Source organism: Rhinoderma darwinii, chromosome 4 (genome assembly GCF_050947455.1).
Source record: "Rhinoderma darwinii isolate aRhiDar2 chromosome 4, aRhiDar2.hap1, whole genome shotgun sequence".
Lineage (NCBI taxonomy): Eukaryota > Metazoa > Chordata > Amphibia > Anura > Rhinodermatidae > Rhinoderma > Rhinoderma darwinii.
The window spans coordinates 154,606,081-154,732,591 of NC_134690.1; the positions used below are offsets into that span (position 1 = coordinate 154,606,081).

The following is a 126,511-nucleotide window of genomic DNA, read 5'->3' on the forward strand; positions in this document are numbered from 1 at the left end:
GACCTAGAGGTTGCAGAGGGGGTAGAGGTCGTTCCAAGGACCCTACCCCTTTCACCAAAGAGGAAATACAGGTTGACAAAATAAAAATTTTCAATCTGTCCAAATATACATTTAATACCAATGAATTAAGCTTACTTTCAAAAGGTTTGTCCTTTTGTCCCACCTCGTCTCCAGACGATTTCGAAATTTTCATGGACCTTAATAAATTTTTACGTAAATTAACCTTGTTACGTCATTTTGCCATCTCCCCCTCTGCGGTCCCTACGGCTTCCATTCCAGTGGACATCCCCATGCCTGTAAGGACTAATGTGCAGCCCAAGTCCTATTTTTACCCCCTCCATCATCGTGGCCCTGCAATTGAAACTTTTTCTAATTTAATAAGTAACGATTTTAAGACTATAGAGCAATCTATCCCATTTTCAGACAACTTATCTTACTCTCAACGTAAAGGGCTTAAAAATATACAAAAGAATTTCAACATAGTAATACGGTCAGCGGACAAAGGGGGGGGGGTATCGTGGTACAGGACAGAGCAGACTATGTCAATGAAGCATTAAGACTACTTTCCGATACATTATTTTATGAGAAATTAACTTTCAACCCCATTCCGAAATATGAAACTGAATACAAATCCCTTATTGAGTCTGCTTTTAATGAAAATTTGTTATGTAAAAAAGAAAAAGTTTTTCTTACGGTCCCTTTCCCTGCAACCCCTTTCATGTATCATCTGCCAAAAATACATAAAAATTTGTCTAACCCCCCGGGCCGACCCATTATTTCGGGGATAGGGTCTTTAACTAATAACCTATCACATTTTATTGATATCCATCTCCAACCGTTTGTTTTAAAATTACCTTCTTACCTGAAAGACTCAACACAGTTAATTAGGGAATTACTAGAACTACAATCCTTATATAATTTATCCGATTTGAGTTTTCTCACTGCAGACGTGTCCTCGTTATATACAAATATTCCACACACACAGGGTATGGAGGCTGTTTCCTCTTTCCTTGCGCTAGACCCCCGTTTTCCAAATAGTCAACTGAATTTTATTATCGATTGTATCGATTTTATTTTAACACATAACGTTTTTACCTTTGAGGACAATTTTTATAAACAGATTAAGGGTTGCGCGATGGGGACCCGTTTTGCACCATCTTATGCAAACCTCTATATGGGGTCTTTTGAGGAATCTTTTATCCTGAACGAATATATATTCACAAACCATATTATTTACTATAAACGTTATATCGACGATCTGTTTTTTATCTGGAGAGGGGACAAATCTGCTGCCAATGCTTTTATTGATTTTTTAAACAAAAATACATTTGGCCTCACCTTCACACCTACATACTCAGCTACTACCATTGACTTTTTAGACATAACTATTAAAAACAATGGGAACCATTTTTCTACTAGCACCCATTTTAAAAGCGTGGATGTAAATAGTTATTTGAATTTTAAAAGTGCACACCACACACCATGGTTGAAAAATGTCCCGTTTGGACAATATCGGAGGATAAGAAAAAATTGTTCTCATGATGCTAGTTTTGACAAAGAATGTAACATTCTTAATAAGAGGTTCGTAGAAAAGGGTTTCCCTAGGAGCCTAATCAAGGGTGCGGAGATAAGAGCAAGAGGTATGACCCAATCCGAATGCATTAAAAAAGTAATACCGGCCAATATTGATGTTTTTGAAAAAACCATAAAAAACAAATATAATAAACAGAATGTAAATTTCATCACCTCATTTAACAAAAGTAGTAAGAATATTATGTCCATTTTTAGAAGACATTGGCACGTCTTAACCAACGACCCTTTTTTAAAAACATTACTCCCTGCGAAACCTTTAATCACCTTTAGAAGAGCGAAAACATTGAAGAATTTATTAGCCCCCAGCAAGCTACATAGTAACAAAAAGAAGGCAGTGGATCTTTTAACAAAAAATGGCTCTTTTTCATGTGATCATGTTAGGTGCCTATGCTGCAAAAATATCGCAAAGAAATCTATACAATTTTATTCCCTAAAAACCAATATAAACTATCCTATCAAAAGTCATTTAGATTGTGGCAGCACTTATGTTGTATACCTACTGCAGTGTACATGCAACCTGCAATATGTAGGTCGTACCACCCAAACGTTAAGAAACCGAATTAACAAACATAGATCCAATGTCAAACAAGGTTTTTTAAAACAGAGTGTGTCACGTCATTGTGCCCTCAAACATAACTGCAAATTTGATGATTTAGTCGTTACCCCGATCGAACAGATCCCAGTGGATATCCCTAATAGGTTTTTAAAACTCAAACAGAGAGAGAATTTTTGGATTTTCAAATTGGAAACCCTGCACCCTAATGGCCAGAATGACCTTATAGAAACCTCCTTAGATTAAAATGCCTCATGTCCCTGTCATGTTTCCATGTTTTTTGACTATCCAATGCTAGTATGCTTACACCCTCAGGTTTTTTTCTTCTTTTTTCTATTTTATCACAGTACCATTCACGCCCAAAATACGGTCCGAAATACAAATTAAAAATTCTTTTGAATTACTTACCCTGCTCCGGTTCAATCGCCCTTGCAGTCTTGCAGCCCATGATACGGTGCATGTCCCTGATGTTTTGTGGTCACTTTCCTTGCCCTACGTGACCCACTGTTTGCGGTCCTGTTGTCTTCCAGAGTGCATTCATTCACAAATCGACCCTACCTACTCGTTGCGTTCCATCGTGCGGCTCACTTCCCACATGTTGAACTGTTGTGCGTTTCAAACCCTGCGTGTCACCAGCCGTTCTTGAGATACACATTCTCCTTAGAATTGTCAACGTTTCATAAAAGGTTCAATTTGTGTCTCTCTCCATAGAGGCATCTTTTAATACATTTATGTCATTATGTTTTTATGTTTTATGTAAATCTTAAAATATGTTTGCAAACATCAGGTAAACGCTCTGTCTGACCTCTGACCCGCCTATGTTTGGCGGTTTTTTTCACTAATTTTTAGCCAACCTTTTGTCATTTCCTCCATGTATATAAAGGTGCAACTACCGCACTGTGTGCATTGGCCTGATGAAGACGCCAGTCCGGCGTCGAAACGCGTAGCCTACCTTATTCCTAATAAATGTATTATTTATTCACAATTTCCTCTCATCTGGTATCCATTCTGAGCAGCGCCGTTTTGGTCCCCTTTTTCTCCGTTGGATTTGCAGTATCTCTTGACAACAAACTTGCTTTGTTTGTGCACGGACCTGGCAGCAGCTCTCATACTTTTACGACATCCTAACCGGTGTCCACGACCTTAGGTGAGCAAATTCCCTTCCCTTTGCCCCTTGGTTTTATCGCTTTTATTTTGCACCATGTGGCGCCGTGTCTGTTTTATCTGTTTCTAGCCTACCTCCCTGGATGACGCGGCAGTCCATGTGACCGCTGCAGCCTGTGATTGGCTGCAGCCGTCACTTAGACTGAAACGTCATCCTGGGAAGCCGGACTGGAGACAGAAGCAGGGAGTTCTCGGTAAGTATGAACTTCTATTTTTTTACAGGGTGCTGTATATTGGGATCGGTAGTCACTGTCCAGGGTGCAGAAACAGTTACTGCCGATCGCTTAACTCTTTCAGTACCCTGGACAGTGACTATTTACTGACGTCTCCTAGCAACGCTCCCGTAATTCCGGGAGCCCCATTGACTTCCTCAGTCTGGCTGTAGACCTAGAAATACATAGGTCCAGCCAGAATGAAGAAATGTCATGTTAAAAAAGCAAGACGCATCCGCAGCACACATAACATGTGCATGACAGCTGCGGACTTCATTGCGGAATTTAGAATCTCCATTGAAGTCAATGGAGAAATTCCGCCATGAGTCCGCAACCAGTCCGCCACTGCTCCGCAACAGACAGAGCATGCTGCGGACACCAAATTCCGCTCCGCAGCCTATGCTCCGCAGCGGAATTTTACTCAACGTCTAAACGAACACTTCTAAATTAAAGTGGAAGTCAATGGAGAAACGGCTCCGCTGCGGATTAACGCTGCAGAGTGTCCGCAGCGGAATTCAAGTGAAATTCCGCCACGTGTGAACCCAGCCTAAATGTCTACTCAGGGACCGGGCCACGGCGCACATACCCCATTGCCCCCTGGTCTAGCCTGCATCTGTTTCTGCACTTCCTTTTATCCCAAAAGCAGTTGCCACTAACTTCTGATTTACTAATTTAAAACCATTTTATGTTTTAGGGCGTTATGTTCTTTAAAAAGGCTCTGTCACCAGATTTTGCAACCCCTATCTGCTATTGCAGCAGATAGGCACTGCAATGTAGATTACAGTAACGTTTTTATTTTTTAAAAACGAGCATTTTTGGCCAAGTTATGGCCATTTTTGTATTTATGCAAATGAGGCTTGCAAAAGTACAACTGGGCGTGTTGAAAAGTAAAAGTACAACTGGGCGTGTATTATGTGCGTACATCGGGGCGTTTTTACTACTTTTACTAGCTGGGCGTTCTGATGAGAAGTATCATCCACTTCTCTTCAGAACGGCCAGCTTCTGGCAGTGCAGATCTGTGACGTCACTCACAGGTCCTGCATCGTGTCGGCCACATCGGCACCAGAGGCTACAGTTGATTCTGCAGCAGCATCAGCGTTTGCAGGTAAGTAGCTACATCGATTTACCTGCAAACGCCGATGCTGCTGCAGAATCATCTGTAGCCTCTGGTGCCGATGTGTCCTCGCTCGTCTGACACGATGCAGGACCTGGGGAAGTGACGTCACAGCGTGATCTCTCGAGAACACGGCTGTGTCTGCACTGCCAGAAGCTGGGCGTTCTGAAGAGAAGTGGATGATACTAATTTCTTTTTTTGGGAACCAGCAGAGGAATTGGAATGGGAGGGCGGGGGGGGGGGGGGGGGGGGGTTTGGGTGCTCGGTCTGGGTGGAGGCATTTAGCCACCTTGGGCTGTGGGGCATGTGTGAATGAGCCTCCCTAAGGCCCGCGGCCGTATTGAGGTTCCCTATTAATTCCTCAACGGGGAGCATGTTGACAGCAAATTTGAAGATTGCCACCGCAGCCTAAACATACGTGATGACGTTCTGGGCTACTTGGGGTGGCAGCCGACGGCAACGAGATGTGATGCCATAGCAAAAGAAATCAAATTCATCGTCACCGTTGATCTTTATCTCCGGATAAAGGACATGGCGTCTGACTCTTCCTCGAGTTGCCTGTCCATTGTCCGGAGGGTTCTTCGAGTCCGCTGTCGGGTCGAAGGTGTTCGGGTGGGGGGAGCCAGACATGTTGGGGTTGGCACTGGCAAACTGGCAGCAGCAGGTGCTTGCGATCTTTTCTCGGCCCCCTCTGCTGCTGTGCCCACCCATGAAGGTCCAGCCTCATCCTCAGAGTGCCCCTCCCCTCGATATATTCAGTGTTTATTGGTGAAAAATTGCAAAATTTAGGAAAAAATTGAATTTTTCAGAATTTAAATGCATCTGCTTGTAAAACAGACGGTTATACCAACCAAAATAGTTACTAGTTCACATTTCCCATATGTCTACTTTAGATTGGCAGCGTTTTTTGAACATTATTTTATTTTTCTTGGACGTTACAAGGCTTAGAAAAATAAACAGCAATTTCTCTTATTTTTAAGAAAATTTCTAAAGCCTTTTTTTTAAGGTACCTGTTCAGTTCTGAAGTGGCTTTGAGGGGCCTATGTATTAGAAACCCATATAAAACACCACATTTTAAAAACTAGACCCCTCAAAGTATTCAAAACAGCATTTAGAAAGTTTTATAACCCTTCAGGCATTTCACAGGAATTAAAGCGGAGGTGAAATTTGCAAATTTCATTTTTCTTTCTGAATTTCAATTTTATTCAATTTTTTTTCTGAAACACAGAAGGTTTTACCAGAGAACTACTACTAAATATGTATTGTCCAGATTCTGCAGTTTTTCGAAATGTCCTACATGTGGCTCTAGTGCGCTCGTGGACTAAAACACAAGCCCTAGAAGCAAAGAAGCACCTAGTGCATTTTGAGGCCTCTTTTTTATTATAATATATTTTAGGCAGCATGCCAGGTTTGAAGAGGTGTTGAGATGCTAAAACAGTAGGAATCCCCCAATAGTGACCCCATTTTGGAAACTACACCACTCAAGGAATTCATTTATGGTTGTTGTTATTATTTTGACCGCACAGTTTTGTCACAGCATCTATTTAAATTGGCCTTGATATTAAAAAAAATGAAATTTTTCCAATAAGATGTCATTTGTGATTGAAATTTCTTATTTTCACAGGGAACAAAATACCCCACTTTGTTGCCCAATTTGTCCTTAGTGCGGCAATACTCCATTTGTAGGGATAAACTGACGTTTGGGCCCATGGGAGGGCTCAGAATGAAAGGAGCGCTATGTGTTTGTTGGAGTCCAGATTTTGCTGGATTGGTTTTCAGGTGCCATGTCGCATTTGCAGAGCCCCAGAGGTATCAAAGCAATAGAAACCCACCAGAAGTGACCCCATTTTGGAAACTACACCCCTCAAGGAATTCATTTATGGTTGTTGTTAGCATTTTGACAGCACAGTTTTTTCACAGCACCTACTTGAATTGGGCTGTGAAATTAAAAAAATGTCATTTTTTCCAATAAGATGTAATTTGTGATCAAAATTTCTTATTTTCACAGGGAACAAAATACCCCATTTTGTTGCCCAATTTCTCCTGAGTGCAGCAATACCCCATTTGTGGCGATAAACTGGCGTTTGGGCCCATGGGAGGCCTCAGAAGGGAAGGAGCGCTGTGTGTTTTTAGGAGTGCAGATTTTGCTGGATTGGTTTTCGGGTGCCATGTCGCATTTGCAGAGCCCCAGAGGTATCAAAGCAATGGAAACCCACCATAAGTGACCCTATTTTGGAAACTACACCCCTCAAGGAATTCATTTATGGGTAATGTGACCATTTAGACCCCATAGTTTCTTCACAGAACTTATTTAAATTGGGCTGGGAATGAAAACAAAAATAATTTTTTCCAATAATATGTAGTTTTGGCTGAAAATTTCTTATTTTCACAATAAATAAAATACCCCATTCTGTTGCTCAATTTGTCCTGAGTACGGCAATACCCCATTTGTGGTGATAAACTGCCGTTTGGGCACATGGGAGGGCTCAGAAGGAAAGGACCACCATTTGGCCTACTGGGGATTTTCTGGTGCGAAGTCATGTATGCAGAAGCCCCTGAGGTACCAGTACAGTTGAAACACCCAAGAAGTGACCCCGTTTTAAAAACTACAAGGCATTCATCTAGAGGTGTAGTGAGCATTTTGACCGGAGACGTACACCCCATAAACTGTAATGTGGGTTCTCACGGGTATGGCAAAACCCTCAATGTGGCTGTTAACAGCTGCCCGGGCACGCAGCAGGGCTCAGAAGGGAAAGATGAGGGGGGATAAGCTGTGCAGAGTGCATCAGGGTAAGTAAAACTGGGGTAGATTAAAAATCAAGGGATGTATGATACATTTTAAAACACTCTTTCATACAGAGCCTTAGATTTTCAGGACACGTGTCACATTGATATATTGTGTCCTCCCTTATTCCCCTCTTATAGCAGACTTTCACCTCTTTTGCACCTCAGTTTGGGGAACTTTTCCTGGAAAGTATTGCCCTGGTACGATGCGTGTGGCGTCGCATCCAGAAGTACTGGGTGCCCCCCTTCTTGGTCCCTAAAACTTAGTTTCTTGATAACCACCTCTTGAAATTCCAGGAAAGTTTCCGTCTGGCCTGCACATCGACGTAGCACGTATACATTGTACAATGCCATCTGTATGAGGTGCTCGGCCAGCTTCTTATACCACGCCGCATGGAGCTGTAGGGCTTCAGAAATTGATCTGACAAGTCCACCCCTCCCATGTACCTATTGTAGTCCAGGATGCAGTCTGGTTTGGAGGTCTCTGTACTGGTACCTTGTCCTGGTACATGGGTACTGGTGTGACATCTCTCTTGTCCTTGTACTTGACACACAATATGTTGCTGCTAGATTGTGCCCTGCTCTGACCCCTTCTTGTTTGCCCTGCAGAGTCTTAGGGAGGCCTCTCAGATTTCTTCTAGCAGTGCCGCATGCCGCAGGACTTCTGGAAGCGAGGCAGTTGAAGAGTGGGACGCTGGTATAAAAATTATCCAGGTAGAGGTGGTAACCCTGGTCCAGCAGTGGGTGCACCACATCCCACACAATTTTTGCATTAACTCCCAGTGAGGGGGGGGGCATCCTGGGGGCTGAAAACTGGTGTCCTTTCCTTCATATATCCTAAATTTGTAGGTATAGCCTGATGCACTCTCGCACAGCTTATACATCTTCACGCCATACCTTGCCCTCTTACCCGGCAGGTACTGGCGGAATTGAAGCCTTCCTTTAAAATGTACCAAGGACTCATCAATAGAAATACAATTCTCGGGGGTATATGCTTGGGAAAACCGAGCACTGAAACGGTCTAATAGGGGTCTCCATTTATACAAACGGTCAAAACTGGGGTCATCTCGGGGTGGGCACGGCTCATTATCAGTATAATGTAAGAAGCGAAGTATTGCCTAATTTATTTATTTTTTTAGGTTCCAGTTCAGATCTGAAGTTGCTTTGAGGGGCCTATATATTAGAACCCCCTTTGAAACACCCCATTTTAGAAACTAGATCCCTCAAAGTGTTCACAACAGTATTTAGAACGTTTATGAACCCTTTAGGTGTTTCACAGGAATTTAGAGCAAAGTAGAGGTAAAATTATATATATATATATATTTTTTTTGTCAGAAAATCCTTTTTATACCATTTTTTTTTTTATAACACAAAAGGATTTACCAGAGAAACGCAACTCAATACTTATTGCCCAGATTCTTCAGTTTTGAGAAATATCCCACATGTGGCCCTAGTGTGGTAATGGACTGAAGCACCGGCCTCCGAAGCAAAGGAGCACCTAGTGGATTTTTAGGCCTCCTTTTTATTAGGCACCATGTCCGGTTTGAAGAGGTCTTGTGGTGCCAAAACAGTGGAAACCCCCAAAGTGACCCCATTTTGGAAACTAGACCACTTTAGGAATTCATTATAGTTTTCATGGGGTGCATGCGACTTTTTGATCAGTTTTTATTCTATTTTTAAGTGGCGGGGTGACTAAAAAACAGCAATTCTACTATTGTTTTTTATTCTATTTTTTTTACAGCGTTCACTGTGCGCTATAAATTACAAATTCACTTTATTCTGCGGGGCGATACGATTACGGCGATATCAGATGTTTATAGTTTTTTTATGTCTTATGGTGTTTGCACAATAAAATACTTTTTGTAAAAAATCATTTATTTTTTGTGTTACCTTATTCTAAGAGCCATATTTTTTTTATTTTTCCATCAAGAAAGCCGTGCCAGGAATTATTTTTGGCGTAACGAACTGTAGTTTCGATCAGTATCATTTTTAGGTACATGCGACTTTTTGATCTCTTTTTATTCCATTTTTTGGGAGGTGAAGTGACCAAACAATTGTGATTTTGGTACGGTTTATTATTATTTTCTTTTACGGCGTTCACCGAGCGGGATAAATAACGAAATAATTTTGTAGTTCAGGCCGTTACGGACGCGGCGATACCAATTATGTATAGTTTATTTGTTTGTTTATATATTTTTTATTATTAATAAAGGACTGATAAGGGAAAAAGGGGGATTTTTACTTTTATTACCTTTAAAACTTTTATTTTCTTATTTTTACACATCTTTTTTTTGCTTTTTTTTAACTTTATTACTTTGTCCCACTAGAGGACTTGAGGCAGGAGGCCCTGATCGCAATTCTAATACACTGCACTACATGCCTAGTGCAGTGTTTTAGAGCTGTCAGCTACTCACTGACAGCAAGCCGGATGCCATTGTTAGGTGTCCAGTTGCCATAGTCACCATCGCCGGCCGCTATCGTTTAGCAGGCCGGCGATGGTGGTAGTTAACCCCTAAGAAGCCGCGATCTCTATTGAACGCGGCTTTTAAGGGGTTAATCAGCGGGGACAGCGATCGGTCCCCGCTGTAGGAGCTGCGGCAACTGCTGTACGAGACAGCAGCTGTCACAGCTTCTGCATGTGTCGGGAAGACGGCCAAAATGGCTGTTACTCCTGCGACGTACTATTCCGTCGCTGAGTGCGAACGTGTCGGTCAGCGCGACGGAATAGTACGTCGCTGAGGGCGAAGGGGTTAAACAAATTTTTCTTTGCTAGCATGACAACTTGCATGACGAATGTAGTGGCCCAATAAATATTGGTTTGAATGGTTAGCAAAAGGAAATCCTGTGCTCCTTCATGAGACTGCCAGGGTTGTGGTACAATGTAAACAGGGAGAACAGCTGTTTTTTTGAATCACGTCAATGCGTAGGTTATAGTGAGCATGCCATTTAGGGGGTGACATGAGCATGTATGCTCTCTAAAATATAGTAAGATATCTCTATATCTCCACACACACCCACATTGCATGTTAGGAAGATGCAGTTCCAAGGTCGTCATCATGAAGAAACCATTAAAGGACAAACAACAGTTGTTTTAGGGATTTGAAAGTCCACATTCCTAAATGGTTTGGGATTAATTAACATGACAGATATGACAACAATACATATTCTGTAAAGGTATGCCTACAAATGACCAGCATGGCTTCATAGTGAATTTTCAGCCCTTGCTAAGGAAATGGACCCAAACTTACTGGCGTAGTGCCCTGTTGGGCAGGAGGAACAGCAGCTGTTGATGGTATGGACACTGCGTGCCTTGTGAGGGAGAGGACCCACTCCTCTCAGCCTTTCGAAGATGCTGTTGGAAGCGATCCCGGACACTATTCGACCGATTCTGAAGGTCTTTTTCTGTGAAATAATATAAAAACAAACACTCAATACCAAAACATGATAGTTTACCTTGCTGGAAGTGGCACTTGATTTGGGTGTTTGATTTGAAACACAAATGTGCCAGAAACACCACACTGCTAAGATGCCAGTGTATGCATGTACATTTTGGTTGCTCCTCAGAGGCGTACCAGACTGTCATCACTAAAACATTGTTTGGCAGATACACACCATTTTCAGTTTAAACCACGCAACATCATTAATGTTTAATAACCTATGTGTACATATTATGAACACTCACCAATTTCCCCCTGCTCGTTGCTTGTGCGGGTCAACCGGTCCGGGTACAGCGCTACACAAATTTCCTCCCACAAACAAGCGTAAGCAAAGGGCCGTTTTGGATCCTCCGGGATTCCGGGATTCTTGAGTGTACTTACAGAAACCAGAAACACAAACATGCTAAGCTAGTGAATTTGAATCCTTACACCACAAACACTTTAAGAACATTTACCTACTAAGGTTAGTTCATGTTGTAAAGTGCGTAATGATGTCCGCTTGGGTTGTACATGCAAGGAAACGTAACGATGGAGCAAATGTGTCGGGTTTACGCGATGCTGTGCTCCAAACACACAACAAACAAATGCACTTCATCACTTAAAAAAATCACAAACATAGAGTGGACATTTGTGACAAACTTTAACACACCATAAACTAGTCCCAAATATGCAGGCAAAAGTCACTAAAAAACGTACATACACAGTAAACCGAAGGGAATACAGGTATAGAGTTTTGAAATACATACAATCGCCACATTAAAACACAGAGTGTAAAGTTGATAACTGGTGCACATACGCCGTGAGGTCTGAGTGTGCAAAATGGCATCTGTATATATTGCAAACAAAATGCATGCTTCCAAAGCGTTGCTAACATTGTATACATTGCATTGTGGCAGGTAAATTGTAATAACGTCTAGCATACCTCCCAACCGTCCCGATTCCAGCGGGACAGTCCCGGTTTCTCACCACTGTCCCGCCATCCCGCCAGGTCTTCAAAATATCCCGCTGGGCGCTGCATCAAAACAGCTGATCGCTGCTGACTGCAGCAGCGATCAGAAGAAGGCAGGAGTCTTGCAGCGGTGTTCTCACTGGGATCGATGCCGGCTCGGGAGTGGACCAGTCCAGTCACCTGATCTGTCACCTGAGCTGTCATCTGACCTCACCTGTCAGGTGACAGGACTGGTCCACTTCCGGGCCGGCATCGACACCAGTGAGAACGCCGCTGCAAGACTCCTGCCTTCTTCTGACGGTGATTGAAAGCAGAGTGCATGTGAGGAGGAGGAGGGTCTTTTTTTGCTCCCTGTAGGAGTCAGAATCCCCAATCCCTGGCCGGGGATTGGGGATTCCGCTACAGGAGAAGTGAGTGACTACACTGTCCATACATGGACACAGCGACGTCACTCACTTCAGAAGCGGAATCCCCGACCCTATGGCCGGGGATTCCACTACAGGAGAAGTGAGTGACTACACTGTCCATATATGGACACAGCGACGTCACTCACTTCTGAAGCGGAATCCCCGACCCTATGGCTGGGGATTCCGCTACAGGAGAAGTGAGTGACTACACTGTCCATATATGGACACAGCGACGTCACTCACTTCTGAAGTGGAATCCCCTACCCTGTGGCCGGGGATTCCGCTACAGAAGAAGTGAGTGACCAAACTGTCCATATATGGACACAGTGACGTCACTCACTTCTGAAGCGGAATCCCCGACCCTGTGGCCGGGAATTCCTCTCCAGGAGAAGTCAGTGACTACACTGTCCATATATGAACATTGAAATCAGTGACTTTTCCTGGAAGGGGGGGGGGGATAGGTGCAACTTAGAGGGGGCTGTGTGGCATTACCTACAGGGGACTTGGTGGCATTACATAGAGGGAGCTGTGTGGCATTACCTACAGGGGGCTGCGTGGCATTACATACAGGGGGCTGGGTGGCATTACCTGCTGGGGGCTGGGTGGCATTACCTGAAGAGGGCTGGGTGGCATTACCTGAAGAGGGCTGGGTGGCATTACATACAGGGGGCTGGATGGCATTACCTTCAGGGGGCTGGGTGGCATTACATACAGGGGGCTGGGTGGCATTACATACAGGGGGCTGGGTGACATTAACTACCAGGGGGGCTGTGGCATTATCTACAGAGGGAAGTGTGTGGCAACAAGTTTAAATGAAGTTCATCCGATTTTAAAACGGACAGGGAAAAAAAGGGATGCAAAACGGGTCAAAATCGGACATTAAAAACAGCAACACGGCCCGGAACAGAATCGGAATGGATGCAAAATGGCCGTTTTTATCGGCCGACACTCGGACCCTGTCATGTGAATAAGGCGGGATTCACACGAACGGGTTGCGCCCGAGCCCGAGTGCCGGCCGGTAAAATCGGCCATTCTGCCCGGCCGGTTTGCATAAAGTTTTGCATCCGTGCCGGGCCGGGCAGATCTGGACAGTGACATCAGCGGCAGCTGCTGAAGGGGAATCCCCATGTGTTCGGGGATTCCGCTTCAGGAGTTTCCCCTGATGTCACTGCCCAGATATGGACAGAGACATCAAGCGCTCTGTCCAGGAGCGGAATCCCCGAAAACACGGGGATTCTGCTCCTTCAAGGAGCTAAAGTGCGGCTAGCACATAGCAGAGTGGGGAGATACCTAACTGCTCTGCTATAGTGGCGTCGCTGCAGTAGTGGCAGCTGCTGCTGCTAGCGGCGCCATCAAAGGTGTCGCCGGGCCAGGGCGCTTTTAAAACAAGCAGGGGAAGGGAGCCAGCGCAGCGCTCCCTTCCACCTGCTGTACACCCCGGCCCTGCCACACAGTGTACAGCGCACAGCCATTCGTCAGAATGGCATCAACTCCTCCTCCTCACATGCACTCTGCGCTGTGAGGAGGAGGAGATAGAGCGCAAGCGCCGGAAAACCCGGCCATCACTCGGGACACATCCCGGTGATAGCCGTGTATTACCCGGCCCCATAGACTTCTATGGGAGCCGGGCGGCCGGCTACCCGGCCAAAGATAGAGCATGTCGTGTGAATAGCCCCATTAGGGGTCTATTATTCCTAATGCAGCCGGGTGCCGGCCGATTTATGAACGGCCGGCACCCGGCCGGGAAACCCTGCCGTGTGAATGAGGCCTAAGGCCTAAGGGGCTGTGTGTTGCGCTATTTACAGGGGGGCTGTGTCTGGAGCTATCTACAGTGGGGCTGTGTCTGGCGCTATCTACAGGGGGGCTGTATCTGGCGCTATCTACAGGGAGGCTGTGTCTGGAGCTATCTACAGGGGGGGCTGTGTGTGGCGCTATCTACAGGGGGGCTGTATCTGGCGCTATCTACAGGGGGCTGTGTCTGGAGCTATCTACTGGGGGGCTGTGTGTGGAGCTATCTACAGGGGGCTGTATCTGGCGCTATGTACAGGGGGGCTGTATTTGGAGCTATCTACAGGGGGGCTGTATCTGGAACTATCTACAGGGGGGCTGTTTGTGGAGCTATCTACAGGGGGGCTGTGTGTGGCACTATGTACAGGGGGGCTGTATCTGGAACTATCTACAGGGGGCTGTGTGTGGACTATCTACAGGGGGGCTGTATCTGGAGCTATCTACAGGGGGGCTGTGTCTGGCGCTATGTACAGGGGGGCTATGTGTGGAGCAATCTACAGGGGGGCTGTGTGCGGCGCTATGTACAGGGGGGCTGTATCTGGTGCTATCTACAGGGGGGCTGTATCTGGAGCTATCTACAGGGGGGCTGTGTCTGGCGCTATGTACATGGGGGCTATGTGTGGAGCAATCTACAGGGGGGCTGTGTGTGGCGCTATGTACAGGGGGGCTGTATCTGGTGCTATGTACAGGGGGGCTGTATCTGGCGTTATCTACAGGGGGGCTGTGTGTGGGACTATCTACAGGGGGGCTGTGTGTGGAGCTATCTACAGGGGGGCTGTGTGTGGAGCTATGTACAGGGGGGCTGTGTGTGGAGCTATGTACAGGGGTGCTGTGTGTGGAGCTATCTACAGGGGGGATGTATCTGGCGCTATGTACAGGGGGGCTGTGTGTGGAGCGATCTACAGGGGGGCTCTGGTGAATGATTTTTGCATTGACCGGTAGCAGAGTTACACAACTGGAAAAAAAAAATCCCCATCATGTAACTCTGCTACCTGTCAATTGAAAAGTCATCCACCACAGGGTCTCCCTCTTGACTTACATTGTTCTCAGACTTTTGGTTTGCCTGCAGCTGCCACCCTTATGAGCAAATGTTATACCAAAGACAGGAAAAGTAACATAAAGACGATATAACCGGATCCATAATATCTGTGATATCCAGACAGTCTAGAGATCCGCAGTGACAATGTGCGCGTGTTATTTGCAGAAGGATCTGGCCGCGATTTGATGTGTTGATGCCGGATATTGGGCGTGGTTAGGGGCGTGGCTTAAAATTTCCCTCTTTTCCGAATTCAAAAGTTGGGAGGTATGGCTGAGTAACTGACCCTGAAGCATGCAGAGACAGCTCAGAGGGGAAGGGGAGAAGCTACAGCAGCCTGTCGGGGATGATGAGGAGAGCGGCCCACTGCAGACACTTGCATTTGCCAGACGGGCAGTCGGGCCTTGCAATTTTGTATGCTCTTTTTTTTATTCTAGTCTTTGGAAGGTGCAAATACAGCTGAGCAAGCTCGAATGAAGAAAGCAATGGACATGCATGGCTATCTCTCCATTAAGTCTCTGACTATATTCAGTGGCTGCTTCAAGAAGCCGATCAGAGGTGGGGACCCATTGGTTGGTGTCCAAGAGGAGGTCGTTCACCTGAACTTGCACTTTAATATAATATGGTATTTCTCCTGGGGACATAACATCTCAGTGATTAAGTGATCAGTGTTTCCTTTTTGATTAGGAAAACTTGAGGTTGTAGAAAAATATGTACATTCTGAGCATGCGGCTTGTTAACCCTAGTTCTAAAATTCACTGGATGTTAGGAAACATCACAAGTATCTTTTGTTTCCTCATTTCTGCTTAACAGTTTTTCTAAGCAATAGGTAGGGCGGGTACATTTCCTTCTGCTTTTGTCTGTTTCATCATAAACTTAAAGGGAACCTGTCACCAGCATTTCACCTTGTGAACTCTACCTACCCCTCGCTGGCCGCTGTTGTCAAAAGTTCATTGCCACTATCCCCTTTCCTAAACTCCTCCTCCGACTGTAAATAACGGTCTGCAAACACTTTGTTTGTATGTACACTACCGTTCAAAAGTTTGGGGTCACCCAGAGAATTTTGTGTTTTCCATGAAAACTCACACTTATATTTATCAAATGAGTTGCAAAATGACTAGAAAATATAGTCAAGACATTGACAAGGTTAGAAATAATAATTTTTATTTGAAATAATAATTTTCTCCTTCAAACTTTGCTTTCGTCAAACAATGCTCCATTTGCAGCAATTACAGCATTGCAGACCTTTGGCATTCTAGCTGTTAATTTGCTGAGGTAATCGGGAGAAATTTCACCCCATGCTTCCAGAAGCCCCTCCCACAAGTTGGATTGGCTTGATGGGCACTTCTTGCGTACCATACGGTCAAGCTGCTCCCACAACAGCTCTATGGGGTTGAGATCTGGTGACTGCGCTGGCCACTCCATTACAGATAGAATACCAGCTGCCTGCTTCTTCCCTAAATAGTTCTTGCATAATTTGGAGGTGTGCTTTGGGTCATTGTCCTGTTGTAGGATGAAATTGGCTCCAATCAAGCGCTGTCCACAGGGTATGGCATGGCGTTGCAAAATGGAGTGATAGCCTTCCTTATTCAAAATCCCTTTTACCTTGTACAAATCTCCCACTTTACCAGCACCAAAGCAACCCCAGACCATCACATTACCTCCACCATGCTTGACAGATGGCGTCAGGCACTCTTCCAGCATCTTTTCAGTTGTTCTGCGTCTCACAAATGTTCTTCTGTGTGATCCAAACACCTCAAACTTCGATTCGTCTGTTCATAACACTTTTTTCCAATCTTCCTCTGTCCAATGTCTGTGTGCTTTTGCCCATATTAATCTTCTCCTTTTATTAGCCAGTCTCAGACATGGCTATTTCTTTGCCACTCTGCCTTGAAGGCCAGCATCCCGGAGTCGCCTCTTCACTGTAGACGTTGGCACTGGCGTTTTGAGGGTACTATTTAATGAAGCTGCCAGTTGAGGACATGTGAGGCGTGTAAACTAGAGACTCTAATGTACTTGTCTTGTTGCTCAGTTGAGCAGCGGGGCCTCCCACTTCTCTTTCTACTCTGGTTAGAGCCTGTTTGTGCTGTCCTCTGAAGGGATTAGTACACACCGTTGTAGGAAATCTTCAGTTTCTTGGCAATTTCTCGCATGGAATAGCCTTCATTTCTAAGAATAAGAATAGACTGTCGAGTTTCACATGAAAGCTCTCTTTTTCTAGCCATTTGGTGAGTTTAATCGAACCCACAAATGTAATGCTCCAGATTCTCAACTAGCTCAAAGGAAGGTCAGTTTTATAGCTCCTCTAAACAGCAAAACTGGTTACAGCGGTGCTAACATAATTGCACAAGGGTTTTCAAGTGTTTTCTAATCATCCATTAGCCTTCTAACACAGTTAGCAAACACAATGTAACATTAGAACACTGGAGTGATGGTTGCTGGAAATGGGCCTCTATATACCTATGTAGATATTGCATTAAAAACCAGACGTTTGCAGCTAGAATAGTCATTTACCACATTAACAATGTATAGAGTGTATTTCTGATTAATTTAATCTTCATTGAAAAAAACTGTGCTTTTCTTTCAAAAATAAGGAAATTTCTAAGTGACCCTAAACTTTTGAACGGTAGTGTATATGTATATATATATATTTATTTGTATAAATGGTTATTTTATTAATAAATAAAGAGGTTGCTATGGCCATTTTTATCCAAAGTCACGCGGTCATGGTCTTTATTTAAGGTAATAGTTAAGATGGCTTCTTTGGTATTTGTGAGGATGGGTCTTTTCTTTAACCCCTTCCCGACTTCCGCCGTATATAAACACAGCCCACGCCGGGAGGGGGAATATGGAGCGGGCTCACGGGCTGAGCCTGCTCCATAGAGCAAGTGTGTCGGTTGTGTGTTACAGCCGACACTTCCGGGTAACGAGCTGGATCCCGTTCGAGCGCGATCCCGCTTGTTTAATCCATTAAATGCTGCGTTCAATAGCAATCGCGGCATTTAAATGACTAAAAACAGGGGGGCGACCCCCTGTAATGTCCCCACGGCCCCCCGCGGCGAGATCGGGGGGTGCCGTTGGTTGGCATGACAGCCTGGGGGCCTGATGAAGTCCCCAAATGTCCGCCATCTTTGTACTCCGGCAGGGCTTCATAGGAGACTGTCAGAATCACGATATACTGCAATACATTAGTATTGCAGTATATCGTGGAAGCGATTTAACGATTGCTGGTTAAAGTCCCTGAGGGGGACAAGTAAAAAAAGTAAAAAACAGTAAAAAGTTTTTTTTAACAAAAACCCCCCTTTTCCCATTTTCCCTCAATCACAATGTAAAAAAAAAATAAAAAGCTAACATAACTGGTATCGACACGTCCGTAAAAGTCTGAACAATTACAATATATCATTATTTAGTACGCACGGTGAGCGCCGTAACAAATAAAAAATGTAAAACATCAGAATTGCTGTTTTTTGGTCCCTTCATCTCACACAAAAAATTAAATAAAAAGTGATCAAAAAGTCTCACGTACCACAAAATAGTAACAATATAAACTACAGCTCGCCCCACAAAAAATAAGCCCTCACACCGCTAAATCAAGGGAAAAATAAAAAAGTTATGGCTCTCAGAATATGGCGACAAAACTCAAATTTTATTTTTAACAATCAGTTTATTCCTTGTAAAAGTAGTGAACATAAAGAAAACGATATAAATTTGGTATCGCTGTAATCGTATTGACCTGCAAAATAAGGTTAACATGCCGTTTTTACCGTAGAGTGAACGCCTTAAAAGCAAAACCACCCAAAAGGTTGGAGGAATCGCTGTTTTTTTCCTATTCCACAACACACATATTTTTTTTTTCTAATTTCCCACTACATTATACGGTACAAAAAATGGTGCTGTGAAAATCTACAACTCGTCCCGCAAAAAACAATAGCTCATACGGCAATATTGATGGAAAAATAAAAACGTTATAGCTTTTGGAATGTGGGGAGGAAAAAACAAAAGTGAAAATCCGAAAACTGGCTGCGGAGGGAAGGGGTTAATTATAGAAGGGACAGAATGTGTCAGACATTCCAAGGTCATAGGAAATGCTGCAAGTTTCTCGCAACACAAGCTCTGTTTAAAAACATGGAGGTGTGATAGCCCCATTGACTTGTATGGTCAGTGTGCTTTCCATTGTTAAAACGAACAGCACACGGACGAGAAATACGCTCATGTGAATAAAGGTTAACGCCGCCTCCCATAGAAATCAATGGGAGGCATTTTCGTCCGTTTCCGCGTCAAAAAACTTGTCAAAAAACTCTGTGTGAAACCAGCCTAAGAGTTTCTCTGTAACATCTCTCCCTTCACTCTCTTGTCTGCTCCAGCCAGCACAGTGCTCCGCCTCCTGCTCCTTCTCTTGCGTTCTAGAACTTTCTTCAGTCTCCTATGCTGGGCTTTCTGGGCATGTTCAGTTCAATTTGTCAAATTACTCATTTAGTAATAATACGGATACGAAATCTCGCGAGATCTCGGAGCTAAACGAGATTTGGTTTCACTTGCTGGAATCTCACAAAAAAAGATTCAGAAGTGTCAGGATTCTGAGTACACATGACGTCCAGGCTGGATTTCATGTGTATTCATTATCAGGACACTGTAGTAATGTTAGGGCTTGTGTATGAGTCTGCACATAGCGATATATCTATATCGCTAGTGCAGTGTAAATGAATGGAGAGGAGTGCATGATGCTGATTGGTCAGCGTCATGCACTCCTCTGTACAACGCCCACTTGGTCGAAAGTAAAAGTACGCCCACTTGGGCATTAAGAAAGCTCATTAGTATAAACTTAAATCGCTCCTAACTTTATGAAAAAAGATCGTTTTTTTTAAATAAAAAGCATTACTGTCACCTACATTACAGCGCCCATCTCCTTATATAGGAGACAGGGCACTTATAATGTGGTGACAGAGTCTCTTTAAATTAAGAGCTGCTATAACGAATGGCACACAAAACAATGGCCATGTAAGCTTGCAAATTGTGCAAGCTTTTTGAAAAGATAAATGATTTGCAACAGTGGCAGAACTTCCGCTATAGCAGCCATAGCGGCTGCTACTGGGCCTGGGGCATGATGGTTCCTGTGCCGCCCGGCCGATGGCGTCGATAGTACCGGATACCCGAGGCCCTGGGAGACTGCCACATTCAATTGTATCTGCGTCCTTAGATTGCAGATACAATTGAATACTATGGCAGACCAAGGAGCTAGCTCCCTGCTCTGCCATTTACTGGGCTACAGGCCACATTAGGCCAGCAGCCTATAAGGCACTAGGACAGGATCCCTGTGCAGACGGCACAATGATATCACTTGTTCACACCAGCCTAGGCAAGGGTCCTGTCTTGTCGCTCATAGGCTGCTGAGGAGGCTATGGAGCAGCTCCGTTCGTCGTGGGAACGGGGCTAGGTGAGTACAATTTTTTATTGTTTGTTTGGGGGTGTACTATCTACAAGGGGGGACAGTGTGGCAATATCTACAAGGGAGTGTGTGTTGCACTATCTACAAGGGGGAGCTGGTTGCGGCAGAGGGGTGGCCCAGTCAAAAGTTTGCTATGGGGTCCATGGATTGGCATGCTAAAGTGGGACAAGATAGGAGAAGAGAGATGAATCAGACCCACTAACTATACATAACATTTTTTACAGCACAGTCTATGCGGTCGCGCAACATCACACGTATGCCATTTGGCTCCAATGCACCTGTTAGGAAACGTCCGTCACTTTAAAGTTGTCATGACTACTAGCCTAGCTTCTGGGTAGCCCTGGTTTGAGATGCAGAGCCAATCTCATTTCCCTGTCTGCTACCTATCAGGGCCAAGAGTGTAGTATTTGAATCTGTTCAGTCTTCTTATTGTTGCTTGTGATTCTCTTGTGTATGCACGTTCTGATCAAGCTCCTGGTCATACCCTGTATCAGCTTGATTGTTTGGATTCTTTGAACTGGCCTTCAGCTTGTCTTTGAATTTACACTCTGCTCAGTGATTTGGACTTTTAGTATCTCCTGGTTTTGTATTCTGCTTGCTGATTAACCCTCTGGCTTGTCTGGTTATCCGTTCTGGTATTGCCTGCAGTTGCACCTCCTGTCCAACACCGTATTCTGTAATAGCAACCTGGGTTCTATGCAGCCAAATCCAAACTGCCTTGTGGTGGGCTCTGGTGAAGACCATAGAGTAGCCTTAGACTCTGCTGACAGACTTGAGGTAGCTGATTTACCTGCACACTTAATCCAGACAGTCTCCAGCTGTCTTTGGGGAATTGCTTGAATAGCAATTCCATAAATTTGCACTCTGGGGAATTGCTGAAGTAGTAATTCCCTAACAGCACCATCGAGCATTGTATCGGCTAAGAATTCAGGGGTCATTTCAACACCCCACAGTTCTTCAGGAGTGGTGAGAAGCATTATTGTGCTATACATTATCTGGATATACTGTATTCTGACTGTTTAGCTCAATCTATTTCTATGTGAACAATTTTCTATGTGGAAACATCAAACATACTGTGGATATTTACCAGATAGCATTTAGTCCAGTATCCTAGTTATTATTATTATTATTATTATTATTATTATTATTATTATTCCCAAACCCCCTGTGGTAGACATTGTTTAAATTCCTGGACTATGATATATATGTAATTTTACAAGCACTGCTATTTTGTTATTGTTTTTAGATTTTTATTGTTCTGGTGACAATTAGGTATTTACTTCCATATCAGTACGCTGTTACATAATAGCAGTACTTGCTGCCATCTATTTTGTATATACATATAGACAATGATTAATTTGTTGTAAACATTTCTGTATAAACACATTTTGCATACTTCAGTTTCTCTTTCTGGCATATGGAGTGCCTGTATACTGTTTTGTTATTTGCTGGATTTTTTCTATTTCTTTGGGATACAGGAAATTACATGCTCACTCAACCACTATCACCCAAAGAGTAATCTACCCTCCATTTCACCTGTGTCTCAATAAAAATTAATAATTGTAAACTATGACAAAAACCCTAATAACTTCCCTCCAACGTTGCCAAAGACCTAGCCCTGATGGAATTCCCCTAACTAGGCCATGTTATAGATTACAATAAATCTTAGACAATAGTTGACACAAATATAATACAGTATATTCTACTTTACAGTTCCTTTATGTAATTAAATAGTTAAATAGATTAAACTCTATTTTAAGACTACATTCACATGACAGTGAAAACGGTCATTCAGAAGAATGATGTTCTATGGGTGTACTCACACTGCCGTTTTTTTAACAGCCCGTGAATATTGGCCGTCAAAAAATAGGACATGGCCAGCGCAAAACCTGACTGACTGTGGAGGTGCAATTGCTGGACAGGTGGTTGCCATCATATCTACATTCACGCTTACAAATGTTGTACTGTGTGATTACTTTAAAGAGCAAAGCATCAAGGACATAGATATAGGGGGTGCATAGGAAGCAGTTGCTACTGGTCCCTCGCACCTAAAGGGGCCCAAAGGCCCCTCTTCCGAATAAGAATACACATATAAATGGCATATGGTAGGTAAAGGGGGGGGGGGGGGCTGTTACAGATTCTGCATTTGGGCCCAGGAGCTTCAAGTTAAGCTACAAGTCTACTTAGTATTGTCTACAAATATTAACATTTTATTCTGTAAGCCATCTACAAGTTCATTAGCATATGGGCAGATGGATAGCATAGAGGGGGGCAGGGGCGGAACTAGGAAAGACTGGGCCCCATAGCAAAATTTTGACTGGGACCCCCCCCCTAGGTGCCACACGCAGCCCGCCTTGTAGATAGTATGCCATACAGCCCCCCTGTAGACATTGTTATACAGCCCCCTTTAGACAGTGTCACACCTCACTTGTTGATATCGCCCCCACTTCCCCCTTGTAGATAGTGCCATACAGCCCCCTGTAGATAACGCCATAACCCCCCCTGTAGATAACGCCATACAGCTCGCCCTGTATATAGTGCCACACAGCCCCTGTAGATAGTGTCACACACAGACCCCTGTAGATTGCACCACACACAGCCCCCTGTAGATAGCACCACAGCCCTCCCCCTTGTAAATAGTGCCATACAGCCCCTCTAGTAGATAGTGCCACAAAGCCCCCCTTCGTGCCACACAGCTCCCTCTTGTGTATAGTGCCACACAGCCCCCCCTTGTATATAATGCCACAAAGCCCCCCCTTGTATATAGTGACACCCTGCTCCCCCCTTGTATATAACGCCACCCTGCTCCCCCTTCTATATAGTGCCACCCTGCTCCCCCCTTGTATATAGTGCCACTCTGCTCCCTCCCTTGTATATAGTGCCGCCCTCCCCACCCTTGTATATAGTGCCACCCTGCTCCCACCTTTTATATAGCGCCACCCTGCCCCCCCTTGTACACCGTGTTCCAAATTATTATGCACATTGGATTTAAGTGTCATAAACATTTAATTATTAGTTTTTTAATTAAACTCATGGATGGTATTGTGTCTTAGGGCTCTTTGGAACATTGTAATCAATCTCAGACACCTGTGATAATTCGTTTTACAGGTGTGCCCAATCAAAGGAAAACTACTAAAGGAGGACGTTCCACATTATTAAGCAGGCCACAGGTTTCAAGCAATATGGGAAAGAAAAAGGATCTCTCTGCTGCCGAAAAGCGTGAAATAGTGCAATACCTTGGACAAGGTATGAAAACATTGCATATTTCAAGAAAACGTAAGCGTGATCATCGTACTGTGAAAAGATTTGTGGCAGATTCAGAGCACAGATGGGTTCGTTCAGATAAAGGCATATTGAGGAAGGTTTCTGCCAGACAAATTAATAGGATTAGGAGAGCAGCTGCTAAAATGCCTTTGCAAAGCAGCAAACAGGTATTTGAAGCAGCTGGTGCCTCTGGAGTCCCGTGAACCTCAAAGTGTAGGATCCTCCAGAGGTTTGCAAGTGTGCATAAAGCTATTACTCGGCCACCCCTAAACAATGCTCACAAGCAGAAACGGTTGCAGTGGGCTCAGAAATACATGAAGACTAATTTTCAAACCGTGTTGTTTACTGATGAGTGCCGTGCAACCCTGGATGGTCCAGATGGATGGAGTAGTGGATGGTTGGTGAATTGCCACCATGTCCCAACAAGGCTGCGACGTCAGCAAGGAGGTGGCTGAGTCATGTTTTGGGCTGGAATCATGGGGAGAGAGCTGGTAGGCCCCTCTAGGGTCCCTGACGGTGTGAAAATTACCTTGGCAAAGTATGTAGAGTTTATGACTGACCACTTTCTTCCGTGGTACAAAAAGAAGAACCGTGCCTTCCGTAGCAAAATTATCTTCATGCATGACAATGCACCATCTCATGTTGCAAAGAATACCTCTGTATCATTGGCTGCTATGGGCATAAAAGGAGAGGATCTCATGGTGTGGCCCCCATGTTCCCCTGACCTCAACCCTATTGAGAACCTTTGGAGCATCCTCAAGCAAAATATCTATGAGGGTGGGTTCACATCAAAACAGAAGCTCTGGGAGGCTATTCTGACATCCTGCAAAGATATTCAAACAGAAACTGTCCAAATACTCACAAATTCAATGGATGCAGGAATTGTGAAGGTGATATCAAAGAAGGGTTCCTATGTTAACATGTAACTTGGCCTGCTAAGTTTTTTTTGATTGAAAGAGCTTTTGATTTCTGTAAATATGACCTCCTGATGCTGCAAATTCAACAAATTAAAATTTTTGTTCTCTTTACAACCTTTAAAATGTTTTGATCTCTGCTGTGCATAATAATTTTGAGTTTTTTACTTCTAAAATAAAATCTGTCATCATTAGGAGTTTGTTCAATAAAATTTGCATTGTACTCCAACGGTTGATGGCTTGAAGATTATACTGACTGTCATTTGCATCGACTATTTAGGAAAATCAGCGAAAAATAACATTTGCATAATAATTTGGAACGCGGTGTATATAGTGCCACACCCCCCCCCCCAAAAAATATATTGTACTTACCTTGCCCCGTTCCCGCGACGGACGGAGCGCTGCACAGGCTCTGGTCGGTACACATGCGCAGACCGGCATGATGCAGTGACGTCATCGCGCCGGCCTGCGCAGGGAGTCTTCCCAGCGCCTTATAGGCTGAAGGCCTAATGTGGCCTGCAGCCTCAGGACCGATTCTGCTGGATGAGGCGAAAATTTAAATGTCGCCCCCAAGATTTTGATTGACATCCCCCTGGCTGTTCTACATCACTACCTGCCTCCTCAAACTCTTGTGTATGCGCCGTTGCCTTGTACTCCCCTGGCATGAGCAGTGCAGCAATGAAGCCGGGCAGAGTACACCTCGCTGCAAGGTGTGTGTCCAAGTAGTACAAGGCAATGGCACATCCGAGAAAGTTCTATCAGCCAGGGGGATGTCAATCAGGCATGGAAAGGTGGGTTTGGAGGCCGGACTATGCGACTCTTCAGGATGGCGGCACCGCCCCATGACCCTTTATTGAGTAATTAGCATATAGTGTGCGCCGTTTTCAAAGTTGATTTTATAGATTTTGCTGCATCTGAAAAAACATACATTTGTCAGGTCATGTATTACAGCATGGTGTCGGTTCAAGGGGTTAAAACTACCAGACAGGTTCGCATTAAATTTACAATGAATTGAAAACAACTCCATCTGCCCTGCAATTTTGTTATTATAAATATATCCTATATAATTACAGCATCAGAACCAAGCTCTCACATATACAGCTCCAGAACCAAGCTCATACATATATACAGCACCAGAACCAACCCCAGTACATAAATACATCACCAGAACAAATCTCAGTAAATAAATACATTATCAGAACCAAGCTCAGTATATATACTGTACCAGAACAAAGCTCAGTACATATATACAGCTCCAGAACCAAGCTCAGTACATAAATACAGCATCAGAACCAAACTCAGTACATGTATACTGCACCAGAACAAATACAGCTCAATTTAGTGCAACCCCTGCCATTTAGTTTTGTATGATGTAAAACTACAGCTCCCAGCATGGCCCGAACAACTGGTAAGGATATGCTGGGAGATTCTATTTCACAAAAAAAAAAATCATATCATAATCAAACCACCGATCATCTCACTGCAGATCATACAGTGACTACAGTACTGATTAGAGGCAGAATAAACATTTACATTAAAGAGGCTCTGTCACCAGATGATCAAATTCCTATCTCCTATTGAATGTGATGGGCGCTGCAATGTAGATAACAGCAAAGTTGTTTTTGCTATGCTTACCTGCACATACCCTGCACTGTACTCTCTGACGCCTGGTGCTGATGTGTCTTCTCTCTTCCGACGCCAAGGTTGAAGGACCTGTGGGTGACGTCATCATTCCCAGCCAGCTTCTTTCACTGCAGACACAGCGTGACATCACCCACAGGTCCTTCAACCTTGGCGTTGGAAGAGAGAAGACACATCTGCTCCAGCCGTCAGAGTACAGTTGAATTTGCAGCAGCATCACCATGTGCAGGTAAGCATAGCAAACTCCCTAGAGACGAGCATATTAACCTTTTGGATGCCTGGAGCCGATGTATCTTCTTTGTCCGACGACAAGGTTGAAGGACCCATGGGTGACGTCACGCTGTGTCTGCTGTGAAAGAAGCTGGGTGGGAATGATGAGAAGTGCATGACGCTGATTTGTCAGCGTCGTACACTTCCATTCACAACGCCCAGTTGGTAAAAACACAATACACGCCCAGTTGGTAAAAACACAATACATGCCCAGTTGGAAATACGAGAAAACACGCCCAGTTGTCCATTGAAAAGCTAATTTGCACAAATATAAAATTGCTCATAACTTGGGCAAAAATTATCGTTTTTAAAAAAAAAAAAAAACTTTGCTGTTATCTACATTGCAGCGCGCATCACATTCAATAGGAGATAGGGTTTTGATAATCTGGTGACAGAGCCTCTTTAAGTTATTTACCGGTGATGTGTCAGATTCTAGTTCTTTTTCTCTTTTCTACTCCACCCGGTCCAGAACTTTATGATGACTTCTCCCGGCCACAACCCATTTCTGCAGTTTTCCGCTCAGAAGTCTTCAGCTTCTCACTTTAAAAACATTTCTGCACCTATAAACGAAGATAAAATTCGCAACACCCCTAAATACAATAGTGCCATACACTGCACCGCTAATTATAGTAGTGCCATACACTGTGTCCCTGAATATATTACTACCATACACTGTGTCCCACACACCCCCGCCATGCCCCCTGTAGATAGTGCCCCCATAGCCTCCCTAGACCCTAATAGAGCCTCTGTAGATAGTGCCCTACATAGAAGCCCCTGTAGATAGTGTCCACATATGGACTCCAGTGCTGCAAGGTATTAGTGCTAACCACTGAGCCGCCGTGCTGCCCTACATATAGCTTCCCCTATAGATAGTGCTCCACATATAGCCCAACTCTATAGATAGTGCCTCAAATACAGCTCCCCCTGTATATAGTGCCCTACATAGAGCTCCCATGTAGATAGTGCCCCACAGGTAACCCACCCCTATATATAGTGTCCCCATATAGCCTATTCCTGTAAATAGTGCCCTACAAATAGCTCCCCCTATAGATAGTGCTCCTCATATTGCCCAACTCTGTAGATAGTTGTAACGTCTATGGCCGCGGCCCGTTGTTCTGACTTACCCTCTGACGGCCGCAACCATGGACATGTAAGTTCTTGGCGGCATCTCCCTCCAGGGAGATGGCGGCCCTCACTTCCTGCTTCAGGGACTGTTTCCCGTGCGTGCATGGCCTTAAAGGGCCAGTGCGCGCACAATTGCAGGTAATCTGAAATCAACCCAGAATGCTGCTGGACTATAAAAAGGGCTCTGCCCCCTGGATCATTGCCTGAGCGTTGTTGTGTACCTAAAGTTTGTCTTGCAAATGGTCTCCTAGTGTTTTCTAGTTCCCAGTGTTACCCGTTCCTGCTGCCTGTACCCTGTATACCAGGGGTCTCAAGCACGCGGCCCGCGGGCCGCATGCGGCCCCTGGGGCTGTCATCTGCGGCCCGCGGGACACAGAGCCGCTAGTATCGGCTCTGCTCCGAGACTCTGGAATTCCCTGACATCGCTGTCCACATATTAACAGCGATGTCTGGGGCTTCCCCAGAGCCGGAGTCCCGAGCAGAGCGCTGGTGTCGGCTCTGCTCCGGGACTCTGTGGAATTCCCTGACATCGCTGCCCATATATGGACAGTGTGTCAGGGTCTTGCCCAGAGCGGAGCAGAGCGCTGGTGTCGGCTCTGCTCCTGGACTCTGTGGAATTCCCTGACATCGCTGTCCACATATGAACAGCGATGTCTGGGGCTTCCCCAGAGCCGGAGTCACGAGCAGAGCGCTGGTGTCGGCTCTGCTCCGGGACTCTGTGGAATTCCCTGACATCGCTGCCCATATATGGACAGTGTGTCAGGGTCTTGCCCAGAGCGGAGCAGAGCGCTGGTGTCGGCTCTGCTCCTGGACTCTGTGGAATTCCCTGACATTTGCTGTCCACATATGAACAGCGATGTCTGGGGCTTCCCCAGCGCCGGAGTCCCGAGCAGAGCGCTGGTGTTGGCTCTGCTCCGGGACTCTGTGGAATTCCCTGACATCGCTGCCCATATGTGGACAGTGTGTCAGGGTCTTCCCCATAGCGGAGTCCCGGGCAGAGCGCTAGTATAGGCTCTGCTCCGGGACGCTGCGAAATTCCCTGACATCGCTGCCCATATATGGACAGTGTGTCAGGGCCTTCCCCAGAGCGGAGTCCCGGGCAGAGCGCTATTATCGGCTCTGCTCCGGGACTCTGGGGAAGCCTCTGACATCGCTGTCCATACATCGACAATGATGTCAGGGGCTTCCCCAGAGCAGGAGTCCCAGTGATGTCAGGAGCACAGCTGGAGTCCCAGGAAGAGCCTACTAGCGCTCTGCCTGGGACTCCAGCTCTGTGCAAGCCCCTGACATCACTGGGGAAGCCTCTACAGAGGGCACTGGGGCAGCCTCTACAGAGGGCACTGGGGCAGCCTCTACAGAGGGCACTGGGGCAGCCTCTACAGAGGGCACTTGGGCAACCTCTACAGAGGGCACTGTGGCAGCCTCTACAGAGGGCACTGTGGCAGCCTCTACAGAGGGCACTGTGGCAACCTCTACAGAGGGCACTGTGGCAGCCTCTACAGAGGGCACTGTGGCAGCCTCTACAGAGGGCACTGTGGCGTTATCTACAAGTGGGTGTGTGACAGTATCTGAAGAGGACACTGGCATTATCTAGGGGTGTGTTGCATTATCTACAGAGGGCACTGTGGCCTTATCTACAGAGGGCACTGTGGCCTTATCTACAGAGGGAACTGTGGCCTTATCTACAGAGGGCACTGTGGCCTTATCTACAGAGGGCACTGTGGCCTTATCTACAGAGGGCACTGTGGCCTTATCTACAGAGGGCACTGTGGCCTTATCTACAGAGGGAACTGTGGCCTTATCTACAGAGGGCACTGTGGCCTTATCTACAGAGGGCACTGTGGCCTTATCTACAGAGGGCACTGTGGCCTTATCTACAGAGGGCACTGTGGCCTTATCTAGGGGTGTGTTGCATTATCCACAGAGGGCACTGCGGCAGCATCCACAGAGGGCACTGCAGCAGCATCCACAGAGGGCACTGCGGCACTATCTAAAAAGGGGCTGCCCAATCTTGACATGTGTGCTAACTGAGCCGCCGGACTGCATTTAGCGACACAAACTGGAAAGCTGGATTGTTGAAATAAGCACATGGAGAAATATCTCAAATTTTAAACCTAGCGCTATTATTATAGTAATGTAGTATTATTATTCTAGTAATATAGTGTTATAGTAGTTCAAATAACTAATTGATTAACATTAATTTTGTATTGTATCAAATTTGAAAGTAATGCGGCCCGTCAACTTCCCATTTTTTCTATATGCGGCCCACTTACCCGGCCGAGTTTGAGACCCCTGCTGTATACTGTGCTACCGTGCCTCTGTGCCGTCTAGAGTTGAAGTCGAGCTGTGTCTTCCACTGCATCTGCTGTGTTACACCCACTGGGTGTCTGTCTGCTGCCGGAGCCTTATCTTAAGCCTGAATCACCGCTACTGTCTACATTGCCACAGGTACCCTTTCTGGACTATAGACAATGTATTATACCTGGTTGGCCAGCTGCCTATCCGCTCTGCGGTACGGCCCAGTGGGTCCACAACCCGCACCGTGACAATAGTGCCCCACATATAGCCCACCCATGTAGATAGTGCCCTACATATTGTTCCCCCTGTAGATAGTGCTCCACATCCCCACATATAGACCCCCCTGTAGATAGAGCCCCTCCTGTAGATAATGCCCCCCACAGTTTTATTAGAAAAAAAACAACTTTACATACTCACATGATCCTGTTCCTGCGCTGTCCGGTGGCAATGCAAATCTGCTCTCTTCTGAGGAGGTCTGCTGGGGCTGAGTGATGCAAGCTGTGCGATTACATCATCGCGCCGCTAGTGTCGTTGAAAGGCACTGATTGGCAGTTCAAGTCATTTTGCCCTGCCAATCAGCGTCATTGTAAGGGCTGAATGGTCGGGCACAGAACTTGCCTGGCCATTCAGCCCTACTGCATTTAATTGTATCTGCATCCTATAGACACAGGTACAATTAATGCAAGAGGGGGTGGTGGCAGTTGGTTTCAGTGGTGCCGCCGCACCGAGGCCCCCTCCCGTACTAGCGAGGCCAACGGGCATGGGGGGACCATAGTAAAACACTAACCCCATTATTACCCCGGTACCCACAGCCACCAGGGGTATCGGGAAGAGCCGGGTAGGATCCAGTACCCGACCATCTGTAGTGATGGAGGGGCACTGGTAGGGCCGCAGGCTGGTAATTTTAGGCTGAGAAAGCCCAAAAACAGTGGCCTTTCCCAACCTGGTAATGCTAGTCTGAGCTGCTATGTTGCATCTGGCTGGTTATAAAACTTCACATTTTTTCTATACGTGAACCACTTACCCGGCCGAGTTTGAGACTCCTGTAGTAGAAGATGGAGACATGCATAAGTGGCGTGGATGGCAGATGAATAGTATGCAAGCAGTTAACAGTTGAATAGACAGCGGACAAGAATATACAGCACTAACTGACCCAGTCTGAATACTAGCCCACAGCAGGGTAAGACAACAAATTGGCAGCAGACGAAACGCACAGAAAAGGCAAACAAACCAGTGGAACTACTGTTCCCAGGATACATATTAAGCCACTATACAAAAACTAGATCTCTCAGAGGACCAACAGATCCCACAGTACAAACAAACAAATCCAGGCCAAGTATATATAGGTCCAAGAAAGGTACTCCGCCCTAATCAACCAGGCAAAGCTAAATGATGACCAAATCCAGTTGTAGACCAAAAGCATTGACTAGCAATTCCCAAACACAGAGGTAAAATAAATAATTGATTAGCAGCAGACCTACTGCTAATTGTAATGTACTGTAATGTCCGTGGCTGCGGGCTGTCAGCTCCAACCTCCCACAAGCGCTGGCCCCAGCCTCCTCCTCAGGAGACTCCAGCGCTCGCATCCACTCACCTCAGCCGGATCCCGTAGGGTTCGCGGGCACGCTGGTGCTCGCTCTTAAATGGGCAGCGTGCGCACCGGACCTCATGGATGAACGTTGACGCATGAGTACCTTGGACTATAAGAGGAGTCCAGCCCCGTAGTTCTATGCCTGAGCATTGTTGTGTTCCCTATTTTGTCTATGTGATGGCCTCCTAGTGTGTTCCTGTTCCAGTCCCTGTCCCTGTACCTATACCAGTTCCTGTTCCTAGCAATCCATTAAATCCTGGTCTAGCACTGAGCTGTGTCAAAGTCGTGTCGTGCTGTATCCACGTCTGACCTGCTTCACCTCACCTGACGTCCGCCTGCTACCTAGTCCCAGCCGAGCCTGCCCACAGGTACCTATAGAACTATAGACATTCACCTGCTCCCTGTTGGCCAGCTGCCTTACCGCGTGTGTCCATGGTTTCCTGGGAGTGGGCAAAAGTTTTAACTGACCAAATGGTAATGCTTCAGATGTCTTATTGCGAGCACTGATGTCACATTCACTGGCAAACCTTTCCACATCTCTCCTCATATCTGGCCAATAAAACAGATCGAGACAAGGTCTTACGCATCTTAGTAATACCTGCAGGACCCGCCAACTTACTACCATGACACTCTAAAAGAACAGCAGGTCTAAGGTTATTAGGAACAAACAACCTTTGGGCAGGTTCCGTTGGAGGTGACTGAGATTGAGCCTGCAAAAATAAATCAGAAATATCCAATGTCTGTCCTGTCACAATTTTATCCCTGAACAAAACTTTCCCCACTGCACTAATTCTCCTGAAGTCTAGTCAAAACGCTGAATTATGGAGGGACAACTCAGATTATCCCAAAACATTTGGATAGGAGGGAGAGCGAACAAACAGAAAATAAATAGTCTCACAGTGGGTACCTTCCACTGACAACTTAAGACCAGGCGTGCGGTATTGTACCTATCCTTCAGACACAGGAGTACCATCCAATGAACAAATGTCAATGGGATTCTCCAGAGGTACAGGGGTAATATCCAACTTCTTGGCCAAATCAAAAAGAAAATCTGATGCAGCACCGGAATCAACATAGGCCTGCATATGCAAAGATATGCCCTTCCATTTAATCTTAGAGGGCAACAACACAATATTACTAATGTTTTTCTTTAACTCCATGTTTTATTAAGAAATTAGTATAATGTGTTTAAAACAGTGCTTTCCCCAGGATGGGAATTATAGGATAAGGTTGGAAAAAGCAGCTCATCAGTTCCTGCTTTGCATGTGAAGCCTTTTTGACCTTAAGAACATTAGGATAATACATAGATAAAACTTGGGGTAAATACCTCTGATTGGTCTTTTTGGATTGCAAGTACAAGTTCAGTAGTTGTTTTGAATGTATGATACGGAAACAAAATCTCTGGAGTTTTCTCTCCACCTAATAAAAAATGCTGGTTCAGATCCTGTCATAGATGTTCTTAACAAGTTTTAGTCTTACGGTATATTCATTGCCTCAGCGATCATTGCATTGAACGGATTCTACATCAAGTGCTATTACAATGGTATGACTCTTTCCATTTGTTACTATTCTGTCCTTATTTTATATATATATATATATATATATATATATATATATATTAAAAAGTATAGAACCTATATGTATTTTATTTTTTTAATTTCTTGTGTTACTTTATAGATGAAAACAAATGTGTTGTGGTTTATGAAGCATACAGTATGACTAGTATACAATTTTGTCTGGTTCTGCTTATATATGCCCCACTGGAATCATGCAGTTACTATATGTATAGAGAGTGTTAGGGTATGTTCACACGGCCTATTTACAGACGTAATTCGGGCGTTTTTGCCCCGAATTACGTCTGAAAATAGCGCCTCAATAGCGCTGACAAACATCTGCCCATTGAAAGCAATGGGCAGACGTTTGTCTGTTCACACGAGGCGTATATTTACGCGCCGCTGTCAAATGACGGCGCGTAAATAGACGCCCGCGTCAAAGAAGTGACCTGTCACTTCTTTGGCCGTAATTGGAGCCGCTATTAATTGACTCCAATGAATAGCAGCGCTAATTACGGCCGTAATTGACGCGGCGTTCAAGCGCCTGCACATGCCGGTACGGCTGAAATTACGGGGATGTTTTCAGGCTGAAACATCCCCGTAATTTCAGCCGTTACGGACCCCCGCCGTGTGAACATACCCTTAAGCTGAACATTCTGCAATTTTTTTTTTTACTTGTAAAGTACAATGAAAACAGAAAGGCATTGCATCATAGCAAGATATCCTATATATGTATATATATATATATATATATATATATATATATATACATACATACACACACACACACATATATATATATATATATATACATACACAAACACATATATATGAAGATACGGAGAAGCGCACTGAAATCACTGAAGTTTATACACAAAATACTTGAAAAGTGATATTTGGGTGAACTGCAGTTGCACTTAATTTATGGCTTAGAGTAAGGCTATGTTTACACAGCATGGATACGCTGCAAAAAAGTACACAGCGTATCCGCTCTAGATACCGCAGGGAATTCCGGCTGAAAAACTGCACCAAATTGTGGTGCAGTTTTTCAGCCGGAATTTTCGCTGTGGAAAATAGCACGGCAAAAAATGCCACATGTTGCAGATTTTTTTGCGGCGGAATCACAGCTTTTCTGCTGCAAAACTCGCAACATCCTGCCATTTGTTGCGGGTTTACCTCCCATTGAATTCAATGGGGAAAACCCGCAACAGAAAAGCAGCGATTCTTCTGGAAATTTTTTCATGCTGCTACATGCTATTAAAAAACTGCACCACAGGTCAATTTATGAATGTTTTTTCGGCAGTTTTTTTTACGCAGCGTGTGGATGAGATTTGTTCAAATCTCATCCACTTTGCAGCTACTGCAATATGCTGTGGATTTTACGCAATGACATCCATTGCGGAAAATCTGCAGTATTTACGCTACGTGTGAACCCAGCCTTAACCCCTTAACGAATTATCAGGTTACTGTAAGTGATAAGGGTTAGGGTATGTGCACACACACTAATTACGTCCGTAATTGACGGACGTATTTCGGCCGCAAGTACCGGACCGAACACAGTGCGGGGAGCCTGGCTCCTAGCATCATAGTTATGTACGATGCTAGGAGTCCCTGCCTCTCTGCAGGACAACTGTCCCGTACTGTAATCATGTTTTCAGTACGGGACAGTAGTTCCACGGAGAGGCAGGGACTCCTAGCATCGTACATAAGTATGATGCTAGGAGCCCGGCTCCCTGCACTGTGTTCGGTCCACTACTTGCGGCCAAAATACGTCCGTCAATTACGGACGTAATTAGTGTGTGTGCACATACCCTCAATGGGAAGTATGGAGCACGCTCACAGGCTGAGCGCGCTCAATACACAGCGGGTGACGGCTGTGTAATTCAGCCGACACCTCACTACAATGGGCTCAATCAAAGATCAGTTTGATTCCGCCGGTTTTACACCTTAAATGCCATGGTCGATCGCAACCGCATCATTTAAAGTGTTAGAATCAGGGGGGCGCCCCCTCAAACACGCCATCATGCCCTCCGCGGCACGATTGGCCAGTTACAATGGTTGCTATGGCAGCCTGTGGGCCTAATGAAGGCCCCCAGGTCCACCATCTTTGTACTCCTTTGAAGCCCTGCTTGCAGCAGGGCTTTAAAGAAGACTGTCAGAATTACGATATACTGCAATACATTAGTATTGCAGTATATCATGCAAGCGATCCAACGATCGCTGATTCAAGTCCCCTAGGGGGACTAATAAAAAAAGTAAAAAACAGTTAAATAAAGTTTTTTTTATGTTCCAAATAAAACAAGTATTAAAAGTAAAAAAACAAAAAAAAAACATTTCACATTTTCTTCTCTAAATCAATGTTAAAAAGATAAAAGTTAACATAACTTGTATCGCAGCGTCCGTAAAAGTCCGTCCGTAAAAGTTGTTTAACCAGCTCGGTGAATGGCATAAAAAACTACCTCTCTAAAAAAATGGAATAAGAAGTGATCAAAAAGTCAGATGTACCCCAACATTTTGAAAAAGTATTGGCTCTCACAATATAGCAACACAAAAGATTTTTTTTTATTTAGCAATTTCTCCCACAAAAAAAAAGCCCTCATATGGCTATATTGACAGAAAAATAAAAAACATTATAGCATTTGGAATGTGGGAGGAAAAAAAAAAGGGGAGAGAAGGGATTAAGGTATGTTCACACGCTGCAGAATTGTTGCAGAAATTCCTGCAAGGGTTTGTTCACGCATTGCAGATTTTGCTAATATTTTTTCAAGCCAAAACAAGGAACGGAACCTAAACAGAAGAAATATAAAGAAAGGCATTATAGGTCTGCTCTCCTGGATCCAATTCTGGTTTTGGGTTAAAAAATGCATGCAAAATCTGCAGCAAATCTGCACTGTGTAAACAGGGCACAACCGTCTCATAAATCTGAATATGGCTTGCAGAAAACCATGCACATGTTGCAGAAATAACCCCTTTTATATGTACGGACAGGTTTTTTCAGTCACAGAAATCTCCATAACAAATCTCCCGCATGTGAATATACCCTATAGGTGACCATACACATTATATAACTCCTGATTCCAACGTAAACATGAACGCTTGGCTTGACCGAGTGTACATGTTTATGTCAATGTTGTGAGTAGAATAAGCTGCTTGCATACACTTCTGGGAGCAACTTACCTCCTATATGAACAAAGGATCAGGTATGTTAGGCCCTGTTCACATAAAGTTTTTTTTTACACGTTTTTTGACACGGAAACCGCATTGGAAAACACGCCAAACAACGTCCGAAAATGCCTCCTATTGTATCAATGGGAGGCGGAGGCGTTTTTCCCCGCGAGCGGTAAAAAAGGCTTGCGGGAAAAATATGCGACATTCCCTATCTTTGGCCGTTTACGCCTCTGACCTCTCATTGACATCAATGGGAGGCAGAGAAAGCGTATTTCGCTGCGTTTTTGCCCGTGGCGCTCAATGGGCGCGAACGAAAATTGCACCAAACGGCGTGCAGGCAGATCAAAATCTGCCTCAAAATTCCAAACGCAATTTTGAGGAAGAATTTTCTGCCTGCAAAAAACTCAGTGTGAACTCAGCCTTAAAATCTAGCATGGAATGCAGGAAATACGTTTTACCTATGCTTGCATTAAGAGCAAGAGCATTTCCGCACCATAAAATATATTCGTGAATAGCGGTTAATACACGTGCCTAATATATTAACCCATGTACCTCCAAACACATTAAAAGGATATGTTTAGTTGTATATATACATTTTCCAAAGGAATAAAACAGGCATGCACCTAGCTAAATTGCATAAACCTTACTTTGCTGTGCAGGTTTTACAGTTTAAAAAAATGTTTTTATATGTTTATATTTTTTTCAGGTAATTGGTATGCTGGTGAGAAGCATTGTCATCTTTGGATTCGTTTTTACCAGTTCATGGCTTGCACAGAGTTGTCCTTCAATGTGTAACTGTTTTTTTGGAGTCCAAGTTTTCTGTTCGAGTTACAGAATGATAAAAATCCCCACTGATATTCCAGCCAATGTCACTGACCTCATGTTTTTAGATACATCAATATTACAGTTGAACAATACATCCTTCTCTCGTTACAATGGATTAAAAAAATTACTCTTTATAAGCAATAATATAAATTTCATACATCAGAATGCATTTCAAGGACTAACTCATCTCACTGACTTGGAGGTATCAGCCAATCCGCTGTCTGTGATACAACCTGAAACATTTAATGAACTCCAAGAACTTCGAAAACTCATAATAACACACAATACAATTACAAAGCTCCCGAACAATCTCTTTGATAAAACAACAAAATTAGAAATTCTTGCATTACAAGGAAACAACATCTCAGAAATCTACCCCAGACTATTTATTCAGCTAAAGAATCTTCGTGAACTAAACCTCGGATCTAATGAAATTGACAAACTACCTGCTGATACTTTTAAACAACTGCAAAGTCTCAGAATTCTCAAACTAAATAACAACAACTTAACTTATCTACCACCAACCATCTTTGACACACTGAGCAACCTTACTGAGATATCACTGGATGGGAATAAGTTAAGTCGAATACTTTGGTGCACCTTCAAAAATTTGACATCCTTGAAAAAGCTCAGCCTTGTTAAGAACTCTTTTAAAGAGTTGAATTCTACAATTTTTTTGACACTCCATAGTCTTAGATGGCTTGCTATAGAAGGAAACCAAATTACTACTCTCCCTGCTGGGATTTTTGATGGGCTAATAAACTTAGTCAACCTGCTACTAGGTGGAAATCAACTGCAAGCTATTCCAAAAGGTATTTTTTCAAACTTAGCAAATTTAGAAACATTGGTTTTGTCTTTTAACAAAATTAAAAGATTGGAAGATGATGCTTTTGAAGGTCTTGACTCACTTACCCACCTTTATCTTGACAATAACCATCTTGAAGTTATCCACGGAAACATATTTAAAAATATGACTAGTCTATTAGTTATTAGTCTTCATCACAACTTGCTAAGAGTGCTCCCAGAAGGTATACTTGATCCCTTACATAACCTGATATCATTAATTATTCATGAAAATCATTGGTGGTGCGACTGTTTAACGTCTTATTTTCTGAACTGGATCAATGACAACAGAGATATGACTCAGGTTTCTGAACTCTTTTGTGAAGGACCAGAACACCTTCAAGGAAAATCATTTAATCTCTTGAAAAATCGAGAACTGGATTGCCCTGCAACCAAAAATTTTCTCCAAAATCCATCATTTAGGATGCAGGAGACAGCCCTCATGAATGGTCCTGGCACTGAGGAGAACATCACCCATAGCATCTGCAAGAGCTACTCAACCAGTAATGGCAGAAATTTTATTAACTGCGAGCTAATGGTCTGTTCAAGCATTAACGTAAATATTTATATAATTCAAGAATCTAATACAACAACATTCAATCACATCTACACAAAAGGAGGTTCTCAATGTAGAACCACAAACCTAAAATTCACTATCACAGCTACATAATCTTCTGAATACGAAATACTATTATTATGCACAAGGAAATCAGGTTATATAGGGAATTTAGAGTATATTACACACCATACACTTATTACTGCTAAATATATGTAGGACACATTGCTTTACCATAATTCAAAGCTATGTGTAAAGTAAAATCAGTAACTAAACAGGTCTTATTTATCACTACAGAAAATATTAGGCTAGATTCACACCACGTTCGGTGGACACATGTCCTTTTGGAATTCCTTTTGCTGGTATATAAGGATACATTATCCTCCACTGCATTGAAAGCATAGTTGACTATGCTTTTCAGTACCATTGTATGCAAAAGCAAACCCAAAGCTATATATCACAGATCTTATGTTTTTTTTTTTAAAGTTGAGTCAATGGCATACAGTTCCATACTTTTGGGGCATCCATTCGGTGGATTGTTTTAAATGGTCACGCTGAACAAAATCCACAGACATGGTGTGATCCCAGTTTAACTTGGGACTAAATTTGCTTACGAAAAAACTTGTAAACATAATTGACTAAATAGGAAAAAGAGTAATAGGCCAGGGAGAGGAAGAAGAAAAAAACAACACTGAGTGCCTACAGAACATGTTCAGTGTAAGAATTTAGTTTGTATTATGAACATGTACTCAGGAATATAATGATGGAAAGATTAATATTTAAATAAACAACACTATATGATCAAGAGAAAAAAAAAGACCGCATTTTTTATGTTAAAAAATATTGTGTAACTTGTGTCATAGCAGTATTATTTATTGCCTTGATTTCTATGGTTTCTTCCTGTGTAAGCAGGGGCTTGAGCTGTCTAGAGGAAGGAAGTTACATGTTGAAGAATGCAATGTCCAATGTATATATTAGGGCTCTTGTCACACTAGTGCTAAAATAACATCAGCTATGCCGGCTCAATTCCCGGAAGGGTAGAATGTAAAAAATAACGTCAATGCTAGTGTCTGGTACTTTTTCCAGGAAAAATTAGAATCAGTTATACCATTCTCTAGCACTAAAATAGTATACAGTAGTGTGAACTGGGTCTAAGAGTTCACTAATTAATTAAAGGCCCCTCTTTGCATTAGACTACTATCGGTTGCTTGGGAAATCTGATAGATAGACTCATGTGTCAGCTCTTGGGGTATATAAAATTGATGATATTATATTTTATTGGTCTAATCTATTGCTTTTCACATTCTACCTGGAGATATGTTGTAGCAGAGGTGTTTGGCAGCTGTTCCCATCATCACCTCCATATGTATAAATTACCTGATTTGGCCAAGCCTGTCAGTGTTAGGGTATGTTCACACGGCGGGGGTCCGTAACGGCTGAAATTACGGGGATGTTTCAGCCTGAAAACATCCCCGTAATTTCAGCCGTACCGGCATGTGCAGGCGCTTGAACGCCGCGTCAATTACGGCCGTAATTAGCGCTGCTATTCATTGGAGTCAATCAATAGCGGCTCCAATTACGGCCAAAGAAGTGACAGGTCACTTCTTCTACGCGGGCGTCTATTTACGCGCCGTCATTTGACAGCGGCGCGTAAATATACGCCTCGTGTGAACAGACAAACGTCTGCACATTGCTTTCAATGGGCAGATGTTTGTCAGCGCTATTGAGGCGCTATTTTCGGGCGTAATTCGGGGCAAAAACGCCCGATTTACGTCCGTAAATAGGCCGTGTGAACATACCCTTAGGTGCAGTCCAAAAAGTAATTATAGAAGGTGATGGGTTCCGTAGACATTTATCAGGAATATAAAAAAAATTATATTATGGCTTTGTATAAAAAAATAATTTGTATCTACACACGTGAAGAAAATAAATCCTTTTGTCCTGACCACCTTAGTCTTGACCACATTGTTTACACTTCTAGGCAGTTCACTTCGGATGTAACAGTTCCGGATATGTAATAGACAAGTGTTGTAAAAACATCTATTAGTAATATGCAGCATCTGTACATCACAAAAGATACATACTGCAAATATGTAAAATAATATTCTACTCACAGTTCTTCCAACACAGTAGCGCAATACACACACACACACACACACACACACACGCTCGCACACACACGCACGCACACACACACACACGCACACTATGTAAAATAATATTCTACCCACAGTTCTTCAAACACAGTAGCACAAGACACACACAATATATATATACACATATACACACAAGTAGGTATACAGTTTAACCCCTTCCCGAGTGCCCCACATAGATTAACGGGCTGCAGCACTGGTCCTTGTGCCTGCAGCTTGTTAATCTACGTGTGCTTCTAACACAGCACACAGGCGTAGCCCGGCATCTCCCAGAACGGGCTGCTACAAGCAGCCATAGTACAGGGGGAAAACATCTGGTCGGATCACAGAGGTGATCCGAACCGATTAACCCCTTGAATGCGGTAGTCAATAGCGACTGCCGCATTTAAGTTGTTACAACAATATCGGCACCTCGCTACACATTTACGGGGGTCTGATTGTTGCTATGGTAACCGGAATAGATGGCGATTAGGTCCTAAAAAAACCAAAAAACAAACTATACTAGAATCGCTATTTTTAGTCACTGCAGCTCTCAAAAATGTAATAAATAGGGATCAAAAAGTCGCATGTACTCAAAAATGATACCAATAAAAGCTACAGTTTGGTCCGAAAAAAACAAGCCCTCACACGGCTTTCTTGATGGAAAAATAAAAAAGTTGTGGCTCTTAGAATATGGCGAAACATTTTTTTTTAAAACCGTGATTTTATCGTGCAAACAACGTAACTAATAAAAAACCTGTATACATATGTTATCGCCGTAATCGCATCGACCCACGGAATAAATTAAATATGTCATTTATAGCGCACGATGAACACCATAAAAAAAAAAGAATAAAAGACAATAGAAGTTTTCATGGCCTAATTACACTAAATTCAGCAAAAAACCTATGGGATCAAAATGCTCATTATACCCTAGATAAATAATTTTTAGGGCTGTAGTTTCCCAAATGGGGTCACTTCTGGGGGATGTCCACTGATTTGGTCCCGCAGGGGCTTTGCAAATGCGACATGACACCCGAAAACCAATCCAGTAAACTTGAGCTCCAAAAGCCAAATAGCGCTCCTTCCCTTCTGGGCCCTGCCGTGTGTCCAAACAGCCGTTTATTACCGCATATGGGGTATTTCCGCAATCAGTAGAAATTGCTTTACAAATCTTGGGGTGCTTTTTCTTCTTTATTCCTTGTAAAAATTGATAATTTCTACGTCTTATTGGAAAAAATTTAGATTTTCATTTTTTGGGACGAATTCCACTAAATTCAGCGAAAAACCTGTGGGGTTAAAATGCTCTATACCCCTCGATAAATTCCTTGAGGGGTGTGGTTTGCCAAATGGTGTCTTTTTGGGGGTGTTTCATAGTTACATAGTTACATAGTTAGTACGGCTGAAAAACAGACACATGTCCATCAAGTTCAACCAAGGGACGGGAAAAGGGAAGGGAAAAATTTCTACACCTAGGAAATAATACTTTTTTGTTCTAGGAAATTATCTAAGCCTTTTTTAAAGCCATCTACTGTCCCTGCTGTGACCAGCTCCTGCAGTGACTATTCCATAGATTCACAGTTCTCACAGTAAAGAAGGCTTGTCACCTCTGCAGGTTGAACCTTTCTTTTTCCAGACAGAGGGAGTGCCCCCTTGTTTTTTGAGGGGGTTTTACATGGAACAGGATTTCACCATATTTTTTGTATGTGCCATTAATATATTTATATAAATTAATCATGTCCCCCCTTAGTCGTCTTTTTTCAAGGCTAAATAGGTTTAATTCTTTTAATCTGTCCTCATAACTTAGATTCTCCATGTCCCTTATTAGCTTCGTTGCTCTTCTTTGTATTGTTTCCAACTCCAGGGCATCCTTTCTATGAACTGGAGCCCAGAACTGAACTGCATATTCTAGATGAGGCCTCACTAATGCTTTGTAAAGTGGTAATATTACATCCCTGTCCCGTGAGTCCATGCCTCTTTTAATGCACGACAATATCCTGCTGGCCTTTGAAGCAGTTGATTGACACTGCATGCTGTTATTTAATTTATGATTTACAAGTACACCCAAATCCTTCTCAACAAGTGACTCCCCCAGTGTAGCTCCCCCTAGGACATATGATGCATGCAGATTGTTGGTACCCAGATGCATAACTTTACATTTATCTACATTAAACTTAATTTGCCAACTGGATGCCCAAACACTTAGTTTCCACTATTTAGGCCCCACAAGATCTCTTCAAACCTGACATGGTGCCTAAAATATATTCTAATAAAAAGGAGGCCCCAGAATCCTCTAGGTGTGTCGTTGCTTCTGAGGCCGGTGCTTCAGTCCATTAGCACACTAGGGCCATATTTGGGATATTTCTAAAAACTGCAGAATCTGGACAATAAATATTCAGTTGCGTTTCTCTGGTAAAACCTTTGTGTTACAGAAAAAAATTGATTAAAATGGATTTTCTGACAAAAAAAAAAAGAAATTTGTACATTTCCCCTCTACTTTGCTTTAATTACTGTGAAACACCTATAGGTTTTGGAAATTTTCTTGAAAATGTGAGAAATTGCTGCTAAAGTTCTAAGCCTTGTAACGTCCTAGAAAAAAAAGGATTTTCAAAACATGATAGCAACATAAAGTAGACATATGGGAAATGTTAATTAGTAACTATTTTGTGTGGTATTGCTATCTGTTTTACAAGCAGATACATCTAAATTTAGAAAAATTCGAATTTTTGCAAATTTTCTCTACATTTTGGTGTTTTTCACAAACAAATATTGGACTTATTGATCTAATTTTTCCACTAACATAAAGTACAGTATGTCATGAGAAAATAATCTCAGCATCGAATGGATAGGTAAAAGAATTCCCAAGTTATTACCACATAAAATGACACGTCAGATTTGAAAAAAATCGGCTGCGTCCACAAGGCCAAAACAGGCTCAGTCCTGAAGGGGTTAAACAATAGGTAAATATAATAATAATAGGTATTCAGTTTAAATAGTATTTTATAGAATAATAAAACAACTAAGTACAATCTTTTATATGCTGAACTTGGCGTCCCTCACTATTTACACATTGCTGTAATCTAGTTTTTACACTCTCACTTTGACAAAAAGATTTTGTTCTTTATTGGTATTAAATTCTTGGCATGCTTCTTTTATAAACTGAATCATGTTATCAACCGTGCATCATTTTTTTGAATATACCTTATCTATGAGAACTCCCGAAAAAGAAAAAGTCCATCGGGGTAAAGTTTTGGTGATTGCGGTGGCTCTTCAACCGGGCCTCTTCTACAGATCCACTTATTGGGTAATTTTTCATCAAGAAAATGACGAACCACTAAAGCATAGTGAGGGGCTACATCTTTCTTAAAATAGAAGTGTTCATGTTCATGCTCCAACTTCAATTGTGGTATTACATTTGGAGCATGTTAAGCTACAGGTCTGAGGTAACCTTTGTATTGTAGAAGATGGGTCCAATTACCCCTTTCCATGAAAGGGCCGCCCAATCTGTAACCCCAGGTGGATTCAACTGTTCTTCAATTTTTGCAAGGGGGTTTTCTGTTGAGTAATAAACACAGATGCGCCTATTAACAGCACATGAAAGTTTGAAGTTGGCTTCATCGGACCAAGTTATTTTTCTAATAATGCCGAATCCTTGTGTTTCTTCATCCAAAATTACTTCACAACATTGTAATTAGACTGAAGAATCTCCCCCTGTGTACCTACTTATGCACCCATCTGGATAAATATCGATATATACACACATATCTAAATATGTTAATATATTTAAAGCAGTTATTTGGTGTTGATTTTCTAAGTGAAAAGAAGTTAATGTAACCTAAGGAGGGAACAAACTTATATATGACATTTCTGTAAATTTAATGAACTACTACTATTCACTTGCTGATTTTGTCATAGTTACAAAAAACAAAGTGTACCAGGGCAAAACGAAAGAGTGCAAAATTCCTGCAGCTCTCCTGATAGCCTGGACCAGAAAAGGGTAACTAAACTTTTAAAAAGCTTTTGACATGCCATAATGACATCTGTTCAGAAAGTAAGTGGCACTGCGCTCACCCAAGTGCTTCTGCTGCCCCAGATCCCCGGGCGACTGCCACATTCAAGTGTATGTGTGTCTTCAGGACACAGATACCATTGAATACTATGGTGGAGCAGGGAGTTGTCAGCTCCCTGCTCAACCATTCACTAAGCTACAGGACAGGATCCCTGCGCAGGCCGGCGCAATGACGTCACTGCATCGCTCTGGCCTATGCAAGGGTCCAGTCTTGGCGTCTTATAGGCTACAGGACTAACATGGCTGTGGAGGCTCTGTGACTGTGCGGCGCCGTTCATCAATGAAATGGGGCTAGGCAAGTATAGGTTTTATTATTTTTGTAGGGCACTATTACTGAATCTAACACTTGCTATAAGGTGCACTGTGTGTGGCACTATCTACAGGGAGGTGTGTGGCACTATCTACAGGGAGGTGTGTGGCACTATTTACAGGGGGTGTGTGGCACTATCTACAGGAGTTACGTGGCACCATCTAGATGTGTGTCTGTGGCACTATTTACAGGGGGTGTGGCACTATGTACAAAGGGGTGTATTGCATTATATCTACAGGGGGTGATTGATTATCCCTGTAGATAGTGTGTGCCACTATCTACAGGAGGTGATTGACACTATCTACAGGCGTGTGTGTGGCACTATCTGCAGGGGGTGTGTGGCTCTATCTACCGGGTGAGTGTGACAAAGGCTGCATTGAGCAGCTGAAACGTTGCACTGTTTACTGCACTGATGGGAGAATAAATCAATTTTTTTTACGAGATCTGTTTGGAGTGCTGCCTCTATTTTCTACTTCTTGTTTACAGGGTGAGTGTGGCACTACCTACAGGGGGTGTGGCACTACTTGCAGTGGGGTGTGGCGCTATCTACAGATGGGTGTGCGGCACTACCTACAGGGGTATGTGTAGCACTTTCTACTGGGGTGTGTGTGGCAATATCTACAGGGGGTGGCACTATCAACAGGGGGTGTTTGGCACTATCTGCAGGGGGTGTAGCACTATTTACAGGTGTTTTGTGGCACTTTCTACAGGGGTGTGTGTGGCACTATCTGCAGGGGGTGTGTGGCTCTATCTACCGGGTGAGTGTGACAAAGGCTGCATTGAGCAGCTGAAACGTTGCACTGTTTACTGCACTGATGGGAGAATAAATAAAAATTTTTTACGAGATCTGTTTGGAGTGCTGCCTCTATTTTCTACTTCTTGTTTACAGGGTGAGTGTGGCACTACCTACAGGGGGTGTGGCACTACTTGCAGTGGGGTGTGGCGCTATCTACAGATGGGTGTGCGGCACTACCTACAGGGGTATGTGTAGCACTTTCTACTGGGGTGTGTGTGGCAATATCTACAGGGGGTGGCACTATCAACAGGGGGTGTTTGGCACTATCTGCAGGGGGTGTAGCACTATTTACAGGTGTTTTGTGGCACTTTCTACAGGGGTGTGTGTGGCACTATCTGCAGGGGGTGTGTGGCTCTATCTACCGGGTGAGTGTGACAAAGGCTGCATTGAGCAGCTGAAACGTTGCACTGTTTACTGCACTGATGGGAGAATAAATAAAAATTTTTTACGAGATCTGTTTGGAGTGCTGCCTCTATTTTCTACTTCTTGTTTACAGGGTGAGTGTGGCACTACCTACAGGGGGTGTGGCACTACTTGCAGTGGGGTGTGGCACTATCTACAGATGGGTGTGCGGCACTACCTACAGGGGTATGTGTAGCACTTTCTACTGGGGTGTGTGTGGCAATATCTACAGGGGGTGGCACTATCAACAGGAGGTGTTTGGCACTATCTGCAGGGGGTGTAGCACTATTTACAGGTCTTTTGTGGCACTTTCTACAGGGGAAAGTGTGGCACTATCTACATGGGGTGTGTGGCACTGTCTACAGGGGAGTGTCACTTTCTTTAGGGTGGAGTGTGGACCTATCTATAGGGGTGTATGGCACTATGCACAAGGGGACTGTGTGTAGTACTATCTTGGACATGCTCTCCTCCCATACTCCAAGGCTGTTTTTAAATAAAGCAGAATAAGGATGACTCCTACCTACCCTGAGCTCATTTTGTGGTCTTAGTCCCAAGAGAGAGCCTTCTATTGTATAGGCATAATGTTCAGTGTAGGGACCTCCTGTATGAGGTTGCCATGTCGTGGCAGGTGGGCTCGCAGATTTTGATCAAAGTCAGCACTAAGAACCTCACATTTCTAAGTATAAGAAATATAGCAGTAATGCAATTTAAAATGATAATAAAAATATATAAGAAATATTGAAGGTATATATATATATATATATATATATATAGAAAAAAGCAGAGGATTGGAGCAGCACTGTGAGGAGGAGGAGGTGAAACGTTGTGGTTCCATGTTGGATGAATAAATTCACTTTATTTGAGTGCTGCTTCACGTTCTCTTTTTTGGATATATATATATATATTATATATATATATATATATATATATATATATATATATATATATATATATATATATATGTATATATACTCAGTGGCGTAGCTATAGGGGTCGCAGCGGTCGCAGTTGCGACCGGGCCCCTAAGCCTGAGGGGCCCACGGGCCCCCCTCGCCACACTTAGTGTCCGTATCATTGCTTCTTAGATAAAATCGATCTTTACACAGCGCAGGTGCAGCAGCGTGTGTACTCCCCCTCCCTTCTTGTGCTCTGAGGCACTGGATTGGAGGAGACAGGGGAGGAGGAGTCTAGTTACACACACTGGCGCACGCTGTGTAAGGAGAAGCTCATGTCTCATCGCAGCTCATTTCCCCCACATCCATGTGAGTTGTGGACAGGCGTTACTCATACAGTAAGGGTATGTGCACACACACTAATTACGTCCGTAATTGACGGACGTATTTCGGCCGCAAGTCCCGGACCGAACACAGTGCAGGGAGCCGGGCTCCTAGCATCATACTTATGTACGATGCTAGGAGTCCCTGCCTCGCTGCAGGACAACTGTCCCGTACTGAAAACATGATTACAGTACGGGACAATTGTCCTGCAGCAAGGCAGGGACTCCTAGCATCGTACATAACTATGATACTAGGAGCCCGGCTCCCTGCAGTGTGTTCGGTCCGGGACTTCCGGCCGAAATACGTCCGTCATTTACGGACGTAATTAGTGTGTGTGCACATACCGTTACATTGTCTTTCTTTAGTGTTTTTTCCCTATACTGGGTTTGATCTTTGCTGTCTCTCTCTGTTCTTTCTATCCTTCAAATAGAGGACAGAACGGGAGGATTAAGCAGTGAGAGCAGCGCAGACAGGACACTGATAACAGAGGTTACGGAGGGTCATAATTCATTACAAGACAGCTCAGCCTCCAGTTATCGGGAAGACACTGATAAGGGGGCTAGAGGTTACTGTGGGTCATGATTGCACATTACTGGAGGTCTGGAGCTGTGCTGTAATGTGAAGCACACAGCTCTGCTATGCCAGTGTCCATTGGAAACTATAGATAATAAAGAGGCTGCTCCTACAGATTTGTTAGATAATATCTAGTATTTGTAGGCATTTTCTTAAGTTGTTTTTTTTGCCAGAATCATAAATTATCACCTATCTTTAGAATAAGTGATCATTTTGTTATCGCTGGGACCCACTGGCGTAGCTATAGGGGTCGCAATTTGCGACCGGGCCCCGAAGCCAGGGGGGCCCACAGCCCCCAGCACCACATCAATAAAAAGTTACTATAGTAACTCGTGCCGCGGGCCCCTGTTACTATAGTAACAGACTGTACTTACCTTCCTGGTTCCGGATCGCAGCGGAGGTCCTGACGTCAAGCACTGTGCGCAGTGCATGACGTCACAGCGCTATACGCCGCGCACAGCATCGAGACGACAGAACTCCCGCCGCGGCCGAAGAGGAAGGTAAGCTTAGCTCTGACTGGCGGCGTCCGACTCCCGGGACCCGCCAATCAGCTGTTTTGTAGGGGCCGCAGCGTACGAGAGCTGATCCCCTTCATTCCGGTCACTTCATTCCGGTCACACTGTGAATCGGTGTCGGCGATTCACAGTGTGAGCGAGTAGTGAAATGAAGGGGAAGCAGCTCTCGTACGAGTGCTGCGGCCCCTTCAAAACAGCTGATTGGCGGGTCCCGGGAGACGGACCCCGACACATCAGCTATTGATGGCCTATCCTGAGGATAGGCCATCAATGTTTAGGGACTGCACAACCCCTAAGCCTACGATGTAGCAGACTTAGGGGGCCCATGAGACAGGATCACAGATTGTGTGATACTGTCTGCTGTGCCCTGTATCTAAGCCAATCACATGGTAGGCTTAGATACAGGGCCCATGTGTGATCCTGTCTGATGGGCCCTGTATTTAGGCCTACCACACTGTAGGTTTAGATACAGGGCCCCAGCACACAGTAATCTTATACTGTATAAGATTACTGTCTGCTGGACCCTGTATCTAAGCCTACCTTGTGGTAGGCTTAGATACTGGGTCCCACAGATAGCATCACACATGGGCCCTGTATCTAAGCCTAACACATGTGTTACTAATAGTTTTTTTTGTGTGTTTTCTTACAGGTTCGGTCGTTGGACTACGTCGGATTCCAGGACTACTTCGATGACGGCTTTTTTATTTATGATCAATAAAATGGTTAATGAGGGCTGTGTGGGTTTTTTTTTTTTATTTCAATAAAATATTTTTTCTATGTCTTTGTGTTTTTATTTTAAACTATATTACTACCGCCTTAGTAATGGCCGCCGGCTGATTTACAGTATCCATTGCTAAGGCGGGGCTTAGTGTTAGCCGGTGTAGAGGCTACACTAACCCCCATTATTACCCCGGTACCCACCGCCACCAGGGGTGCTGGGAAGAGCCGGGTACCATCCAGTACTTGACCATCTGTAGTGATGGTCGGGCTATGGAGCAGCCGCAGGCTGGTGTTATCCAGAGGGGAAAGGCCAAAAACAGTGGCCCTTCCCACCCTGGTGATGCTAGGCTGCTGCTGCTTTATTGTATCTGTCTGGTTATGAAAAATGTGGGGGGACCCCACGTCATTTAAAAAAAATAAAATATAAAATAATTGAAAAGAATGATGTCGGGTACCCCCCAATTTTCATAACCAGCCAGATACAATACAGCAGCAGCAGGCAGCATTACCAGGGTGGTAGGTGCCAATGTTTTTGGCCTTCCCAAGCCTAATACTACCAGCCTGCGGCCACCCCGGTGCCTGCCCGTCAATGCAGATGGTCGGGTACTGGTTCATACCCGGCTCTTCCCAGCACCCCTGGTGGCAGTGGGTACCGGGGTAATAATGGGGGTCAGTGTTGGCCTCTGCACCGGCTAACATTAAGCCCCGCCTTAGTAATGGAGGTTGTCAATCAGCCGGCGGCCATTACTAAGGCGGTGATAATAAAGTTTAAAAAGATACAAGCACATAGAAAAAATATTTGATTGAAATAAAAAAACAACCCCCATGAACCATTTTATTGAGAATAAAAAAATGCTGACATTGAAGTCCTCGTATCCGAAGTCCAACAACCGAACCTGTAAAAAAACACAAACACACAAAAATAATCAGTAACACATAAAGAAGCAAAATTATTATTCTTACCTTACCTGGGTCCAGTGCTAGAGCCGCAATGTCAGCGAGCTGGGCCCATATCTAATCCTATCATGTGTGATACTGTCTGCTGGGCCCTATATCTAATCCAATCATGTGTGATACTGTCTGCTGAGCCACTGTATCTAATCTTATCATGTGTGATACTGCCTTCTGAGCCACTGTATCTAATCCTATCATGTGTGATACTGTCTGCTGAGCCACTATCTAATCCAATCATATGTGATACTGTCTGCTGAGCCACTGTATCTAATCCTATCATGTGTGATACTGCCTTCTGAGCCACTGTATCTAATCCTATCATGTGTGATACTGTTCTTGAGCCACTGTATCTAATTCAATCATGTGTGATACTGTCTGCTGGGCCCTATATCTAATCCAATCATGTGTGATACTGTCTGCTGAGCCACTGTATCTAATCTTATCATGTGTGATACTGCCTTCTGAGCCACTGTATCTAATCCAATCATGTGCGATACTGTCTGCTGAGCCACTGTATCTTATCCTATCATGTGTGATACTGTCTGCTCAGCCACTGTATCTAATCCTATCATGTGTGATACTGGCTGCTCAGCCACTGTATCTAATCCTATCATGTGTGATACGGTCTGCTCAGCCACTGTATCTAATCCTATCCTGTGTGATACTGTCTGCTAAGCCAATGTATCTAATCCTATCCATAGTTTATAGGGTCGTAGTGCTATAGATATGCTATGCTGTCTCATATACACACATTTTTTTTTTGGGCGGACACATATATATTGGGGCTATTTCCCCTGACATTTTAAGCCCTTAGTGACGCCCCGGCTGCTAGTGCTGCATTGGTGAGTCACTTAGGAGACCCAGCGATGCAGCTGAAAGTTGGGGACCGTCTCAGCCATGAGAAGATTGCGCGGGGGGGGGGGCCCAATAAGAACTTTTGCATCGGGGCCCATGAGCCTTTAGCTACGCCCCTGTATATACTGGCACCCACAGTGTGCATCTGCAACTTGTCTTCGAAATTGTTGGATAGTTATAGCAGATTAGTTCCTGAACATTTACTTCATATTTCAGGTGAAGATGACTAACCATGTTATTTGTACTATCTACAGAGGGCACTGTGTGCGGCACTCTCTACACGGGGCGCTATGTGTGACACTTTCTTTAGGTGGCACTGTGTGTAACACAATCTGCAGGGGGTACTGCGTGTGACAGTCTCTACAGGGGGCATTGTGTGTGACACTATCTACAAGGGGCACTGTGTGTGACACTATCTACAGGAGGCAATTTGTGTGACACTATCTAAGCCTATCATGTGTGATACTAACTGATGGGGCCTTGTATCTAAGTCTATCCTGTATGACACTAACAGCTAGGGCCCTGTATCTAAGCCTATCATGTGTGATACTGTTTGCTGAGCCGATGTACCTTAGTCTTTCATGTGTGATATTGTCTACTGAGCCTCTGTTTCTAACCCTATTGTGTGATATTGCCTGCTGAGCTGCTGTATCCAATCCTATCATGTGTGATACTGTCTGCTGAGAGAATATATCTAATCCTATCATGTCTGATAGACACTGTATCTAATCCTATTATGTGTGCTACTGTCTGCTGAGCTGCTGTATCTAATCCTATCATGTGTGATACTGTCTGCTGAGACAATATATCTAATCCTATCATGTGTGATACTGTCTGCTGAGACAATATATCTAATCCTATCATGTCTGATACTGTCTGCTGAGACAATGTAACTAATTCTATCCAGTGATGTAGCTATAGGGGTTGTAGTCTTATATAGGGGTCTCTGATTTATATAGATATATTTATTTTTATTATTATTACTTTTTTGGGGGTGTAAACATATGTCTTGGGGCTTGTGTCTCTAATCTTTTAAGACCCTAGCAACACCCCTGCAAATAACATACCCAATGGAGACCTGATGAAGTGACAATGGCAATGAACTGTCATGTGCGGCAATTAATAGATCATCTGACAGGGCATTTTCTAGTCTAGTCTACGGTACTGATTCGGTCAAAATGACGGAACCCTTGCACAACTGAGACAAACAGAAACCATTTTCACCGGATCCGTCACCATTGAAATCAATGGTGATACAAATGGCAATTTATGGTTTCCATTTGTTTCAGTCAGGGTTCCGTTCTGACGGAAAGCTACGACGGAACGCCAGAAAGGAGCCCTGACGCAGATGTGAACTAAGCCTAAGAAATTGAAACAAAGCTGTGTTTAACACAACACATGGTCTGTTTGAAACATTGAAACTGAAATTGCCATGTCATTCTACACACTTATTTACATGTTTTATCTTGCAAATCCACAAATACAGCATGGCAACTAAATGTGCACAGTGAGGTTCTTATCTTCATGCTACATGCGTCATCAAGTGTAGCAGCTTTTGGTTGTTTTACTCGTATCATGCTTACAGACCTGCATTTCTTAAGATAATTTCAGATTTTCGTTTCTTAAAGGAATTAATGGGGAAAAGCTCTTTAAAGGACGAGTGTCACGAAAAAAAAATTTTGATATCAATTTGCATTTAGTGTTTTATTATAAAATCTTTTATTTATTTGTGTGTTTGTTTTACTTTTTTCCTTTTTCTAACTTTTACTTCACTATGGGGGCTGCCATTTTGTTTTTCATCTCTGTATGTGTCGATTAACGACACATACAGAGATGGAATACGGCAGCTACAGTGCATAGGAGTCAATGAACGGGAGCCGTTCCATTGACTTTGCTCTCTGGCTCTGTACTGCGCAGATGCAGGTCAGAGTCACACAGAGCAGAGCAGCTGTTTGCAGGGAGAGAGCAGGCGCCATCTTGAAGACCAGCTGCACTGCAGGTAAGATGTGTGTCTCTGCATGTCCCACTCTCTATCTCACAGACCCCCGCTCTCGTGACCCCCGACGGGCCCCCTCCCCCGACGGCCCCCCCTCTCAACGGCCCCCCCCCTAACGGCCCCCCCCAACGGGCCCCCCCCTTGTATGAAGGACACATGCTGAAACTGTACTGGGAAAGCCCTGAACGATAAATCTCTAGTTGTGCTGAGACTGTTTGGGGATGTGACTAATGAACCTCTCAGTCTCAGCACAATTAGAGAGATTTATCGTTCAGGGGTCTGGGAAAGCTGGGTGACCACCATTACCCCTCCTACTGGAGAGTGAGAGGTTCATTAGTCACATCCCCAAACACACTCCACTAGGAGGGGTAATGGTGGTCACCCAGCTTTCCCAGACCCCTGAACGATAAATCTCTCTAGTTGTGCTGAGACTGTTTGGGAATGTGACTAATGAACCTCTCAGTCTCAGCACAACTAGAGAGATTTACCGTTCAGGGGGTCTGGGAAAGCTGGGTGACCACCATTACCCCTCCTACTGGAGTGTGAGATTCAGTAGTCACATCCCCAAACACACTCCAGTAGGAGTAATGGTGGTCACCCAGCTTTCCCAGACCCCTGAACGATAAATCTCTCTAGTTGTGCTGAGACTGAGGTTCATTAGTCACATTCCCAAACAGTCTCAGCACAACTAGAGAGATTTATCGTTCAGGGGTCTTGGAAAGCTGGGTGACCACCATTACCCCTCCCACTGGAGTGTGAGAGGTTCATTAGTCACATCCCTAAACACTCCAGTATGAGGGGTAATGGTGGTCACCCAGCTTTCCCAGACACAGATATAACCAGGAAAGGGCTGGATGGACGGGCTGAGGGTGCACAGGGTTTTTGGTGATCCCCCTCTGTCATGTGATTGGACCTAGGTTACCGGTTCATCAGACGGGGTTCATGTGACTATAAATCTGTCCATAACAAGAGACAGTGCACTCAGGACAAGCCCTGCCCTCATGCCGTAGTTGTGTGGTTCTGTCTGCAGTGATGGCGGTGGGTGGCTCTGACACCCGCCTCCCCCGTCGGGTCATCTCAGGACAGAAGGGGTGTCCGGATTGGAGACACAGCGCCGCACCTGTCCTCAGGTTGTGTCTGGTATTGCAGTTCACCTCCATTGAAGTGAATAGGAGAGAGTTGTAATACCACACACGACCTGAGGACAGGTGCGGCGCCATGTTTTCCTGGACGACCCCTTTAAGACTTTTTCCGTGTGTGTGTGTGGCAGAGCGGAGTGTGCACGGGCGCCGCTGATACTTCATAGCCGCTTATCAGCTGTTTTGAAGAATCAGCGGCGAGCACCCCCCCCCCACACACACACAAATCCCCCAAACACGCAAAACCAAGTGTAATCAAGCGTTTTTTATGTGTTTTTTTGCACGTAAAATGTGCAAAAAAAAAACATGTCAAATACACGGCGTGTGAACCGGTCGACTGAAAAGTCATTCACTTCACTTTCATCATTCTAAGGCTGGGTTCACACAACCTATTTTCAGCCGTAATGGAGGCGTTTTACGCCTCGATTTACGCCTGAAAAGACGGCTCCAATACGTCGGCAAACATCTGCCCATTCATTTGAATGGGTTTGCCGACGTGCTGTGCCGACGACCTGTAATTTTACGCGTCGGTGTCAAAAGACGGCGCGTAAAATAACAGCCTCGGCAAAGAAGTGCAGGACACTTCTTGGGACGTAATTTGAGGCGTTTTTCATTGAATTCAATGCAGAACAGCTCCAAATTACGGCCGTAATTGACGCCTCGCAAAACGCGAGTACGAGCAATTACGTCTGAAATGACGGAGCGGTTTTCTCCTGAAAACAGCTCCGTCATTTCAGACGTAAATGCAGTTAGCGTGTGCACATACCCTAAGGGTATGTTCACACACAATGTTTTCAGCTGAAAAATCGGAAGCAGAACGCCTGCAAGCATCTGCCCATTGGTTTCAATGGGAAATACGGCGTTCTGTTCCGACAGGGCGTTTTTTACGTGGTAGTTTTCCCTCAACGGCACGTAAAAAGACGCCCGACCAAAATGAAGTGCACATCACTTCTTGGAACGTTTTTGGAGCCGTTTTTCATTGACTTTATAGAAAAACAGCTCCAAAAATGGCCGTTAAAAAACGCGAGTTTGATTAAAAAATGGCTGAAAATCAGGAGCTGTTTTCCCTTTGTTTAGTAAGCGTGTGAACATACACTTAGCCTTTTGGTGTGTCCTATAACTTCTGCCAGCTGCAGAATCACACCCAATATGGCTGCCGGACACTGCTTAGCAATTTGAAGACACCTTTACCTGGCTTGTGAGAGGGGGGGTGAGGTTCCCTCCCACATTTACAGCAGCTGTGAGTCAGGTTGCTTTGCCTTATTCACCTTGCTGTAATTCTGGGAAGTGCTCCCCCTGGTGGCCAACATTGGAAAACATGTCAAATTATTATTTTATTTTTAATACTTTCCACCATACGGAAAAAAAAAAAAATACAGCAAAAAACGTAAAAAATATAATAGAAATAAGTAACGATACTTAAAAAAAAAGGTTTAATTTGCGACACATTCCCTTTAATGTATCACTACTTAGGTCAGGAATGAGTAACAGATTCTCCAGTAAGATATTAATGAGTTTCTACTTTTGCATGCATTAATCCATTGGGTAGAAATATATTAAGACTTAAAAATAGTGCATACCTATTAATATATTTGGCGCATCTCTGGCTGTTAGTGCGAAAGAAATGCAAATCTACACCTGTTATGAGCAGGTATAGATTTGAGCCATAACTTAAGGAAGATTCTGGCTTTAATTATAATAACCAAATATATAACTCAGCTCTCTACTCACTAAAATATCTCAACAAGGAGATGAAAAACCGGAGCAGGTAAAAACGAGGTGAAATCCACAGAACACTACAGAAAACAGAGACAAATTGATAGTTTTTTTTACCACTCAGACGGTTGTGGATGTAAAGTCTGAAGTGTCCATCAAAGGTTTGACCTTCCCCCAGCTAGCATGCAGAAAGAACGCTCCAAATTTCCATCGGTGTGTGTATCTCGCCGGTACTTGTGGTTCCACACAGTAATGCAACTGCTTGCTGTGTATATCCTCGTACTTGATGTTCTAGATCTCCAGCAAGGGAGAAAAAAGGAGATAGTGCACTACCTTTGGGAAACGACAAATTCCACGAGTTTATTCCATACTTACAAAAGCAGATATAGATATAGATAAAAGCATAAGATAAGCTCTTGTAGCACGCCAAATAATGCAACCAGACCCTGGGTTTCACCCTTCCGGCTTCCTCTGGGTAGCATGAAGATGGCACCATGTCAGGTTTCAAGAGGTCTTGTGGTGCCAAAATCGACCAAAAAGTCCCTATTTTGCAAACTACACCCCTAAAGGAATTTATCGAGGGCTATAGTTAGCATTTTGACCCCAGAGGTTTTTTGCTGAATTTAGTGGAATTAGGCAGTGAAAATGAAAATCAATATTCTTCTAATAAAATGTCTTTTTAGCTCAGATTTTTCCATTTTCACAATAGATAAAGGATAAAGAGCACCCCAACATTTGTAAAGCAAAGTCTTCTGAGTACGGCAATACCCCATATGTGGTAGTAAACTGTTGTTTGGACACACGGCAGGGCTTAGAAAGAAAGAAGTACCATTTGGCTTTTGGAGCTCAAGTTTTGCTGGAATGGTTTTCGGGTGCTATGTCACATTTGCAAAGCCCCTAGGGGACCAAATCGGTAGAACCCCCCCCCAAAAGTGACCCCCTTTTAGAAACTAAACTCCTTAAGGAATTTAACGAGTTGTATAGTGAGCATTTTGATCACACAGGGTTTTTTTTGCTGAATTTAGTGGAATAAGGCAATGAAAATGATAATCTATGTTTTTTTTGTAACAAAATGTCGTTTTTGCTCAGATTTTTAAATTTTCACAATTGATAAAGGAGAAAAAGAACCCCAACATTTGAAAAGCAAACTTTTTTTGAGCACGACAAAACCCCATATGTGGCAATAAACTGCTGTTTGGGCCCAAAGCAGGGCTTAGAAGGGAAAGAGCACCATTTGGGTTTTGGAGCCCAAATTTTGCTTGATTCTTTTTCGGAGGCCATGCTGCATTTGCAAAGCCCATGAGAGGCCAAAACCGTAGGAACCCCCCCGAAAGTGACCCAATTTGGGAAACTACACCCCTCAAGGAATCTATCTAGGGGTATAGTGAGCATTTAGGTGAGCACAGGTCTTTCGCAGAATTTATTGGAATAAGGCCCCATGCACACGATCATAAAAAATCTTCGGAATTGCAGACCGTAATATGGTCCACAATTACAGACCCGCCTGGTTCTATTGGCTGCAGACACCTTTCCGTATCGCTGCGGATAGGTGTCCGTGCCATAGAACCGAGCCGGGAATTATGGAGCATGTCCCACTTTACGTTTTTTACGGGCCGTGCTCCCATACTTTGTCGCCCAAATCCCTGTCCCCAATCTAATTTCCCCATCTCTGACAGACACACACACACACACACACACAAACACACACACACACACTTTATAGGAAGACAACATTCTAGTGTTTCTTTTTAATATTATTGTGGGAGGAAACCGGAGAGCCCCGAGGAAACGCATGCAAACAAGCAGAGAATATACAAACTCTATGCTGATGTTGTCTTTGTCTGGATTAGAACGCGGGATCATGGCCGGCCTTAGGTACGCACGCCAAGTGTGGTCGCACAGGGCGCCACCCGCCACACTGTAAGGGGGGCGGCACCGGGTGTGCATGCCATGCACAGTGGCCACTACTCGGGGAGCCAGTGTGAGTCCTGATTGATGAGACAGGCATGATGCATCATTCAAGACACAAGACAGGGAGGAGACAATGCACTTCCTATGCGTTTCCAGGGCTTTTGGGGAGACGGAAGAAACATTTTCCGCGGCCGGCACCTGCTCCAGCAGGTAGTGTTTCTCAGAAGCCCAGCAGGTCAGTCACTGACTGTGGGCTATGTTTGAATGGGGGCACTGATGGGGGTCTAAAAAGGGCAATAATGGCAAATGGACAGAGGATTCAGTGCCACCTTGGTGCCCATTTGCCACTTATTGCCCCTTTAGTGTCCTTCTATTCAGTGCCCCCTTGATGCCCATTTGCCATTTTGTTGTCCCTTTATTGTTCTTCTGTCACAAAAGATGTTAAAGGCTACAGAGGCAGTAAATGGCAAATGGGCATCAAGGGGCCACTAAGCAGAAGGACGCTAAAGGGGCAATAAGTGGCAAATGGGCACCATGGTGGCACTGAAAGACACTAAAGTGTTAATAAATGTCAAATGGGCACAGAATTCAGTAACTTTATAGTGTACATTTACCATTTGTTGCCTTTTTAACCTGTTCAGATTACGTTAAAAGCTATGTACACCTTTAAAATATATATTTTTTATTATAAAAATTAATGTGTTTTGTGCAACTTTAGAATTACATTTAAGGCTTCGTTTACATCTGCGTCAGGGCTCCGTTCACGCGTTCCGTCTGAGGTTTCCATCAGAATGGAACCCTGACTGAGACAAGCAGAAACCATAGGTTTCCGCTTGCATCACCATTGATTTCAATGGTGATGGATCCGGTGCAAATGTATTCTGTTTGTCTCCGTTGGGCAAGGGTTCCGTCGTTTTGACGGAATGAATAGCATAGTTGACTCCGGTATTGCTTCCGTCAAAACGATAGAACCCTTGCACAACGGAGACAAACGGAAACCATTTGCACCGGATCCGTCACCATTGAAATCAATGGTGATGCAAACGGAAACCTATGGTGTCAGTTTGTTTCAATCAGGGTTTCCATTCTGACTGTTCATTACTTAGATGTGATGGATAACTAGTGGATCCTGCATGTCAGAGACACGCAGGACCTGGTGACATTGAACCTGTCAGCCCTAACTGATTCAGGTCTCAGCGCTAGATACGGCTGCTCTGCATACAGAATACAAAGCAGCTGTATCTCAAAAAGTAAAAATATTTTTTTAATAAAAAGTATTTATTTAGAAAGTTGCACAAAACACATTGACTGATTATTAATAAAAAAAAAAAAACTATTTCAAATGTCAAATGTGTGCATAGCCTTTAAAGCGGTTGTCCGGAATTTTAAAAAAAACAACATTTTGTTGAAGCAGCAGGAGGAGTTAAAATAAAAAAAAGAACTTATACTTACCTCTCTTCTCCAAGACGTTCCTGCACTGGGGGCTCCCATCAGATCTGTTCTCTGTTTGTGTATAGCGGTGACATCATGTGGATCGTACACCACCGCTGCAGCCTATTAATAGCCTCAGCGGTGTTCAGCTGAGACCAGTAATAGGCTGCAGCGGTGATGTACTGTCGATGTGATGTCACCGCTGCAGCCGCTCTGTATACACGCAGAACAGAGATGATAGAAGCCCCCAGCGCAGGAACATCTGGGGGGAGAAAGGTAAGTATTTGCTGCTTTTTTAATTAACCTATATGTGTATGTATGGCAGATGTGCATTCCAACAATATTGCATGTGCCACTGTGTGTTATCTGCGGTGTTACATAGGACTGCAGGTAGCATCTACTACATTAGCTGTACTCAAAGAGTTATCACTATGTGTGTTATCTGTGGCGTTACATAGGACTGCAGGTAATACTACTACATTATCTGTACTCAGAGTTATCACTGTGTTATGTGTGGTGTTACATAGGACTGCAGGTAACACTACTACATTATTTATACTGTGTATATATGTGCATGTGTGGGTATATTTGGGCCTGTATGTCCATATATTTACCTATATGTATATGTACATAACCCATTATGTGTGTGTGCACATGCCTCTTGTGTGTGTGTGTGTGTGTTTGTGTGTCGGTGTATATATATGTATCTATAATTGCCTGTATGTTTAAATATGTGTCTCTATGTATGTACAGTTACATGTTCCAGTATGTGCGTGTCTATTAATGTGGTTAATTTTTTTTTGTTTGTGGAGTGCAGAAATAGAGAATCCCGCACAGGGCGCCATCCAACCTAAGGCTGGCCCTGCCCAGAACCCCCCATGCTAACCACTGAGCACACAAGTTAAAAAAGGGCATCACACTTCAATGTAAAAGGGAGATTTTTTTTCTTGGGTATTATACATAGGACTTTGGATAAAATGAACTTATTAATTATCAGTATATGCACGGGGGTCAATAGGTTGTATTTTTTTTAAGGGAATTTTAATTTCTAGAACATACTATATTATAGCACAAAGCTTGATAACCACATAAAATTGTATTCTTGTCAGATTTCTATCCAGTTACGTTATGATTAAAAATGATTCCATTTCGTACCATAATAAAACAATGTTTCTCACAAACAAATATTTTTTGTAGATTTTTGCACAACTACAAGCCATGTCCTTACATAGATAGCCAGAGTGCCTCTATTAATATTACAATCACAGTTGAACAGTTATTGGAGGGAGGGTTGAAATATAGGATAAATATATAGGACTATCAAAACTAGATCTTTGGAAAAACTTATGGGGATTCGAAAAACAAAATAAAGAAACAATATTACAGAGAAAATCCAAATAAGAGTGAAAACTGGAGAGACATGCAATAAAATCATGCATAAGATCATGTACATACTTAATAAAAACAGAGTTTTGGGTCTTAAAGGGGTATTCCGGCCTCTAGCATTTTATACATATCCATCAATGGGTGAAAAAGGTTGGGAAGCACACTGAAGAATGGGGGTACTCAGTAACCCGTTCCCCCAAGCCACAAGACGACGGCTGAGAGGAGTTTGAATAGAGCGGAGACCGGGCTTGCATCTTTTACACTGGATAAAATGACAGCATTTTTTTCTATGCCAGGGTCTGTGTGGACTGGAGATGCAACTTTCTTTCTGATTTTTTTTTTAAAATAGTTGCATTGTCATAAATGAGTATAAATCCTGGTTAAACTTCAAGCCACGCCCACTTTAAATCCACTTTTACATACGGACGTGCACGGCGCAAATGGTTTTAAATTTGGATGCAGATAGTTAATAAATATATCATAATATTTTAGTGTACAATGCACCAAAAAACAAAAGGTGGAAATATATTCATAAATGTGGGCCAAAATATTTATAAAACATTACCATTACAGTGACCCTATTCCTGTAGTGGGTACAAAGGGGAGCTCACAGCATACATATTTATACAGCTCCTATAGAAGTCAATAAGAGCATTAAAATGCAGCAGGTTCCCCCTAGTGGTGGCTTTTAGCAGCCTATGCTGGAGAGCTGCTTGCTTATTTTGGGAGACACTTTGGTAATCTTTTAGAATGAGGTAAACTCTTCTCATGGCTTAACTGTTCAGGTCTCATGAAGAAATTAATTGTAACTGATTCACAGCAGTAAAGATAGGGCATGCAATAACTGTGCCCAGCACCAATATTGAGAACGGGTGACAAATGCAAAATTATAAATTGCATAAATCTCTAAAAGCATAAAGGTCTGTGTTTTCATATGAACAATTCTTGTGATATACAATAATGCTTAGACATATACATATCCCTGGGAGGGGTCATTGTCATAAAAAATAAAATAAAAATAAAATTCTGGATTAAACTATCTGGTCATTAAGGCCAAAATAGGCCCGTTCTTAACAATGTTAATGGCAAAACTACGTAGTTACGCATAGGTATGAGAGTAAAACATATATGATATATTTTTTTCATAGACGCTATATTGAACGTGGATAAAAATATCTGAGTGAAGTAGCATGTTAGCTATTCCTGCGAATTCCGCATGGAAAAGGCAGCAGATTTCCATATGTGGATTAACATAATTGGATGAGGATAATCCACATGCAGATCCATTGCACGTCAAACTGCACATTCGCGGCAGATATCTGTGATAAGCCTCGGAATTCTGCCTTGAATCCAGAAGAGGCTGGACGCAGCCTGCAGGGATTAAGGGAAGCCGACATGACCGTCCTGGTAGGGAAAGGGTTAATTAGGTGAGGGAGAGTTGGAGGGAGTTGGAGGGGGGACGGGGAGGAGTTAAGGGGGACGGGGGGCCGTTACTGAGCTTCCCGCTGTTTCTCGGCATTGAGCCGGAAGCAGCGGGAGGAGTAACACAGAAACAGTAAGCTCCCCGTTGCCCGTGCTTCTCAGGATGGCAGAGTCTTTAATGTTAGAGCGGCTGCGTGCCGCTGCTGTGCACCACGGTCCCGGATGGCTAGAGGAGACCGTGGCTGCAATAACTAAGATCCCGGACGCCGTTTCGCCACGTCGGGCCCGGCGTTCGGGGTCTGTTGCACAGGACAGGCTCCCCTCCCCCGGCCCCCTTACAAGCATGGCTATGGCGGCGGGGGGGGAGTCGGCAACAACCGCTCCTGCGCAGAGCAGGCAGAGAGCGTTGCCGGGGGTGACGGCGACGCAGGCCGGGTCGACCCGTTCCTCTCGGCGGTCCCGACCTCCAGAGCGCCTCAGTCCGGAGGCAGTCCCGCGGACACGGCGTCGCAGAGGTAGCCCGATCCCGGACGCTGCAGGCCAGGCAGCTGGGAGGACCGCCCCTTCTCAGGCCCTGCGTCCTGGCAGGAATCCCAGGCCGCGACGGGGTCCGGCGGTAAGCAGGGAGTCGCAGGCTGGGCTCCCTGTCACCCCTCCCCCATCAGATGGAAGATTTGGAGGACAAGGTACGGCCGCCCCGCCTGGTGATGTTCCGGCCAGGGGGCAGGCTTCGTCAGGATCGTCTAGACGGACGCCTAGATCTGCAGCGACGTCGAGGCAACAGGTCCGGTCGGAAGTCTGGGTCCCGGCGGTCGGGCGGCAGGTTGCCGGCCCATCGGTCAGCGCGTCCTCATCCCCGTTCCACAGATGTCGTTGGGATGGACAGTCGTCGGCGAGAGAAGAGCTGGAGGAAGGTGAACTGGACGTGTATCGTCGAGGTCAGGATGGTCCGGCTGACGGGAACACAGCGCCTGTGCAGCCCGGTGAGTGTATAACTCCATCATTGTCTTATCCAGCGATTTTTATGTCGGGTGTCGGCGGGGGGGCTGCTAGCATTGCATCGGGGGCCGGTAGTGGCGCGGGCGGACGCGACGGAGCGGGTTTGGCAGACTTAGTGGGTTGCTTACGGGAGCTGGTGGGGCGCCTAGACAGGGCCGCGGCGCCGGTAGTAACGGAAGTGTCCCCTGCGGTAGTTTGGGAAGGCCCCAGGGACGTGGGATCATTACAGGCGCGTCCCGTGATGGTGGTTAGAGAGGCGGTCGCGGTGTCGGTACAGACCGAGGCACAAAAGGATGGCGATCGAGTGCGTATGGATGATCGTGCTCGGGGGGAGGTGTACGTTTGTTTTGAGGGTCCGTTGGGGGCGCATTTAAAGCAGGAGGTGCGTGATCGGATCTGGAAGGACGAATATGTTGAAATTTTTTCTCTCTTGCCGCTGGCTAAATTTAATTTGGATAAGAGCAAGCGGGATGAGAGTAAAAAGGACGAGGAGGAACGGCGGCGGTATAGGCTTATCCCGCAGACGTTCGTTAATTGGTCGCAGGCGTTCGCCATATTGGCCAGTGTGATAGGGGAAAAGGCGCCGGAAAATTGTTCGGCGTTGTTTTGTTATTTTGATGCCATTGGGGAGGCTCATAGGGCGTATGGGGGTCAGGCGTGGCTGCGATACGATGAGCAATTCCGTCAGCGGAAGGCGGTTCGGCCGGCGATTCGGTGGGACCAGAAGGATATTGCTCTCTGGTTACGGGTTACGGCTCCGGTTAGGCAGTCCTTTCCCGGGAGCGCCGGCCAGGGAGGCCAGTCTAGTCAGGTTGGACAAAGCGGCGGGGGAAAGGCGGGGTTTTGCTGGCAATTTAATGAAGGTCAGTGCAAGTTCGGGGCCACGTGCAAGTTCAAGCATGTGTGTTCCGAGTGTAATGGTGCATCACACGGGGCAGCAAAATGTCTGCGAAAAAAGAGGTCAGGGAACCAGCACGCGGCTGGTCAAGGGGGTGTCGCCGGTGAGGGTGGAAAGGATGGCCCCTTATCTAAATGAGTATCCGTATAGGGCGGCGGCTAAGTTGCTTTATGAAGGGTTTCGTGTTGGTTTTGTTATTCCTCCGCCTCCTTATGAGGTTCCGGTTACGCGGAGGAATTTAAAATCGGCTTACTTGCATGCGAAAGTCGTGTCGGAAAAGTTGTTAAAAGAAGTTTCGTTGGGCCGCATGTCGGGGCCGTTTGTTGAGTCTCCGGTAAAAGATTTAGTTGTGTCCCCGTTGGGTATTGTCCCTAAACGCGAGCCCGGAAAATTTCATTTGATTCAACATTTATCGTATCCCAAGGGTTCGTCGGTAAATGACGGGATTGATCATGAGTTGTGCTCCGTAGTTTATACCTCATTCGATAAGGCGGTGGGGTTAGTGCGGGCTGCGGGTCCGGGGGCGCTGCTAGCAAAAACCGACATCGAGGCTGCGTTCAGGTTGTTGCCGGTCCATCCAGAAAGCCAACGGCTGTTGGGTTGTTTTTGGAATGGGGCTTTTTACGTGGATCGGTGCCTTCCGATGGGGTGTTCCCTTTCTTGTGCATACTTCGAAGCGTTTAGTAGCTTCGTGGAGTGGGTAACGAGGGGAGTATCCGGGGTCGACTCGTTGATCCATTACTTAGATGATTTTTTGTGCGTTGGCCCGGGGGGTTCGCCGGTTTGTGGTAATTTGCTTCATGCACTACAGAAGGTGGCGAGGGATTTTGGGATTCCTTTGGCTCCGGAAAAAAATGGAGGGCCCGGTTGCGACGATTTGTTTCTTGGGAATCGAAATAGACTCGGTGGCAATGGAGTGTCGTCTCCCGGTGGATAAGTTGGGTGCTTTGAGGCTGGAGGTTCGACGGGCTTGTAGAATGAAGAAAATGACGCTGAGGGAGCTTCAGTCGCTGCTGGGGAAGTTGAATTTCGCCTGCCGGATTATGCCGATGGGGAGGGTGTTCGGTAGGAGGTTGGCGGCGGCAACGGCGGGAGTGCGTGCGCCGCATCATTTTGTGCGGCTCAAGGAGGAGCACCGAGCTGATCTTCAGGTTTGGGATGACTTCTTGGGCCAGTACAATGGTCGCTCGTTATGGATGGCCCCAGCGCAGGATACGAGTGATTTGAATATTTTTACGGATGCGGCTGGGGCGGGTGGTTTTGGAGCTTACGGGGGAGGTCCGTGGTGCGCGGGTCAATGGCCGGCTAGCTGGGTGTCCAGTGGACTCACGCGGAATCTGGCCCTGCTCGAGCTGTTTCCCATCGTGGTGGCGGCTACCATTTGGGGGGACAGGCTCAGGGATAAGAAGGTCCGTTTTTACTGCGACAACATGGGGGTGGTGCTTGCCATTAATAACATCACGGCGTCCTCTCCTCCGGTAGTTCAATTGTTGCGACATTTAGTGTTGGTGTGTTTGTCGTTGAACGCGTGGGTGGTGGCGGTGCATGGCCCGGGTGTACGGAATTGTATCGCTGATGCTCTTTCTCGCTCGCAGTGGGACCGGTTTCGGCAATTGGCACCGGGAGCGGAACGTCTCGGTTTGGCTTGTCCGGAGCATCTTTGGGATCTGGTATCGGTCCCGTAGAGCAGCTGTTACAAAGGTCTTTGGCGCGCACGACGTGGAGTGCTTATGCTGCTTGTTGGAGGCAGTGGGAGGAGTGGGTAAGAGAGTTGGGTGACGTCAATACGGATAGAGACAGGTTGGTGGCACTTTTGTACTGGTTAGGGGACGCCTGGGAGGCGGGGTTTTCAGTAGCGAAGGTGAACCGGTTCATATCTGCGGTGGCGTTTGGGTTTAAGTTGCGGGGCTTTCGGGATGTATCGAAGGAATTTCTGGTATCGCAGGCTTTGAAGGGGTTGCGCCGAGGTAGGGTGGAGGCGGATAGTAGAAGGCCGGTGTCGTTTGCTTTGCTTGGCTCGTTGGGCGGTTCATTAGCATCGGTATGTCGTTCTTCAGATGAAATGGATTTGTTTCGGTTGGCTTTTTCGTTAGCGTTCTTTGGAGCATTTAGAATAGGTGAGTTGGTGTCGCCAAGTACTAAACAGGCAGGGGGGCTGAGATCTGGGGAGGTGAGCCTTTTTGCAGATCGGCTGGAGGTATGGTTGCGTCGATCTAAAACTGACCAAGTAGGGAAGGGTAAACTGATAGTTTTGTTCGCTCTCCCGGGGTCGGTCATGTGCCCAGTAGAGTGCATGCGGGGTTTTACGAAAAACAGGGGGTCTCCAGATTTGCCTTTGTTACGTCATGTGGACGGGTCGTTTTTGTCCAGGTTTCAGTTTGGAGCTGTATTTAAAAAATGTTTGACGGCGGTTGGTGTTGCGGCAGGCTCATATTCATCTCATTCCTTCAGGATTGGCGCAGCAACGGAAGCGGGGCGCTGGGGGTTGGATGATGAGGGGGTGAGGCGTATTGGTCGTTGGGAGTCTAAAAGGTTTAAGTCCTATGTCCGCCCCCATATGTTATAATTTTGTTGTTTACGCTTTACAAATGTTATATGGTGGTGCCTAATTGTGTTTTCCGTTTCAGATTCGCCTCCGTGTTTGGTGTGGTTGATGGGTCATTCGTACGTGCACTGGGGGGCTTTGAGGGCGGACGTCCGCCCGGATGGTCGCCAGTTGCGCATTCCGCGACAGGACGCGGTTGTGCATTGGCTGGGTTTTAGAGGTATGTCATGGAGCAGGGTGTTGGCGGAATTCCAGACATATGCGCGGCTTGATAGGGTTCCGGAGGTCTTAGTGTTGCACGTGGGTGGGAATGACTTAGGAGTCCGCCCCTTTCGTGAGTTGGTGCGGGATATCAAACATGATATGTTGTGTTTGTGGGTATCTTATCCCAAGATGGTGATAGTGTGGTCGGACATAGTCCCAAGAAAGCATTGGCGGTTAGCTAGATCTGTGGAGAGAGTCAATAAGGCTCGCATTAAAGTTAACCGGGCGGTGTCCCGTTTTGTGGCAAGAAACGGGGGCATTTGCGTGAGGCATAGGGATTTGGAGTCAGGAGTGGGGAATTTCTGGAGGAGTGACGGGGTTCATCTGACCGAGGTTGGCATTGATCTTTGGAGCTTGGCAATAGCAGAAGGCATAGAAAGGGCGGTGGTGGTGTGGAGGAACTCACAGGCTTAAGGTGGTCAAGGCCTGTTTCGCTGTGCGGGGGGAGTCCTTGAGGCCAGTCAGTACAAAATGGTGGGGGGGTCGCATCGGGGGTATGCGTCCCCCAAAAAAGGTACATGGTTGAAGACTTCATCGGGTGTTATCCCTTTGAAGTGGTCTTCTGGTAGAAGGTATATCACTTGAAGGCTTCATCGGGTGTTATCCCTTTGAAGTGGACTTCTAGTGGTCGGTATATCACTTGAGGGCTTCATCGGGTGTTATCCCCTTGAAGTGGACTTCTAGTGGTTGGAGCCATCTGCAGAGGTGAACGGTGCTTCCGAGCTGGTTTACGGCTGGAGGTAATTGGTGGTTTGCAGATGGCTAATTCGGTGTGTTCTTTAAAAAGGAATATCTGAAGGGGCTTCAAGGACTTCCTCTGCTCGGGTTAATGTTAACGTTAAATTGTTATTTACGATTCTGACCCATGTTGGGTCATGTGAATTATTAGGAGGAATTCTCTGGTGGATTCCTAACTAGTTATCCGAATGTTTCGGATTTAAATTGTTTTTATAAAACTGTGAAATTAATAAACGGCTGCTGTGGCCATTTCACATCCAACCTCGGTGTCATGTGTCTTTACTAAAGTGGGGGTGGTGGGATAGTATGGTCTAAGGTTAACACACGACTCTACTTAGGCAGGTCATGACTCTGGCAAATCCAAACTGTGTGAACAGAGCCTCATTCTGGATGCTTTCAAATTTTGACCATGAAAATTCTGGACCATTGGGTGATTCTGTATTAAAATTGAGTTTAAAGCTTCATTATGGACCATTTGGTGTATGTTTAACTCCTTGCCGCACGAGGACGCAACTGTACGTGCTGGCGAGTGGTTACTTCCAGCACTAGAACGTACAGTTACTGATCCATTCCTCGTGCACACTGTCAGTGACAGTGTGTACTGGGAATCGGGAAGTTCAGCTGTCCCCGGCAGCTGACACATCCCTTTCACCGGCAATAAACATATAATAGCGGTCCAATGGTGGCGATCGATGAGATCGGTGAATCTGTACAGATCCACCAATCACATTATATCTACGCTTAAAAGCGTTCCAGGTACTTGTAGTTAGGTCCGGGAACAGTAACCACAATGTCCCGCCCCTGCCCCATGTCACCGGCAACTGACCAATAGCAGTGGTCCATTGCTGGCAATTTCTGTGATTGGTGCGTCTGTTCAGACCCACCAATCACAGTGCGTTTTTCACCCAGGGCGGGTGAAAAATAACTGTCACTCTGATCTCTTAGTAGGTAAAGTGAAGTAGAAGACATAGAGCCTGTGCCATTTTATCTGCCCCTCAGATTGTTAAAAACAGTATTAACCCCTTCCACGCCCCTCATTTCCAGCAAAAAAGTGCCGTGTCTGCAAAAAAAGCATACCTCCCAACTTTCAAGTATCGCAAAGAGGGACTCCCATAGAGGACATACACGAAGAGTGATGCAAGACAGAGCATGTGGACTTTGGCCGCCTTAATCCATCAAGGACGTTTAGTCATAGTATAGCATTGACAAAGTACTGGCAGCATGGTTGTGGCTATAGGCACTTACATTGGTTATAGCGATGTAGTAGCATAACTACCAACGTTCACGTATCGCAAAGTGGGACAATTCTTTTTCCTTTTACGCCACTCCTCTAACCCCGCCCAAACACCGCCCATATACACCTGGTTTAGCCCACACCGTATCATGCTCCCATAGTGCCTCCCCACAGTATAATGCCCCGATAGAACCCCCACACTGTATAATACCCCTATAGCTGCCCCCCATACTGTATAATACCCATAGCTGCCCCCAAACAGTATAATGCCAAATAGCTGCCCGACACAGTATAACACCCCATAGTGCCTCCCACACAGTATAATGCCAAATAGCTGCCCCCACATGGTATAATGCCCCATACATTATAGTGCCTCCATAATTGCCCCATACAGTATAAGCCAACACAGATGCCCCATACAGTACAATGCCCACACAGATGTCCCCATACAGTGTAATGCCTCATAGCTGTCCCCATACAGCATAACGCTCCCATAGCTGCCTCCATACAGTATAATGCCCACACAGATGCCCCCATACAGTATACTGCCCCATTGTGGGTGCCACAGTGCCAATTGTAGATTGTGCCCATATACCACCATTGCTCACATAGTGCTACAGTGCCCACATAGTGCCACAGTGCCCACTTGACATAGTGCCACAGTGCCCACATAGTGCCACAGTGCTCAAATATAATGTGCCAGTGCCCACATATAAAGTGCCAGTGCCCACATAGTGCCACAGTGCCCATGTAGATAGTGCCACCCCCTGTAGATAGCTCCATTGGGGCTCCCTCTAGGAGCGGAATTGTCGGCCAGAGCGTCGGCCACTCTGTGGCCAGGGATTCTGCACCAGGAGGAGCCACTAACTTCACTGCCCATATATGGACAGGGACATCAGGGGCACCCTCTAGGAGGGGAACCCCTGGCCAGAGCATCGGCAACGCTCTGGCCAGGAATTCTGCTCCAGGAGTAGCCGCTGACATCACTGTCTATATGTCGATAGTGATACCAGGGGCTTCTCCAGGAGTAGAGTCCGGGTTTGGGTGGACAAGTGTCGCACTCATATATGGTATCCTTTCGTATACACCCTATTTGCAAACCTCCCAACCATTCCGGATTCCGGGCGGTGTCCTGCTGTCCCAGGAGGCCGGTGGTATGTCCCGATTTCAACTGTATCTGCGTCCTCGGCAAAAGAAATTTAAGTTGTAAATTTCACCTCTACTTTGCTTTACTTCCTGTGAAACACCTAAAGGGTTAAGGAACTTTCTAAATGTTGTTTTGAATACTTTGAGGGATGCAGTTTTAAAAATGGGGTGATTTGGGAGTTTTTCTTGAAATTGCTGCTAAATTTCTGCTAAAGTTATAAGCCTTGTAATGTCCTAGAAAAATAAAAAGGCGTTCAAAAATTGATGCAAACATAAAGTAGACATATGGAAAATGTTAAATAGTAAATGGCGTGGTTATCATAAATAAATGTGTTTTTCACAAATAAATACTGAATTTATCGACCAAATTTTTCCACTAACATAAAGTACAATATGTCATGAGAAAACAATCTCAGAATCGCTTGGATAGGTAAAAGCATTCAAAAGTTATTACCACATAAAGTAACACATGTCAGATTTTAAAAAAAACGGCTGTGTCTAAAAGGCCAAAACACGCTGTGTCCTGAAGGTTTAAAGGAAAATTATGGTATGATGTTCTAGTGCAATATAGATTTTTATAAATTCAGCTGCTGCAAAGATGAAAAATGTGCAGTCAATAGCACCAGAAATTGTAACCATGCTGTATGTGCAGAATAACACATAGAATACAAACGCCTTTCTATGTAAAGTGTGGACTAAACATAATGGGATTTGTTATCAGCATTTACGCACGAGAATATTATCGGACAAGACAGCGTCTTATCTCATCCCCACGGATGTTTTGCTTTTAGAAGGAGAATATGTAGTCTGAAGCTGTTTCAGCAGATCCCGTGAGTGCTATGCATTAGGCTTGACGTGAAAGGCAGAATGTGTTATTTTCCACTAGGAGCGGAATAGAACCCACAGTGGTTTCATGTAAAGGTAAGTGCACAATTTCAATCTTAATTATTACCAGACTGATGAAAAATGCGGCTGGTTTACGAGTACTATTTTACCGAAAACGACTCCTTCCATATGGGCATTTGTTTTTTAACCTCCTTCTGGATCAACTGGGGTAAAACAAATCCCTTGGATGAACTTGATGGACACATTTCTTTTTTCAACCGTACTATGTAACTATGTCATATATGTGTTTTTCTGAATTTTCCTACTCCATTTATTGTCTTGGAGCTCGATGGTAGTGATGTGACTGCTGAACTATAGATTATATATCTGTACAAAACAAACTGATGGTTCTAACGTTCATATTATTATAATAGATTATCTGGAAAATATAAGTAGGGCTATTATACACTTAGTGGGCAGCTTATTTTTAGTACCTGCTTAAAGAGATATTGCCATCTTAAGCATTCATGGCAGACTGCAGCCCCTAATGTTCACACGGGGTCTTTTGCCGAGTTTTTTGACGCGGAAACCGCGTCGCAAAACTCGGCAGAAACGGCCCGAGAACGCCTCCCATTGATTTCAATGGGAGGCGTCGGCGTCTTTTTCCCGCGAGCAGTAAAACTGCCTCGCGGGAAAAAGAAGCGACATGCCCTATCTTCGGGCGCTTCCGCCTCCGACCTCCCATTGACTTCAATGGGAGGCAGGAGAAAGCGTGTTTTATGCCCGCGGCGCTCAATGGCCGCGGGCGAAAAACGGCGCGATAATTGCTATTCACACGGAGTATTTTGGGGGAGGAATATCTGCCTCAAAATTCCGTTTGGAGCTTTGAGGCAGATATTCCTCCCCCAAAATACTCCGTGTGAACATAGCCTAATAGTTCTCTAAGAATCCACTAGTAACTGGGAGACATGGAATTCATTACCTTAGTCCCTAACATACAATCTGATTGACAGTACGAATCTTCTTTAGGCTGTGTTCACATGACCTATTTTCTGACGTAAACGAGGCGTATTATGCCTCGTTTTACGTCTGAAAATAGGGCTACAATACGTCGGCAAACATATGCCCATTCATTTGAATGGGTTTGCCGACGTACCGTGCAGACGACCTGTCATTTACGCGTCGTCGTTTGACAGCTGTCAAACTACGACGCGTAAATTGACTGCCTCGGCAAAGAAGTGCAGGACACTTCTTTGCAACGTAATTTGAGCCGTTCTTCATGGAAGTCAATGAAGAGCAGCTCAAGATTACAGGCGTCAAAGACGCCTCGCATAATGCGAGGAGGAGCTTTTATGTCTGAAACGACGCAGCTGTTTTCTCCTGAAAACAGTCTGTCATTTCAGACGTAAAAGCCTGCTACCGTGTGCACATACCCTTAGAGGGGACAGTGGGCACCTTTACCTTCTAGGCTCCTGTGCAACTGCATATATGGTATTTCAGCCCATGCCTGCACCTATGAGGCATTTATGACATATACTGTGGGAATACCACTTTAACACTTTTTTGGGCCACCTTTTGTTGCAATGTCTGGCATTGTGTATATATACTTGGAGGCTGAGATCTGACTTGGTCAGTAATTCATATTATCTATTGCATTTATGTTTGCTTGTAACAACCCCCCCCCCCCCCCATCAGCACCAGAATCAGGGTTGCCATCCACCTGTATATTCACAGACCGCTCCTAACAATAGACCACTTTATTCCAGTTTCTGTGATACCGTAAAAACAAATAAATCTGTGGTTATTTTGAATCTGGAGGAACCGTAAACGCAGCTATTGTGTTCATGTGTCTGACCAATAAATAAAAAATAATTGTCTTTCTGATTTTTAGCTAAGTTCTTCACGACAAATACAATAAGGCTATGTTCACACAGGACGGATGCCCTGGTCCTCGCAGGGAAATTCCAGCCGAAAAACCGCACCAAATTGTCCACTGCGGAAAACAGCAGGTAAAAAAAAAAAAGCCTATACTTACCCGTAAATGGCGACACGTCCCTCTGATGACATTCTGCAGCCCGGTCTCCTGGGATGATGTTTCTTCCCATGTGAACGCTGCAGCATGATTGCGTGATTGCATAGAGATCTGGGTAAGTATAATCTTTTTCCTTTTTCTGAGTTGCGATTATTGCCACGGAATTCGCAGCTTTTCCGCCACAAAAATTGCAACAGTTGCTATTTGTTGCAGGTTTTACCTCTCCATTGAATTCAATGGGGAAAACTTGCACTGCAGGTCAATTTATGAACGTTTTCTGAGTGGATTTGAAAATGCCTCCCATTGATTTCAATGGGAGTCGGAGGCGTTTTTTCCCGCGAGCGGAAAAACTGTCTCGCGGGAAAATGAAGCGACATGCCCTGTTTTCGGGCGTTTTGACATCAATGGGAGGCAGAAAAAAGCGGTTTTGCGACGTTTTTTGCCTGCGGTGCTCAATGGCCATGGTTGAAAAACGTCGCAAAAGAGAGGCAAATGGCGTGCAGGCAGATCAAAATCTGACTCAAAATTCCAGATGGATTTTGAGGCAGAATTTTCTGCCTGCAAAAAACTCTGTGTGAACAGGGCCTTACACTATGTTGCGAAAAATCGGCAGTATTTACTCTACGTGTGGACATACCCTAGGGCAGGGGTGTCAAACTAATTTTCACCGAGGACCATATCAGCCTTATGGTTGCCTTCAAAGGGCCGATTTTAATTGTAAGACTGTATAAATGTAAGTGTATGTGCACACGACCTCTTTTCAGATGTAATGGAGACGTTTTACGCCTCGAATTACGCCTGAAAAGACAGCTTCAATACGTCAGCAAACATCTGCCCATTGCTTGCTGATTCAGGTTTTTACATGCAGCGGACTTTACGGACACAGGCATTTTTCCTGGCATGCTTGAAGTTCTATTGAGAAGCCTATGGAGAAAAAAAAACACCAAAAAGAAACACTATATCTAGAGCAGGCTGCGTTTTGATAAAATTCCACCGACACCAAAAGCACCACAAAGCAAAACGCTGTGTTTACAGACTTTTCATATTTCACTGTAAACTTTAAACTAACATCTGGCCGCAGCGTTTTATACACCCCCCCAAAAAAGCTAAAAAATAAAAACAGAGGGTATGTTCACACGCTTAAAGTAAAAACGGCTGTAAAGCATGGAGTTGTTTTCAAGAGAAATCAGCCTCTGATTTTCAGCCGTTTTTAAAGTATCAAATGTTTTTGATGCGTTTTTTGGAGCCGTTTTTGGAGCTGTTTTTTCTATTAACACAATGAAAAACAGCTCAAAAAATGGCTCAAGAAGTGACATGCCCTTCTCTTTACGAGCCGTTTTTTTACGGGCCGTTTCTTCAAATGGCCGTGTAAAAAAAACAAAACGCCCGGTCTGACCGATACGCCGTTTTTCCCATTGAAATCAATGGGCAGATTTTTTGAGGCGTTCAGCTTCCGTTTTTTTTAGGCATTTTTCAAGGAGTTTACGCCCCGAAAAACGCCTGAAAATAAGCCGTGTCAACATACCCTAAGAAAGGTTGGCAATCCTCTTTCACATTCACCTACTTTGTATCTATTCACATGTTGCGCCTGGATTTTGCTGTGAAAACAGCGACGTGTGAATAGACCCTTATGCTTTCCAGTTATGTGATGTCAGCAATACCTGCAAAATAACTACTGAAAATAAAATATTCTAATGCTTATGAACTAAGTGTATGTCCCATCATTTGTGTCCCATTATCTCAATTAGTGTGCACAGTCCATTTAATAGTGTGGGGTGCCAAAGGTGTATTTACATGATGCGGCTTTGGCATCGCTGTAAAATCTGTGTACAAAATCGAGGCAAAATCATAAATTGTCGCAGTTTAGTGATCCGTTCTTTGCCTGTGCGATTTTTACAGGTGAATCATGTAAAGCAAATGTTTTTCATCTCTCAAAACCTTGCGAATGAAAACTGTGAAACCGCATGCCGGTTTGGCACAATTTTTTATGTGTTTTTTATTGCCCGGTTAAAAACGTCTCATGTAAATGCACCCTCAAGGTACAAATCCTGTTTGCCCTATAGGATGAATATATCAACTATATTATTAGAGAGTAGATTATTTTGAGCTCTTTTTGTAGAGCAATATACATTGTCTGTCTATTTATCTAGTTTTTTTATATTGTTTCATTTATATAATGTGGTTGCTAAGTAAAAATTAGAAAATCGTATGAAATTGTTATTCAAATCAATAAAAAATGGAATGATCCCCCATCAAGTTGTACCCTATTGTATAGACTTGTGGACATTCCTCGGGTAGGACAATGGCCACAAATGTGTCATGCCTAAGTTTTTTTTTCTCTATAAATTACTACAGACTCCAAAGATATTAGAAATACTAATGGCATTGAAGATCCCTGTGGAGAATGACGTGCTATTATGTTCCTATAGAAAAAAAATGGTGTGGGATGTTCCTTTGATAGTGAATGTGAAATGTGTGGCACTCACGTTTGTACGTCATACGCATTAACTGATTTTGGTGCTGATGTAAATTACAGTGAAAGAAACCATAGAGCCGGCAGTGACCGGTTAATGCTCTGGATTTTGATATATTTAGCCAAATTATATCCCACTGTATGGCATACAGTGGAATACGTCGCCCGGGTAATGGCCCAGGGGAAACTCCTGAAGTCACTGTCCATGAATGGCAGTGACGTCTGGAGCTTTCCCAGTGCTGGAGCCTTCTACTAGCACTCTGCCCAGAGACTATGACGCTGTTCCTGATGTCCATGTCCGTAAAGTGACGTCAGAAGCTTTGCAAAGCCTGAGTACACGGTCAGAGCGTCGGCATCGCTCTGGCCAGGGATTCCGGCCCTGGAGAATCCCCTGACGTCACTTTATATAGTGATGTCAGGAGTTTTCATGGATGTCAGGAGCTTTCAGTGATGTCAGGAGCTTTCCCAGGGAAAAAAGTCCACGGGTAGAGCACTTGTGATGCTCTGCCTGGGGACTCCGGCATTGGGAAGCTCCTGACATCACTGTCCACACACTAATGTCAGGAACAGTGGCGGATTAAGTAGACCATAGGCCCTGGGCTGTTCCACAAACTTGGGCCCCCTTCCCCACCGCTGCTCTGCCGTGTCTATAGTTATCACCGCCTTTTTGTGTGAGTATTGACAAATGGTTGTTACGATTCCCCTTGTCAAAGGGCTGTGTCCCTACATACTGACAGTCTCCAACCATCGCTGACAGTATAACACTGTGTAGGGACACTTCCTCTGGACAATGGGAATGGTAACGCACATTTGTCTATTAGTCCTGGGTACATGTCAGGAGAGGGGACAGATCCCCTATAGATCCAGTGACTGACAGGTGACGTCTTCTCTGATGGGAGCAGTTTTCTTTTCTTCTCCATCTGATGCAGACCGTTATGGCGACTTCTCCTGATGAGACATCTTTACCCATCACTTCTCCAGCCATTTCCAGCCTCTATAGAAACACACAAATTTAGACACCAAGGCCGAGGACCATATATTAAAGGGGTTGTCCGGGTACAGACCGTTTTTTATACTGATGACCTATCGATGTGCCTGGACAACCCCTTTTACTCAGACAAATAAATTTGGACCCCAGACTAGATCATAGAATACATACAGACCCCAGACCTTCTAAACTATTGCAGTCCCCAGATCAGATCCCCCTAAACAAATACAGACCCCAGAACAAGCACCCTGAATAAATACAGGGGCTCAAACCGGACCCCTAAATACAGGCCCCAGACCAGACCCCCTAAACTAATTCAGACCCCTAAATGAAGACCCCTAAACTAATACAGACCCCTAAATACAGACCCCATAAACTAATACAGACCACATACCAGACCCCTAAATACAGACCCCAGACAAGACCCCTAAATACAGACCCCAGACCAGACCCTCTTAATACAGACACCAGACCTCAAACTAATACAGACCCCCTAAATACAGACCCCAGACCTGACCCCTACACTAATAATCACCAAAAGACCTGACTCCCTTAAGTAATACAGACCCCAGACCAGACCCCCTATTCTAATACAGACCCCAGGCCAGACCCCTAAATACAGATCCCTAAATAAAGACCTTAGAACAGGCCCCCTAAATAGAACCTATAAACTAATACAGACCCCAAACAAGACCCCCTAAATGCACACCCCAGACCTCAAACTAATGAAGGTGCGCCACGCCCCCGGCACTCGACATTGCGTGCTGGGAGCGCCTGGGCCCTACAGCCGAAGTCGCAGGCAACCCCACGAGCTTCGTTACCTGCTTCTCCAACCAGCCGGGATCCCTCTCAGCAGCAACGACTCGGAGCTGTTCGACAATCCGGTCGAACGACGCCATCATGTGCAGGTGAGGAAGCAGACACGATTATTGGGTGTTCACCTTCCCGCTGCTTCTCGTGCACTAAAGAAAACAGCGGGAAGATGTGCCTACATTTACTCCTCCCCTTAAGCTACTCCCAATCCTCCTCTTCCTCTCTCTCCCTCCCAGCCTAGACTATTAAATTAAAGACCCCTCATTAACCCTTTCCCTTACTCCCTCCTATGCATGTCATGGAGACCTCATTTCCCATTGGGTGGCAGTACGGCCTCCTCTTAAAGAGCATATATATGCAAAATTGCAGTGAAATAGATAATTGGAAAAGACATCAACAAATGTTGTGTTAATACAAAAGTGTCCTCAAATACAAAATAATAAGATGTCAGGATGAGTAATGATAAATTTGCAACATGGTGCATTGTAATCAGATGTTGCTAATCTGCGTTTCACTGCGTCAATACCCATATTGTGACTAATTGATGTATAAAGGGACACTACATCGAAGGACACAAAACTTTTTTTTCTCCATGTAGGTATATTGTCGGGGTAACAAAAAACATGTATGCATTTTGACTACCTCCGGTTTTAATTGGAGTTGAGCCGCGATGTAGCTGGCACCATCTTGTCCGTTACACGGTAAATGGTTTCCGTTTGATGATCCATGTACATGAAAATGGGATATGGGTTTTCTATGGACCTGGATTGCGTATACCACTGTCCACAAAAGTGTGGGTCAGGGTTCTAATTTCCACGTATGGACTATGATAATATTGAAATACACATTAAATATTAATATAAATGAAATACTCACTCACACTGCAGCATGATTTTTTGCTCCCCATCATTACCATCAAATAATCTGATAGGATCTTGTCCACTTTATTTCCCCTTTATAGCCAGGTGAAAACTATGCAAACATTACTGGACAAATAACACGGTGAAATAAATATACATATTGGCTCTTCAGTGTTTGCTTATGATGAGATCATGAATTCTGATATCACCGGTTCAACAGTTTACTGACGGAAAATGTTGAATACGATGTTAGATTCAGAATTGTCTCGCCTGATTGCAAGGCATGCGCAGTTGCTGATAGCGGCTATTTGGTTGCATAGCAACAGTAAACTTCAGGGTCTTGTGCCCGGACATGCACACTAGCGTACGGAGGACGCTACACAGTCCGAACATGCACACTAATGTCCGGAGGATGCGACACAGACTTAGGAAACGATAACGGTGCTGTTATATTTGGTGCCCGATATTTAAATAACCCCCTGAACTGTCAATGGGGCGTTTACTGGCAAGGCGGCATGTTACTATGAGTGACACTGTCCAATCAGATATGGACAGTGTTACAGAAAGAGCGAGGATAGAGGAGAGAGTGTGCGCGAGCACGCGCGCACGCTCTCACTCTTCAGCTTTCAAGATCAGTCTTCTGCCAAACTGGTAAGGGGGCGTGTCACTGCTACAGACAGTGTAAGAGCTGTGGAGAGGAGAGTGCGCATGCTCACTCTCATCTCTTCAGCTCTTGCGAGAGATCACTCTTCTACATTGTCTGCCGAACTGGCAAGGGAGCCTGTCACTGCTACGGACAGTGTAAGAGCTGGGGAGCGCTTGCACTGTCCGTAGCAGAGACACGCCCCCTTGCCAGTCCGGCAGACAAAGTACAAGACTGATCTCTCGCAAGAGCTGAAGAGATGAGAGCGCGCATGCACGCTCTCCTCTCCACAGCTCTTACACTATCCATAGCAGTGACACGCCCCCTTACAAGTTCGGCAGAAGACTGATCTTGAAAGCTGAAGAGTGAGAGAGTGTGCGCGCGCTCGCGCACACCCTCTCCTCTATCCTCGCTCTTGCTGTAACACTGTCCATATCAGATTGGACAGTGTCACAGCCATAGTAACACGCCCCCTTGCCAGTACTCGTGCCATTGACAGTTCAGGGGGTTATTTAAATATCGGGCACCAAATATAACGGCACTGATATCTAAGTAACGGAGGAGGGTAGAGAAAAAATGTAAAGTGCCCCAGGGTTTGTGCAGCCCTGCCCATTACATGGCTGCACTCAGCTGCACATGCATGGGAAGGTGAAAGGTTCTCTTTAATGATGATAATTCCATAAATGAGACTCATGCCTTATATACCACTTGTGTTGATGTATCACTATGCTTGAGAAAGGTCCCAGGGTGGGACTGAAATGTTGCACTGCTATGTTGACTGAATAAACCACTTTTATATCTTCTATTGGAGTACTGCAAAATGTCATCAAAATTTTTATTTTTAACCTGTCATTTTGTACCTGTCATATTAACACTTTGCAGCCATATATGCTTATTTCATTTTTTTGGATTTTGCTAAAAACTTTATTAAACTTATTTTGACATATTTTAAATAATCACAGTAGATTGCTTGCACAATACACTGCAATACACTGCAATACTTATATATTGAGGTTTGTTGTGCTTTTTTAATTTTCCTTCTTAGGGCTTAATAGGATTACAAACATGGCAGACCTGTTTAGCGGCTGCTACAGGGCCCGCGGCATGAGGGGGCCCGTGCCGAAAGCTGGCACGGCCCCCACATACCTGGAGGCTTTGCTAGCAGCTGCTATGGCTGCTACAGTGGTAGCGACACCACATTCAATAGTCGTCCTTCGGATGCAGATACTATTGAACACTATGACAGAGCAGGGTGGTATCTCCCTGCTCTGCCATAGGCTACTGTATACAGTGGCGTAGCTATAGGGGTCGCAACGGTCGTAATTGCGACCGGGCACTCGTAGCCACACAGCGCTCACCGCACTGGTCCTGCTTCTTGAATGCTGGAGCAAGGAGCTGACAGCTCCATGCTCCAGCATTCACTCTGCCGTGAACGGCTCGGCGCAGGCAGGCGCAATTTAGTGACGTCATCGCCTGTCTGCGCCGAGTCACTCACAGCACAGACGGGAGGAGAAGGATCCTCCACCCATCGTGGGAACAGGGATAGGTAAGTAATTATGTTATTATTTTTCTTTTAGGCACTATGGGGCATTATACTGGGTAGGGAAGGGGGGCTGATATGGTGGCAGCTATAGGAGCATTATCCTGTATGGGCGATATTATACTGTAGGGGCAGCTATGGGGGCATTATACAGTGGGGATTGCTATGGGGGCATTATACAGTATGGGACATTATACTGTGAGGGCAGCTATGAGGGCATTATACTGTGGGGACAGTGTAATGTCGCCTGCCGGTGGTGTCCATGGTGCAACAGGACCATTTCTTCCGGTATTCCCTTGTTCTGCTCCTCTGACAGCTATGGGGGCATTATACTGTGGGGACAGCTATGGGGGCATTATACTGTGGGGACAGCTATGGGGGCATTATACTGTATGGGGCATCTGTGTGGACATTATACTGTATGCAGGCATTATACTGTATGGTGGCAGCTATGGGGGTATTATACTGTGTGGGCTGAATCGGGTGTGTATGAGCGGGGATTGGGTGGGATTAGATGCGTGGCTTAAAAGAAAAAAAATTGTCTACATGTGGGGGCTGTATAGCACTGTCTACAGGGGGGCTTTATAGCACTGTCTACAGGGGGGCTGTATAGCACGGTCTACATGGGGGGCTGTATAGCACTCTCTACAGGGGGGTTGTATAGCACTGTCTACAGGGGTCTGTATAGCACTGTCACTGTCCACGCTTGCTCTGCTGTAACTACCACAGAAACATTAACGAAGTGCAGAGATTGTGAATAGACATCCCGTGGAATGTCTATTCACTGTCTAAGCACTTCAGTATCGTTAATGTGTTTGTATAAGACAGCACATACTGATCTAAAAGGATCCCTATGTGCTGAGGAAATGAATGGAAAGAAGTGTATGACGCTGATTGGTCACTGATTGGTCAGCATCTTACACTCCTCTGTACAACGCCCACTTGGTCAATAGTAAAACACGCCCAGTTGTCCATTGAGAAACTCATTAGCATAAAGCTAAAATCGCTAATAACGTGGTGAAAATAGATCGTTTTTTTAAATAAAAAGCATTACTGTCACCTACATTATAGCGCCGATCTCCTTAAGTAGGAGATAGGGCACTTATAATCTGGTGACAGATCCTCTTTAACTAACAGTTTTTTATGCCATAATTCCTGAAACAGCAGAACTTTTTCAGTTTTCTGGAATTCTTTTTTTTTTTTAATACTAGATCTACAATGTAATTTGTTTGATATAAACAAAAATTTGTATAAATATGAGTGTGTAATGCCTAATTTCTTTTTTTCTTTTTAAAGAAATAAAAATGCATTTGATTATGCTTCTTCTGGCTTTACTTGGAGCAGTTGAATGTACTACTACAAACTGCAAAAATGTGTATGACTGCCCCAAAGATAACCAGGAAGTCTTCATGAAGGAAACCATCACTGAGATCCCTAAAACCATTAGCAAAAAAATAACTGAGATTTTCTTAGTGCAGACTGGAATTTCGACCATCCGAAAAGATGCATTCAATTACATGACTCATTTGGAAAAAGTATTCTTCATGAATAATAAAATTAGCTCAATAGAAGTTGGTGCCTTTGATAACCTACAAAACCTTGTAGAACTTGAGATATCAGGCAATGCAGATTTGAATGAACTTAAGGCTGGAGTCTTCAGCAAACTTAGCAGTCTGAAGAAGCTGGTTCTTAAATACAACAACATTAGTTCTTTGGATCAAGCTATTTTTGATGACCTGCACAATTTAGAAGAGCTCTACATAAACTTGAACCAGTTACCTAGTTTTCCTCCAGGTATATTTAATACCCTTGGAAAACTCAGAACCCTGCACCTAGCAAAAAATAAATTGACTATTTTACCTGAAGACATATTTAGTAAATTACCCAAGCTAAGAATCCTTCGTCTCTATGAAAATAAGCTCACTGAACTTCCTCAAGGTTTGGTGAATAGCAACCAAGAATTGACTGAATTCAATATAAATTGCAACAAAATAAAACTGTGGCCCAAAAACTTTTTGGCTAATTCAAAAAATCTTGATAAATTGATTTTGGATGGAAATCTATTAGAAAATCTTCCAGATCAAATGCTATTTGGGCTAAGTAAAATAAAGCAGCTCAAAATGAACGCAAATAAGCTGCAGAAGCTTCCAGATGCGATAAGTGATGGTAATATAGTTACGGAACTTGATCTGAGCCAGAATGAAATAACTGATATTCCACTTACAGCATTGAATAATTTCAAGTCTTTGAAAAAATTGATTATTTCTTCAAACCAGATCATTATGCTAAGCAAGGAAATATTTTCTGGTCTTGGTAAATTAACAGAGCTTAATGTGGAAAATAATAATCTTAGCAGTTTACAAGATGACGTATTCTCATCTCTCCCAGAGTTGAAGACACTTAGACTTAATAAAAACAAGTTTACCAGCATGCCTGTTGGACCAATTGAGTCCATCCCTAAACTCACTAGTTTATATTTAAAAGATAATCCTTGGGCTTGTGACTGTAACCTTCAAGATTTTTACATCTGGATAAATGACAACAACGCAAAAGTAAAAGACATTAATACAATATTGTGTGCATCACCAGATAACCTCAAAGGACAAGTCATCATCTCTCTAAAGTTTGATGATTTAATTTGCTTAACAACGCCAAGGACAACACTAGAAACAACCACCAAAGCAGCCATTATCACAACTTCTCCAACTGCTATCCTCATAACAACTCAGCAGGATCCTACTTTAAAGCCCCAAACAACTCTAATGCATACAACACTTAAAACAACGGTTCCTCACACCACTCTTCTGCCAACTACAACTCAAGCATCTACTCTTATGTCAACCACTGATCTTATGCAAACCACAAAATTTACAACAACAGAGCTTACAACTCCATATTTTACAACTTTCGGGGTTTCAACACTTCAAAAAACAACTTTTGTGCAAACAACCTTAGGAGTCACAACACCACAAATGACAACTAATATGGCAACCACAAAAAATACAACCCCACAACCTACTACAACTATAAAAGTAACAACACCCCAAGAAACAACCTTTATGACAACTACAACCATGGAAGTCACAAATCCAAAAGCTACAACAATCATGGCAAGCACAATACTCACAACCACGCAACCTACAACAGTAAAACTAACAACACTGCAAGAAACAACATCTCTGCCTCCCACCAGTGCAGAATCTACAGCTCTTCAAAAGACAACTACAATTATGGGAATAACAAGCAATCATCAAGTCATATCAACTGCCCATACTACACATCTTAAAACAACATATGAAGCATCTACAACAGCTGGCAAGACCACAACAGTTACTGGCAGCACCATTATGCCAACTTACACACCAGAGGCTTTTACATCTACAATCGCAAGCACTCTATGGGAGCTAACCAGTCTCTTTACTACACTGAAGATGACAACCGATGTCTCTTCTACTAAAATAACATCTACATGTATGCCAACAACAGATATTTCTACACAAGGTGCCTCTTTACCGGCAACGGTCTTTCTGATGCAAACCATTTCTACAGATAGTGCTTTGAGTACTGTCTCAACAACAGAGATCATCAATAAGAATCACACATCCATAATGCCTTCATCAGTCCAACCACAATTAAAAGACAGAAGTTTTCTCCTTAAATTTAGAATTGATCACTGTCAGTTTTTATTTGTCTCCTACCTAACTTTACTGTGTATTGAAATCTGTACTACAATCTTTTTGATAACATTTTCTTACACTCTACACAAATCTATACGTAGTGTAAAGATACCGGTACGCCCGGTACAACTGGTTTATATGCATAGCAAAAAGGAGAAGACATAGGTATTCTTAGATTTTATTAAGTAATAATATTATACGATGGTGGGATCAAAGGAACCACAAAACTTCCCACTGAAAGACTGTAAAGTCAGCATTGTTTTCTTAGAACAGAATGCATTTTCTCTGTACTGATGAGGACTAACAAGCCTGGAGGTGGTATATGCAGGTTGTAATAAATGTCTATATAATTCTGGACTGTGTCTGTGCTATACACCAAAGGTTCTCAGTCAGCCACAAGAGCTAAGAGGAATAATTGGCATTTGCAAGGTTCTACCGACTATCCATAAAGGTATCCATACACATAGGATAGATGTAGTTTGGCTGACAGCTATCTCCTCCACCCCAACCTTTCCCAGCGTCTTATCTCCCTGTCCCTGCTGAAATGACACTTCATGGCACCCAAACACATTAGATTGTCAGCAGCTGCTATCGATAAAGGCTGAGTCCGACAACATTAATTTAATTTGCATTAACTGCTGTAGATCTAGAATAAATACCTGGTTTCTGGAACTTGTGATAAATGTGATGATATACAAATACCTTAAACATTTTTGTTGCATCATGCTATGTTTAGTGTCTAACATTTAAAGAAATTCAGGACATAGAAGAATTTATGGTGATAGAAAAAACTCAAAAATTATTTGACACAGACAATGTTTCACAATAGCATGATAATAAACTGTTTATGGTATGTAAAAATGAAATGTATATTGTGTAAACAAAATTATATTGTGTGACAAAATCATACAACCTGCTTCACACTTTGTACAGTATAATGTTCTAAGTAATTGTCTTATATAATTGTCAGCTTCGGGACAAGCTCTTTTATGGCAGCCCTTCTCCCCTACTATTTTCTTTCTATTATGACACATGCTGTCTACGGCATCATGGGCATAAAACCCCATCTCCTTTATGAGTCTTTTGCAGTAACATCGTTGAGGCAGCTAGTGGTAATGCAGTATTTTTAAGACACAACGCTAAAGTCAGACACATCACCAGGACAGGCCCTCATTGGTAGAGCATTCTGGGAACATACAATGCAGCCACCCAGTGGTCTCATCTACTGCATAATGTCATATGAAGTAGTATATTAACAACAGGCTGCTATCTGCCAACCACAGTGCTCTACTCCCCTTTTACCAAAAAAGGGACCATTATTATATGTTAACGTATGTATGTATGTATGTATGTATGTATGTATGTATGTATGTATGTATGTATGTAATGACTGTACATGTGTGTGCATATCCTGTATGCATTAAGTGTGCTTATGTGTATTTGCATGTATGTAGGAAGCAGGGGTGTAACTAGGAAAGACTGGGCCCCATATCAAACTTTTGACTGCCCCCCCCCACAACCAATGCCCCCTACCCCCACAACCCCCACCTTCCCAGCAATGAACACAGTCAGCCCATGCAGATAGTGCCACACTGCCAACTGTAGATAGTGCATCCGTGCCCACTGTAGATAGTGCCACACTGCCCCCTGTAGATAGTGCCAAACACCACCTTGTAGAAAGTGCTACACACCTCCCCTTGTAGATGCTGCCGCGCACCCAACCAGTAGATAGTGCCATACACCCCCCTTTGTAGATAGTGCCACACTTCCTTGCTGTAGATAGTGCCGCACATTCCCCTGTAGATAGTGCCTCACACAGCCCGCTGTAGATAGGGCCATACACAGCCCACTGTAGATGGTGCCACACACAACCCCCTGTAGAGAGTGCCACACACAGCTCCTTGTAGATAGTGCTACACGCTGCCCTCTGTAGATAGTGCCACACCACCCTTGTAGATAATGCCACACATTGCCCCTGTAGATAGTGCCACACACTCCCAATTGTAGAAAGTGCCACACACACCCTGTAAATAGTACTACATCCCCCTTGTAGATCGTGTCACACACCTGACCTGTAGATAGTGCCACACCCCCGGTAGATTGTGCCACACTCCCTTGTAGATAGTGCTACACCCCATTGTAGATAGTGCCACACACAGCCCCCTGTAGATAGTGCCACACAACCCACTGTAAATAGTTCCACACCCCCCTTGAAGATAGTGAAATACACTCATGCTTGTAGATAGTGCCACACCCTCTTTGTAGATAGTGCCACACTCCCAGGTTTGTAGATAGTGTCACACCTCCCTTGTAAATAGTGCCACACATACCCCCTTGTAGATAGTGCCACACACACTCTCCTTTGTAGATAGTGCCACATACCCCTTCTTGCAGATAGTGCCACACCCCCTTGTAGATAGATAGTGCCACATACTGCCCCTTGTAGATAGTGCCACGCCCCCCATAGATAGTGTCAACCAACCCCCCTTGTAGATAGTGCCACACACAGCCCCCTGTAGATAGTGCCACACCCCCTTGTACTCCTACCTGATGCAGGGAATGTCTGGTAAATTCAAGCCTACTAGGATGCAAATGACTGCACTGCTCCACTATTTCATATGGGGAGGCACCCACCGACTACAACTCACATGATATTGCACTCACACAGCGTGGCTCCTGCCTTAGACCGCAATAAGCTGCACGCCCCCAGACTATCATCCACAGCTAGTGTTTTCACTTTACACCGTAGCTCCAAAGTTCACTCTCAGCAGCTCTATCTCCAGTTAAGTTCCTCCTCTTTTGCCCAAGCACTGATCAACACTGGCAGGAACAGCAGTCTTTTATACAAGAGATGCCGCCCCCAGAGTGTCTACCAGTGTAATTGGTGCAACTATCAAAATACATTTTATAAAAAATTTCTTTTACTTTTCGATATACAGCTGCATTGTATGCTGTATACAGAACAGCTGTATCTAGCACTAATACCTGAAACCGTCAGGTCCGCGGGACTGATGGGTTCAGTGAAAGCGGGTCCTGCGTGTCTCTGAGTTATGAACTTAAATGTTGAGGCACTAAATCAAATAGAGAAAGTGCCTCGGACTGTATGTGATAGGGGGAAAGAAGGGGGGGGGGAAAGTGCGGGAAAAATCAGGAGCAGGGATTGGTGGGACAAGGGGATAGAGGAGGGGTTAGGAGCAGATAAATAGTTGAGGTCAAGGGCAGTTCACCATCTTACCTGCTGGAGCTGCAAACGTCAGACGTCTGGTCCTGTGAGAGATCTTCCTCTGCGGTCCAGGGCGTTTTCCGGAGTGCAGATGGCGGATGAGCTGATGAGGCAGGTGGCACAGCGGGTTGCCACGGAGGGTACAAGCTGGCTGGAGGTGTTCCTGGCAGGGGATCGCAGGCAGGAGGTGTTACCTGCGGCGGTCGTCGGTGTCAGCAGCGGTGGAGTCCCGTCGGCATCAGCAGTTAGAGGTAGGCCGCGCCGGGTTTCTCGGCCTCCTCCCCGTTTGAGCCTCAGCCCACCTTCAGCCACCCAGAGGCGGGCCGGCACCGATCGCTCTTCAGGAGCGGGACGGAGGCGCCGTCGCCTGCTCTCCCCTTCACCCGGTCCCGACGTCGTGCCACCCACTCCCCTGGCTGGGGGAGCTTCTGCAGTTCTCCCCATCCGGGCTGCAGGCAGTGCAAGGCCGCAAGCAGCCGCAGAAGCCGGGGCCGTTATTAGTGCACCACTGGTTCTTCTTCCCGGCCCGACAGCTTTCTCCCTCTCACAGCAGGCCGTGGTTGAGAGGGGAGCTGGAGGGGGCGGTCTCAGGAGAGCAGAGACGCAGGCCTCAGGCACCAGCAGGTTAGGTGTGCAGTTGCTGCCACCTGCTGGTGGTTCTGGAAATGACACATAGCTGGGGAGAGAGCTGGTGAGTGGCCTGTGGTTACCAGGCACAGGCACTGTGAATGAGAGGAGTTCGCTGGGTGGATTGTCGTGCGGTAGCAGTGATCTGTTGCCGTGCGGGCAGTCTGCGGAGCAACGTGATTTGCCAGTTTCTCTTTCAGAGTTTTCTCTTCCAGGTGCGGTGTCAGCGAGACGCAGACGGCGTAGGAGACGGCATGGGAGAGGACATCGTCGTGGTGGTCACGGGCGTCCACGCCATCAGGTTGAGAGACGTCGCCGTTCCCGGAGTAGGAGTGTGTCTTCCAGTACAGCATCTTCTTCGCCGTCCCAGTCGTCGTCGGGAGCCAGTACACCCAGCCGCACGGGAAGGAGATACATGAGGAGTCGTCGTCGGGAGCACAGGGATCGTCATTCGTCTTCGCTGGTTCCAGTTCCAGAAGTCGCCTCAGCCTGTCCACCTGGTGGGGATCTGTCTGTGGTTCCGGTGTCTGGGAGAATTGATGCACCCTCGGAAGTGACGAGGACGCCCTTCTCCGGTGAGTCTCCATGTGGGAACGCATGGCTACCTAAGGGTGATTTATCTGCTATTGATTTAGTTTCTGCATTAAAAAGCTTGTTGGATGGTTTGTGTACAAAAGGCGGAGCTTCGGTTCCGTTGGTTTCGCCAGGGGGGGGGCTCAGCCTCCGCCTGAGCGGGCGGCCAGTACGTCTGGCTTGACATTCCGTGATTCACTGTTTTGTGGTGTTGCTCCTTTCAAAAAAAAAAAAAACAAAAAAAAAACACATGACTTTGTGGATGCTTGGTCCTTGGTGTCGGTCGATCATGTGACGATAGATACGGAGCGTGTTTTCGAAAGAGGTTCGGAGAAAAAGGTAAAAGTTGCGAAAACTTTTGGCAATTGGCTCCAGGGTTTTTCTACCTTGGCTCATGTCATTTGTCTACGTTTTCCGGAAAAAGGGGCCGAACTGTTTGTGTATGTAGACACTATATTCAGTGCCCACAAATTGCACGGAGGTGCAGCTTGGTGGAGATATGACGAGGAATTTCGCCGTCGGTTGGCTTTGACGCCTGACATTGGTTGGTCGTCAAAGGCGACGGATGTGTGGTTACAGCTAATTTTGGCTCAAAAGCAGGCTCGGCCCTTTCAGGCAGGAGCCGCAGTTTCGGGTTCAGCACCCGGTATTGCGGCGCAGCGCCCAACAGGAGCATGTTGGCTCTACAATGAGGGACATTGCAGGTTCTATTCTTCCTGCAAGTTTCGTCATGAGTGCTCCATCTGCGGGGGTGCCCATTCCGCGCTTTGCTGTTTCCGACGGGCAAAGCAACTTTCCAAGGTGGGTCCTGCCGGTGCAGCGGAGAACTCCGGTGAGCGCTCTTGCGATGGAGCCGTGGCTCGCCAGGTATCCCAAGAGACAGGAAGCAGACCTGTTAGGTCGGGGCTTCAGTGAAGGTTTTTTCATTCCGCATGTTTTTTCTTCGGTTTTGATGTTGTCAGATAATTTAAAATCGGTGAAAGAAAACATGTGTTTGGCACGGGAAAAAGTGCTGAATGAAGTGTCTTTAGGCAGGATGGCGGGCCCCTTTGGGGAGCCACCTTATACGAATTTACGGGTTTCTCCTCTTGGCTTGGTCCCCAAAAAGGAACCGGGGAAGTTTAGGTTGATTCATCACCTTTCCTTCCCTCGTGGGGATTCGGTCAACGATGGGATCTCCAGAGATGAGGCTGCAGTGTCTTACACGTCTTTTGATGTGGCTGTGCGGTTGCTACGGGAGGCAGGCGTAGGTGCCTTGCTTGCTAAATCGGACATAGAGTCAGCTTTTCGTTTGTTGCCTGTGGATCCTGCCTGTTTCCATTTGTTGGGATGTCGTTTAGATGAGCAGTTTTTTGTAGACATGTGTTTGCCTATGGGTTGTGCCATCTCATGTTACTATTTTGAAGTTTTTTGTTCCTTTCTGGAATGGACAGTTCGTTTCAAGACAGGTATTTCTTCAGCCATTCATTATTTAGACGACTTTTTATTTGTAGGTCCAAGTGATTCAGGAATATGTGGTTATTTGCTGAAAACCTTTCGAGTTTTAATGTCTGAATTTGGTGTCCCGATAGCGGAGGACAAGACGGTCCACGATTTTGTCGTTTCTGGGTATTGAAATTGATACGCAAGAGATGGTTTTCAAATTACCTGACGACAAGCTTGTGCGTTTGCTTTCTACCATTGACGAATTTGTTTTATCAAAAAAGGTTACCCTGAAGCATCTTCAGTCACTGTTAGGGTTGCTTGTTTTTGCTTGCAGGATCGTTCCCATGGGTCGCGTTTTCTCTAGACGCCTATCATTGGCGACTAGGGGTATTTCGCGGTCACATCATTTCATTCGTGTCACTAGGCAAATGAAAGGTGATTTGCGTGTGTGGCAGACTTTTTTATAGGGCGATTTGTCAGTCTGAGGAGGTTTCCAGTTTTGAGTTACAGCTGTTCACAGATGCTGCTGGCAGTGTCGGTTTTGGTGCGGTTTTTGGAGCGGAGTGGTGTTTTGCACGTTGGCCTGTGGGCTGGAGTAGTATGGGTCTGACATTGAATTTGACACTTTTAGAACTCTTTCCCATTGTGGTTGCAGTAGAATTGTGGGGTTCAAAGATGTTGAATAGTCGCATACGTTTTTGGACGGACAATATGGCAGTGGTGCAGGCTGTTAACAATTTGTCTTCTGGATCATTGCCGGTTTTGCCGTTACTTAGGCATCTAGTTCTACGTTGCAGGCAATGGAACATTTGGTTTCCGGCCACACATGTGCCGGGTGTTGAGAATAAAATCGCAGATGCCTTATCTCGTTTGCAGATGGGGGTCTTTCGGGAGCTTCACCCGGGAGCACGGCTGGAAGGGGAGCGTTGCCCGGATCACTTATGGGCCCTGGTCGAGGGGAACTTGCCCGGCTAGTTCAAGGTTCTGTGGTACCAGGTACATGGCGGAGCCATAATAAGTCTTGGGCGGAGTGGTTGGAATTATCTGGCGGGGTTTTTCCTACAAATGATGAGCAGCATTATGAGGTTACGTTGGAGTATTTATCTCGGATGCGTACTAATGGTTCTTCGGTGTACACGGTTTCAAAAGGTTTGACTGGTATTGCATTTATGCTGAAGTTGTGGGGTTGTACTGATGTGACTAAAATGTTTGTTATTAGACAGGCATTGAAGGGGTGGAAGAAGGAGCATATTGTGAAGGATGCTAGGAGGCCCATTACGTATGCTTTATTACTAAGGATTCTGACGGTTGTTTTGGCAGTTTGCTTTGATCCTTATGAGTCTGTTTTGCTGCGTACTGCTTTTTCTTTGGCCTTTTTCGCAGCATTGCGGGTGAGCGAATTGGTGTCACCGAGTGCAAAGCGGTTTGGGGGTCTTCTGTTTGCGGATGTTTTATTGGAGGAAAAATTGGTTCGGGTATGTGTGAGACGGTCCAAGACTGATCAGATGGGTGTTGGTGTTTGGTTGTGTGTGAATTCATTGGGTGTGAATTCTGTCTAGTTCGTTTGGTGCGTGAGTTTTTGTATTTTCGAGCTGATGGGATTCCTTTCTTGATACATTCTAATTCTTTGCCGCTTACTCGATTTCAATTTGGAGCCGTTCTTAAGTCTTGTTTGGAGCATTTGGGCGTTGATCCTTCTGAGTTTGGGACTCATTCGTTTAGAATAGGGGCAGCCACGGAGGCTAATGCTTTAGGTATGGGGGAGGAAGATATTAAACGTCTGGGTAGGTGGAGTTCAACTTGTTATAGGTCCTATGTGCGTCCGGATCTGGTGTTGTTTTGATTCTTTCCTTGTCATTTCAGATTATCGGCCGCAAGTATGGATAATTGGTCATTCTTTTATTTTCTGGGTAGCTCGTCGGGCTGAGTATCGGCCTTTAGGCCTCAGTCTTGGGGTGTCATCGGCCGAGGTGCACTGGAAAGGTATCAGAGGGCTGAGGTGGGTTCAGCTGTTGCCGTTTATAGTTGAAGTTAGTCGGGAATGCCGCGGTCCAATTGTGCTCGTTATACATGTTGGGGGAAATGATTTGGGGAATGTGAAATTGTCTGAGTTGTTGTCCCTTATCAAGGCTGATTTGGGTCATTTCAAACAGCTTTTTTCTGATTGTGTGATTGTTTGGTCCGAGGTGATTGCACGAACTCATTGGCGAGGAGCTAGAAGTGCTGTGGCCATCGAGCGGTCAAGACGGCTGTTGAATGTTCGTATTTCCAGGTTTGTTCGTTCCATTGGGGGGGTAGCAATTCGTCATTTGATGTTGGAAGGTGACAATGGGGACTTATTGTTATCTGACGGCGTTCATTTAAATGACATTGGGATCGACATCATGCTGTCGGGTCTGCAAGATGGAGTGGAGGCTGGTTTGGCATTGTGTGGTGGGGGTGGTCGGAGTACCGCGTAGGTGTTCGCGGTATCTTCCTTGGCGGAGATAGGCTCTGAAGAGTAAAATCCGGAGAAGAACCTATATGCGCGCCGCTTCACAGTGGGCGGCATCACAGGAGATGTGAATAAAATAAGTGGTTACTTCAGGGCCATGTGATACAAAAATGTTTGGTTGTGTTAAATAAAGCTGTGGCCATTCCCACATTCTCCAAGAAATAGGTTTCGTTGCTTTATTTGTTTATTAAATTGGGTAATGATGCATCAGCGACACTTAATATGGGGATAACATTAGTACATGCTGTCTTGAGGCACTAAATCAAATAGAGAAAGTGCCTGGGACTGTATGTGATAGGGGGAAAGAAGGGGGGGGAAAGTGCGGGAAAAATCAGGAGCAGGGATTGGTGGGACAAGGGGATAGAGGAGGGGTTAGGAGCAGATAAATAGTTGAGGTCAAGGGCAGTTCACCATCTTACCTGCTGGAGCTGCAAACGTCCCTCCCGCCCTCCCTCTTTAGGTAAAATTTGGGTGTGTAGTTATGGTGTTTCTCTGTCTTTTAATTTCTTTTCTTTTCTTTGCCATGTCTCTTATGGCTCGTCAGCTTCTTGCTTTTTTCTTTGCGTAGGCGTGTTTCTGTGGTTTTTCTTTGTTTTTTCAGATGTCACAGCAGGCGGAGATAGGCTCTGAAGAGTAAAATACGGAGAAGAACCTACATGCGCGCCGCTTCACAGTGGGTGGCATCACAGGAGATGTGAATAAAATAAGTGGTTACTTCAGGGCCATGTGATACAAAAATGTTTGGTTGTGTTAAATAAAGCTGTGGCCATTCCCACATTCTCCAAGAAATTGCTTTATTTGTTTATTAAATTGGGTAATGATGCATCAGCGACACTTAATATGGGGATAACATTAGTACATGCAGTCTAACAGAGACACGCAGGACCCACTGACACTGAACCCGTCAGTCCCGCCGACCTGACAGATACAGGTTTCAGCACTAGATACAGCTGCTCTGTATACAGGATACAAAGCAGCTGTATCTCAAAAAGTAAAAATAATTTTGAATAAAAAGTATTTTGAAAGTTGCACCAAATACACTCATATACATTTTTAACAAAGATGCATGCTCTGCCTCCTATGCTCACTTATTTTTAAATATAACATGCTCCATTAGATGCCATATATTCTCTGTAAGAATTCCTGTGCCAGTGCTTCTGGAGGGGAACATGCAATGTGCAGAACACAATACTGAATATCATGGATCACAATATAATGCTTAAAGGGGTTTTCCGGAACCAATTAATACAAGCCTGTTAAACTAAACATTTCAAACCTAATATTTTTGCAATGTACTTGCGTTTGAAAAGATGTTCCTAGCGGCGTATCTCATCTTATATCATGTGATGCCTCGATAACCCGAAATTCTAACTTCCGCCTCAGCCCCGTCCATGAGCTCTAACTTCCGTTTTCCGGCTGTCTGAGTGTACGGTCACGTCATAAATGACGTAACTGTACACTGTGTTAATGGGTTGTACCATGTTCTCTATACTCCTATTCAGAGCATGTGTGGTTGATACACTCAGTGTCCAACACGCATGCTCTATTCCAGTGTTCAGCAACTTTCGGCACCTGGCACGCTCTCCCTGTGTTCAGTGCCGTTGTATGTTACGGCCCTGAAGACAGGGAGACTCGGGTTCAGAGCGGGGAGACAAAGGGGCAGAGTGACACAGTGGCAGAGCGGGGAGACACTCTGGCATGCTCTCCCTGTGTTCAGAGCCGTTGTATGCTGCGGCGCTGAACACAGGGAGAGACTCAGGGACAGAGCGGGGAAAGTCAGGTGGAGAGACACACTTGCATGCTCTCCCCGTGTTCAGTGCCGCTGTATGCTGCGGCACTGAAGACAGGGAGAGACAGGGGCAGAGCGGAGAAATAAAGGGGCAGAGCGACACAGTGGCAGAGCAGGAAGACACTCTGGCATGCTCTCCGTGTGTTCAACGGGGAGACAGGAGGAGAGACACACTGGCATGCTCTCCTCATGTTTAGCACCGTTGTATGCTGCGGCGCTGAAGACAGGGAGAGACAGGGGCAGAGCCGGGTGACCTTCACAGAGCGAAGTGACACTTGCATGCTCTCCCCGTTTTCAGCACCGTTGTATGCTGCGGCGCTGAAGACAGGGAGAGATCCGGGGGCAGAGCGGAGAAACAAAGGGGCAGAGCGACACAGTGGCAGAGCGGGAAGACACTCTAGCATGCTCTCCCTGTGTTCAACGGGGAGACAGGAGGAGAGACACTGGCATGCTCTCCTCATGTTCAGCAAAGTTGTATGCTGCAGCGCTGAACACAAGGAGAGACAGGGGCAGAGCGGGGAGACAAAGTGACAGAGCGAAGTGACACACTTGCATGCTCTCCCTGTGTTCAGCACCGTTGAATGCTGCGGCGCTGTGCACAGGGGGAGACTCGGGCAGAGCGGGGAGACACAGTGGCAGAGTGGGGAGAGACCGGCGCAGAGCGGAGAGACACACTGGCATGCTCTCCCCGTGTTCAGCGCCGTTGTATACTGCGGCGCTGAATACAGGGGGAGACACAGGATCTTCAGTGGGGAGAAACTACTAGGGGAGGAAACATCGGCGCTTTGATTCATGGGATTTGTAGTCTTTATTCACAACAGGAAACGGCCGGTCACGGCAAAATGCGATATAAACAAACTGGAAAATAACTTTAAGGGGGCATAGAATGAAGAAATTGAGCCATAAAAACAGATGGCGAACATAGGTTGAACAGAAGTAACACATATAAATGTTTATTAAATTTAAAATATTATGTCGGAAAACCCCTTTAATGCAGTTCCATGTAGGACACATGGTTGTGTGTGAGAGGAGAGAGAAAAATTGATTTATAGCAACTTACCAATAGATCCATGATTCAGAGCTGAGTCCCCTTAATCATGAGATGTGCAGACACTCTTAAAGCAACCCTTTGGTCTAAGGACAAAATTATAAATATAATGGTGTATATGGAGAAATATTACCTGATGACCTCCAGTTGTGCCCCTCTGCTGTGGATCCGCTGTTTTAGGGTACCCTCTGTGTTGTCTCAAAATGGCTACGCGCATCTCAGACTGAGTCTAAGACACTCCCTCACGTGAGCAGCTCTGGCCAATCTGAGAACAGTGGGAGTGTCTCAGACTCATAGTCTAAGAAGCGCTGCAGCCATTTTGGGACAGCACAGAGGGGACCCTGAAGAAGGGCACAGCTTGTGGGCACCAGGTAATATTACTCCGTATACACCATCATATTTAAAATGTTGTCCAGGGACCGGAGGGTCGCTTTAATTACAGTCTACAGTCTACTATATGTATGGTAATAGCTGACTGCACGCCCTTGTATGCTATACAGCAGGGTTAGGGTATGTTCACACGGCGGGGGTCCGTAACGGCTGAAATTACGGGGATGTTTCAGCCTGAAAACATCCCCGTAATTTCAGCCGTACCGGCATGTGCAGGCGCTTGAACGCCGCGTCAATTACGGCCGTAATTAGCGCTGCTATTCATTGGAGTCAATGAATAGCGGCTCCAATTACGGCCAAAGAAGTGACAGGTCACTTCTTCTACGCGGGCGTCTATTTACGCGCCGTCATTTGACAGCGGCGCGTAAATATACGCCTCGTGTGAACAGACAAACGTCTGCCCATTGCTTTCAATGGGCAGATGTTTGTCAGCGCTATTGAGGCGCTATTTTCAGACGTCATTCGGGGCAAAAACGCCCGAATTACGTCCGTAAATAGGCCGTGTGAACATACCCTTAGGCAACCTTAATGAGGCAGAGGTCTGCTGTAATAATATATAGGGTTCTTAAGATCTACTATGATATAAATGTTTTTTTTTACACAGAAAAGAAGCGACCCTGTTTAGGCCATGCACTGTATGATGTATAAACAGGCTGCTATTTTCACATGATGATTAAAAATTTTCACAAACATACTGTTCCTATCACATTGTAAAGGCCCCATGCACACGAACGTAAAAATGCCCGTAATTACGGGCCGTAATTACGGCACGTTTTTACGGGCCCATGGACTTCTATTGGCCACGGGTACCTCCCCGTATGCTTACGGGAAGGTGCCCGTGCCGTTGAAAAATATAGAACATGTCCTATTTCAGGCCGTAATTACGGCACCGGCAGGCCCATTGAAGTCTATGGGGCTCCCGTAATTACGGGTGACTACATGTGTGCACCCGTAATTACGGGAGCGTTGCTAGGCGACGTCAGTAAATAGTCACTGTCTAGGGTGCTGAAAGAGTTAAACGATCGGCAGTAACTCTTCAGCACCCTGGACAGTGACTTCCGATCACAATATAGATCAACCTGTTAAAATTAAAAAAGTCGTTCATACTTACCCAGAACTCCCTGCTTTTTCCTCCAGTCCGACCTCCTGGGATGACGTTTCAGCCCATGTGACCGCTGCAGACAATCACAGGCCAATCACAGGCTGCAGCGGTCACATCGACTGCAGCGTTATCCAGGGAGGTCGGACTGGATTTCAAGAGAGGGACGTGTCACCAAGACAACGGCCGGGTAAGTATGAATTTCTTTTACTTTTTCTGCGGAAAGGGCTGTCCCTTCTCTCTATCCTGCACTGATAGAGAGAAGGGCTTCCGATTACTGCAGTGTAACTTTGCAGCGAAAACGTGCCCGTAAATACGGGTGGAATACGGGTCCGTAAATACTGGTGCAATACGGGTCGAATACGTGTGACCAAGGACCCGTATTTACGCCAGTATTTACGGGAGGACAAAAATACGTTTGTGTGCATGAGGCTAGTCTGCAAATGTTCTCAAAAAAACGGAGCAGAAACACAGCATGTTTTCACAGAAGAACTAAGGCTTTATTCACACAGTGTTCGGAGTGTACATAGAAGCTATACATTGGGAGGATTTTCTGATGTAAATCTCCAACATATGCCACAGTATAGGCATACAGTGGCATACACTGCCCAAAGGCTTACATTGTATTAAACCATTTACCAAGCAGTATATGATTTTTTTTCTACTGGATTCCTCTGTTTGGAATAATATAGTTGGCTATGCTATTCTATACAGTTGAATAAAACTGTATATGATGTATATGGCCTGACGGATGCCAAAAGGACATTCGGCACATACGCAGTGGGAATAGAGAATAATTAGTTTGGGTAGATGAGGGAAGAATGTACCAGTCAGTATGGTAACAAACAAAACACAAGGTTCCTATCAGTGGCGTAGCTATAGGGGTCGCAGCGGTCGCAATTGCGACCGGGCCCCGAAGCCAGGGGACCCGCCGCCCCCCGCACCACATCAATAAAAAGTTACCATAATAACTGGGGCTGCGGGCTCCTGTTACTATAGTAACTGACAGTACTTACCCGCCTGGTTCCGGAGCGCAGTGGCGGTCCTGACGTCACAGAGCTGTGCGCAGCGCATGACGTCACAATGCGCACAACATCCCGACCCTGGATAGAGTCAGGACAGGACCTCCGCTGTGTCTGAAGTGGAGGGTAAGATTAATATCCCTGTCTGCTGAAGCTGATAGGTCGGGGTCCAACTCCCGGGACCCCGCCAATCAGCTGTTTTGAAGGGGCTGCAGCGCTCGTACGAGAGCCGCTAACCCTTCATTCCAGTCACTTGTTCTCACTGTGAATTCATGTCGGTGACTCACAGTGTGAGCAAGTGAGGGAAATGAAGGGGAAGCAGCACTCGTACGAGCGCTGTGGCCCCTTCAAAACAGCTGATTGGCGGGGTCAACTATATTATCCTGAGGATAGGTCATCAATGTTTAGGGACTGGACAACCCCTTTAAGCCTACGATGTAGCAGGCTTAGGGGGCCCATGAGACAGGATCACAGATTGTGTGATGCTGTCTGCTGGGCCCTGTATCTAAGCCAATCACATGGTAGGCTTAGATACAGGGCCCATGTGTGATCCTGTCTGATTATACTGTATAAGATTACTGTCTGCTAGTTCCCTGTATCTAAGCTTCTTACATAATCACATGGTAAGCTTAGATACAGGGCCCATATTTGTTACTGTCTGTTGGCCCCTGTATCTAAGCCTACTTTGTAGTAGGCTTAGTTAGATATAGGGTCCAACAGACAGTACCACACATGGGCCCTGTATATCAGCCTACCACATGTGTTACTAATCGTTTTTTTTTTTGTGTTTGTGTTTTTTTACAGGTTCGGTCGGTGGACTACATCGGATTCGAGAACTACTTTGATGACGGCTTCTTTTAATTTTTATTTCAATAAAATATTTTTTCTATTTTTTTGTGTTTTTTGTAAACTTTATTACTACCACCTTAGTAATGGCTACCGGCTGATTGACAGCGTCCATTACTAAGGCGGGGCTTAGTGTTAGCTGGTGCAGAGGCTAACACTAACCCCCATTATTACTCTGGTACCCACAGCCACCAGGGGTGTCGGGAAGAGCCGGTTACTGGGGCAGCTGCAGGCTGGTATTATCAGGCTGGGAAAGGCCAGAAACAGTGAAATTAAAATATTTTATTGAAATAAAAAAAAACACACAACCCTCATTAACCATTTTATTGAGAATAAAAAAAACGCTGTCATTGAAGTAGTCCTCGAATCCGACATAGTCCAACGACTGAACCTGTAAAATAACACAAACACAAAAATAATTAGTAACACGTAAAGAAGCAAAACAATTATTATTCTTACCTTTCCTAGGTCCAGTGTTGGAGCGGCAATGTGAACGAGCTGGGTCCTATATCTAATCCAATCATGTGTGATACTGTCTGCTGAACCACTGTATCTAATCCTATCCATAGTTTATAAGTTCTTGTGCTATAGATATGCTGTCTCCTATACACACATATACACACACATTTTCTTGGGGGGGGGGGGGGACATATATGTATTGGGGCTATTTCCCCTGACGTTTTAAGACCTTAGTGATGCCTCTGGCTGCTAGTGCTGCATTGTTGGGTCACTTAGGAGACCCAGCGATGCAACTGAAAGTTGCGGACTGTCGGCCATGAGAAGTTTGCGGGGGAGGGCCCAGTAAGAACCTTTGCATTGGGGCCCATGAGCCTTTAGCTACGCCCCTAGTTCCTGTGAACTATGGGAATAACAATTACTACAACTTTACTCAAAAACTTGAGAATTGATGTGCCTTTATTGTTGAACTAAGGTATCAGTGATCTACTCAGGACCTGTCAATGATCTACCAGTAGACCTCATTCAATACCTCCCAACTTTCAAGTATTGCAAATAAGGACAACCGCTGCTGCGTGGGTAGCGGGATTTTTTTCCCCCTTTTAAAGGGAATGTGTTGCCAGAAAAACATGTTTTGTTTTTTTTTATTAAACATTTAGTGTGTGGGTGATTAAACATTGTTCAAATTTTTTTTATTTTTTTCACGAGTCAGGAAATATTATAAATTAATTCTAATTTATAATATTTCCCATTTCTGGTCACTAGATGAAGCTATTCCCAAAATTGCAGCATTGCAAAATTGGGTAAAAAGCCCTCGCTCTAGTGAGCTCTCAGCACCCCCCCCTCCTTTATCCTGGCTAGTGCCGGGATAAACGAGGGGTTTGAACGGTGTAACCTCCTACACTGTGTGTCGCCATTTTTTGAGCTAACACACAGTGTAGTAGGTTTACATACAGTAGTAAACACACACAAACACGAACATACATTGAAATCTCTTACCTGCTCCTGCCGCCGCGGCTCCCTCCAGCCCGTCCGCTCCGTCTGCTGCCGCTAGTCCAAGTGCACAAGTCCGGAAGCCGCGACCGGAAGTAGTAATATTACTGTCCGGCCGCGACTTCCGGTCCACAGGAAAATGGCGCCGGACGGCGCCAATTTCAAATTGGACTGTGTGGGAGCGGCGCATGCGCAGTTCCCACACAGACGCCGTACACACAAGTGAATGGGACGGGAGCCGTTCGCAGTCCCTATGGGACTGTGGCTGCCATATTCCATGTCTGTATGTGTCGTTAATCGACACATACAGAAATGGAACAAAAAATGGCAGCCCCCATAGGGAAGAAAAAGTGTAAAAATAAGAAAAAGTAAAACACAAACACACAAATAAATATAAACGTTTTTAATAAAGCACTAACATCTTTAACATATAAAAAAATAATTTGTGATGACACTGTTCCTTTAAGCCACGGCTCTAATCTGCCAAATTTCACACAGTATCATCCTCCCATAGTGCCTCCCACACAGTATAATGCCAAATAGCTGTCCCCACACAGTATAATGCCCCATAGCTGCCCCCATACAGTATAATGCCCCCATATATGCACCCATACAGTATACCCACACAGATGCCCCAATACAGTATAATGCCCACACAGATGCCCCCATACAGTATAATGCACCCATAGCTGCCCCATACAGTATAATGCCCCATAGCTGTCCCCATACTATATAATGCCCCATAGCTGCCCCATACAGCATAATGCCCCCTAGCTGACCCATACAGTATAATACACCCATAGCTGCCCCTTTCAGTATAATACCCCCACACTTGCCCCATACAGTATAATGCCCCTATAGATTCCCCATAAAGTATAATGCCCCATAGCTACCACCATACACTATCATGCCCCCATAGCTACCACCATAGACTATAATGCCCCCTTAGCTACCACCATACACTATAATGCCCCCACAGATGCCCCATACATTATAATGCCCCTGTAGCTTCCCCCATTCAGTATAACACCCCCATAGCTACCCCTATATAGCATAACGCCCCTCTAGCTGCCGACATACAGTATAATGCCCTTTAGCTGCCCCCATACAGTATAATGCCCCATTCAGTATACTGCCCTCATATAGTATAATGCCCCTTAGCTGCCCCTTGTGCCAGTGCCCACATAAAAAGTGCCAGTGCCCACATAGTGCCACAGTGCCCATGTAAATAGTGCCACACACAGTGCCCATGTAGATAGCGCTACAGTGTTCCCTGTTAATAGTGCCACAGTTCCCATTTAGATAATTCCACACACACCCTTAGGGTATGTGCACACGTAGTGACCAAAAACGTCTGAAAATCCAGAGCTGTTTTCAAGGGAAAACAGACCCTGCTTTTCAGAAGTTTTTTGACCAACTCGCATTTTTCGCGGCGTTTTTCGCGCCGTTTTCGCGCCGTTTTTTACGTCCGTTTTTGGAGCTGTTTTCATTGGAGTCTATGAGAAAACAGCTCCAAAAACGTCCAAAGAAGTGTCCTGCACTTCTTTTGACGAGGCTGTATTTTTACGCGTCGTCGTTTGACAGCTGTCAAACGACGACGCGTAAATAACAGGTCGTCTGCACAGTACGTCGGCAAACCCATTCAAATGAATGGGCAGATGTTTGCCGACGTATTGTAGCCCTATTTTCAGACGTAAAACGAGGCATAATACGCCCTTGTTTACGTCTGAAAATAGGTCGTGTGAACCCAGCCTTAAAGATAGTGCGACCCCCCCAACGGCAATTCTCTGGCAGTGAATTCTGCTCCAAGAGGAGCCACTGACGTCACTGTCAATATATGGACAGTGACGTCAGGGATTCACTCTGGGAGTGGAATCCCCAGCCATAGCGTCGGCAACCCTCTGACAGGGAATTCCGCTATGGAGGAGCCACTGACGTCACTGTCCATATACGGACAGTGACGTCAAGGGCTTCCCTGGGATCAGTGCTTAAAGTAGCATCCCGCAGCGTAGAGCACGGATGCACCTCAGACGTGAAAAACTGCAGTTTTTCACGCCCGAGATGCGCAATGCCCATGTGAATCTAGCCTTAGAGCCCCTTTTAATTTGTGGCTGCTGGTTGCACTACAGACCTCCACATGGACCAACTGTCCTCTAAGGCCTTATTCACATGACAGGTATAATAGTTTTTTTAACGGCCATCACACGGTTGCATTAAAATCAATGCATCTCTATAGGGCTATTCACGCAGCTGTTTTTTTAACGGACTGTTGGAACGGCCCGGAAAAAATAGGACATGTCCTATTTTTGCCCGGTTTCCCGGGTCCCTCAATAGACTCAATTCTATGGAGGATCCGTGAAAACGGGTCCCACATGGGTGCAAATCGCTAGTGAAAAACGTCCATTTTACACGCCCGATTTGACACCCGGTCAGGTGAATTAAGCCTAATCTTGCCCTACTGTTGGCCACTGCCAATACACCTTCCACATGTATGCCTATACCCTGTTACAGAGAGATAAATTCAGCCAAAATTGCGTCTAGACCATACATCCTGACGATGCAAATTTAGATGTGTGAACAAGTGAAGCACCTACCTAACCTCATACAACATCAGAGATAATAATAACATATATACAAAGCGTTTTCGTTGTCATATAGACTTCCTTCTTCTCCAATGCAGCATGACTTCTCCCATCATTGTCAGACCTAGTCCCACCTGTAGTGGAGGGAATAGAATACAACCACAATAATACAGTAACAATGCAAGACAGAACTATAGCACTTAAAGGCGCAGTACACTATAAATATAGCACATATGGTAATGAGACCAATAAGGGCCTTGTGTTTTACTGTTTTATAAGTCCTTATGTTTTATGGAAATTGTGAGTATATAGAATAAAGACCTTCTTTTTATCACACCCAGTGAAAGTGCTCAGCACTATCTCCTCTGCTTTATGCCCAATATAGAAGTACTATCAGATACTAACATCAGGTCTGTGTGACTACACCTCGACTACACCTCGTGGACATGGCATTTATCTGATGGTCTCCTATCAATGTGATTAACATCCACACTGGGACATAACTGTGTAAATATAGTTTTACATGGGCAGTTTTACTGCCCGCTAATGAGTGCCAAAACAGGATGTCGATTGGCACTCATTTTCTCCATTTAAATGAGGCAATGATCGGCAGCGTCGGATTGGGGTCCCTTGGGCCCACCAGAGGGAATGATTCTGGGGGTCTACCCATCATCTGTACAGAATATGTGCACATCCACTTGTTGTTATCATTGTACACATATGACATATCGTCAATAATGTCTAATGGGCTTGTCCGACCCTGATTATCGGAATATATGGGGATGAACGATATTTAATAGGATCGTTCGTCCCCATACATTTTGTATATTGTCAGCAGCACAACCAAAAATAATAATAATAATAATAATAATAATAATAATAATAATAATAATCTCTATATGTATGGTGTATTTCTACAGGAGTTATATTTTTAGGTATTATTGGATTTAGTTACTAATAATTATAAAAGTAGTACTAATAAATTTAGTCAGAATTATTTAAGTACTTCAACTGTTATTCTCATTGCTGCAGAGGCATTCCTGTGAGTAAACCAATAATAACACTGCCATAAAGAGCTAAATAATAGCAATGCCAGACAGTGCCATGCATTCTTACTAGTAATCTCAGAACTATTCTCCTTATTTCAGCAGCCATATATAAAAAAAAGTCTGAAGATATGAGAAAGAGTATACTATGCTGACCCTAACATATCTATGTGCATCAATAAAAAGCTGCCCGACAAAAAAAAATGCTTCATTTGTAGATCTGATCAGTGTATTGAATGGAGTGATTAAATTTTTTTTTCCCTAGATAACAAATCTAAAAACAATATATAGCTAAAGAACAAAGACTGAAAATCATTGCTCTCAGATGCATTGTAGAAATTTCCATGAATGAATTCTGCCGCTAGAAGTGGCTTCTGGACTCTGTATATAAGGCAGCTTTCATTTTTTTAAGAATTAAACCAACATAATATTGAAAGTAAGGGCACGGCCAGACTTGGCAGAGTTTTTCCGCTGCAAATTTTGGTGCAGATTTGCGGCAATTACGCAACGAATCTGCACCAACATTTGAATATTTGACAGGTAATTCAGACGTTGCAGATATCACAGCGGACTTGCCACAGATTGCAGTTTTTGCATTGCAAAGGCTGAAATTCGCAGTGAAATTCCGCTTCCTCTCCGCAACAGTCAGTGCATGCTGCGGAGGGAAAATTCTGCACCACAGCCTATGGTCCGCAGCAGAGTTTTCCACAACATCTGAACTGACTTGCCTCAAAATGTATTGAAACAAATGTAAAAAACGGCCGCTAGCGAATTCCACAGCAATTCCGCCACGTCTGAACCTGCCCTTACACTTTATTCCTTTTATACGGAGCACATACCATTTCATCATGTTATTGTTCTAAATTGCCACAAGATGGTGCTATTGTACATTTAAAAACTTTTTCCTAAACAAGTGAACTTGGCAAGATGCTTCTGTTATAAATCCTGCTGTGATCAATAAGTGAGATTATAAGGCTGGGTTCACACGTGGCGGAATTTCACTTAAATTCCGCTGCGGACACTCCGCAGCGTTAATCCGCAGCGGAGCCGTTTCTCCATTGACTTCCACTTTAATTTAGAAGTGTTCGTTTAGACGTTGAGTAAAATTCCGCTGCGGAGCATAGGCTGCGAAGCGGAATTTGGTGTCCGCAGCATGCTCTGTCTGTTGCGGAGCAGTGGCGGACTCATGGCGGAATTTCTCCATTGACTTCAATGGAGATTCTAATTTCCGCAATGAAGTCCGCAGCTGTCATGCACATGTTATGTGTGCTGCGGATCCGTCTTGCTTTTTTAACTTGACATTTCTTCATTCTGGCTGGACCTATGTATTTCTAGGTCTACAGCCAGACTGAGGAAGTCAATGGGGCTCCCGTAATGACGGGAGCGTTGCTAGGAGATGTCTGTAAATAGTCACTGTCCAGGGTGCTGAAAGAGTTAAGCGATCGGCAGTAACTGTTTCTGCACCCGGGACAGTGACTACCGATCCCAATATACAGCAACCTGTAAAAAAATATAAGTTCATACTTACCGAGAACTCCCTGCTTCTGTCTCCAGTCCGGCCTCCCAGGATGACGTTTCAGTCTAAGTGACGGCTGCAGCCAATCACAGGCCAAGCACAGGCTGCAGCGGTCACATGGACTGGCGCGTCATCCAGGGAGGTCGGGCTGGATGCCGAAAGAGGGACGCGTCACCAAGACAACGGCCGGTAAGTATGAAATTCGTTTACTTTCACTAGGGAAAGTGCTGTCCCTTCTCTCTATCCTGCACTGATAGAGAGAAGGGAAGCACTTTTACCGCAGTCCGCAGCAGCTAGTCCGCATCAATTTTCTGCACATTTTGGGCAGATCCGCAGCCGTAATCCACAACCCGGATTAGGTGCGGCATTGATGCGGACAGTTGCGGAGGAAATCCGCCACGTGTGGTCATGCCCTAAGGCTTTATTCGCAAAGATTTGGTGCAGTTTTTTGATGCAGTTTTAAGCCACAATCAGGAGTGGATCGTAAAGTGAGGGGAAGTATATAGGAAAGATTCTATTTCTCTTTTTTGGACTCCATTCCTGGTTGGTGTTTTAAGAACGGCACCAAAAATGGTATGAAGCAGTATTGCTTAGACCTGAAAAAAAAGTTTGTTTTTCCCCCACAAAATAGATTTCTATAAAATAATGTTTTGTTGTTACAGGGCGTAACATATGTTAAAACGAAGTAAATTAAAGTGATTTACAATTCTATGTATCTAAAACGTAATCAATTAAAAGTTATGCAATTTTTTTAATATACCTTTTTTAAACTCTTCGTATGTTTACTTGCTTGCTATAAGTGAATGAAAACATGCTTGTTTGCATTAAATAGCTAAAAACCCATCCTGAAGTTCTGCTCACACCACTGCAGTTTGTTACAGTGTTTCAGTGAAGGAAATCTACTGTCAGCTACATCAAGCAGCAGCACAAATCTTTTTCTTATCCTGTCCTAACTGATACATTTTAACAAACCATCAGCTGTGCAGAACTAGGTCAAGATGGAGTTTCAGACACTGATGTTTCCATTTAATGACATCAAGCAGAGATCTTTAAAAAAAAGTGAGAAATAGAAATTACATTTGTTTATCAAGCCCCCCTAGCTCTTTTTCTGACACTTGTGTTGGTTAAAAGTGGGCATGGTTTGTGACTTGCACACATTGCGATTTATTTACCAAAATTGCTGCTGTATTTCCATGTGGGTACCACCTGGCATAGCTCAATAGCTGTGCCATGTTCATTAAACATGTGCCATGTTGCTGAATACAGTGCACACTACACTACAGTTGCTTAGCGGCAATACGCGGTATGTTAGTATTAATAATAATGCTCCGATGTATATTAGAAAATTGCTGAAGTTTTCATTATACAATAATCAAACTGTATTTACATACAGCAGGACAAACAACAGGACTAGTGTGAAACGTTCACTTCACCTTGTAATTCAAATTGCCTCAAATGTTGTAATAACAAATTCTAGATTTGTGACAATAACCACAAGAGATTGAAAAAGTAATTTACGGCTTGTTAGTTGTGGAAATGGCTGGTAGTTGTGAAACAACCACTATAAACACCACCTTTGGAGCAGGGTATCCAATTAGCCAATGCTTAATACAATGTTATTATGGCTACTGTTCCCTTTAAAAGTGGGAGCAATGTTACAATACACTCGCAGGCTAGGAAGGATTATACATTTGGCACTGTTGTCCTCCAGCAGAATACAAGATGTAAGGTCCGTGTTGGACTGGGCTACATAGCGCCCACCAGAGGTATTGAATCTGGGGGCCCACCTTCCATCGGCAAGTATGGAAGACATTGCACAAATATTAAGAATATATATGTACAATAAATACAATTCATTCATTCATTCAGGTTAACACAAGCGTCGCTAATTAATTTATAAATGTAATTTTATGTAGTAAGACCTAATGGTATATTGCGGGGGCAGACAAATTACTATAGTCAGTTAGATTTTATTTTTAAGGACCTGTAGGCACCCTGACTGTTGCTGTATAATGCCTCCTTGTAGTCTCTTATAGAAGCAATGCTTTTAGGAGAGAATACCTCCATAATATGGCATGCTAATTTTTATTACTCACAGATTCCATACATACACCGTGTTCCAAATTATTATGCACATTGGATTTAAGTGTCATAAACATTTAATTATTCAATTTTCAATTAAACTCATGGATGGTATTGTGTCTTAGGGCTCTTTGGATCATTGTAATCAATCTCAGACACCTGTGATAATTAGTTTGCCAGGTGTGCCCAATCAAAGGAAAACTACTTAAGAAGGACGTTCCCCATTATTAAGCAGGCCACAGGTTTCAAGCAATATGGGAAAGAAAAGGGATCTCTCTGCTGCCGAAAAGCGTGAAATAGTGCAATACCTTGGACAAGGTATGAAAACATTGGATATTTCAAGAAAACTTAAGCGTGATCATCGTACTGTGAAAAGATTTGTGGCTGATTCAGAGCACAGACGGGTTCGTTCAAATAAAGGCCTAATGAGGAAGGTTTCTGCCAGACAAATGAATAGGATTAGGAGAGCAGCTGCTAAAATGCCATTGCATAGCAGCAAACAGGTATTTGAAGCCGCTGGTGCCTCTGGAGTCCCGCGAACCTCAAGGTGTAGGATCCTCCAGAGGTTTGCAAGTGTGCATAAAGCTATTATTCGGCCACCCCTAAACAATGCTCACAAGCAGAAATGGTTGCAGTGGGCTCAGAAATACATGAAGACTAATTTTCAAACCGTGTTGTTTACTGATGAGTGCCGTGCAACCCTGGATGGTCCAGATGGATGGAGTAGTGGATGGTTGGTGAATGGCCACCATGTCCCAACAAGGCTGCAACGTCAGCAAGGAAGTGGCTGAGTCATGTTTTGAGCTGGAATCATGGGGAGAGAGCTGGTAGGCCCCTTTAGGGTCCCTGACTGTGTGAAAATGACATCTGCAAAGTACGTAGAGTTTATGACTGACCACTTTCTTCCGTGATACAAAAAGAAGAACCGTGCCTTCCGTAGCAAAATTATCTTCATGCATGACAATGCACCATCTCATGCTGCAAAGAATACCTCTGTGTCATTGCCTGCTATGGGCATAAAAGGAGAGAAACTCATGGTGTGGCCCCCATGTTCCCCTGACCACAACCCTATTGAGAACCTTTGGAGCATCATCAAGCAAAATATCTATGAGGGTGGGAGGCAGTTCACATCAAAACAGAAGCTCTGGGAGGCTATTCCGACATCCTGCAAAGATATTCAAGCAGAAACTGTCCAAATACTCACAAATTCAATGGATGCAAGAATTGTGAAGGTGATATCAAAGAAGGGGTCCTATGTTAACATGTAGCTTGGCCTGTTAAGTTTTTTTTTATTGAAAGAGCTTTTGATTTTTGTAAATAGGACCTCCTGATGCTGCAAATTCAACAAATTACCATTTTAGTTCTCTTTACAACCTTTAAAATGTTTTGATCTCTGTTGTGCATAATACTTTGAAACAGTGCATTTTGAGTTTTTTACTTCTAAAAAAAAAATCTGTTATTAGGAGATTTCTTCAATAAAATTTGCATTATACTCCAGCGGTTGATGGCTTGAAGATTATACTGACTGTCATTTGCATCGACTATTTAGGAAAATCAGCGAAAAATAACATTTGCATAATAATTTGGAACGCGGTGTAGTTATTAAGGTTAAAAAAATACATATGTCCATCAAGATCAACCAAAGGATGATCCAGAGAAAGATAAAAAACAAACAAACTCATAAGCCATTAACCAATCTGGCCTAAAAAGGGAAAATTTCCCTCCTGATCTTAAGTGGCAATTCAACTGGATCAACATTCAAACAAGATTCTACACATTGACATAGGCAGACGAATGCATTTTGCGTCGAAACGCGTGTTGGGGTATGTTGTTTTTTATATCAGTCTACATTTGTTTGAATAGTTGATTCATATTTGTTCTTATTTATGCACTGATCTCTTTTTACACTTTCTAAGCTTTTGGATATTTATATACTATCTATACCATGGGTCTCAAACTCGGCCTGGTAAATGGGCCACATTTAAAAAAATGTGAAGATCACGGGCCGCATTACTTTCAAATTTGATACATTACAAAATTATTGTTAACCAATGTTATTTTAACTACTATAACAATACTACATTACTATAATACTACATTACTATAATAATACTACATTACTATAATACTATATTACTATAATAATACATTACTATAATACTACATTACTATATTACTATAATAATACATTACTATAATACTACATTATTATAATTATACTACATTACTATAATTATACTACATTACTATAATACTACATTACTATAATAATACTACATTACTATAATACTACATTACTATAAGAGTTTTTTGCAGGCAGAAAATTGTGCCTCAAAATTTTGATCTGCATGTACACCGTTTGCAGCGTTTTTTGAGGCATTTTTCGCTCGAGCCCATTGCGTGCACGGGCAAAAAAACCAGCAAAATACGCTTTCTCTGTCTCCCATTGATGTCAATGGGAGGTCAGAGACGTAAACGCCCAAAGATAGAGCATGTCGCTTCTTTTTCTCGCAGGAAAAAAACGCTTCCGCCTCCCATTGAAATCAATGGGAGGCATTTTCGGACATTTTTCAGTGTGAACAGGGCCTAACATTACTGCATTACTATAATAATAACACATTACTATAACACTACTACATTACTATAATACTACTACATTACTATAATACTACATTACTATAATAATACTACATTACTATAATAATAGCGCTAGGTTTAAACTTAACGGAAATTTGCGAGTTTACTCCACATGCTTATTTTAACAATCCAGTTTTCCAGTTTAAGTGTCGCTAAATGCAGTCCGGTGGCTCAGATGGCAGCGTTTGGCAGACACACGAATGTCAAGATTGGACAGCCCCTTTTTATATAATGCCCCAGTGCCCTCTGTAGATAATGCCACAGTGCCCTCTGTAGATACTACCACAGTGCCCTCTGTAGATCCTGCCACACACCCACCTGTAGATAATGCCACAGTGCCTTCTGTAGATAATGCCACAGTGCCCTCTGTAGATACTGCCACAGTGCCCTCTGTATATACTGCCACAGTGCCCTCTGTAGATAATGCCACACACACCCCTTGTAGATAGTGCCACACACACACACACACACACACACACACACACACACACACACACCCCAGTAGATAGCTCCATTGGGGCTCCCTCTAGGAGTGGAATACCCAGCCAATGCATTGCCGATGCTTTGGCTGGGGATTCCTCTGCTGGAGGAGCCCCTAACGTCACTGTCTATGGAGGGATCCTGAAAGGGGATCCTCCTGGACTGGAAATTCATGTCAGGGGCAACCACAGACCCGCTGTCCCAGAGGAGAGCACTAGTATAAGCTCTGCTCCTGAACTATGGGGAGACCACTGACATCAATGTCCATATGGACAGTGATGTCAGGGGCTTTTTCAGAGCTGGAGTCCCGGTGCAGAGCCGCTTCTAGCACTCTGCCTGGGATTACAGCTCTGCTCCTGACATCACTGTCCAAATATGCGCTACTAGCCTGGGACTCCAGGTCTGTTCCTGACATCACTGTCTGTATATGCACGATGATGTCAGGGACAACCCCACAGCCAGAGTCCCGGGCAGAACGCTACTAGCGCTCTGCTCTGGGACTCCGGCTCCGGGGAAGCCCCTGACATCACTGTCCAAATATTGACAGTGATGTCGGGGGATTCCACAGAGTCCCGGAGCAGATATACTTGCGCTCTGCCAGGGACTCAGGCTCTCGGGAAGCCCCAGATATCACTGTCCATATATGGACAATGATGTCAGGGGATTCAACAGAGTCCCGGAGCAGAGCCTATACAAGCGCTCTGCCCGATGTCAGTGGCTTCCCAAGAGCTGGTGTCCTGGGCAGAGCACTAGTATAGGTTCTGCTCCAGGACTCTGTGGAATCCCCTGATATCGCTGTTCATATATGGACAGCGATGTCATGGGCTTCCCTAGAGCCGGAGTCCCGGGCAGAGTGCTAGTATAGGCTCTGCACCGGGACTCTGGGGAAGCCCCTGACATATATGGACAGCAATGTCAGGGGATTCCACAGTGCCGGAGCAGAGCCTATACTAGCTCTCTGCCCGGGACTCCAGCTCTGGGGAAGCCCCAGAATTCGCTGTCCATATATGGAAAGTAATGTCAGGTTATTCCACAGAGTCCCAGAGCAGAGCCTATACTAGCGGCTCTGTATCCCGCGGGTCGCAGATGACAGCCTCAGGGGCCGCGTGTTTGAGACCCTTGATCTATACTATGTAGGTCTGTGCAGTTATGGGGTCTGACCTAATTGTTATTTTTCTTCTGAGTTACATAGGGTGTTGTCCTTTTACTTTTGAAGGTTTGTGGACTCTTTTTAACTGTCTAGTCATGTAGCTTTTTATGGTTAATTCAATAAAGATTTTTTCATATTTCTATATTCTCTTTTGTAGCATCAATTTTCTTGTAGGTCATGTATATGTATATTGATTGATCTGTTGAGGACTTCACCCTGGGGTTTCCCCTTACTTACTAATATATGCTGTTTTTTTTATTATTATACATTGAAATAGGAGCTAATATTTTTTTTGTTCTAAGAAATTATCTAAACCTTTTAGCCACCAACTGTTCCTGTTGTGACCAGCTCCTGCGATAGGCCATTCCACAGGTTCACAGTTCTTATAGTAAAGAAGACTTATTGCCTCTGGAGATTGAACCTGTTTTTCTCCAGACAGAGAGAACTTTCCCCTATATTTTTTTGTACGGGTCATTTATATACTAATACTAGTTAATCATGTCCCCCCCTTAGTCGTCTCTTCTCAAGACTTAATAAATATAATTATTTTAATATTTCCTCATAACTAAGGTTCTCAATGCCCCTTCTTTGTATTTTTTTCCAACTTTAGGGCATCCTTTCTATAAAGTGGTGCCCATATGAGGAAAATTTCCATGTGCCTCTGTATAAAATCAGAGGCACTTGGAGGTACAGCATGGGATCTTATTGGCGCTATATTATGAATCAGTACAACATGGATCTGTAATAATGCATGCAGCCTAGTGCAGAGTTTTTCTGCCAAATGTTTTACTACATCTACTAGACCAAGTGGAAAATCTTGACCATACAGTATAAATATGATTCATATATTTTGACCGTTTACTATACCAAAAGGTTTCCATTTTTCAATATAAACACATGTTCACACAGCTTATTTTTTAGAGCATAAAACAATAAATCCTATTGATTTGAATAGGAAACACACCGTATAGTTCATACGAGGCATATTTTTACGATGTTAAATTAAAAAACGTCTTGAAAAAAATGGCTTTGTAAAAAAGAAGTGACATGTCACTTCTTGAATTATCTTACAAGCTAATTTTTGTCATTTCCTATTTATATCACTTCAAAAAAATGCTTAGAAAATACGCCTCAAAACAAGTTTCCCAATACACTTCAAAATACGCTTCCAAAACGCTTGTAAAAATCAAAAACACTATGAAAATCTACTTCAAAAACACCTGGATTCAGAAGTTATTTTTTCTTGAAATAAGCCTTGTTTTTTTCAGTCCGAACATATTCCATGTGAACGTGGCCTAATATGCAAGTCTTTCTTTTCAATTCTATCAGACCTCACTTTTATTACAAATGAAAATCTACAGACATATGTAAATATATTAGCACCACTTGCATACTATTAAGTTCTCTTCATATTTTATGTATATCGTGTAAGACAGGGAGGGTTTCACATTATGCTAATGTATTATATCACTTGTATATTCTTAAGGGAAAGGAAACAATTTAATTGCTCTTAAATAAATAAGCACCAGATGTTGTTCATGATCAAGACAGCCTCAGCCTCCAGGATGTATGCAAACAGGGAGGTGATGACTGGAGACAGCACATGGACAGCAGGGTATAGAGGATACAGGGAAGTTACAAGCGCTGTATTTATGTGACCGACCTCCAAATAATACTGAAAACTCCTTGTGTATGCCAGAGGGGCCAGCGCATTCATGTACCATACCAGGGTGTTCAAACAAGTCATAAAAAGCTGAGCAAGCAAGCGAGAAAGAGGAAAAATGGTAAATGTGGTTTGATCTTGTTTACTTCCTGACCTCCTCCTTGCCTTGCAGCCCTTGTGCTGTTCAGAGCAGGATTCCCCTCTGTGCACACATCCTGGAGGAATTGTACGGTTCAACTGCTGCAACACACGTGTGCTCTGAATGGCACACCGAGAGTAAAGAGATCATATGACATCTACATAGTCACATATATGACTGAAGAATTTTACCCTGTGTACAATTATTAACTTCAAATTCAAGGGTTATTCAGATCTGAGACATTTATGGCATATCCACAAGATATGTCATAAACGTCTGATATATGAGGGTCCCAGCTCTGGGACCCACCCCATCTTGAGAACTTGGGAGTTACGGAAACAGCATAGCACAGCAAGTCCGTAATCCCAGCCATCCCTCCACAGAGTCTCCACCATGATGCAGCGGCCATCGGCCAACTCACCAGGCGGGATTGAGGGAACCCCATTCCCAAGATAGGTGCGAGTCCCAGAGCTCGGATCCGCAACTATCAGACATTTGTAGCATAGTCTGTGGATATGCCTTAAATGATCTGACATGGGAACACCCCTTTAATCCCTTCCCGACAACCCCACGGAGATTAACGGGCTGCAGCACTGGTCCTTGTGCCTGCAGCCTGTTAATATACGTGTGCTCCTAACAGAGCACACAGGCGCTCCCCGCAGCCCGGCATCTCCCAGTACGGGTTGCTACTAGCAGCCTTAGTACTGGGGGAAAACATCGGGTCGGATCACAGCGGTGATCCGAACCGATTAACCCCTTAAATGCGGCAGTCAATAGCAACCGCCTCATTTAAGTTGTTACAACAATATTGGCACCCCGCTACGCGATTGTGGGGGTCGATTATTGCTATGGCAACCGGAAGCCTAACAAAGGCTTCCGGTCTGCCATCTATGGAAGGCGATTAGGTCCTGCCCCCTGTCCGGACGAAGGCATTCCTGCCGAAACGCGCGTCGGGTTCGGTGTCTCTGCAGGTAGCAGGAGCAACTACACATGGGTAAGCTGATACATGGCCATACATTTTGGCCTTAGCTTGTATTATCGCATTTATATACAATCATTCCAGGTAGCTATATGGTAATACTATCATTTCAGGTGAACATATTTATTATACATATATCATATTTCCCTGGTTTTTATATCATATGTCATCATGTCTCCCCATAGTTTGCTTCAACCTGCAGGACATGTTTTTGCATTGCATGGTTCTAATTTTTATGGATATAGTCTGTGTATTTATGTGCAATAAAGTTGTTTCATGTTTCTAATATACTGTGTGTTAATTGACCTCTCTCTATAGGATAGACTTATGATTTCATAGGTCAATGCACCAAGTTCATTACTTGGTTCTCATTTAAACCAATTGTTTCTGGCCATCAGCTCTTCAATTGGTTTGTCCCTGAATGTACAAATAGGCCATCCCCTGTCAGTATTGCAGGGTATTATAACAACAATCCAACAATTGGATCTTCAAGTCCCTAGTGAGACAAAAAGAAATAAAATAATTTAAAAAAGTTCCAAAAAAATTTCAAAAAGTTACATTTCAATACAATAAATAAAAAATCACCCTTTTTGCCTTTATAAAGTCCTTTATTATTAGAAAAAAATGAAATAAACTATGCATAATTTGTATCGCCACGTCCGTAACGGCCTGAACTATAAAATTATAATGTAATTTATAAAAAATAATAAAAATTTGTAGCCACTTCAGCTCCCAAAAAATTTAATAAATAAGAATCAAAAAGTCGCATGTACTAAAAAATGGTTCCAATGAAAACTACAGCTTGTTCCGAAAAAAACAGGCACTTACACAACTTTCTTCATTGAAAAATAAAAAAGTTGTGGCTCTTAGAATATGGCGACACAAAAACGAAATATTTTTTTTAAAACCGTGATTTTATCATGTAAACACCGTAAAACATAAAAAACCTATATACATATGATATCGCCATAATCGCATCGATCCACAGAATAAATTAAATATGTAATTTATAGCGCACGGTGAACGCCGTAAAAAACAACTTATGGGATCAAAATGCTCACTATACCCCGAAAACCAATCCGGCAAACTTGAGCTCCAAAAGCCGAATGGTGCTCCTTCCTTTCTGAGCCCTGCCGTGTGTCCAAACAGCCGTTTATTACCATATATGGAGTATTGCCATAATCAGGAGAAATTGCTTTACAAATCTTGGGGTGCTTTTTCTTCTTTATTCCTTGTAAAAAATTATAATTTCTAAGTTTTATTGGAAAAAAATTAGATTTTTATGGACGAATTCCACAAAATTCAGAAAAAAAACTGTGGGGTTAAAATGCTCTATACCCCTTGATAAATTCCTTCAGGGGTGTAGTTTGCCAAATGGTTTCTTTTTGGGCGTGTTTCCACTACTTTGGCCCCTCAAGACCTCTTCAAACCTGATATGGTGCTTAAAATATATTCTAATAAAAAGGAGGCCCAAAAATCCTCTAATCCTTTGCTTCTGAGGCCGGTGTTTCAGTCCATTACCGCACTAGGGCCACATGTGGGATATTTCTAAAAACTAAAGAATCTGGACAATAAATAATGAGTTGCGTTTCTCTGGTAAAATCTTTTGTGTTACAGACAAAAATGGATTAAAATGGATTTTCTGCCAAAAAAAATAAATTGTACATTTCCCCTCTACTTTGCTTTAATTCCTGTGAAACACCTAAAGGGTTAAGAAACTTTCTAAATGCTGTTTTGAAAACTTTGAGGGGTGCAGTTTTTAAAATTGGGTGACTTATGGGGGTTTCTAATATATAAGGCCCTCAAAGCCACTTCAGAAGTGAACTGGTACCTATAAAAATAGGTTTTGGAAATTTTCTTGAAAATGTGAGAAATTGCTGCTAAAGTTCCTTAGCCTTGTAATGTGCTAGAAATAAAAAAAAAAAGGATGTTCAAAAAACAATTCCAACATAAAGTAGACATATGGGAAATGTTAATTAGTAACTATTTTGTGTGGCATTGCTATCTGTTTTACAAGCAGATACATTTAAATTTAGAAAAATACTAATTTTTTCACATTTTCTCTATATTTTGGTGTTTTTCACAAACAAATACTGAACTTATTGATCACATTTTTCCACTAACATAAAGTACAGTATGTCATGAGAAAACAGTCTCAGAATCGCTTGGATAGGTAAAAGCATTCCCAAGTTATTACCACATAAAGTGACACATGTCAGCTTTGAAAAAATCGGCTGCATCAACAAGGCCAAAACAGGCTCAGTCCTGAAGGGGTTAACCTACTAATATTCACCTTAAAAGAAGAAAACTCCTCCTGAAAGTGTAACTTTTTTTTAATTGAATTTATGTCTCAAGTAAAAATAGTTGGCGCATAACTCAGGTTCCTTATATTAAGTTTATAGTACCTTGTCGATACAAATGTGGCGGTACCAATTATGTGGAGTTCTTTTCTATTTTTTTTTTAGCATTGACCACAACACCTAAGGGGTTAAATGGGCAGGTAATGGAGCAAAAAAATAAAATAAAAGACCTCCTATATGTGACAATAAGAGTGCAAGTACGCACTTTATCTCATTGATAAAGGAGGTGATGTCATAAATAAAAGTCCATATTACCCCTCCCCTTGGGTGTCATCTAAATCCGTACAGGGATAGGAGAAGCATTACTGATGACAGATCCCCCTTTTCTCCCTGTATGCTGTCAGCCATCCCCTGCTGTGCCTCCCCTATGCTGTTCACACAGACTGAAGTGGGACCTTCAAGTACAGTATATGCAGCTCTCACTTCAACCTGATCCAACTCAGGCTAGATCAAGAGTCGTTATTCCGGTCTTGTTTTAATGCCAAGCCCCTTTCTAGCTGAAGCTAGAGCCTTAACGGTATGTTCACACGGCAGCGTCCGTAACGGCTGAAATGACGGGGCTGTTTTCAGGAGAAAATAGCTCTGTAATTTCAGCCATCATGGCATGTTGAGGTGCTTTTCGCTGCGTCAATTACGGACGTAAATGGAGCTGTTTTTCCATGGAGTCAATGGAAACCGGCTACATTTACGTCTGAAGAAGTAACAGGCACTTCTTTGACGCGGGCGTCTTTTTTACGCCCCGCCTCTTGACAGCGGGGCGTAAAAAAAATGACTGTCGGAACAGAACATCGTAAGACCCATTCAAATGAATGGGCGGATGTTTGCCTACGCTATTGAGGCTAAAACGCCCGAATTACGTCCATAAATAAGCCGTATGAACATACCCTTAGACTAGAAGCACCTAGGCTAAACTGTAAGTAACTTTTCCTGAAGCCCGAGCACAGCTCGGGATAAACTGTTAGTTGGTTAATGAAATATGCTTTCTAAAAAAGTGGGTCATTACAGGGTATGTTCACATTTGAACACAATTTCACAATTTTCTTTTTTTTGATACTACATAAAAAGTTGAGAAACTGGCTAACATCGCATTAATATTGTTTTACTTATCTTGTACTGATCCTGATTTATAGCTTTTATTATAGAACAGAGCTGCATTCGCAATTCTGTACGCTTAAGGGTATGTGCACACACACTAATTACGTCCGTAATTGACGGACGTATTTCGGCCGCAAGTACCGGACCGAACACAGTGCAGGGAGCCGGGCTCCTAGCATCATACTTATGTACGATGCTAGGAGTCCCTGCCTCGCTGCAGGACAACTGTCCCGTACTGAAAACATGATTACACTACGGGACAGTTGTCCTGCAGCGAGGCAGGGACTCCTAGCATCGTACATAAGTATGATGCTAGGAGCCCGGCTCCCTGCACTGTGTTCGGTCCGGTACTTGCGGCCGAAATACGTCCGTCAATTACGGACGTAATTAGTGTGTGTGCACATACCCTTAGAGCTCAAATCTTCCTCTATTTCTTCCTAGACCAATGTCTGCGTAAGATCTGTTCAGGTAAATTGCATTTTGGGGTGTGTCGTTTTTTAAAACAGGCAAACTATAGTAATCTGCAAAATAGAAGTGAAATCAGTTTAAGAATTGCTGCCTTCATGAGTGTTATATTCCAGTAAGGTTCAATTTACATTACATTTGGGGAAAATAGTTGAGGTATACATTTATTGTTTTGTTAAAAAAAAAAAAAAAAAAAAGGATGAAATTGGAGGCTAACTATATACTGTAACAGGGGCTTAGCTAAAGGCTCATGTGCAAGAATTCAGCTTGGGCCCCCCTACCCCTCCCACACACCACCATCATCAGACCCACACGCGCGCCTATGCCCAGACGCCTTGCCCAACAGCCCCCATAGTATAATGCCCCCACACAGTATAATGCTCCCATAGCTGCCCCCACACAGTATAATGTCCCCATAGCTGCCCCCACACAGCATAATGCCCCATAACTGCCCCATACCGTATAATGCTCCCCATATCAGCCCCCACAGTATAATGCCCCACATAGCTGCCCCCATACAATATAGTGCCCCCCATATCAGCCCCATACAGTATAATGCCCCCATATAAGCTCCCCATACAGTAAAATGCCCCATATCAGCTCCCCATACAGTATAATGCCCCCCATATCAGCCCCCCATACAGTATAATTCCCCCATATCAGCCCCATGCAGTAAAATGCCCCCCATACAGTATAATTCCCCCATATCAGCCCCCATACAGTATAATGCCCCCGCATCTTATCAGACCCCTATGCAGTATAATGCCCCCTGCAATATCAGCCGCCATACAGTATAATGTTCCCATATCAGCCCCATGCAGTATAATGCCCCCCATACAGTATAATTCCCCCATATCAGCCCCCATGCAGTATAACGCCCCCCATCTTATCAGCCCCCTATGCAGTATAATGCCCCCCTGCAATATCAGCCCCCATACAGTATAATTCCCCCATATCAGCCCCATGCAGTATAATTCCCCCATCTTATCAGCACCCCATGCAGTATAATGCCCCCCGCAATATCATCCCCCATACAGTATAATTCCCCCATATCAGCCCCCATGCAGTATAATGCCCCCCGCAATATCAGACCCCATACAGTATAATTCCCCCATATCAGCCCCATGCAGTATAATGCCCCCCGCAATATCAGCCCCCCATACAGTATAATTCCCCAATATCAGCCCCCATACAGTATAATTCCCCCATATCAGCCCCCATGAAGTATAATGCCCCCCCGCAATATCAGCCCCCATACAGTATAATTCCCCCATATTAGTTCCCCATACAGTATAATTCCCCCATATCAGCCCCATGCAGTATAATGCCCCCCCATATCAGCCCCCATACAGTATAACTCCCCCATATCAGCCCCCATGCAGTATAATGCCCCCATCTTATCAGCCCCTCATGCCATATCAGCCCCCTATGCAGTATAATGCCCCCCTGCAATATCAGCCCCCATACAGTATAATTCCCCCATATCAGCCCCATGCAGTATAATGCCCCCATCTTATCAGCACCCCATGCAGTATAATGCCCCCCGCAATATCATCCCCCATACAGTATAATTCCCCCATATCAGCCCCCATGCAGTATAATGTCCCCCGCAATATCAGACCCCATACAGTATAATTCCCCCATATCAGCCCCATGCAGTATAATGCCCCCCGCAATATCAGCCCCCCATACAGTATAATTCCCCAATATCAGCTCCCATACAGTATAATTCCCCCATATCATCCCCCATGAAGTATAATGCCCCCCCCGCAATATCAGCCCCCATACAGTATAATTCCCCCATATTAGTTCCCCATACAGTATAATTCCCCCATATCTGCCCCATGCAGTATAATGCCCCCCATATCAGCCCCCATACAGTATAACTCCCCCATATCAGCCCCCATGCAGTATAATGCCCCCATCTTATCAGCCCCTCATGCCATATCAGCCCCCCATGCAGTATAATGCCCCCTGCAATATCAGCCCCCATACAGTATAATTCCCCCATATCAGCCCCATGCAGTATAATGCCCCCATCTTATCAGCACCCCATGCAGTATAATGCCCCCCGCAATATCAGCCCCCATACAGTATAATTCCCCCATATCAGCCCCCATGCAGTATAATGCCCCCCGCAATATCAGACCCCATACAGTATAATTCCCCCATATCAGCCCCATGCAGTATAATGCCCCCCGCAATATCAGCCCCCCATACAGTATAATTCCCCAATATCAGCCCCCATACAGTATAATTCCCCCATATCAGCCCCCATGAAGTATAATGCCCCCCCCCCCACAATATCAGCCCCCATACAGTATAATTCCCCCATATTAGTTCCCCATACAGTATAATTCCCCCATATCTGCCCCATGCAGTATAATGCCCCCCATATCAGCCCCCATACAGTATAACTCCCCCATATCAGCCCCCATGCAGTATAATGCCCCCCATCTTATCAGCCCCTCATGCCATATCAGCCCCCCATGCAGTATAATGCCCCCCCCACAATATCAGCCCCCCATACAGTATAATCCCCCCCGCAATATCAGCTCCCTATGCAGTATAATGCCCCCCATATCAGCCCCCATACAGTATAATGCCCCCCCATCTTATCAGCCCCCCATGCCATATCAGCCCCCCATGCAGTATAATGCCCCCCCCCCACAATATCAGCCCCCCATACAGTATAATGCCCCCATGTGTGCGTAATAGAAAAAAAGCTACTTACTACTACTTACCTATTCCCGTTCCCACGCTGGGTGGAGGATTCTTCGCCTCATCCGGTGTGTGCTATGAGTGATTTGGCGCAGACAGGCGCGATGAAGTCGCTACATCCCGCCAGCCTGCGTCGAGCCACTCAGAGCACAGTGAATGCGGGATCAAGGAGGCGTCAGCTCCTTGCTCCAGCATTGAATGGAACCGAGACCTCAGTGAGTGACTCGCGACCCCCCGGAGGTCTTCACACGACCCCTCCAGGGGGACGCGACCCACAGTGTGTAATGTATTGTATTGTATTGTGCAGTTTGCGGTGGAGAGAGGAGGGGGGGGCTGTAATTTAACAGGCCCCCCCTCTCCACCGCAAACCGCACAATACAACACATTACATTACAAGGCAACACAATACAACACAACACAATACATTAAAAAACATTACAAGGCAACACAATACAACACAATACATTACAATATACAGAGTGTGCAGCTCACCTGGAGTCCTCCGCACCGACTCTTCCACTGCACTGGCTGGAAGACGTGTCACGTGACAACACGGTCACATGGTACATTAAGTGTACCATGTGACCGTAACCAGGAAGTGCCGGCTTCATGGCACAGAAAATGTATTTAACAAGCCTGCTGTATGGCAACGGGGGCCCGTGGCCCCCCAGGCTTAGGGGCCCGGTCGCAAATGCGACCGATGCGATCCCTATAGCTATGCCGCTGCTCTGTAAGTATAAAGGTATTCTGCATAAGGAGCATTGATTCTATGTGAGAGTATATATAGGGAGCCTATATAGGAGTGCACAGAGATCGTGTAGCTACATAATAAGGTGCTGTATATCCTGCGTGCACTGACTTTCCAGCTTTGTGTATTACCCCTAAGTCTGTCAGCAACTTTAACCCTTTCATGAGCAAGGGTCATTGATGCCCCTGTGTCCAGGTCAAATTTTGCATTTTTGGTATGCACTTCTTTAAACGATAATATCTTTGGAATTTATCTATCTATCTATACTCCAAGAAACAGGCAGCACTCCAGAGATGTAGCAAAAATAGAAAAATGTGCTTTATTCCATCAGTCAAAACAGCAACGTTTCAGCTCTACCATAGAGCTTTTCTCAAGCTTGAGACTGATGGAATAAAGCACATTTCTCTATTTTTGCTACATCTCTGGAGTGCTGCCTGTTTCTTGGAATATACATTTTGGGTGACTTTGGTTGTGTCCCTGGCAGGCTTGCACCCTCATCTTTATGAACTGACTGTGCGGTTAACATTTTTTTGTTTATCTATATCTATCTATCTATCTATCTATCTATCTATCTATCTATCTATCTATCTATCTATCTATCTATCTATCTATCTATCTATCTATCTATCTATCATCTATCTATCTATCTATCTATCTATCTATCTATCTATCTATCTATCTATCTATCTATCTATCTATCTATCTATCTATCTATCTATCTATCTATCTATCTATCTATCTATCTATCTAACTTGATTGTGACATATGAGCTTGCATATATGAAAATATCGTTATCAATGGAAAATACTACTACCTCATCACTTGATACGTTTTCCTACACTGAGGATGATGTGAACCGGATCCTGCAGGGACTGGAGGGAGATGCTGCCTTTCTCAGTACACCATCCATTGCAGACATAAAAAGAAGGTATGAACTGGAATCCAAACGTAGTATTAACTTTTTATTACATATCACCTCGTTGGGAGAATATTATAAAGTAAAATGAATACCAAGAGGGATGAGATCCAGTTTACAGCCAAACTTGTTTGCACAGAATACGATGTTTTGTACACGTTTTGAAAAGCTCTACAATAAATACGCAATGAATGTAATACTGCTTAACATTGAATATCTACAAGAACTCTCTAGTGTAAATTTGAAGCTACAAAGTACTGACAAAATGTTAAAAACCACTTTATCTGTATCAGATTATGAAAAATGTAAAAGTGGATGCATAGTCTTTTTGCAGAGATTTAAATCTGATCTGGAGGATATCAAACGTAATAAGTGGTACCGAAACCTGGATGATTATCAACAAGGACGTATATACAATTGGCAATTGGAGGACACGATAAACATAATACTGCAACTATGCGAGAACCAATCAGGAGGAGAGGGAAACCGATGGGACATCAACACCAGAAGGACCAGCAAGATCGTAAGATGGGACAGGTTCCTTTTTTAGGGACATTGAATGGTGTAACCAATCTAGATGCAAGCGCACAAAACGAGTTGGAAGGAGACATGGCCGCCGACGCAAAACAGAGAGGCAACAAAGTCAAATCCAACTTACGCTGTACTCCGAATTTGTGGAGCAAGGAAAAAAATGTTGTGGTAAATATTTCTTCTAAACCACTTACTGAATATCAAATTAATGTTTTGAATAAGGCTCTCACTTTTTGTCCTAATGAAAAAACTAATTGGTTTGAAATAGAAACACACTTGCCTCATGCACACAAACGTATTTTTGTCCTCCCGTAAATACTGGCGTAATTACGGGTCCTTGGTCACACGTATTCGACCCGTATTGAACCAGTATTTACGGACCCATGCCCGTAAATACGGGTCCTCTGTCACCAGTATTCCACCCGTATTTACAGGCACGTTTTTGCTGCAAAATTGCACTGCAGTAATCGGCAGCCCTTCTCTCTATCAGTGCAGGATAGAGAGAAGGGACAGCCCTTTCCACAGAAAAAGTAAAATAAATTCATACTTACCCGGCCGTTGTCTTGGTGACGTGTCCCTCTCTTGACATCCAGTCCGACCTCCCTGGATGACGCGGCAGTCCATGTGACCGCTGCAGCCTGTGATTGGCCTGTGATTGGCTGCAGCGGTCACATGGGCTGAAACGTCATCCCGGGAGGCCAGACTGGAGGAAGAAGCAGGGAGTTCTGGGTAAGTATGAACTTCTATTTTTTTTACAGGTTGATCTATATTGTGATCGGTAGTCACTGTTCAGGGTGCTGAAAGAGTTACTGCCGATCGTTTAACTCTTTCAGCACCCTGGACAGTGACTATCCCCTGACGTCGCCTAGCAACGCTCCCGTAATTACGGGTGCACACACGTAGTCACCCGTAATTACGGGAGCCCCATAGACTGCTATGGGCCTGCCCGTGCCATTATTACGGCCTGAAATAGGACATGTTCTATATTTTTTAACGGCACGGGCACCTTCCCGTAAGCATACGGGGAGGTACCCGTGGCCAATAGAAGTCTATGGGCCCGTAATTACGGGCCGTAATTACAGGCCGTAATTACGGGCGTTTTTACGTTCGTGTGCATGGGGCCTCACATAATTTTTTTCTGTAATATCAAGCTGAAAGCCTGGTTTTCTGATTGTCAAGTGACTGATAGGGTTAACAATACTGATTTGACACTGAAACAATTTGGTTTATTTAACAGAAGTAATTTCTTACCTCCCATTAACACACCTGCGATTGAGGTATTCATGATAGCGGTAAAAAATTATATAGAAAAATTGAGGGATAATCATAACTTGGATAGATTCAAACATCCGAACATCAGACATGACGAGTTACAGGCACTTACAGAACTTAACCATGACAGCGACCTGATTGTTAAACCCGCCAATAATGGGGGGGGGGGGGGGGTGGTCGTTGTCATGGATAAAAGTATGTGTGTCTGAGATAAGACGCCAATTAGGAGACGCAAATGTATACAGGCGGCTCTCACATGATCCTAAATTTGATATAGCTCATAAAATCAATCTAATATTAGATTAAGCGAAGGCATCTGGATTGATTGACAGCGAATTATATGCATATTTAACAGTTAACCATCCGGTGACACCTGTGATCTATACCTTGCCAAAAGTGCATAAGTCATTAAGTATTCCGCCTGGACGACCTATAGTTGCAGGGTGTGACTCTGTTTTGAGTTATTTAGCGATTTTCTTGGATAAGGCACTTAGATCCTTTGCAGTAGATACTTCTTCGTATATATGAGATACAGCTTATTTTTTACTTAAACTACAGGATATAGATCTGAGAGGTGAGAGAGAGATATATCTTGTATCATTTGATGTCATAAGCTTCTATACATCTATTGATCATGAAAGGGGGATGTTGGCGGTTGCAAAAAAATTACAAGGTTCTAATTTTTCCATGGAAAGTCGTGAGTTTCTAATGAATTTGTTGCAGATTGTGTTGACCTGTAATTATTTCCTTTTTGAGGATGATTTCTTTATGCAGAAGCGTGGCACAGCCATGGGCGCAAATGTTGCGCCCACCTACGCGAACATTTTCATGAGTGTGTTAGAGGAGGAACACGTCTATGTATCCCACCACTTTGGACTAGTTCCTAAGTGGTGGAGATACATAGATGACATATTTCTAATGTGGAAGGGAGACCTTTCTGAATTGAATAATTTCCATACTTTTCTGAATGGGATTGATCCTGATTTGGGTTTTACCATGGAATGTTCAAAGGAGCTTATACATTTCTTGGATGTTGACGTTAGCCTTGTTAACCCGACTATCATAACCAATTTATATATAAAATCAACAGATAAGAATAATCTACTACGATTTGAAAGTAATCATCCTCGACCGATGATTAGATCACTGCCCTACAGTCAATTCCTTAGAGTTAGGAAAATTGTTAATAGGGAAGAATTATTGGATGGTAAATTTGAGACCCTGACCAAAAAATTTAGAGATAGAGGATACCCTATGTCCTTAATACAGAATCATCAACAAAAAGTGAAGAATCAGACACGTGAAACCCTATTACAGAATACACCAAAAGGGGACAACATAATTCAGGGAATACCTTTTGTTTTGACTTATAGTAATTTGAGTCAGCCAATATCCTCTATTATTCGGAGATATTGGCCAATATTGGCGGTTGCCTACAAAAAGTGAAAGAATTTAGAGCTCCTCCATTATTCTCCTACCGTCGATCCCATAATTTGGGAGATCAATTTGTGAGAGCGGATTTGGGCGCAACACGGAAAGGGTCCAAGACTTATCTTGCCCCCATTATCAAAGGACGTTATCCATGTTTAAATTGCATCAATTGTCCCCTTATGAGTAAGGGTAAGTCCTTTTTACATCCAAAAACGAATGATATTTATTGGATTAACCATCGTCTATCATGTAATACAGATCATGTGATCTACCTGCTGCAGTGTCCTTGTGACTTATGGTACGTGGGTGAGACCACGTTATACCTGAGAATAAGAATAAACCAGCATCGGTACACAATACGTAAGAAACGGTTAGATCTACCAGTCTCCAAGCACTTTACAGATATGAAACATACAGAGAAACAATTGCGATTCCGTATTATAGATATGGTCCCTCCGTTGAGACAGGGAGGGGACAGAACATGTTTGCTTAAAAAGAAGGAATTGGAGTGGATACATCGGTTAAAAACGCTTAAACCAAATGGCCTTAATATAGAGTTTAAAATGGGTGGTGTTATCTGAGAGGGTTAGCTTGCCCTATGTCTTACTGTATTGGAATGGTTAACTCCTTCTAGTGTAGGTTAGATTGAACAATGTCTGTTTTACGCTTTGAATATTTTTAAGATTCGATTTATTAACATAAATTTTCTCTTGTTTTTCCTGTAGGTATAGAGTTTAAAGAACAGTGTACCCATTACGATCTAGATGGAAAACCTACTGTACGCAGTCCCTTATAGACAAAGTTGCCATATTTTTATCTGTTGTAACAATATATAATGTAACCATGTTCCCAAACGAGCATTACTTTTCTCTTGATTAATAGAATTATAGCAATAAAAATATA

The 126,511-nt window shown here is 44.3% G+C and overlaps 1 protein-coding gene across 1 annotated transcript; it reads left to right on the forward strand.

Annotated features, from left to right (window-relative positions):
• Positions 1-33,083: 33,083 nt before the first annotated feature.
• Positions 33,084-84,162, forward strand: LOC142760471 (uncharacterized). Its single transcript, XM_075863663.1, has 4 exons — positions 33,084-33,129; positions 37,014-38,636; positions 78,052-78,055; positions 81,430-84,162. Exons 1-4 carry the CDS (start codon positions 33,127-33,129, stop codon positions 83,973-83,975), a joined length of 4,176 nt encoding a protein of 1,391 aa, XP_075719778.1. The 5' UTR covers positions 33,084-33,126; the 3' UTR covers positions 83,976-84,162.
• Positions 84,163-126,511: the final 42,349 nt, after the last annotated feature.